At 41.2% G+C, this 116,215-nt stretch overlaps 1 protein-coding gene across 1 annotated transcript; it reads right to left on the bottom strand.

Annotated features, from left to right (window-relative positions):
- Positions 1-11,423: 11,423 nt before the first annotated feature.
- On the bottom strand, positions 11,424-90,644 carry LOC308142841 (neurexin-3a-like). Its single transcript, XM_080513431.1, has 17 exons — positions 90,528-90,644; positions 77,299-77,592; positions 76,326-76,473; positions 75,784-76,167; positions 67,426-67,629; positions 65,614-65,640; positions 63,246-63,365; positions 62,863-62,983; positions 62,329-62,589; positions 61,023-61,213; positions 59,556-59,729; positions 50,786-50,905; positions 31,426-31,607; positions 30,465-30,636; positions 26,849-27,156; positions 23,364-23,445; positions 11,424-11,748 (listed from the first exon to the last, which is right to left on the bottom strand). The coding sequence occupies exons 1-17, from the start codon at positions 90,627-90,629 to the stop codon at positions 11,444-11,446; spliced, it is 3,195 nt and encodes a 1,064-aa protein (XP_080369557.1). The 5' UTR covers positions 90,630-90,644; the 3' UTR covers positions 11,424-11,443.
- Between the last annotated feature and the right edge of the window lie 25,571 nt (positions 90,645-116,215).

The following is a 116,215-nucleotide window of genomic DNA, read 5'->3' as shown; positions in this document are numbered from 1 at the left end:
TGAAAGGACCGGGGTTTATTGGTTTCCCCACTGCGATCGTAAGACAACGTCAGGCCGATGCCGAAGTCTCATCATTATAAGGCCAGAACTGTGGATGTGTACAGAAAGGAGGCTGATAGCTTGACTCTGATTCCAACAGAGATTTTTTTTTTCCCCAAGAGGTCGTCAGGAGCCAAAAGCATGTCTGTTGCTTGTCTGTAACTCTATAATATCCACCCGTCCGTTTTCTATACAGCTTATATCGTACCAGTCAGGCCACCAGTCCATCACTGAAGTGAAGAAAGTCTGTCCTCTGTCTCCTGTGGCGTGTTTTAATTTTTAAAAAGTGTGTTGCTCCAACCAGCCAATCAGAAATCAAACCCTATATAGTGTCATCGGGGGGTTTAGCCAATCACACTCAAGGTAGGCTCCTCCCCCTTTGACTCCTCCCACAATTAGTCAGCTCTGCTCTGGCACATGGCACCACGAGAGGAAGTACTTCCCCCTCTTCCCAAGACGGGCAAGTGTGGGCGGAGCCAGTCCAGCTCACACAGACACAGCAGATTCTGAATGCAGCTCCTATGAGCCAATATTCAAATGGAGGAAAATCAAGGAAAAGCTGGATTTGGGGCAATAAACTTTGAGTACAACAATTTTGGACCAAGGAAAGATGTGAATGTGTTGAAAAGCTGGATGATAGATCATTAAAACAAGGCTAACACAGCTTAGATAATTCTAGATATACAATAGCTTTGGAACGTGTACAAAAACAGTATTTTATGTTGCATTTTTAAAATGTCAATAATTGTGAACATTTCATTACACCTTTTTTAAATTCATTTTAACTGTTTCACTCCACTTTTACAGCATTTTTTTGTTGACAAAAAATTAGTTTTGCATCTTTTAAAAATTCTTGAGCTTTTTTTTTTAAATCTTAGTATTTTTTTTTTTTAAAGCTGTTTTATAATTTTTTTTCACCATCAACTCTTTATGGTTTTTGCATCATTTTCAAAAAGTAAAACTTTCAACACTGCTCAACAAAATCTGCTGAAAGCAATGCACGTGCACCTACGATTATATAAAAAAAGAAAAAAGAAAAGCAGCAGGTGTAGTTTGCGATGCCAAAATGCATTTTTATTTAAACTGTACATCAGTCAGAGGATTATTCCTATAATGCTTTGCACTGTGAATGCACATCCCGCCTTGGATCCTCGAGATTGTTCCGAACGTTCCCCTTCTTCTTAGTCCGATTGTCAAAAGACAGTTCTATGTATAACAAGAATTTGATTTGGGATCGACTTAGACCTCGCCTCTTCATCCGAATGATACTCCTTTTGAACATATCGGAATAGATAGTGCATTGGAATAGACTTTTCACCCTGATCCAGCTTTCCTTCCACTTTCTTTTGTCCAGATAAACACGGCAAATGTCACCATTGAATGAAATACAAACTGTGTCACGTTACATGGATCAGCCTGGATGCAACTGGTAACCGGATGAATTGTTTCCATGAGAGTTGAGGTGTTTACAAAAAAAAAAAAAAAAAAAACCTTGGTTTTTACAGATGATCAGAATTATTTCAATGGTGAAATCTTCACTGTGTAAAAGTAAACAACATTGAAGGTCAGTATTGGCGGCGTGCGATGGTCCTCGGGAGGCACTGCACTGAAAACGGATGTTATTCTATAGAGGCGCCGCTCAGGAACTCGTTCAGAGTTCATCGTGGACATAGTGTGTCATGAATTCCACAGAGGCGAGTCGACAATGTCCAAGGCCACAAAATCATTTCTGCAAATATCTATGAAGGGAAATCTTCATACTGTTGCTGCCAAAGTTTTGCAGGACAGGAAGATGAGAGACCTCTATTAGAAGATGGAAACCGAGCAACTGTCAGATGATGAAGTCAAAGTAATAAAAGTTTAGATTTCTTAAAAAGCTTCATGTCAGCAGAGTTTACTTTTTCTTATTTAAAAAAAGAAAATCATTTGTAACTTTAATTAACTTCACATGACTTAAACATGAACTTTAGGTCATGTCAAGTAAAAATGTATCCTTTTTGGCATTTTAATTTCAGAAAAGTGTCTCACACACACCAAAAGCAGACGGAATAGTTCCTGACAAACTGGGCAAAGGTCTCCAATAGGGGTACTCCAAAAGACAGGTCAGGAAGGAATAAGGTCAAAACAGTCGGAAAACCACTGGATGTCATGACACGAAGGGACGGAGACGATCTGACAACAGGAATATGAGATAAGTGAGTGTATATGAGGGAGAGACACGGGTGAAGCACATTAGGGAGGAGTCAGGGAATCACACACTGAGGGAGGGAAGACCGCAACAGGGAGACCCGAAACATGTGGCCTGAAAAACAACAAACAAACCAGGAAGTGGTCAGACTTGTTCATACTGTGTCTATATACATGACATGAAATTCTGAAGAAAAAAAATGTGGTTTCCAGGTTGGGCCACTAGTGGGTGCTGTTGGTTGTTTTTGGTAATGGAACACATGCATGCAGAGAACAACACATCAATGGTTGATTCGTGATAGACAACAAAGTTGGATTGTTATTACGGTGACTGTCAACTATAAAACTAGCAAGTCCCAGGAGAAGATGGACCGGGAGTCATGACAATATTTGTTCTTATAGTCCATCTACATGTGCAGAAGAGCGATTTACTACGGCCGTGCTCGACAAAGTTTCACAAAAGTTGCTCTCCCCCCCCTTTTACATGAAGACAGGAGCATTTCCAAAAAGTTGTTCAAAAAGTCGTGCAAGTGGACAATCAAAACACAACGAGAATTTCCTATTTTCACTTCAAGTAAACTTAACGTCGTCTTAATTTTCTTAATGACCTAAAGAATATACATCTCCTCGAAAGACCGGACTGAGAGATATTCCATCAAATCTGATAAAAGGTTTAATTCTCAATGAACTGCACGATCATGTAAAGTTTTTCAAGGGTTACTCAATGCTTGTGTCTCACAGTCCCCGAATGGAAATCCCTGCTTAGCTGTCGGTACTGCTTTGTGTGACTTTGTGCTGGATTTTTAGGTTAAAAAGAAAAAAAGAAAAGAAAAAAAAACAAAAAAAAACCCTCTCCCTCCACAGTTTGAGTTGAGTAGAAAGACACAGCCTTTAGGATTCACGTAACATAGGAGGTTCTTAAAGACTTTTGTGGCTCTGTAGCTCCGGGGTGCACTTTTGTTCTTTTAGATTCACCCATCTGCCCAACGACAAATAGCAAGGCTGAAGGAAAACAGCATGCAGTAAGGAATGCTTTAAACCAAGGCATACATGCAGCACGGCTCACCAAACATCTTCCCCTCACAGGTCGCTGCAGTTTTTGTACAGTGTCACCTTCACCTGTTAACTTGAGATAGAATTTTTTTTTAATGCAGTTAAAAAAAAAAAAAAAAACCCAAACCGTACATTTTCTCCCTCGGATATGCTGTGAAAAAGAAGCTTTTGTAGCACACTCTGGGCAATCACACCCAGAGTTTCCCAAAAAAATGGCTGTCCTCTTACACTCGAAAAGTACACTGAGTCCTGCCAGACACTCGGTAATGCTGGAAGTGTGACAGAAGACAATGGTGGAAAGAAAGCGATTAATTAGCTGCACCAGGGGCAGAAAAAAAAAAAAAAAAAAAAAAAAAAGTGAGAGGATGTATGTGTGTTTTAGAGAGCTCTCTAAAGAAAAGGAAGTAGCGGTAAGTGGAGATGGTATGGAATTATAAGAGGAACCCTCTTTTCATGTACGCCTAAATAGGCTTTTCGTGACTTGCAGTGACCTAATTTCACTGAAACACACACACACACACACACACACACACACACACACACACACTCCTCCCCCCCATGTTTTCTGTCAGTCGACATCGACGTATGAATATATTCTAATTCACATGCACATGGATTATCTAACATACTGTTTGACTTTAAGCACTGCACAATATCTGATTTATAACTTAAACTGTGTGTGCAAGCGACTGATAAGTCAAGGTCATGATAAATGGAAATAATACTTTTGTTTTTTGTTCCATGACAATAAATAGAGGCACCTGCTTTTACTTATTTTCTGCAGAGCGTTGAATAAATAAAAAAATCGATCGGGGTTTAAGATTTTTTTCCCATTGTGTAAAGATAACGTACAAATCAAGGACATATTCCACAAGTGTTTATTAAAGAACATCTGAAGAGCATTTTGCAACAAATTACTATAATTTCAGGGAAGCAGAGTCTTTCAAAGGAAAATCTCGGCAAAGTTTCCCATCTGCGAACGGAATACGTCAGAAAATTGCTCAACGATTACAGAAAAAAAAAAAAAGAAAAAAAAGCCAACTATCTAATTACAACTCCATCGTCTGTCCACACGCGAATGCTGGCGTACTGGCCATTGTTAATGTTTATAGTGTGTGTGGTTTCATTACAGAGACGACAGCGCCAACTGTCGTGACGTTGTGCGACGTCGTCGTATCCTTTTCTGCCGTTTCTGCGTGATCGTTTTCAAAACATAGCTTCGTGTGAATGCGGCGTACAATGGAGAAGGTTTTTCTTTTTTCTTAAAAATTGGATCAAGACAATATTTAAACCCTGACAAACTGACTTCCACCTTCTTTTGTCTGCTACTCAAAATACTTCTCTTCCCGAATGCAACAATCCCCCCCCCCACCTGCATCAGCTTAACTTTAAGGCTCCATTTCCATGACAACGTTTTAAGGACATTGTTTTTGTGCTTTCGTTTCAGAAACGTCTTGTGTTTACATTGCAGCGTTTTGAAAACGATCTCCATTCACACGACAACGGCAGAAATGCTTAAAACGATGTAGTCAACATGCCACGCCATTGTTGTTATTGTCCATCTACTGGCCAATGTGTGGAAAACTTATTTACTTACGGCCGTGCTGCACATGCATATGAGTTTTCCCTCCCGTTTCCACAGAGACGGAGCATTTTCAAAAAGTTACGCAATATCGAAAAGTTGCATTTTCAGTGGCTCCGAGCACCGTTGCCATGTAAATCCACACCCAAAACGCATTTTCCCTTCAAAACAGTGCCGCGTCAACGGAATCTCATCGTGACACAGCGGATGGTTTACGTCAGGGGTCGCATGAAGAAATAATCTAAAGTTTTTCCCCATAATCGGAGCTATTACTAGAATATGTTAATGTGAGACAAAACCCTTGGTTTCTGTGGTCTCGTCCTGCTTCAGAGCTCCGAAACGGTGAAAAGCTATGAGTCAGAGCTGGTGTTTTTGGAAATGTTTGCAGATTCACAATCCGTAAACATGTCAAGGATAACAAATGGATCGTTTCCAGTCTTGTTAAAGTGTAGTTTCATGTCTGCTGCTGGTGTTCATTACCTCTTGGTAATAGAGTGAAACACAGCCACTCCCTGTTGTGTTCGTCTCCCCCCCCAAGGCTGAACAATTAAAACCTATGAGAGCAAATTTGAGTCAATTTGTGTGTCAGATTAAGACGTCTGACAACAATGGAGAATTTAAAGACCGTGACGTCCCTGAGGAGCAGCTGGAGAATGTGAGGCAGGCCCCAAAAACAAGCCAGGGTGTGCACTAAAATACAACTAATCGCAACCATAACTTGACAATTGACACGGCTTCAGAAAGAGTCCGGAACTTTCCAAGAATTCCAGAGACACATAAAATCTGCAACGTTAAATAATTATGAAAAACAGATTTTAAGATAAATAACAAGAAATGTTGGATATTTTATTTGAGCAAACATGAAAAGGATGGGATTTTTGTATATTTGTAAATACTGCACATAAAATACTTAAAAATATCTGTAAGTATTTCGAATGTTGAACATTAACAGAGTGATGTAAAGGCATTGAAAGGCAACTTAGGGGGCAGATATTATAAGAGTGATATCTACTATCTTTCACTCAAAATGTGTTGAATTGAAAGTTTTGTTGCTCAGACTATTTGTTTATTTATGTATTTTTTCATTTGAATGAACATAAAGCACTACAAACATGGACTCAGGAAAGGAAGAGTAAATAACAAAACTTATTAGTTGAGAGAAGTAATCTAGCCAAAGCAAATTTTAATCAAATCCTGTAATGAAAATAGTGACGCTGTCAGAAAACACAAATAAAGCTATTTAATCCACATTAAAGCTTAAGTTTTACCTGACTTTCCTCCAGAAGTAATAAAAAAAAGGGGTTTTTGCTGTTTATTTTTCTTAATTATTGGATATAATTGAGAAAATTTTTGTGGGGGGGGGGGGGGGGGGGGGGGATGAATGAATGAATGAATGGATGGATGGATGGATGCACATGGTCTGCTCCAGCCAAACACTTCACTCCACCTGAGAACCGTTCGCCTCGATCACTACACTGCACACACACTGCTCTGTCGTCAGCTCATTTGCTTCTCACAGCATCTCTACTGACCGTGATGAGGGCGACATGACGGAAGAGCGCCGTTTACCGTAACAGAGGTTGGATCCGATACCAAAATTCATCTGAAGACGAATTCTAACGTGTCACCGAAGGTGCAGACGTGAATCCGTGAAGGTTCAATGTTTACATTTGGGACAAAAAAAAAACAGCCATGCTGTTCAATCTCATTCCTGAATTTAGTTAAAATTCTGATGAGACATCCAATAAATTCTCTTTTCTACAGTATTTGTGTTTTTTTTTTTCAATCCCTCCCATGGTGTTAAGCAGTACCAACTAGTATGGAGCTTGGGATACGAAAAACTATTTAAAAGTGGTCAATCTTGACATAAATTCAATTGAAACAAGAAGGCCGTTGCTCGGCTAATCCCCCGCCGGAGGGCTTTATATTTTCTCACAAAGCCAGCTCTAAGGCAACACACTTGGTACACTAGAGGGTGTTCCATGGGTCCTAGTAGATAATTATGAATCTGCAAGGTCTTCTTCATAAGCTATGTCAAAATACGTCTCCAGAGCCCAAAAGGTGTTTTTTATGCACTTAGTGACCCTGTGACCTGATATGCAAATTAGGTCATGGTCACCATGGTGCCCCTTCTCCCCAGGTGGAGTGTCCATGTGTGAAGTTTGGTGACTGTGGGCCCAGGAACTGCTGAGAAATGAGGAGAAATGTTTATATGAAAATACATGTATTTTGCAACCATGACGAGCAAACTTCAGACCCTACCGATCTTCAAGGTCAAGGTCAAGGTCAGGTCACTTGGTATGCTGAAGGATGTCCCCAGAATACTAGTAGGTGTGTATAAAATTTCAGAGCCCTAGCTCAAAAACCTAGGTCTCCAGAGCCCAAAATGTGTTTTTAAGCACTTCGTGACCCTGTGACCTACTTCATATGCAAATTGGGTCAAGGTCACCATAGTATCCCTTCCCCCTCTGAGATGTATCCACATGTGAAGTTTGGTCACTGTGGGCCCAGGGGTTGCCGAGATATAGGTAGAAACGTTCGAACGGACGGACGGACGTACGTACGGAGACTGTTTCAAGATCCCCCTTCGGGGCCTATCGGCTACGGCGGGGGGTAATAAACTTTGAAAATAGCTGAAATCTGTCAGAAAGCTGATCATGCAGTCAAAAAACCCCCGAAGCAAATTCCATCCAGGGACGGCCCACCAGACTGCAGGTTTGAATTTTGGTCTAATTTTCAAGAACCATGTGGCTCAAGCGACGCTGAACCACTGGCCCACTGTGTTGCCTGAAGGCAAACCATTCAAAGTTTTACTGAGGCGCATCTAAAAGAAACCTGCGACGAGTGCGTATTAAAACAGCGTGAGTTCTGCAGCTCTGCCCGGCCTGCAGTCCAGACCTGTCCTCCTACTGAAAACATTTGATAATATAAAAAAAACCCGTAACAGAGGGCCTGGGCTGGAAGGCAGATGAAATCTTTCAAAGAATAATGGGGAAATGGTTTTACTTAATAAATAAAAACAACACAAGCGTTTCTGCCTGGAAGATTTCTCCCTCCACGGGTCGAAATTTGGAGTCAAACACTGGAATTATATTTCGCAGAAAGAGCTTTGTCACTTGGACATCCTGGGCTTTACTCGCCTTCGGAGATGCTGAAAGTCAGATTTGTTTTCTGTGAGCGTAGGATCATTGAGCATTTGAGCTGTGGAGCATCAACAACAATCTATAAGAACTTAAAGGCATCAACAGTGTAATTTACTCTCAGTTAATAGGAAAACTTCATACAACCTGCTTGAAGTCGATATAAAGCGTACTGCCGTGGTTGCTCTGTGGCGCCCTCTAGGGGAGGTGTGCGATAAACTTAGAAACACTGGTTGCGGGTCTCACTTGCACTTGTACATTGGAGGGGGGGGGGTTAAAAAGTCACTTTTTGAAAACTTTCCAACTTAGTCTTCATGGAAACGAGAGAAAATTATACTTAATTTTTGTAGCATATTGTTCTCCATGTGTGCATGATTTCACTACATAAACTAGAGCTACACTCGGTAGACCGCAGAGTCACAAACAGCCCCATTTGTTTGCGGAAACGAGTTAGCATCACGAGCCTGATAGCCGTTAGCTCCTGTTGATGCAGACGAGGTAGATCAGTTAGTGACATCACTGTGAAAAACTGAGCAGGGAGCATCTCCATGGCAACAGACGCTGATCTCTATTAGTATGGGACATTTTTTCAGGTTTTTTTGGGACTTATTCAGAAACGGTTAGCTGATAACATCCTAGAATCGATTCAATTGCTATGTGGATAATGACAAATCATCCCTGAATATTTCATGCAATTCAGGTGAGCTTGTTTTCGAAAAATCGGGTAAAATACATACATAACAAAAAATAAATACATGCAGACCAAAATATAACTTCTCTGCGACCATTGTTGGCGAAGGCAAACATGAACCAGTGGTACCCCCTAGTGGCCTGGAATGCTAACTACACCATTCAGCGTCTCTGCTATTAGCATGTAAACTGAAATATTTTTCAAAAGTTTGCAGTGTTTTTTTAAACGAAAATGCAAAAAAAACCAAACTTGAACTGTTGCCAAGGAAACCGGGCCTTAGTTATTCCCAGTGTGGGTGTGCGTGTTCTGTTTAGGGTACGTTTACGCTATGTTCCCGGCAGCCCCGCTTGCGAGAAACAGAATGCACCATGGGATTTTTTGGGGGGAATTCTGAGGAAGGTCTGACACGTTTTTCACATTCTATCTTGGCTTTCGGATTTGAAGAACGTTCATGCCACAAAGGGCCACCAAAAGTGAAGGTACTGATTGTAACCTGAGACTTTTGCTGGGTGCGTACGTACCTCTTGATTTCTTTTTCGGTGGCATAGCTTGTAGAAGGTGTTCTGGCGTCGATTGCTCAGACCCGAATGAAACTCCCCGCAACACGTCGGCATCCATCCCGCTTTGTGGCCTGAAACGGGGCTGCCGGGAACAATAGTCTAAATGTACCCTTAGTCTTTCCAAGAGGAGGGAATTCGATTTCTTCACCATGAAATATCCAACATACGGATTTACCCAATGACTACAGTGTCGTTTCAGAGAAACAAAGAATGTTTTATTTGTTATCAAACCGATGAAAAAAAAAGATTATGAAAAGTAACAATCAGAACCAAAAGAAAAAGAGTGACTTCTATGAAGGGGGAAAAAAAAAAAAACGTCTGTACCTCCTCATCGTTAATGTCGATGGCCGGTCATGAGAACATAAACGGACAGCAAAGTATTGTCGAAACAAGATGTTAACTCATGAAAAAGAGGTGACGACGATGTTCTTGAGGTGACCAGTTCCGCCTGTATATATTTATATATATAGATCAATTTTTTTTTTTTTTAAACTCTTAAACCTTTGAGCCCCCATCCAGTGTAGCTCGCCATCTTTACCATAATTCGGTCTCTTTGTGCTTCAACCAAGAAAGAAAAGTAGAAAACAAAACAGAACACGGATGTAACCCGGAACAAGAAAGCCATGGTACAGAAGGAAGGGCACCTTTGTATTTGTTGGACAACTGCAAGTAGTTAAATATTCATGCAACTTTAGAAACATCTCCGTTTAGATTTCTAGGCTAACAATACATTTTTTTATTCTTTATGAATATCAATATGATTTTCCACATTCTGGTTAAAGTCTTTCTCCATGTAAATTAACAGTTAATAGACTCTGCCGTGAAATTTGCCAATAAACCATATGTTCAGTCTGTACAATAGAGGTACTAAAAATTACAACTGTCATGGTATATGTACAATTTTACTACCTACAAAGTACAACAGATAGCATGTAATAAAATATGTAAACAAATTTCTTCTTTTTTGACACAGTCGACTGTGACAGCAGATAGAATTCACACTTTCAACAGTTGATTTATTTCTGTATACACATTAGTTAACAGTGTTGTAGTACTGCATTTGTCTTCTTCCTGACACCTCCATAGAAAAAGAGAATGATAGGCGATGAACCAACATACAGCTTTGCGAAAAGATAAAACCACCACTGGCTGTGCATCAATAATAGACCTTTTTCTTGAGGAGACAGTTTGTTTTTCTCTCTTTTTTTTTTTCCCTCTTTTTCCACATTGAGCATTTTTGAGGGGTCCGAAAAGAGGGGAAGTCCTGATCTGATGACGAAGAGCCGTTTTTTTTTTTCTTCCTTTTTTTTTTTTTTTTTTTTTCCTTGTTGCATCAAAAGAGAACATGGTCCAAGTCGAACACTCTATACTGGACTTTTACTGGACTGTACTTTTACGGCAGAATTAGGATGGCATGCATTTTACAATCAGTCGCTTCTCACCAAGAGAAATCCGTTCCACAAAGCGAGTCACTGTGTCCGTCAGACAATGAGAGGAATTGTGGTGAATTAGACGCCAGAGCAAACAGATGCTATGAGATCCGCCCGTGGCTTATTTGCTCACTCGGGTTCCATTTTGTACACAGAAAGTCGTTTTTTTTTTCTTTTTCTTGCTGTTCTTTTTGTCTTTTTTTTCCTCTTTTGCTCAAAGCAAAAATAAGTAAGACACCACACTTATATTATTTATAAACCATACAAATTTTTGTAATACTTTGATACAAGAGTCCATTTTACTCGTACAATGATTGTGTGCCTGACCCCCCCTCTTGTTAAGCACTACATGTTGCTTACATGCTGAAAATGTATAAGATTATGAGCCTTTTGTAATTAACAATTTCACAAAAAATTGTTGAATGCCAAGGATCACATAGCTCTAAAAGTCACTTCGGAGAATGATGCTGTGAAATAGTTCTATACTGATAATGTCTCTGACCAGATAGAAGAGTAAGGTCTCTAAAGTTGCTATTTAACCTTGTCATTAAGCGTATGCTTAATAGTAAGTGTGCTTTATGTTACAGTACATATCATCAGTTCAACTACTCAGCACAGTATAAGATTATTCAAGTTCCATGTTATACCATCATTTGTCATAGCTCCTCACAAGGAAACTGGTTAAGTAAATGTTCTCTCGGTGCTTTCTTCCTTCCTTCCTTCCTTCCTTCCACTCTCTCGTGTTCACGAAAGTCTCACAGTCACACGTAGTACTCTTTATCCTTGTTTTTCTGTCTCTTGTTGCTGCCTTTCAAGCTCTGCTGCTTGTCTTTCATGACAGCGCCGTTGCTCTGCACTGCCGAGTTGGTTATGTAGTTCCTGCTCTCGTCCACCTGGTAGGAGCCTTCGTCCCTGTTCCTGTACTTATACATGGCATACAGAAGGATGAGGATGCACAGGGCGGCGGCCGCCACTATTCCGATGACCATCCCGGTGGTGCTGCTAGATTCGCGGACCACTTCCGAGGTCCCTGGAACTCGCCTGACGCCTGGCTCTGTGGGGAGTGCTGTGGGTATATTACGGAACATTGGGGAGGTTATTAACGGGCCCCTCAGCACGGTGCTGTCTACCTCAAAGGATGTGGGGCAATGGAAGCAACACTAGGTCTGGCTGGGGTTCTAGCTCGCGGTTACTCATTTCTGCCGGCCAGCTGTTTGGCCGGAGCACTGTGGAGGGTTGCGGCGGAGGCAGAGGTGGTGGTGGTGCGGCTCTGGTCGGCGGTTAGCGGTATGGCGGTAGTGGTAGTCCTACTGCGTCTGGAGGCGAAAGGTTTGTTAGGTCTAAAAGTCTCTGGGGGGGTGGGTGGGGGGGGGGGGGGGGAGGGGGGCGTTTGCTTTGTAGTCACCTTGAAAGCCTGACGTGGACCAGGTCTTATCTGCTACCAAGGAGAAGGCCGAGTAAAAATCTTCATCATCAGTAGGGGGCAGGTTAGACTTGAACGCTTTCCCAGAGCCATACCCGATATCACCAAGCCATCATCATCATCACAATCATCGCTGCCTCGGTCCGACAAGCAAGGTACCCCCCGCCTCAGTGGCCTTGGACAGGGACTCTTTGGTGGTCTCAATAATGGTGAGGAGTGGGTGGTGGGTTGAGGGAGTGGGAATGAAGGGTGCACGAGGAGCTACAGAGGGGTGCGCTAATGGATCCTCAAGTACTCTGATGACTAACTCGGCTCCTGGGATTTGGACAAGAGACAAGTAGGCACATTAGCGAGCAACACTGAGGCGTTGTAGAACACGCATACATTGATACAGGCGACAACAACACATACAAATTCAAACGGAATGTAAATAAAACCGTCGAAAACAGAAGGGCCATTAGCGGTCTGGTGAAGATGAGTCCATTCCAAACCCTCAACAAGCCGGTGTGAAACGGGCGCATCACACTTAAGATCCCCAGATTGTGTTCAAGTTGGTTTCATCTCTAGAAATGTGCACAGAAAGTGAGACTGAACGTGTCGTTCTCATTTGTTGTATATAGAAAATTTGATGAAAAAAAAAAACTGCTACAGAGCCGGAGTGACAAACATTAAAGCCTCGTCTACACGGGATTATTGTGTTTTCGTTTCAGAGACGACTTGAAAACTATGTAGTTGGCCGGGCCAGGCCAGGATTGCTACTGCGGGTGATTCAAATATAAAAACTACCAAGTCCCAGGAGGACATGAACTGGGAGTTATGACACTCTGGAGGCAAACATTGTTGTTATTGTCATTGTTGTTATTGCTGTATTTTTGGTGGCTCTGAGCACGGTTGTAGTGTAAACACTAGAAAATCCTATAGACGGGCCCTAAATCACATTGTTTCCCACACAACGCCATAACATAAAGTTTTTGACTTATTCAGTTCACTTTCAAGTCTCATTTTCATACAAAATATTATTTCAAATGACATAAACTCCAATATGAACACACGCTGGACATCTGAATAAATGTGTGCTTCAAAAACAAATGTGCTCATCTTGCCAAACCTTATTTGACTGGCGCTTTTAAAAAGGTTTAAGAAGCTTGAACAAATTATTTATTTATAATCTCCATTTGACCATACTTGAACAAAAATCTGCTATTGAAGTGGTAGGTTCGATTCCTTATGGGCCAAATTTATCACCTTAAACCTTTTTTTTTTTTCCTCAACATAAAATGTAGTTATAGTTCAACTATCAGTTCCCGGATGCAGAATCACTTTTCTGACTACTTCCAAGTCAGACATTGTTTCTGTGCAAATATTGAGATTGCAGACAGTGAACAATGGCGACAGTTCAATAAACACATCAGCTCGTTATTCAAGAAAAAGATGTTGAACTATAAGTTTTTATTTCCTTTGATTTAAACACACAGAGTCACCTGAATGTTCACTGCTGTGGCAAAGATTGCTAAAACGTCGAAGTTGATCCGATCTAGGTATTAACCGCACACTCGCCATTGTCAAAATGTGACATGTGAATAAATTAAACTAAAACTCATCCCTACAACTTAACAGCTATTTTCTTTTTTTCTCCTAATCACACGGGAAAGTCATGCCTTAACTCAAATTGTTTGAGCTGTTTGGTAAAACATCTGGAAAAATTGACTTTCTTAAAGGGTTTGACTTATTTTAAAGAGTGTGAAATGTAAAGAGTCTATATGTAGTTTGAAAAGTCTGGTTCAAAAAGTCTAGATGGGCTGTAAAGAATCCAGATTCTCCTTTGAAGACTTGCAGTTTACAGATGGAGAGTCAAGAGGCAGGACTTCTGTTTTAAACTATGTAAAAACTGTTTTTTCAAGTCGAGTTCTAAGAGTCTTGGTCATGTTGACAGACTTTGATTCTACTTTTTTGAAAGAACCTGTTTTAATCTTGTCTTTAAAAAAAAAAAAAGTCAAATTGAAAGAGACCAGAGAGTCTCTAAACACACAGTTTTAGTTCAATCAGTCATAATTAAAGTCGCAGGCGTCGCAGGAGTGAACATTCAAAGTGCCGTCGACATGCCGAGAAGAAAAGCATCAGCCGAACTTAAGGGAGCCTCGGACACACATTTCAGTTCATCAACATGCATTCACAGGCCTGAAGACAGACTGTTCATTACATTTTATTAAAAAAAAAAACTTCATTCCAATGCCACAGGTTCACATTCAGATGCAGTTTGCAAATTTTCTAAAGTTAGTTTTACAAATCTGGTGGAAAAATCTATTTCATACTTAATATTTTAAACCTGGTGGTTATTGATGCACGATTCATGTTTTCAACCGAGCAAAATACAATCTGTCGGGTGCAAGATACTCTGTAAACCGGATTAAAATGATCCTTTAATGCAAAAAGGTTCCATATTTGCAATTGGTACAAACAATTAAAAGCATGCAGATGTCCCAGATGGTTGTAAAATATACACTTATATAGCCAATAGTGTAAATTCCATATTATTATTTACAGGAAATTGAGTTTTAAATGAAAAGCTAAAAAGACAAATTGTGCAAACTGCATCTTGAGAAAAAAAAAAAAAGAAGTCAATAAACAAAACCACAATATATATATATATATATCTGAATATGTAAGAAATATAAAGTGTTGTCAACTTACATCAACAAATTGCCCGCATGATTTAGGCATGAAGAAAAGAATTTACAAAGGAAAAAGGTTGTGTAAGACTGTTGAATAGCCACTTGGTACCGTTAAAGATCATTTTTAGCCATTGTAGATTGTGTTCTATCTTAAAACATGACGGTACAGGGAGGCAACAACACATACATCCACACCACATAACATAAAAAATAAACACCATAATTCTGTTTTTTTTATGTTTTGCTTTTTTTTTTCCTGGTAAATAATTTGTCTTTACAAAAAAAATGTATGTATCTGCATCTTTTTTCTTTTTTTTTCTTTCCCCATTGGAAGAAGACTTCAATGGTGTCTAAAATCTATTCATGTTACAGTTTTTGCTTAATTTGTCATTTGTTCTTTAGTGTAGAATGGATGGATGACTCTTCATATTTTAATATCTCTAAAGACAAGGGAGAAGGTGAAGAAGGGGGCGGGACCTATGAACATACTACAGAGGAAATGAGGATGATGAGGGTGACAGTGTAAGTCAGTTGCCATGTCCATGTAAAGGCAGTACGAAGCGGTCGGGCGGCATTAGAGCTTGCTGTAAGGAAGGGATGGGGATATACAAACAATGAGCAATATACATGCCCATCTACAGAAAAGAACAGAAGAACTCTAACACTGACATGTCTTACAAACCCTAAACTGCAACTTCTTAGCCATGCAATTCATTTTTCTTTGTTTTATATTGTTTTAATCACAGTAAAGAATTATTCTCAAGAGTTTGGTCAAAAGATTTGGTATAAAATCTGAAGAAAATGGAACATATGTTGAGCTGTGAATCTGGAACTGCTTCACCGACTGATTTGTGGGTTAAAAACTTTTTTTAAAAATTGTTTTGCATTTGATGAATATATATTTTTTGTTTAGTTTTTTTTACGTTTATTTTGATTACGTTCGGTAGGTAAGTAGAAACACACAAGCTCGTCACTGAAGTAGTTCCAAATCTCCCCCCCCCAAAAAAAGTCAAATTATATCCCCCAAAAAAATCTTTCACACTGTGAGTTAATTAGATTAAATTATCTGTTTTCTTTTGCAAAAAAAAGAACAAAAACAACAAGAAAAAAAACAAACATACTTAGAATAAGCCAAAAAACATAATCAGAACCAAAATGCCAGTGATCAATTGGATAACTCCAAAAAATACGACCAGTTCAAACTATCAAATGAAAAAAAAAAAAAAAAGGTTAAAGATGAAAGAACAAAGCCATTAAAAAATTTTTTTGCACACACTACAACCAGATGCACACAATAGGAAACAGACACGTTTGAGAGAGGTGCTCGACCGTGGAGGACGGACGCCTCTCTCATGTGTTTTCTCGATGACAAAGTCTATCCGTAATGTTAGTCTTTAAACATGAACCGGCCGTGCAGTCTGGGTGTACATCAGAGAGAGATGGTGCTGGCTGAGAATGGGTTGTTATTGTTGTTGTTAATATTATCTCGCTTTGGTTTTAGTTGTACTGCAGGATGTTGATGCATGCTTAAAGTAAGTTGCATTTAGGGAAAGTAGAAAAGAAACAACACAGCAAACTGGGCGCAGGTAAGGACTTGAACCAATGTTAGAAGAATAAGACGGACCCTGTGTCCCAATCCCATAGGTTGAACTCGACGTTGACACTTTTGATATACAGTATATATATATATATATATATATGTGCTACAGGCGTGCAGCGTGACGCGGGGTCAAACGTGCAGCTTGGTAAAGCCCGTAATCCCATAATATCACTTTTATCACTTAACTCGTAATCTAATGTCTTTAAGAATTGATTTCATTTCCAATGTTGCCAAAAGCAGCAATGCAAGAAAAGAAAGAATATGCAATTGGGACACAGCGGAGGTTTAACCAATAGTAGTGAGGAACAGTAAGAAAAAAAAAAACTAAACAAACAAAAAAAACTAAACAAACACAAGACATAATGTTCATAATGTTGCACCAAATGTGAAATGTGATTTAATCTGAATATAAGTATGATGCTGCTGTCAAAAGACAAGAGTAAAGCTGATATCCACTCCTCTGAGGTTGCAGTTCGTGTGAGAGAGGCCTCGAATCAAATCATCTTAATGCGGCGCAATAGAAAGGCCAATGCGCCGGCGACCCCCGGACTGGACTCTGGTACTTCTCTCCTAAAAGTGTCCAGTTGGTTGAAAGTTGCAGGTGCGATCGTATTTCTTCCATCTCTATTATTTGTGTAATCGTCAATCGTGTCATCGCCATCCTAATGATAAAGAGGTACCATGACGACCTCGGACAGCCCCTCGGAAATTTTCAAAAAATGATCTATAAATGAAGAAATGAGTCCATCTGTATTTCTATTTATAAATGTTATGTTCTGGCTTAAAACAACTAAATAAGGGGAAATGGCTAAAGTTGCAGGAAATACTAAGAACAGATAAAATAGCTAAAACAACTTAAAAAAACCAACCTAATAAAATAGGAAAAATTGCTAATCTCACTAAAAACAAACTGAAATGAACTAATATTGCTAAAACGGTTCCAACTATTAGGAAATGCACAATGAATATAAATAGCTACAATAGCCAAGATGCATAAAAATGTTAAAAAGGGAAACGTCTGCTAAAAAAAGGGGAAAAAAGCTCAAATTTGCTTTAAAGGCAACATAAAAAGCTAATAAAATAAATCTAACTTATAGCTCTGAAACATCATGAATGCAGGGTTAGTTTTTAGTATTTTTTTGATTATTAATATCACATTTTTTGTGGCTTCAGGCAAATGTATTTGGTGGGAAATCACAAAAACAGGCTGGAGTTAGTTTCTAGACTCTTTTCTGAATCATAGCTTCAGGGGGTGACGAGACAGAACGTGAGCTTAACGTAATACAGATTTAATCGCTTTGCTCTTCTCTTTTCCCGTTTCATTCGAAGGCCATCGCCGGATGTCAGAGAGTGCAACTTCCTGCTGCCCTCTTTGGTTGTGGAGCTCAAAGTTCCTGATCTTTGTTCTGCTGGGAACTGACTCCTCTTTTAATACATGTTTTCTTAGAAGGTTCTTACTTACTGACTTACTTACGCAGTCGTTTCCCCCCGTTTATTTATGCAAAAGGAAAATAAAGGCTGTTGAGTCTGAGCAGGACTTTCACCTCATGAATATCCGACGTGAGGATTAGCGATGGGATACCAGCTTTAAACTTTGTCTTCTAACATATGACTGAATCATTTATTCTACATGTTTTCTTTGTGTCCATGTCGGTGGAAAATTAGAGAAAAATTCCATAAGATGGCAAATTTCTTGAGCAGTTTCAATGTATGTAAATGCAAACGATTTGCTAAAAATATATGGCTTTATACTCTATACCCTCTGTATTTTTCATGCAATTGATCTCCATTACTCAGTTGCCAGTTATGATTTGAAACAACTAAAAGACCACTTCTAAACTCGTAAAGCGGTTGTAAATTTAGAAAAACCGTTTGCCAACTTTCAGCCCGCTGGGATCCTTTTTTTTTCCTTTCCTGCCTGACTCGGGTCCAGATTTCTAGATTTATTCTGGTTTGCAGTGGATTTAAAAAGGTCTTACATCGCACCACGCAGACGCCATAGAATAAGTGACATGTTTGCAAAGCGGCCGTATATACACACGCGCCCAATGTGCGAAAGTTTGCATAAAGCGCCGAAGCAAAGACACACACACCGTCATGCGCTGTGTTTAGACAGCTGATTTGGTGGGAAATCAAAGTAATTTTTGTTCTGCAAGGCGGCCGAGGAAGAAAATTTAAGCTGCTGAAGCTTCTGTGCAGAAACTGTTCAAAAGAAAATTGACGTTTCCATCATCTTGCTGTGTTTTTTAATATTTAGAACCTTAAGACTGAAGGTTCTTTATGCCTTCATTTTTATTTATTTTTTACCTCAAAACATAATGTTGGGGCATCAGAAACCATCAAAAAGTAGAAAAGTGGACTGGAACCTCTGAATTTATTACTCCTCAATTAAAACATTCAATTAAGCTGAAAGTTTTATGTTGAGACCTAAACTACTATAATATTAAAAAAAATAACATCACATTTAACTTCATCTCGTTGCTTCATTCAAAATGATCAGTCAAGTTTGAGCTCTTTATCCAGAGACACTGAGGCTGATGTAAAAAGTAGAATACAGAGAAGTTTTTTTTTTTTTTTTTTTTTAACACCGATAGAATTCCGGGCTATAGGAAACGACAAGGCAATGAGGCTGACGCTAAATTACGCACATTTTGTGCTGCATGCCATTAGTAAACGATACATAGATAACTTTTTATGCCACTTACTTTAGTGGATTTTCACATAACAAAAAAAGCACAACATTGTTATGCGTCTCGTGTGACATAACAGGTAGCTGTTATTTTCTTATACATAATGTACAAGTGTTTGTGTCTGGCAGATTATTTCTCTGTTTTTACAACCTGAGGAAGCTCGTTTATTTTCCCTATAAGCAAAATAGTCATAAAATTTACTCATAAAATAATTGTTGCGCATCATACAAATGCATGCACTTTGGACTGTTTTAAATCACGTCTTAAAACCCACTTTTATTCTCAGTCGTTTAACACCGCGTGAGTTGTGTGGTCCCCTGTGTCCTTTATTTATTTTATTGTTCTTATTTATTTTTATTGCCTTTTAAGCGTTTTTATATTTCTATTGATTCTTTTAAATTGTTGTATTCTTATTTGTAGTTTTTTAACGTGTTTGTAGTTTTTAATCTGTTTTTATTTTTATTTTATGGTTTTTTTTAGTGTTGGACTGTTTAGTTTAGTTTTTTTTAGTTTTTTATGTGCAGTCACATGTGCAGCACTTTGGGAACACGTTGTTAAAATGTGCTATATAAATAAAAGTGGATTGGATTGGATGTTGTGACAACAAAAAACATTTACCAACCACACATATTAATAATTTTTGTGCCATACAGGTAGATAAATGTTCTTAATTGTGGGGAAGACATTTTCTCAAGTAATTTGTCAACTCTATTACAAAAATGATTGGACAATGTACGTTAAAGCACTACTGCTCCTTTAACGACTTTATGTGTCGGCTCAATAATTTGTGGCACTGATAGTATCTACAGTTTTACAGAACCTTGTGACAAGTTCACTTCCTGTGTATCAGAATCGGTTTTATTTGCCATCTTATGAAATAAACTGAGAGGAAAGAAAAAAAACAAAACAGAGAACAGAATCACTTGATGACTTCTCTGGACAAGCCAGATGGACGACCGCCACGCTGTCAAAAGTGAAGACAGTGTGGGTCTCAAGATACACGACATATTGATGACACTGCGACCGCACACAAAAAAATGAATAAATTAAAAAAAATGGCTAACAACTTAAACACAAATGCAGACAAAACAACCAAGTTGGTCTAAATGTGAGAGCGTGGGACAATCGTAAAGCATGCGGCGAAATGGTCACAGGTCACCCTGCACGGACTGGGTCGAGGAGTTTGAGAAATAATGGTGCCGGTGGTTGATCGAGAGGAATGGTAATGTGGAAAACATTAGTTTTCGTGGCAAAAGAAAGCCTTTTCATGCCATCTATGGATAAACATCTTCAAAGGCTTTACGATTTTACTGAGGTTCTTTTCTATTACTTGCCAATGAGGGATGCACATGTACCGATACAAGTATCGGGTATCGGTACCGATACTGCACTACTAGTGAAAACTCTCCGATACAACCTGGTGAGTACGACGTGACATCACGCGTCAGAAACGTCGCGCATAGGAACGCAAGAGAACACGAGCGTAACGAACATAAGATGGACTGCAAATCACGATTTGCCAAAATATCAAGACTAGGGGAAAGATAATTCATCACAACACCGGCAGCAGCCGGTGGCATTTGGACCTGCGCAGTTAATACGAAGTACGAAGTTACTGCGCAGCACGTAACCCCGAGCTATGCTACATGCTGCATGCTAAACGTGACTCGTTATGACCGATACACACTTTAGTAGCGAGCTGGAGTGTGCGTGGGCAAGCGGTGTACGACCTAAGGTATGCTTAAGGAAGTGTGCAGATAGACGCTCTGCGCACTGCGCTACGTGAACTTTAGACGGCCAAATCATACTTTCCAATCTTTGTGATCGCACGGACTGAACAACAAAGAGCGTCGACTTTGAGGTGTGCTTGTATGAAGACATCCCCATCCGTACAATCGCAATTCAAAAGAATATAAAGATAGGCAGATGGCTCAGAACTCTTTCTGTAAAGTATTTAAAAAAAATACCTTTAGGAAACAAAGAGAACGCCAGCTACCAGAAGTAGAAATGTATTTGCCATCGTTACGTTACGGGATTGAACACGTACTGAGGCAAACACTGAAACGTAGCATGAAAGAGTAGCTGGCTGGTAAAGGGTTAAAAGAATAACCTACGTTGTCATCTTGCCTTAAAAGTTGTTATTTACAGAGACGCTTTCCTTTTGAAGACGACGCAAGAGTCATCTGACCCTGTGTGGAATGTCAGACGCGTACAAAAGAGGGAAAGGAGACGCGTTTGTCAATTCCGTATCGTGACCTGATTTGAGTTCCTGTCTGCGTGAGAATAAACTCGATTTTGCGTCACTTGAGTATCCGTTTGCCGATTTGGAGGTGTGTGCCGCGTCGACCGAGAGGCAGAGGTGGTTCGTTTGCATAAGGAGTATCAGGCTTCATGGCGTTTAAGTACTTGCATCGGTACTCGTCGGTATCAGAAAGTAGCTTGTGGTTAGTACTTATACCAAATGTCGTATCGGTGCATCCCAACATGCAATCGATGTTATGGTCACTTCTTGTTTAATATAAAAAAAAATATTGATGGCAAGAAAAGGTTTTGGGGTTTTTTTGCCTCCGTTTTTGCGTCAAGAAAGGAATCGGGATGTGTTTTTGTTTGTTGTTTTTTTTTGAGAAGCTACAGGGTACAAAGGCGCATGGTACCCCAGAAAATACATGAAAACAACTAGCACCCACCGAAACATCATGCCACACTGAGGATGAGGCCAAAATACAAAAATGCATTTTTGGACAATTGGCGAATAGACGGGGATGATATCTTTACTAAGAAAATTTTAAAAATATAAGAATTATAAATAAATAAGCCAAAAACAAAAAAAGCATTGAGCTTAAAGAAATAATAATAATAATAAAAAGAAAAAAAAACAAGAAAATGAAAATAAGCAAAGGAAATTTCAAATCAAAGCATGCAGCTGTTAACATGATGTTAGGGTTAGAATGGTGTGAATTTCTGTGTAAACAAATGATTGGATGACTGGGGCCCTGTCTTTGTCTTTCTTCACAAATCCCCATGGATCTCAGGCTACACAGCACAGTTTTGTTTTTTTTGTTTAGTTTTTTTTTTTTTTTAAACCCATTTGCACCACAATATTTCACATAGAACCTGAAAAAATTTGGGAATGACCTTCCAAATGGATGAATGCAGTGGTGGCGATCGGCAGAATGAATATTCGAATAGATTAGTTAATGGATCAGCCGGGGCTCAGCCAACTCTGTGATCTGTTTAGTTGAAGGTAACGAATACCTTGTTGTACCCGTTTGACTGTAAAGTCTGTATAATTGCTGTCGGGCATGTTGAATTTAAAATAATTTACAATAGAAACTGTTATTTAAATAATGCGTCATGCCACTAAATTTAGATTAATATACCATTATCTACACTAAAACATGACTGCTGGCGGATTTCGGCTAAATTTCAAACGGAAATTCCCAAATTCTTTCAAACCGATTTTCTGAAGTGATCACATTTTAGATTGTTTTCCTTTTGTTTGTTGGTTTTTTTTGGGAATATTTAGATACAAAAAAAGACAGAATAACAAATACACCTAAAAGCAAAAGTATGACCCAAAAAAGGAAGAAAGAAAGAAAAAAAAAAAAGAAACCTCTACACAGAAATTCAATGATATCTGTTCTCTATCGCGAGTACCAACGCAAGCATCTAAATCTGGAAAGACGCGAATGGAGACAGAAAGGGAAAAAAAAAAAAAAAACATGTTCTGGACAACACTCACTGGAGCTGGAGACAAATGCCAAAACCAAAAACTTGTCAAAAAATGTGTTGTTTGACAGTCGAAATCAGTAGAGCAGCGAATGGCAGGAGCGATGGACTCCCAACATGATGGGACACGTTTTTTTTTTTTTTTTGCAGCATCAGCGCGGAGAACATGGTCCACCGTCATACAAATTGCAGCTCACCGGTGCCAGCGTGTACGAACCCGTATTATTTCTCTCAGCGGACGCCATTTGTATGCGTGTCGGTGACCATGTTGACCACGTTGGAGGACCCCATGTGCAAGTGTAGCTCATGATATCCTAAACTGAGCAGCTAGGACCCGACCGTTTGCCTGAACGTAGAAGTTCCACAGCTTTCAATTTGAACTCCATTTTTTTCTTTAGATTCAGTTATCCATTGTGTAGCTTGCTAGGCTGTCTTGGTTTAAATGAAGTTACACTTTGTCTAACCATGGGGGGGGGGGCGCGATGCTCTGAGGATTGCTTCGATCCTCGTGACGCGGATGAGTGAAAGCACAGAGAAAGCAAGCAAATGCAAACTAACCTAGCCCACCTGCATGGACAGTTTCGCACTCCTCCAGGTCTTCGTCGTCACTCGAACACTCTGCAGATGACACGATGTCATCCGATGTATGCTTCTTGGGCGGAGCGTTGGGACACCAGAGGTCACGTCCATAAAACGGTATAGCCACGGCGCAAAAGACCACAGAGGTGCAAGAAAGACAACGGAGAAGGTGCAGAAAGAGAAAAGGGGGGAGGGGGATAGATGAGAAAAGTTAGAATGTGAACGTGGGAGCTGGAGGTAAGGAAAACGACTTCATTCTTGATTAACGTCGCGCATCACTCTTCCAAATGCGTCGGTTGGCGTTCGTACGAGACAGACAACACAGTCGTTCCTGCGTATTGATGGAAAAATGTTGTGGCTGTCAACTCTGATTCACTTCAGGGCGATATTGTCCAATCAAAAGCGAAGACTTTCCCAAGGTCATGAGTTCCATGTTGGACAGTGTCACACGAAGTTGACCTCTGCAGAAAAACGATCCGTGCTGGGAGTGAGAACATTCGACAATCATCTCCTCTCTTGTTGCTGACATATCAGATCTGATCCAGAAATCTAAAAGAACCACTTACCAGCTTGAGTGAAGTCATCCCTCCTCTCTTTATCTACCACGATAACAGCTGTCGAGATATTCCTCCCTTGTATTCCATCATTTCTCAAATCTAGCTGAAATTCCTAAGAATTACCGGCTCCAATCTTTCTATAACGTCTAAAACCTTTTGTCAGATTTCCAATGCGTGATTTCATTTAAAGATTCTGGGAAGATCTGCGGAATCTACACAATGCCGTCGCCGGCGAGCACTTTCTGTCTGCTTTCCAGCCTCCTCAGAATCACCTTCGGCCTCCTGATTGCATCTGATTCATCCATTCAAGTATTCACTGAACTATCCAACACATACCTGGGCCGGTTCACCGGGTTCTCCTTCAACTTTCTCAACCGTGAAAACATTGACGTTCTCCTCATGGCTTCAAATCTGTTTCCCAGTCCTCTTAAAGAGGACTTCCAACCCGCACCAAAAACACGACTGCTCTGCAGATTTCCACCTTCGCCACCTCATCCATCCCTCTCGGCCAGCAGCACCGCCACCCTGGTCAACTTCCATATCTTTTCTCTCTGGTCCACCTCTCAAAAACCCTTACACGGGACTACGTGACTTCAGACTGGAGCTTAATTCACATGGTAACAGGTAATAACTGCTCTTGGTGTTCTTAGGTGGCAATACAATGAAACATGTCAAATGCCAATTAGTTATTGTGATAAAAATGAAAATCCTTTAAATGCTTAAAGGCCAAAAAGAAGGAAAAGCTGTTTGCTCATCAAACGCTTGATTTTCTCGTGGCGGGCCTCGGTAATTAACGTGACACTGACAACCAGATGACATGGACTAATGATCTTTTTTTTGTATTTACATCCATAATTCAGGCGGACAGCCACAAGGCAGAGTGAGTATTCACGTCGTAAAAGCGATCCAATCCGAACCAGATGTCTCGCATTAGGTGCCAATGATCAAGGAACCTTGTTAGGAACAGCGTGTTTGTTTGTTTTCTGTTCTTTATGCCATTGACATGCAAAGGTTAATCATTCCAAGACACTCCCCCCCCCCAAAAAAAGAGAAGAGGCCTGAACTTTAACACATACGTCCACTGACGTTCCCATATTGCTTTTGGACGCCGGGAGGCTTTGTACTGGCACTCTGCCTCTAAAAGTTCAGATTATTCGAGTCTCCCTCTGCGGGTGGACACATGCAGTTTGACACCAGCCGTTAGAAGAGCGACCCGCAGATCCTGTACACATTGTGGAGGTTATGAAACTTTTTCTAGATGCAGGAAACACGCAGGCAGCGGTCAGCTCGGGGAGGGGAAAGTAGATTTTTTTTTTTTTTTTAAATTACAGATTCCTCGCAAACTAAAATCTTTCACAGTACGACACTTTATTCCAGATCCTTGTCTTTTAGAGCTTTATAATTGGCTTGCCAGACTCACTGTGTTTAATAAAATGTTCCCAACAGGCTTTCATTCAACGAGAAACAGACTCATTGCTTTTTGCTCTATTTCTGCTCGAGATTGAGATTTGACTTCTAATGACATTTGGGCTCAAACAAAAGGTTCTGTTATTTGTTTTCTATATTATTTACTTGGCCCAGCTTTAACCAGTAGGTCAAAAGTTAAACAACTACACGAATCCCACACGATACATAGATGTCCATTGTTTGCCAAGCAGATGTGTATTTTTGCAGCTGGATATATACATAAAGCTGAGAGTGGGCTGAAAATTGGGGGATTTTGGGGGATTTGGGACTGGAAAAAAAAAAAAAAAAATCAACATATGGCTGCACAACTAAGATCTAATAGAGCAGGGATGTCAAACTTAAGGCACACAAGAGGCTGAAAACCGACCCGCCAAACTGTAAAAATCGCAATGAGAATATTTTTTTAAAGCAAATTTACTAAGAACAGTGAACACAACGCTGGAATCTGAGTTAAGACATCAGCGTGAGAGCTTGTGACCTGGAAAAGTCGCCCGTGCAGTCAGGGGGCATGTAAAATGCAACATTTATGGACATTTCACTATATTTTGCACCAGGAGGTTTTATTAAAATTGGCTTTATGTTGAGGTGGTAGTTATTTTCAGTGGTACTTGTTTGGTTTTGTGAAAATATAGACATTTTCATCATGTATACTCTGCGCCACAAGAAAGAAAGAAAGTGAACCGTAAAGGTTATTTTTGACACATCTGACATCTGAGGTTCAGAAGCTGTTTTGGCAGCGGGGAGGGGTGGGGGGGGGGGGTAAGAAAAGCTAAAGATATTTAACTCTCTGGGGCATCATGGTGGTGGCATTTTGTGCCGTTTTTCACTACAATTGATTCTTCCTTTATATCTCAGATATAAAATCCTTAAACCTTGCCTTTTTTGGTGTCATTTTGTTCAGGACAACCTCATAAATGCATTTCTGAAGTATTTTCATCACTGTGGCATACTGTATTAAAACAGTGGATCTAAAAACACCATAGAATTACAAATTCGGGTGGTAAAAACATAGATTTATTGACTATAAAAGTCACAGACATGGTTAACGAATCATTTTGTTTACTTGTAAAGTAAGTCTAAACTACAATTAACTAAAATTTATCAAAACGGGACTGAAAAAACAGTTCTATACAGATATTTACAGTGAAATAGAAGCACTGCCACAGGCGTTTTTGTAAAACTATTTACAAAAGGTCACACATATTTTTCCTCACATCTTTATTTGGGCAATCAACGTCATTTAAAAACGAGCTTGTAGTTTTATATGTGCACTTTCGACACGGATTGAAACACTGGACCAGATGACGCTGTGCTGTGACGCTACTGCCTTTTCAAACGGTCATGTTGACGAGGACTCACCGGTGAGTCCATAGGCCCCAGAGGGTGAATAGTGAAACCAATGGAAAAGTGGATTTACCTGTTCAGTGTAGCGTGATTATAAACCCATACCTGTACAGTTGAAGAGGATCTGTGCTTCCTTGTGGTGGTGGTGGACATCATGGTGGTGGTCTCGATGAAGGTGGTGGAGATCTCGGGAGACATGGGGGTGGATCTGGCCGAACCGCCCGCGTTGGGCACGTCTCCAACCAGCCTCACGCTGCCGTTGATCTTGATGTTGGGGTTCCCCTCCACGGCCATGTTCAACACCTTCAGGCCGTTGTAGTAGAGGCCCGACAGCTGACCCTGATACGGCCGTCCGCGGTCAGTGCCGCCGATTGCGACCGTCGCTTGGGTGTTGAAAATCGTAAGCTGTCGTCCTATGAGGAAGATATTCAGGGAACAGTTTTATTATAAGACAAGCAGTGAAAAAAAAAAAAGTATACAAGCTCATTAGCGTAATCTCAATGTACTACTTCAAGAAGGTATTTCGGCTATGTGCATTAGGTAAAGCTCGATGGTAGATTTTACGGCCTGGGGCATCATCTAACATGGTGGCAAATCATGCCAAGACATGTGATCGAAATTTTCCTTTTGCCAAATTGTTGAAACACTTTATCTATAAACCATCCAAAGATGTTTCCGCCGGATCTCTGATCTGCGTTACTTCAGGAGCAACGAGGTTCTTGTTTTCATTAAATAGAAGTTTAGCGATATCGTAACAGTTCAATGAGCAGGGACAGATTCAATTTGCAGCTCTTCTATAGTCTTTTAGTGCAAGAGCAATTAGTAACAAGGCAGCTAAAGGGAGCTTCAGTTACTAAATGATTTCAGCAAAAAAACAACAAAAAAAAAGTCAGTTGTGAGGTGTCAGCACAAATAATGATCTATACATTCATGAGCCACATAAAAACATTCTTGTGGCACTTTCTCGTAAATACACAGCATTGTGTTGCGTGCACAGTTTCAAAACAAGAGGATTCATTGGTTCCAAGTCTGGAAAAAATCGCCAAAATATCAAAACCCTGCAAACAGACAAACGGACGTGCGGCAGCTTTCACAACACAAGAACAGTGAGCAGATAGAGAAATACATTTATCTTAAATTACCTTTCTCCTGCAGCCATTCTTCAACTGGTCGGGTATATTTGAAAGGAATTTTCTTATTGGCCATTTGTAAGCGTTCAACGTCGCTGTTCCCTTTAAAGTTTAAGAAAACATTTATGAGGACATTTATTATATGTCATGGCGGTCATGTCACATGAAGGAAAGAAGACGTTCCCCCCGCTGAATATTTAGAAAAGGTTAGAATGGTTTTAGCTGAAGGTTACAGTTGTTTTTATGAGACACGTTCCTGAGGCTCATTTCATTCGTTTATTGAGAATAAAAAAACACAAAAACCCCCAATTTTTCTTCTTAAATTTTTTTGAAGAAAGTGTGCACAGATGTCAACAGTCACATGATAGTACATCCTCTTCACTATTTCTCTCTTCTTTCTACATACTGTATCTAATGTATTTCCACATATGAATGAGGTTTTCATACTATGGATGTGTCTTTTTCCTGCTTATGTCATCCAACACCATATCCGATCTGTCACATAAGAGCAAAATAATTGGAATTGGATGACATTACGATGACTGTAAATAAGATATTTCCTCACTTAATTGATCGATTTGTATTTTCCACAGTAATAGAAATTATATTCAATACTGAGATATTTTAATAAATTACTTCAAAGCTTCACTATCACTCGATTTTTAATGTAAAATCATGCCGTGAAGTGCTCTTTAAGGCGAGTATCAATTCCTTGGTCCTCATTTTTGCGGTTTCTGAATTGCAGATAGTCGCGTAAAATATACACGTAAAGTATATTAGTTAGTGGCGATCGTTCTTCCTCCAGTGCTTGTATTTCACCTCCTGGATGCTGATCGTAATGATCACAACGTGCTGGAACACATCATGTGCACACTTTCTGGAAATGAAAGACAAATTGACATTTTTAATTTAAAACAAAACAAAACAAATAAAAAGATGTGCCTGGAGTTAAGGAACAAACAAAAACATAAGAGCATTTGTATTTTAGTGCATCAAAACACCTTGCACAGACTTTTCTCAAAACTTTTTTTTTCAAAAAACCAATCGCTGCTTGAAAGGGTTCGGGTCAAACATTTAGCGCAGGTCATTGGACAACGTGTGCCTTCGTACAGGACGAGATATTATCTGGAGAACAAAACGATACCGATGAGCTCTCGTGTGGTGATCAACACCCCGTCGCTGTTACTGTTCGGTTAATTTAAACTTCTCACGTCTGAAATCTGGCCCGTGTGGCCTTTCAGCCATGTGCCCTTCCTGTCTGCGTTGGGTTTTTTGTGTGTGTGTGTTTCCCCCCCCCCCCCCCCCCCCCCCATACAGGTTGCATGAACAAACAGGCCCGCAGTCAGTCAGGCCATCGTTCTACTTCTCTTAAGTGTGAAACAAGTGTGGAGTTTGGGGGCCGGGAGACGCCACACAAACGAAAGCACTCATCCTCTGCCAAGCTGCGCGGTTTTTCTAAATGCCACTTGTGCAAAGAGTGAGATGTGGAGGATGTGGATTATTACACGTTTCCCTTTCATTCACACAGGACCTTTTCCTCTGATGTGCTGAAAAGGCTGATAGATGTTCCTTCACGTTGAGGGGAAACTTCTTTCTTTTTGACGTCGGGACGCAGGTTGCTTACTGTCAGGCTCAAGTCATCACTTTTCATGCAGATCTGAAGCAAATTAATAAATAGTTTGTGAAATATATATTTAATTTTGCAATAATTCCTATTTTAGTTCTGAAAATCTTTTGACACATTTTCTTGTTGCCAAATTCAGTCCCTCATTAGTTTAGTTATGTAACAATTTATGTAATAATACTCCATCACTGGTATCGAACTGGAGCACGTATTTCCTTCCAGCTGAAATATGAAAAAGCTGGTGAGTTCAAAATTTTGAATTCTTGACATTCAGATCACGTTAAAATAGATTTCTAATAGTAAATAGTTATTTAATGCTTTTCAAAGTGTGGTGGTAGCTCTCAATATTCTTACAGTACGGCCTGCGACCACTGCCCCTATTATACCAGTGGTTTGCAATAAAGTTTTTTTTACACACAACATGCTGTGCTCTACTGTAAAAAGATTTAAACATAAGCATATTTTGCACCTTTGTAGATTATGATTGTGGAATTGAAATAAAAAATATCAAAATATTGCTCCTATCTCTCACCAGAAAAAAACAGTTATTTTTTCCACATTTACAAAAAAAAAAAAAGGATTAATTTCAGCATCTTGTTTAGATTTACTATAAAAGACAAATATTCAACCCGTGTTTAATGTGTCCTTTGAGTGATCCTCTCACTACTGTAAATCACCTGCGCTGGGATCAGCTCTTCACATGTTGTAATTTCTGCAGGTGACCAACAGAGGTCCACAGAGTTCAAAGATTTGACTGTAAACGTTAAAGCAGCTGTTGATTTGAGTTGGTGGAAGCCGTTTGCACAGGCCTGCATCCCCCCCCCCCCCCCCCGCCCCCCCCCCCCCCCAGACTGCCTCAGAGCTCACCGGTTCCCCCAGAGGAACACGTCCTCTCCTGTGAGGCAGACGCCGCCCAGTGACCTTTCACGTTGTAATCACACGGCAGCGGCGCTCCCTGACACTGTACCTGTGGGGAAGTGCTCGTTGATGGACCAGTTGTCCACCTGCAGTGTGGCGTTCCCGCCGTTCCTGGTGAACCGGACCACGTGATACTTCCCGTCGTTCACCGGGGTGCTGCTCTCCTCCACGCTGATGTCCACCGTGCCGATGTTGAACGTCACTCCAATCTTGCCTTGTTGCTAGAATTGGAAAGCGCAACGTTGAGTTTGACATTTTAGACACATTCAGAATGAGGCGCAGGGACGGTGGGATGGCGGTGAGCGTTTCATATTAAATGTGACCCCCGATTGGCTTTAAATTCAGCTCATTGAATCCGGATAGAAGTATTTGATCTTTTATATTTAGTTCAACGATATTTATAATAAAATATGAAGAATTGAAATAACTGGTTATGAGAGCATCTTCCTTGAATTGCTACTCTTTTAAATCTCTCTTAAAAGCCCATTTCTATAGACTCGCTTTTAATTGAAGCGTACCTTTTGTTTTACTGGCTTTATTTATTCTACTGATCTATTTCTACTCAAAATTATGCCCCGTCTATCTTTTATATGCTCTTTTTAGCCACCGAGGCCAGTGGTGTTTTGTTGCCAATAATTTCCTCCTTTGTTTGTGTGTTTTTCCTTTAAAGTACTTTGTGTAACAACTGTTCTTAAAAGTGCTATATAAATAAAGTTATTATTTTATGATTTTTTTTAAGTTATTGCCCAAGTTGCAAAGACATCTGTGTGCTGCATGTCTGTTTGGAACCACATCACAATCATAGAATAGATTATAGTCCAGAAATGCACTCGTAGTAATTAAAATATTAGGATTTTTGCAGTTTGTATCAATTACAATGTTATAACCTGTGTGTACTGTTCACCCTCACTCAGAAAAATGTTTGTATTTCACATAAAAACACAAAACAAAGTTACTCACACACGACTAATAAAAGAGATGAGTGAAGCAGAGAGTGCATCTAAACTCACTATGTGCAGCATGAGGTAGTCTCCCAGGCCGGTTGCACTGTCGATTCGGACCAGGATGCCGTCCTTCAGGGAGGTGCTGAAGCCCACCGTCAGCCTGTCCGTCCTGGTGCTCGGTCTCTCGTTGGCCGGCCAGTTGAACGTGATGAGGCCTCCTCCTTTGCCAAAAATGTACGTCGTCCCGGCTGAAAATGAGAAAAAAACAAGTTGAAACATTGGAAAAAAGGTGAACCTTCAGGTCAAACTTGTGTATTTAATGTCTGATGAGTGTACTCGTTTGACTGATTTGCTAAGTTTCAACCACAAACAGAATCATTGTGAAACGTTTGACACTGCAAACACTAATTGACGCAACAATTTGACAAGGTGAACCCACCAAGTGTCAATGCGTCCCCGTTATCACGGCATCTCCCACGATTTCGTCGAGCCAGGCACGGCCGATTCACTCACACGCTAATGCACAAGAACACTGTCGGACCCGTGCACGCTCGTCGGATCGCTAATGCTAATGAACCGGGTCCAGGCGGATGATACAATCCTTCGCCGAGGCAGATAATGCCAGTCATAATGGTGCTTTGTTGCCGGAGCCCGGAAACCCCTCACTTGCCCGTACAAATTAGGACCCCGGTGAAATCATAGCCCTCCCCTGGAGAGTGCTCAGATTTACTTCATTCATCTCCGAATACAATGTGCTAATTCTGTTCAGTGTGCCCCACCCCCCCCAAAAAAAAAACCCACACAGAACGGAGATCCGTTCATACATCTGCACCGTTAGATTGACGCATGGGTCTCCTGTAATTTCAGGGTAAATTACACTGCAACTCATACATTTCTGCAATGCCATACAACCGGAGTGTGTCGTACAATTTATTTCAAGTACATATTTAAAGAGTAGTGGTATTTACCAGTTCAGTGAAAGTGGTGCATAGAAAGAACAAGTAAAGCTGCATTTACTGAATGCTGACATAGGGAGGAGTTTAGTGAAATAGTAACAACGCTGTGGCGACGACATCAGTGGAGAGAGAGCGCGAACAAGCAATAAACAGTTTTAAGTCCAGTTTAACGGCATCATTTTGGCGTTTTTTTATTTTTTTTTATTTCAGAGAAAATCTCGTTTTTACATGTCAACGTTTTGCCAAACAGTGTAGTTCGCATGCCAGGCCACAGGTTGGTACTGTTGATTGTTTTTGTGATGAAAGCACACACACACACACACGCTGTAAACATTAGCAATGGCGAGTACACAGACATCATATGCAATGAATTTGATTGACATTACTGGTGACTCGCATCTGTGAAACTTCAAATATGAACCAAAACTCTAGAGTATGAAGTTTTGGAGTCATGCCACGACTCGCGCAGGTGCAGAGGAACTATTTATGAGGGAGGAGATGCAGCATTTCCGTCAAACAAGTAGACAAGCCTGCAGTTCTTCCGGAAAGTCTCGTTTTCGCTCGTCTACACGAGCCATTTACAAAAAGTTGCATTTTCAATTAAGCTCATTGACCCCGTATTGAGTGTCACTCTTCTACCCACAGTGTAGTTTACATCACGTGTCTTGTACAAAGCTCAAATAGAGCAAATAAACTCCTCCGTAGATGTGGTGCACATGTACAATAATCTGGAAGTGGATGGCAGGAAGTAGCCTCTTTGGTGTTGCTGAAACAAAACCCTCTGACTATGGATGGTGCGTTCTCCGACTAAGCACTTCCTCGCCCATGTGCATGCTCACACAGGCTCTTCTACCAGTATCCCTGGCAGCAATGATTGCTGAACCACAGCACAGTTTGTTTGGAAGCGGACCAATACCTACTTTAACAATGTCCGCTTCCACAAATAAATATCACTGACAGCCTAACTACATTTGTTTTTTTAATTATACTGTGCAAAGCTGACAAGTGGGAACATACTTTCATTTTAAACCAAATGGAGGGGCCACTCAAGCCCATGCGTCTTGGATCGGCTCCCAGGACTTGAATATCCCAATTTGGGCTCATCATCCTGCTCTTCTCTCCAAGGTGGGGTCTCGCACTCGGAAGCGATCGGTAGGAAGAAAGGCAGTCGGTTCATTCTTTTGGTGCAAACTCGTCCCTATCAAACGGCTGTGCAGGCTGAATCGGTTAATGGGGGGGGGGGGGGGGGGTCTGGGTTTATTCCAGCTCGAGGCACGCCGAGCAGCCTTGAGCCCGTCTCGCTTCCAGTCCTCACGCCCACCCGGCGCATCGTGGAGTGCAAATTCGCACGGAGTCACAACCTGGCTCGATGAGCGCGTTTCAGTGGAGGGACAAACTAGAGATACGCAGCCAAACCAACTTTCACTTCTGAAAAGAGGATATTCTTAGTTTTTGGGTAAAGAAAAAAGAAAAAAAGGGATTAAATGCAATTTGATTTTGTGATCAATTGTACTCCGACTACATATTCACTAAAAACTGAACAGAAATTCATTACAGGAAACTCGTTATTAAGAAGCAGAGATGGGCAACTTAACCCCAACAAATACGGTTCTTGTATGTTTTTTTTTTTTATGTATTTAGATGGTGAATGGAGTTCATTTATATGGTGCCATTCCACAGATGTTAAAGCCCCCAAAGTGCCAATGGAGGCAGCTGCCACACTCAGGCCATCCATTGGGAGCAGTCTGGGGTTCAGTGTCTTGCTCAAGGACACTTCAACACGTGGTCAGATCTTAATTAACCCTTTATAAGGATTGTGGCCATCCTTGGCTTCTTTTTTTTTAATTCTTTAACGTCCTTTCTAACCAACTGAAGTTAATAGCAGGCACAGAATACACAATTCAATGTTTATGGGCTACAATGAGAGATGTGTTAGCTCAGTGTAACCCAACTTTACAAAGTTGGGATGTATTACTCAATAACATACGCGTCACACAAGAAATCTATATTTTTAATGAACTTCAAAAAGGAGCGTAAAACTGACATTTCTTTATACCATTAATGGCATTTGGGGTTTTTTAAAACTCATTTTAAAATGAACAAAAGAGATAACTTGGTAAGGCTTAAAGGAAACTGTTCAGTATTTTTAAATAGTGCTCTATAAAGAATGAAGAAACATTGTATTGTCCGTAGTCTTTAGACCTGGAGTTCCACAAGGCTCTGTGTTGGGACCCAAAGTGTTAACTTTATCCATTCCTAATACTCATGGACTTTAGTGAAAAGCATTAACTTTACTATACGTCTGTCAGATGACTTTGCTATTTTATTCATATTGTGCTAATTACCACAATCTAATCTTTTAAATGTTTGCTTCATTCACTTAGAAACGCTCATATAGGCATGCAATTTGCAAATTGCTATAACACAACACCCGTCCTTTCAGTATGGTAATGCCACTCTCATATTGGATTACCTCAATATGAGGTTAAATAAATCACAGGTAATGCCTCTGTTGAAGCTATTTAAACTACTGTTAAACACAAGTTGTGCACCTGCCAGCAGTAGCAACTTGAGTGAAGACAACAGTGTCTGTTAATGTTTGCTGAGTAAAAAGTTTTTTTTAATTCATTTTGACACTGTATCTGTGTTTGACACTGCATACAGGTAAATATCAACCCTTTTAAAGTGCAAAATCATTAAAAAGAAAAATGTTATGGTTCAGTGAGTCTTATAGCTTGAAGGAAACATTTATGATCCAAGAATCAAAACACCTGCAAAGGCTAAAGTCCAATTAGACACAGCTAATAAGACGGAGTGGAAAATGGCAGGATTTATTTCTGGAGCTTGTTTCATTGTGGAAAAACCAGAGCGACGTGAAAGCATTTATTCTTTTCATGTGTGTCAGGGACGAGTTATACCGATATTGAGGTAAAAGTTGCCATAATAAATAATTCCAAGTATCTTTCCACTCACCATGGCCACCCTTCAGTGACGCTGGAGACCGGTATATGGAGACGGGAGAAAAGGAGTGGTGCCTCGTCACATGCAGACGCTGCTGCTCCGAGACAGAACGCGAGACCGCTACCACTTTAGGTCGAATGGCGCTCCCGAGGTTCTCCAGCCGCCCCGACCGGGGCGAGCCTTGCTTTGTGGACGCGCCGACGCAACCCAGCACGAGCCACCACATCCAGGCGCTCTGATAGAGAACGTTGAGTCCAGGGAGTCGACGGGAACTCCTTCTCGCAGGACCCCGTGAGGTTAAAGTACCACCAGGACACATGATGGCCAAAAACGGTCTAAGTGGTGATAAAGTGAAATCGTGTTCTACACATCAACAGTCTCATGGCTGGGAAAAAAAAACGCCAGGAATCGAACAAGGCTGTCACTTCTTGGGATTTCTATTTACGCACGTGGCAACACCAAATGGAATCAATTAACCCCAAAAAAAGGAGGGGGGGGGGGGGGAGAGAAAAAAAAAAAGTTGATCTAATTCCTCAAACGTGCCACATGGCCTGCGAAGGAGCCGGGATGGGTGGGAATCTCCTGCAGCCTCCTCGGTGCATGACTGGTGGATTGACTTGTGGTGCCGTTTGCAAGCTCACTCCTCCATCTCCCCCCCCCCCCGTCCATCACCCGCTTGCTTCCCTCTCAGAAAGACATCCAAAGGTCCTCTTGGAAAGAAAGGAAACTCAAAGCCGGGGAGAGAAGGACGCCCGTCCGCCGCCTGAACTTGCACTCGGTCGTTGAACAGAGCGACATACATCCGCCGGACCACTTTTTGTCCCCCTCAGCATGTTTTTCTTTCAGTTTCATACCCTGAAGATGAAAGTCTCCCGTTCAGCAAAGTACCAACCCCACCCCCCCACCCCCCCACCCCCCCTCGGGCCAACGAGGCGAGAAAATTCCCACGGTTCGGCTTGAGCCTGGACCCTTCGACGTGTTCTCGATCTAGCCACGCGTGCCTTCCAATAAAGACGGCGGCAAGCAATGATTTGGATCCCAGAGCAGCCACGGGATGAGAGAGCGCGAGGGTGGGGTGAGGCGGGATGGAGGAGGCTGGAGGGGTGAGGGTGCCTGGGACTTGCGGAGAGAGAGAGAGATATAGCGAAGGCAGAGGAGAGGTGACTGTCGTTGAGGATAAGGGAATGTGGCTGCAAATGGCAAGATAGAAATAGCAGCCGGCTGTAAATATTGACAGAGACAGTTCAAAAAAAAAAAAAGAGAGAGAGAGAGAGAGAGAGAGAGAGAGCTGGAGGACACCAGTGCGAAAGGCATAGCGTGTTCATTGTGAAGGGGGAATGTAAATGAAAGTGCGGATGGCGACAGAAGGAACACACAGCAGAGGGGAAAGACAAAGACAGATTATATGTGGATAGATAATCTGTGCTCTGTGAGCAACTCCAGAGAGAGAAGCAAATTAACCCTTAAATGACTCGCTGGTGACAATAACCAGACCTGAACCAGTCAACCCAGTAAGCAGTATAATCCTGACAACACTGCAACTCTAATTAGGGAGAACACGTCTTATTTTGAAGGGAAAGTATTTATGGAATACATGAACGCGGTTGATATATTTGAATCTACAGCGAAACGACAACATTTTAAGGTGACAAGAAATTAATTCTTTTTGCACCTCCGTTTACGTGACAACAGTGCGAAGAGTCACTGAAAACTATCCGACTTTGTCTCCATGCAAACGGGGCAAAATGCAACTTTTCTGAAATGCTGCTACTGCACACGTGCAAAAGGACAGGAGTACATCGTCCATATTCTCCTGGTACTTGGTAGTTTTACAGTTGAGAGTCGATGTCGTCTATCATTGTTTATGTTACATTGTTCTCGTGTGTGTGTGTGTGGTTTCATTACAAAAACAAACAGCGCCCACTTGTGGCCTGGCATGCCAAGAACATCATTTTCAGAGTTTCTGTCATTCCCGTGTAAATGGAGATTATTTTCAAAATGGTGCTGCATAAACAAAAACTAAACTAAACTAAACAAAAATGGTGCATTTTCTCCTGAAATGTTGTCATGTAAACGAGGCAACAACAAAAAAAGTCAATTCACGCTCTCAAGTTATTTTAACAAGTTATTTCAGAGGTGGAAAGATTAATAACAACAAAAGAGCAACAATCAACAAATTTGTAGTTTGAATCAAAACTGATGGGAACTGTAGCTTGTTATAAGTTATGTTAGAAAGAAAAGAAAAAAAATTTATATATATAGATATAAAAACAACCTGGAGGCCAGACCAGGATTTCATAAACAAGCCAGCTAAAAGACATTTCTAGTCGTAACTCAAATCTTAACAATACTCTAAGCAGTGCATGAAAAGAAGATACGAAAAGGAAAGAATTATAGGATCCCAAAAAAGAGCTGAAAATATATAACTTCATGGGTTTGGCATCTCAAAAACAGCCGAGCCAAGTAGGAAAGTGGTCATTTATCAAAATGGCTGTTTTCAGCGCCATTCGGGCCACAACACAAGTGTTGCACTGAACACATTTCAACTGAGGCCACAAACTCCACGGATTAATATTTCCATTTGAAATTCTGACAATGAAAAATGATGTTTCGGAAAGAGAACAGTAATGTATATCTCAAACAACTGTCTGGGTATTGACAGGTCAACTTAGTTTTAACTTGGGTTTAAAAGGAGCATGAAAAGAACCTTATCTGGCGTGGGTCACTGCACAACATCAGTTGTTCACACGACAACGGAGTTTAAAGTGTCATTAACATCATCGACCTGCGTTGACAGTTACATTTCTAAAAACAGAGCCAACATGTCGCTATGATTTCACTGACACCATTTCCTTTAAAGATCATCTTGTGCATGAATTGTTTTGTTCTCTAATGCCACATTTAGGAGGAGCTTCACTTCGCCATCAGTCCAAACAAAACGACCTCTTGCTGCATCATCGCTGATGGAAGTGGAAGTAATTTATACCATTCATTGTTGTTGTGTCTTTTTTCCCCCCCCAGATTTCTGATTGGCCTGCATGGCTTTATGCTTCCCATTACACTTCCACCTATAGGTTTGGCAAGCTCATTGCAGCTCATAAAAAAGTTTTTAACCGGGCTTATGTAAATGACTTTTCTTTATTCTGGTGTGAACAAGCTATATTTCGAAAGTATAGAGTCTGACTATGTTAAAATGTGGCCTAAATTTGAGAGGAACTATTGAAATTATATAGATTTTTTAATTTATTGTTCAAATTTGGGATATGAAGCATCAAGCCAGTCCTCTCTGTATAGTCTGTACACTATAAACCCTTCCCCTGTACACGGGACATTTTCTGGTCTGGGCTGGATCGACGAGTATTTTTCCCGCTGACTGGCAGGTGCCAAACTTTAACATAACAGAAGTGTCAGATCTCCAATGACAATATTTGATTTCAAACCACAAACACTGCATCATCTCTTATGCAAGTTCTGTTTGCTTCGTCAGGGTTTTTTCTAATATAAGCCTGGTGGAAGGCTGTGCACACACTCAGTGCCTACACTCAATAAAAAAAAAAAAAGGAAGAAGAAGAAAAAGTTTAAGCCTGCCAAGACTCACAAGTTTCCTACCATTCTTTACTGCTGCACAGTTATCAGAAGCTAACTTCGGGGGGGTAACTCCCATTTTTATTCGGGGCTGCTGATAAACTGCATGCGGAAACACTTTGTCCTGGACGGGCAAAAGCATTCGTTTTCTCCCGAACTGTAACTCATACGTGCATTTACAGTTTATTACCACACCGACATCCAGTGCACCTGCCTCTCTCTTCCTCTCAAAGTGCCGCACTGTGATCTCTCCACGAACGCCGTGCGGGACCCTCAGCCGCCGGCATCTGAATGGATTTGTTTCTCAAAATTACACCGGACACTCATAATCTTAATCACGGCGTTCTTCTGCTTTTTGTTACTGTCAAGTTGATTCCCGCGTGCACGTGTGATCTTTCCATTCCCCGTGACATGACTTAATCCACTCTGACTCCTGAGGTGATGGGGATTTTTTATTATTTTTTTTTTTTAAGAATTCCACTTTGCTGGGCTGCGGCCAGAAAATGCCTTTGAGTGTTATTTCACTCGAGGGCATGAGACGGGGAAGCTGAAGATCACAGGGGCGACATGAAAGCGCCGATCCCGCCGGCCCTCCGTTATGGGGCTGGACAGGAAACCACACGTGTTGCGCAACCGTCCGCGAAGCGCCGACAAATCCATCCTTTCCGTCTCAGTTTTGTTTTTCGTCATCTCGCTGCATGGGAATCCAGAAATTGTTTGTTTAAAAATGTGTGTGGAATTTGGCAATATGAGAATCTATAAAAGAAATAAGTTGCTCAACGCCGTTGCAAGTCGTTGCGTCACCTCATTTTGCCGCCGTCAACAGAGTGGTTGAAGTCACTTCACAAAATCAACTTTACCACGGCTCTAAAGGTTTTGCATTGCCATGCATATGAATGTCTTCATATATCGCATCGTGTGGTTTTAGGTACAGATAAAGCTTTTTGATTGAAAAATCCTTGAATTATTCATTTTAGGTGTCATGTAAGACACGAAAGACGCTCAAGGAAATAAACAAACAAACCTCTCCCGGTTGAACTCTCAAGATTATCCTGTGTAGTTACATAAAATCCTCTTATTCACTTGTTTTATCTGAGGAATTTGTGAGTCTTCAGAAATCACTATTGTTGGTCACGGTATTTAAATTCTCATAACGTCATGTACGTGCTCTACCGTCCATCGTTCCATCAAAAATATATTGTCCCCCAGAAACAAAGCCCGTTTGTTCCATAGACGCTGGTTCTCAGACTGAAAGTCCGTCGAAAAATATTGTCGCCCGGAAGTGAAATGTTGATAATATTCCCATGACGATCAACAAACAAAAGCTCTGAAAGAAAATCTAGTTTCTAACTGATGAGGGATTCAAATAGCAGTATCTTTAACAAATGGTATCAAGCATTTTTGGTGAAGTACATAACAAAAAGGGCATAAAAGTAAACATGTATTACAAAAAAAAAACAAAATTCAAAAAAACTTCATCTTGCCTTTCATTTGTCTATAAGTATTTTTGATTTCTTCTTCACAGGCAACAAGGTTTTTGCAATTTTGACATGAGTTCTTCCGTATTTATCAGAAATGTCATCTGGCGGAGTTGTATAAAGTCAAAACCAGAGAGATTTCTGTTGAAACATGTAAAAGGTACGTTGGAAAATGCAACTTGCCTGAAAAGAAGAAAGCAAAATGTTTCAGAATTATGCAGACAACCTCACCAAAACAATGTTCCTTTTAGCAAAAGTAAGTTTGCCTCAAAGCTCACAGAAGTCGAATATAACCATAACAAAGAAAAAGTATTCTCACAACATCAAAATCTTTTCCCAAACCTCACTCGACATTGTTAACATTTGTAATTGTTTCTTTTTCACTAATCTTCAGTTTCCTGTGGGAACACCTCAGTCTTCTGCACTTTAGTAACTTCACACAGCCGTTAAGTCAGTTGGTCAGCATTAATTCAGCATTCAGATTGTAGAGCATCTTCCACTAACTAACTGATAGAACTTAAAGTGAATCTAATCAGTAAATCAGTCTGGCACAGTGCTGATGTTTCACAGCAACAATACAATAAAACAAGAACCAGAACCGGAGCATTGGGACGTCGGAATCAAGAGCAACTAGTAAATTAACTCCACTCCTTATTGAATAAGTAACTCTGGGCAGTCAAAATGTAGTATTTGTCCGTAACTTGCACAACACTCCGCGTCCGGTGAAGATTGCATGTCAAGGATGTCCTTGGTTTTGTGGGTGTGAAACAATCAGGGGGCTTTAAAAACAAGTTAATTCGTGGCTGGTCAAAATCTCAGAGGTGGCTCTTGATACAAACACAACAGTTCCATTAAAGAAAAATTAAGAGCCACAAAAGACAGTGCCTCAGCAGAAATATACAGCGAGGCCTGTCACATTAACATAAAGCATGGCCCTGAGAAATTATTAGCCCCCCTAATCTCGGGAACACTCAGACGCAGCATTGCACTGTTCAAATGACCTGTCCGGCGTGATGCATGGCTGTTTTCCCCCACCGACCGAAGAACGCCTGCTGCACCCACACCCCTGCAGTCTTTATTTCTTGCTCCCTTGCTTCTTTTTCTCCCCCCACCCTCCTCCTCCTCCTCCTCCTCCTCCTCCTCTCCCGCCCCAGATTTATGCACGGTGGAACGGTGAGGGGCAAAGATTACACAAACAACAGCCAAGGCACCCCAGCAAGGTGAAGGTCAACAAACACATTATCCTCCACTTATCAACAGTGTATTAACACAGCTCATTCCCTCCTTGCATTACACGGCGACAAACCGGGTCGCGTCAGCCTCTCCTGCCTCGACTATCTGCTGCGACCGGAGGAGGGGGGGGGGAGTAAAAAGAGCTGACAACAATATAATGACATTAGCCTTTATCTTCAGACTGCTGCCATCCCGCCGCCCTGAGACCCAGCCCGTCACAAACACCGCGAGTGGATTAAAGTTGGGGCTGCTGTGCAGTTTTATGGCAGGCACTTGGTGTGTGGATGGTTGGGGCGGCGGGGGTGTTTGAGAGGGTGGTGGTGGTGGTGGTGGTGGTTGGGGGTGCGGGATCAATAGGAATGATCTAGCACACAGCAGGACAGATATAAAGACCAGTGAAGGAGAAAATAGACTCTCTGTCACCCCGCCGATTGCTCTGATTGCCTGCCAGTCTGCTCACTTGTGACCAGCTGGCCCACCCCACGCGTGCCCAGCGATTACCTGAGAGGCCTCCTGCAAGACCCCCCCCGACACCCCCCCGGTTCCCTCTCGTGTGGACCTGGCACCACAACATGCAGCATGTCCCTCCCTCACACACCGACCGGATTTTTTCCCAAATATTCATTCCAGGACTGGAAGGTAAAGGAGCAAACATCCTGAATGAATCCAAATGATCACTTTGATTGAGAGATATTTAAAAACCGTATCGGAACTTTAGTCCAAAAAGTCATTAGACTTGACGATGTTCACGTCCCTCGTTTATGTGATTGTTGATTTCAACAAATATTACACTGTGTGGTAAAACAAACCCAACATTGACTCTACTTGAAATGTCGCACCACACACTACAAGCAGTACACATTCATTATACCAAAATGGTGTGCAAACCCAAGTCTTAAGCTATATTTACTCAGGCAATGTTGAAAACAATAAAAAAAAATATTTTCCAAACATTTTCCATTGTTAAATAGACCTAAGAATCAATGTGAAGGAGAAAAAAAAAAAAAAACCAGCAACACTGTGCATTATCTTTAGGATAAACACATACGTTACTTCAAAACAAATGAGTGTAAAATATTCACAAATGATAACATGAGTAAAAAAAAATGTGCAATATGATAAATAATTAAAATATTAAATAAAAAAAGAATAAAGAAAAATGCACACATTCTAACCTTACTATATATAAGCTTTCCTGAATATTTTCAATTATTAGTGCTGGGAAAAAAAAAACAAGCATGGAAATTGGAGTTTGGTGGCTAAATCAAAGCTAACTCACATCAAGTGTACGTAGACAAGACACTGCTGCATGCTTGGATAGCCAAAGCAGAGCAGGAGAGGAAAAACTGTGGGATCATCAGGAGAGTGAAAAAGCAAACAATGAGAGAATTACAGAGACACTGTGCAAAAAAAAAGAAGAAAAAAAAAGGGGGGGGGGATTTGTCTGAGGCTGCGGCAGGCGAGTGAATGAAACCACACGCTGTCCACAGGGATGAAGGTTTATCTAATGGCTGGAGGTGCAAATAGTGGGAATCAGAGCAGAAAAAAGGCTTATGATGGTGTGTGTGTGTGTGTGTGTGTGTGTGTGTGTGTGTGTGTGTGTGTGTGTGTGTGTGTGTGTGTGTGTGTGTGTGTGTGTGTGTGTGTGTGTGTGTGTGTGTGTCTGTCATCCTCTCTTCTGTTGAAATCAATTGCAACGCTGCAAAATTGAACTGAAGCAATCGTGTTGAATTCTGTAAAAATTAAAGAAGAAAAAAAAAAAAAATCAAAGGCAGGTTTTCTGTTTCTTAAAGCGACTTCAAGGTCGCAAACACCTCAGACATTTATCTAATATTTCTCAGTTCAGGGAATGCTAGCTACCTCCCTGCCATCAGGCTAACCTCAACGCCATGTTGTCGAGTTTGTGAAAACGTGCACCCGAAGGTCTCATTAAAATTGGCTTTATGTTGAGACTGTGGCCATTTTCTGTATTTACGGTTTGATTTTGGAGACATATTGATATACATCATCACACATACTCTCCAGCACAACAAAGAAAAACGCTAAAATCTAGGTTTAAAGGTCAATTATGGCACGATTTTACCAAAATTGAAGCAGATTGAGTTGAGCGAAATGTGGCCCCCTGTACTAAAATGTGCTTTGACACAAAAAAGGACACCCCTGGTGTCTGCGATGCTTCTCGGTTTAATTTTGAAGTGGCCACACTGTTCCACACGTTCAACCCCACTGAACCCAACGTCTTGGTTCAGGACCCTGGCGTGGACTTCCTGCCTGACCTTCTCGTGATACATTTCATTTGGCGACAGCTGAAGCATAAAAGTCACCACCTGTCAGGTTCTCTGCGCCGGGCTCAAGGGAGAGTTTCCGAACCGACGGCGGGAGGGGAAGACGAGCAGGAGCAAAAACATAGTACCTAACATCTCTCCAGTTAAATTGCTTTTTGCCCACAATTAACATTCTTTGTGTGTTTTTCTTCCATCACATAAGAGTTATTCTCAGTCTGACCCGTCTTTCAGTTTTCATTTTTAGCTTAACTTAACTACAATAACAAGTAATTAACCTGATGGTCACTTTGGGTTTTTTTCCTTTCAGAACTGACCAAAGGAAATGTGAAAGTGTCCGGCTGTTACATTTCCATATTGAGATTCAAACTGAGGATGTATCTCACAGGGCCTGAACCTTTATTTGCCATCCAAATAACCTGTTGAATCTTTTCTTATCCCGTGATTGTAGTGGGTTCTCTTGAAACAGCATGTCTCAAAAAAAAAAACAACAACCAAGTTCTTGCTGTTTACTTCACCAAAAATAATAATAAACAAAAAAAAACCAAAGGACGATTTTTCAATTGACTCAGTCATAAAACTTAAGTGGGCAATCCCTCTTCCTCTCTGCATACGCATGATGGATCTTCGATTTCCACGCGGGGGAAAGCCGCACACAAAACAATGATCTACTCCCCGCTTGGCGCCACGCTCACATCGCGGGAAACGCCGCCGTCGTATTTCCTCTCTTTTACTTGCATCCATTATTCAGCCGCCGCTGGTCAGTCATGGGATGCGGTTTATTGTCTTATGGCACCACTTCATCTCGTGTCAGTCTCCTCGTCATGAGGCCGCCGTGACGGACCCGTGACGGATTGCGGCCTCCGGCGCCGAGACTTATCCGCCTCCAAGACCCTCGACTCCTTCAGACCTGCAGCGTCGTGAACCACGGAGCTTTAAGATGCCCGGAGATGAGACGTTGATCATTCTGCACATTAGGATCATTGTTGCTTTGCGTGTCTTTTACCTTATGTGAGAGTTCTCGGAGATCCTGGAATTTCTTATTCTGATGTTCAGTCGACTGTTCAGAATTGAATTAGTGACGTTTAACATAAAGCTAACGTATTTTAAGTCTGAGAAGTAGCAGTAACAGACCAAATGTATGATTTTAAATGAAAGTATATAAAGAGAGGGGCATTATAAATATAGGTCAGATTTTTAAATCGGTCATATTATCCAGTTTTTCGACACTTTCACATGGTCTTGTTGGGCCAAATACGTTGTATTCAAAGTTTCTTGCCCCAAATCCAGCTTTTCCTGCATTTAAATATTGGCTCATAGGAGCTGCATTCAGAATCTGCTGTGTCTGTGTGAGCTGGACTGGCTCCGCCCACACATGCCCATCTTGGGAAGAGGAGGAAGTGCTTCCTCTCGTGGTGCCATGTGCCAGAGCAGAGCTGCCTGATTGTGAGAGGAGTCAAAGGGGATGAGCCCAACTTGATTGCGATTGGCTAAACTCCCCGATGACACTACATAGGGTTTGATTTCTGATTGGCTGGTCGGAGCAACACACTTTTAAAAAAAACTGAAACAAGCCAGGCTCTCCGTGGAGGAGAGACTTTCCTCACTTCTGGGGCGTCGTTCCAGGTATGGGGACAATTATTACTGTTGGAAAACCTTTACAAATTGTATTTTACATAATATGACAGCTTTAAAAACAAATGTGTACAATTTCAAAGGTTTGTCTCCCTTTAAATAGCAGGAGTGGATATTGATGAATGAAATCCCTGAATGGAATGAGTTTAGCAACAAAGACGAAACCAAACTCAAACAGCATTGGAAATCTTTTGTCTCCATAAATGTAAGTCGTTCACAGCCAAATCAGTATAATCTGGCATCCGGCATATTTACTTGTTCTTATCTGTTGATTTTCTTTTTTTCCCATTTAATTTTTTTTAGTTTAGTTTAAATGACGTTACTCCAACTCAGCATTTACTTCAAGAAGGTCAAACGTCATTTTAAGAAGCCATATCGATCACTGACGTGTGAATTTAATCACTATCATGGAAGTGAATGTCGCTTTTGGCAATGATTGCTTCAAACATTAATCTCTCGCCGTGACTCTCATGAAGCGGTGAAGAAGCATTTAACCAGCAGCCAACAGGTTAAATAGCGTAGAAACACTGTCAGACTGAGGCTTTGAGAGCAGACCTGCACAGATTAGCAGAGAGTCTGTGTAATGCCGTGACAAATCCTTATATATACAGTATACATAATAAGGTCCTGAAATCATCTGCACTGTGTTTTATTCTCAGACAGTTTGGACGTGCCGTGTACTCTAAATACTCAAATCAAAAGTCAAACCGTTGTGTGACAAATGTCAAAAACTGTCGATTACAAAACTCAATTATCAAACACAATGTGCAACTACATATATACTGATTGATTTCTAGTACTTAGAGGGAATGTACTTCTGATAAACGATATCCTCTGACATGAAGGACGTGTTGAGAAACAAATGTGGTGCGTCAAGGCTTTATAGACACAGGAAGCGAAATGATAATATTTTCGTCAATTTCCAAACATGAGAGCGGTGAACAAAAACACAAAGCAAAAAAATAGAAATTGTTCATGAAATAAAACACATTTTGCTTTGGAGCCCGCTAACATGCATAGTTGGAGCTTTTTGAAATAAACTTGATTTCTTCTACTTTGTCAAACGTCTCTTATAACCGTTTACAACGGACCACATGGCACAATCAACTACCGTCAAGCACTTCAACGTTACTGACATTGTAGTTTATTAATATTACAAATAAAAAATTAAAAAATCATGCAATATGAGACTGTAGACTCAATTGTACATAAACATTGTCTTCAGTCATGTAATTTGGACAGAATGTTTATGTTTAGATGTCTGAACCACACAGACCAGAAGAATCTATGGTGTTTGAGTAACTTACAGGTTTACGCCTCGTAGCGCCGCATTATGCAATAATGGTGCAATAAGTAATAATGTAATACATTTTCAACCCATTAATACACATCTTGCAACAATCTGCCACATTTTGTAATAACTCGTTACATTTTGTAATAACTCGTTACATTTTGCAACCGTTATTACAATATGTGGGTGTTCCAATTTGTTATTTTAAATAAAATGTCATAATTTGGTGCATTATGTAATAGAGTTTGTCCTTTATCCGTAGACACGGTTCTATGTTTAATAATGAGAAAAATTATGTCCGTCTTTGCTTTTTGCACGTGTCCTGCCAACATATGGTAGAACGCAGAGCTCTAAATCAGGTTGAACCTTTTAGATCACGTGACATTGCGGCTGCTAGATGTAAACTTTTTTTTTTTTTTAAAGTCACAAGCCAATTGGAATTTCCACCAGCCATTTCTGTTTTTGAAAAAAAAATGAAACCAGATTGTAAAGTACCACTGAGTGCATGTAACCACTCAACCTGCATTTTGTTGCAATATGTTAACAAGTTATTACAAAATATGGCAGAATGCTACAAAATGCTGCGTTATTACATAATGAGGTGAAAATGCATTACATATTGCATATTGCACCATTATTAAATAATGCAGCGCTACACACCTTTCTTTTTTAGCAACGTATTGAAGAGTATTTTCTTAAACCACTAGAGTATGAAATGAGTTAAGAAGCAAGAAGACCATATATTAAGTAGAAATCTATAGCACGTGTAGAGAAGAAGCTGTCTTGTGGTTTTAGTTGCTTTTTTTGGGTTTTTTTTGTTCCTGGCTGTTGAATTGGCCGTCCTTTCCCCAGCCTCTCTTCTCAACATGCTGCATTCATCTGACGTGAGATCATTGGTCAGGCAATGGGCCTGCTAATGAGATATTTATTGGCACAGTCAATCAGAAAACTCCAGATAAACATGTCCGTTTGCCTGCTTTGCCTACGCGACACATTTTCAGGTTTTAACTCAGCTGGTTGAGCACCGACTTCCCGCCGCCAAGGTCAGAGGGATTTACGGCCCTGCCAGGCGCTTCTTGGAAGCTTTTGTGTTTCGGCGAGCGGACATGGCGGCAAAGCTCGAAGCCAACCTGAAGCACGGAGTGTGTGTGCGTGTATGTGTGTGTGTGTGTGTGTGTGTTGGGGGAGTAAAAAAAAAAAAAAAACTTAAATCAATTTTTGGTCTGCAGTCCCAGACGAGAGGACAGCAGTGATGCAACTCCATGTCAACAAAGAGACAGCTGCCTGTTTCAAAGGAAGATCTGAGTGACTCTCTCTCTGCGTTTATGGGAACCACGGATGTGTGTGTGTGTGTGTGTGTGTGTGTGTGTGTGTGTGTGTGTGTGTGTGTGTGTGTGTGTGTGTGTGTGTGTGTGTGTGTGTGTGTGTGTGTGTGTGTGTGTGTGTGTGCGTGCGCTCAGACACTTTGAACTCGAGGATGTTTTCGTTTAGCGTCCTGCCCAGCCTCAATACACTGAAGATTTAAATATCACATTATATATGCATTTTTTTTAGGGGGGAGGGTCAAATCACATGTATGTAGCGCGATGCAGTGTGTACATCGTGTCCACATTGTGAAGCTTCAGCTCTGAATTTAGAAAAATCTCAACGGCATCCAGTCAGTGCTGTGAAATTTGAATGCCAATCTGAGAATGGGGGGACAAAAAAAGTGATCACAGCAGCTGAACACCTTCAGCTTCGATATTCTTATCTGCCTGAGCTGGAACCGCGGCGTAACGGTGGCAGCAACAAGTCTCGCGCACTAAAGTCTTCAAATACCGCTAATTGCCAATGTTCATGTACGGTTTCAAGGTTTACCTCCCATTTGAGAGCCGTTTTATCATTTCTATGTTTACAATTAGATATATTGCTCTTCGTTCTAGGACCTCAGAGTCCCGGGGGTCAGAGGTTGGTGACATGGAGTCTGACTGGAGCCTGACGTGGAGGCGGCCACACGGGCAAATGAGGGAAATGGAATTTCCCCGTGTGGATTAATGAAGTATGATTAGTTTTAGTTTAGAGGAGTTGGAACAGGGATGTTGGTGCTGTGGTGAACATCCATACAACCACTTGAGACTCAACATTTTATGGTTTTGAATGATTAATTCCCTTTATCTTTAAAACACTTTTTAATGTTTTTAATAACAGTAAAACAGTCTAGACTGCATTACATAACTTAACAGAGATGAATCTAAATGCAATGCAATAGATGGAAATATCGTCGCTCCACAACATGCGCCAGAATAACCAACAAACTAATACAAAACAAGTTTTTCAATCAAGCGTTGAGACGGTCACTAAATTCAAAAACGAAGAATCTGCACTTTCTTTCCAAATAGATTCATATTTCATGTGATGCTTATTCTCAGGACTGTTTGTGCTCATGCTTCTCTTTCTTTGGGGATATAAAGTTGGTGGCGCTCTGCCCTCTAGTGGTCAACACTATGTATGCATTTCAATCGAGGACAGCTCATCATTTCACTCCACAGTGGTTATTAGTAGAAAAGAGTCCCGGCATTATCTTACAGCTGCAAGAATCCTTGACAAGTTAACAACTAAACTAATCACTTGATTCAAACGGCTTAATTCAACAGCGTTTCAACTCCCTAATTCTTTACAGGAATTGAATCGCTTGAACAACAGAGAGGTCAAAGTTCATGACTAACTGAGAAGTGCTAAAGATTCAGATTTTTTTTTTTCTTTTTCTCTTAAAAAAAAATCCATCTGAATATTGAAAGTGGGACATTCCAGCTTGGACAGTTGCAATTCATTTGATTTGAGGCTGTAATAAACTCATCTCCACAGGAAAGTATGAAATGTACGAATGTATTCTCTCAAAATGCAACTTGAGGTTCGTTAGCGTAAGGTCCGCAAAGGAAGCTTGTTTTTGTTCAATTTGGACAATGTGGGGGGGGTTTGCGTGACATCACCATGTCAAAATAAACTTAATATATCTTTAAAACGTCAGAATCACTAAATTAATTCCTGGGGAAATTATTTAGCAATGCAGCACAATATTTTCCAGCTCGAAGATTGGGACTATTTCCAGGGAGGTTAGCGTCCTCGCTGCCTACAAACTGTGGAATGGATTTCCTGACTCATTACTCCGCGTCTCATTGAGACCCGCCGCCGTTCAGGAAATCCATTCCACATTTTGCAGAGCAGCGGAAATCCGGACACGAGACCGGTTATAAGACGTATTTCGCCATCACTGCAGACGTATTGTGATAAATGAGTATATCCAAAATATCGTCACATCTTTAATGCACTTTTCTCCTCTATTTTCACAGTCACAAGTCCCTTCATGTCTTGTTTAAGCCTCCGTTTACTGCTCCATTGTCATTTTATGCGCGTCACTCTGCTGCTTTGCCAGGTTTTGCATCCAGTAATGGCTACTTCAAGCACTCTTGAGGACGCTCGACGTGCATCAGCATCCACAACCTGCACTCACTCCCGACACCCCGCGCAACATAGGAGTCGAAAACTGCTCCCACAAAAACAGCCAAGTCAAATAGCCATGGTAAGACTCCCCCATGATCCCTCTGCTGGATCGACATTCGGTCACACACGATCCACTTTTCCAGTAAAAGTGATGACTCAGCGTGGGAGGAACTCGCCAGTACTCTCTGAGGCCCTGACATTTTTTTTGCTTTCACACACAAACCTCCTATTTGGACATGTGCAACATCCAGCAGCTATTGATAAATGATTCGAGGTGAAAAACAACAACAAAAAGAATGCTGATTTACAGTGATGGAAATCCATTTCTTATAATAAGATGTATCAGAGTGATGCCAGGGAGCAAAGAGAGAGAATATTGTTTTTTTATATTACCCAACAGTCCTCCTCAATCTGCACATGCATTGTTTGTGTCAAGTCACAGCTGCAGAATCAAGCAGCCGACTGTGAGAGCCAATGTGTGTGTGTGTGTGTGTGTGTGTGTGTGTGTGTGTGTTCATCACTCACGGTCATTGCACTGCGTGCCGGTGTAGGAGGTCATGGAGCAGTCGCAGGTGTAGTTCTCCCACTGCTGGATACAGATGCCCATGTTGGCACAGGAGTCCTCCTGACAGGTGGTGCTGGGGCCTGCAGGAGTTCACCAACCACACACACACACACAGAAACAGGATTTAATAGAGCACAAACAGTGGACGACTGATAAATCACTTCATATTTGTTAACAAGCAAAGCTCAAATGGCCAATGTAAGAAGATTCAAGCACAAAATAGCATCATTTTATTAATTTAATGGCTTTAGATGGCCACTATCGTACACACGTCTGCTTCACCTGCTCTTATCTTTTTGAATGTGACTTCTTTTTGCATCCACATATAGTATATGGCCTTTTGGAAATATTCCATCATCTATTTAAATATATCAGTTTGTTTGTTTTTAAGAGTAAAAGTTGCTGTTTCTATATTTACAATTGTCCAGTGTTGTATTTCTATTCCATATTGAGTTCTGTGCCATTAATAAATACCGCCTTGTCATAAATTCACTGGGATGTGAAATGGAACCCTTCCTCAGCATAGAAGAAAAGGAACAAGCATAAACTGTATACCGTGTTTCAGATCTCAAAGTATGTAAATCTCATGCCAAATGGTAATCTCAGCAAATTACTAAAGCAGAACATTTATTCGATATTAATGCAAAACTGTGACTATAGATGATAAATGAAGTAGATAAATAAATCATATCGAGATCTTCTCAACTGATTATCTAAGACTTGGCTTTTTTTGTTTGTTTAAAAAAAAACACAAATTTTTTTTTACTTCTTTTCTGTGGTCAAAGCCAGCTCTTGATGATAATGGCTTCCTGCCTTTAGAACATAAGGCTCACGTGCCAAAACCGGCCCACACGATGTTCCAACCCGGACACCAAACCAACAAACCAACAAACCAACAAACAAATTGTACGAATTTCAAAGCAAGCATCAGATTTGTTAAGAGTACACAACACAACACTGAGAGCTGAGCTGAGATATCAGCATGGAGGATAACTACCTCATGTGATGTGATGGAGTTCCAGACAGTCCACCTGCAGGAATGTGTGTTTTGCCAAACAGGAAGTGTGTCGCGCTATATCGGGTCCCCCGGGGACACAACCCCGCTTCACTATATTTCCTTTTACAGAACACCTTATTTCTATCAAACTATAGCCTCAACCCTGTGGGGATGTAAAAACAAATATAATACTACAGTTCTTTTTTTTTTTTTTTGACATTTCACTGTATTGTGCACCAGAAGGTTTCATTAAAATTGGCTTTATATTGGGATTATAGTAGTTTTCAGTAGAAAGTTCCATCACATATACCGTAGAAAAACTTTTAAATTTAAAAGTTATTATTATTATTATTATTATTATTATTATTATTATTATGGGACTATTTCACATCTGCTGTTTTACCCCTATAATATACAAGCAAAGAGCAAAAGTAACACGTAAGCCCTTTGATTTAACTAAAGAAATGACCCTTGACCTCTCACATGAAGCCCAAACATCTGTCCAACTTTAAGTTCTAACTTATTCTAATGTGTCTTTGTGATTTTTCTTGTAGAACGCCGTGGAAAGGTCAAAAATGTTATTCCATCTGTTACGAAAGCCTCCTCCGATTTGTTCTTTTGTAAAAACCACATCCCGGAGCTGCATATAAAAAGTGTGCGTTGGACATGTGGTTGAAATGGTGCGACTGCTGTTTGTACACATGCAGCGATGGTCCCCCTTTTAGTCGTCGCATGTGAGCTGGTGAAGAAAAAGAGGGGATCAAATCTGAGAACATTTGATAAGAAATGTTTGGGTTTTTTCTATTGTTCTATCTGTAAGGCAAAAAAGAAAACCCAACAACAATATAATCAGTAAATTTGTTGGGTTTTATTGATCGATTTTGGATTTTTTCATTGAAAAAAGGCATGAATGTACTAGTTTAACACATCCGATTAAAAAAAAAGAACTTATACCCTGTAACAAAGACATTTTTTTCTCATTTATAGTTTATCTTTTTCATTGTGTACATTTTAAGATTCATAGTCTATAAAATGCAAAACTTTAAATACTAGCAACTTTGTGTATGTGGACTTGGATTGTCTTCGTGATAATGGACACGTATAGATAAATAAGTTTCATTCCTCACTTATTTAATATTATCCTGCTGTTGTTGCTCGACCCTGAGGTGCTTCAGTCGCCCCCCCCACAGAGAGGCCCGCCCCACTCAGCCTTAATGAGACAATAAAGCCACGGCTGTGTTCTCACACTGCGTCCTTACCTTGGTACACTGTGTACACCAACATCCCCCCCCCCCCCCCCAAAAAAAAAAAGAAAAGACGTGACATTGAGCCTGTGCCCATCGTGTTGACGTGGACGTGTTGTGCTCTGAACAATGTTGAATCGAAGGTGACTAAAAGTTCAAGAACATGATGTTTCCAGATGGGAGAATCTCATCCAGCAAGGGAGGCTCAACACTTCATTTATTTTCTAAAGACAGAACGTTCTTTGTTTTTTGTGCTGCAGCTCATATTGTGGGAAAGCAAGTGGAGAGGGAGGGGGGGGGGGGGCTCCAAAAACAAGCGATGACCACTCACTATCGCTGCGTCAGCCAGACTTCTCCGTGCAGTTTGCATGTTCCTCCCACCATCCATCGGCGAGCCCGATGGGTTCCATCGATGACGTGTGTGTGTGTGTGTGTGTGTGTGTGCGTGATTGACTTGTAGCTCGTACAGGGTGTACTCCGTCCCTGCTGGGAATTGATGGTGGCTAAGTATTAAAGAACATGATTTTTCCAGATGTGGGACTCGTATTGCACATGGGGAGCCGAACAGAACTCCTTCGGTGAAGACCGCAGCTCCTTTTGTTCTTCTTCTGGAGCTCAGCTGCGACGTGCAAGTGGGAAGCGCTCTCTCCGTGACGTCTGACGGCTTTACGAGCCACAACAGTGCGCCAAGCGGTTTTCATGACTCAGGACGGAGGAATGAAAGTGGAAAAGTTGTTTGGCTGCTCTCGACTGTGTCGGACAAAATAGAAAACAAAAAAACATTTAAAAAAAAAAGGCCGAGGCCCTTCCTGTGTGGAGTTTGCATGTTCTGCTTGTCCGCGGCTCATCATCGGTCCGACGTGAGCTCTGAAAGATTCCTGTTCTCCTTGTCCTAATCTGAGAAACACTAATCTGCTCTGAAACTACAGCAGTTAGCTTGTGTTTTTCTCTTTCCACAAGCTGATATTAAGTAAGAGCACAACATCACAGCCACATTGTGAGCTTGTAAAGACGTCCTGCTGAAAGCTGCAAGCTGCTGCACATACAGAGATTTGTTTGTTTATTTATTCTTTTTTTTTTGACAGTTGACTGTATTTTGATGAAGGGTCATCGCTGTAGTGGTCAAGGCCTCACGAAGGTCATTTGACAGCGCAGCTTTTAGAATGTGTAGTTGAGGTTTGAATAGGATGGACCAGCTCACACAGACACAGCAGATTCTAAATGCAGCTCCTATGATCCAGTGTTCAAATGGCTGGAAAATCAAGAAAAAGCTTTGATTGCAATGTTTTCGGACCAACAAGAATGTGAAAGTGTTAAAAAGCTGTATAATAAAAATCCTCTCAATAAGGGGTGTGAAATCCTTCTACCTTCAGGGGACATACTATAATAATGCATTTCATCTTGAGTGGGCCAGAATAGTGACCTGACAATGTTTTAAATTGAAGCTTTAAAGTATTTCTTCGTTGTGGCATAGAGTATATACAATGACAATGTCGGTATTTTCACAAAACTAAACAATTACTGACGGAAATGACTACAATCTCAACATAAATCAGATTTTACCGAAGCCTTCTAATCCAAAATGCAGGAAATCGTCAAAAAAAAAAAAAGTCCAATAGCTGTTGCACTTTTACACACTCACCCCGACGCTTTGGCTGTGGGGATAATTTGATAGCAGCACCGTAGCTTTTGTTCATGGCAGCATCAACAATATCTCTGGTCAGATCTCAGTGTTGTGTCGTTTCTGCTACCTTTAAGAAATTAGTTTTAAAACATTTATGTTTGGCCGGTTTGGAGCCTCTTGTGGGCCAGTTTTGCACCACGGGCCTCATGTTTGACACCTGTGATATGAATGCAGGAAACTATTTCCCTATAAATGTGGCTTACTTTCTTTAAGAAAAATGGCATAAAACTGTAATTGGTTTCATTCCAACTACGTCCTGTCTTGTTAAAAAAGTCATTTTTAATGATGTAATGCACTAAAACAAAGAAGAATCTTTGTAATTGCCAATAATTTGTGTTTAAAGGTTGTTATTCTGTCATGTTACTGGGACTGTATGAGGACATTGCAATGATTTAAATAAACTCTGGACTTATTTGATATTTCTTCACGTTATACAAGATCTAAAACACACCGATATGTAACGGTGAACATTTCCCCATGTGGCCAGTCCCCCTTTTTTTTAAAGCTGTGAATTAAAGGTAATTCACCATTCAAGAACATGTTTTTTCCAGCTGTGAGAATCTTATCCAGCAGGGGAAGTGAAGCACGTCATTTATTTTTTAAGGACAGACGTTCCTTTCTTCTCCGCGCAGCTCAGCTGTAGCGAAGACAGCGGGAGCCGCTTCACGTGTTGTCTGATGGCTTTACGAGCCACGACCGCTTGCGTCAAAACCGTTGCACAACCCCTGAAATGAAAACCAGGGCGGCGCGGCGCGGAGAGGCCGCGCGCGGGGGCCTTACTTGCGTGGAGCCCGCATGTTCTACCTGTGGCCGTTATTGGGCTTTCGGCAGTTTCGCGCTGCAATCCGAAGACGTGGCGTTTTGCGGTGGACTGGCGGCCTGCCCGTGTTGTACTCTGACCTTTTGCCAAAGAGTAGCCGGGATTCCTTCCAGCTTCCTGCAACTCGCAGGACTTTTTCATTCCACAACGATACAAAACTGCAGGAGTCGGATGCACCTGCGTCATCCGATTTGCTGTGACAGATCAGCGCTCGGCACTGGAGGAGACGGCCCGTAAAAACCCGAGCGAGAATGCATCTTGATGTCATTACTCCACATTATTCAGTTTGAGAGCTGATATTATCTTTTTGTTGACGTGTCTCTGTGAGACGAGTGGACTGCTTTGAAGTTACACATGTTGTCTTCTCATAGGACGGCCATTTCTCTTCTGGCCAGACTCATGACAGCACTTATGTTTTATTCATGTTTATCACCATTACAAAGGATAGTTTTTGACTGGTGTCCACCCCTTCCCAGTGTATTGAACCCCCTCTCCCTCTGTTGTCGGCTTGTCTGGTCTCCATGTCGCTCTCGTGTCTCCTGGACTTCTGTGCAATAAACCTGGTTTTATGGAACTCGGTAAGTCTGCGTTTAGGTCCCTCCTGTAATTGCCTGACAAATACATTTCGATCGTTTACATTCATTGAAAATAGTTAACTTACTTGTGGAGGATAAACTCAGGTGGCCATATTTATTGAATTGAAATCGGCTGCATGTTCAGCTCAATGATTTAAAAAAACTATATATATACATATATATATATATATATAATTCCAACTTCTAACAATTTTGACAATTTCCAATGAGAAGATTTAAAAATTCTAAATAAAACAAATTAAAAAAATACAATGCATGATGATTGCATGATGGCGTCTTATAAGTCAATTAAATCTGATTCTTAAGAACAACTATATTTAATTAATGATGTAACTGCTATATAAAGGTTTTTTTTAAAGGACTCCACTTGCAATATCAAGAATGACCACCAAGTACACTCCCATAACCAATATGTCTATCACTTTTTCTTTTTAAACAAATGGTGGTAAAACAATTTGATCACCTTTATTTAATGTATGTACAGGTTCATGCAGACCATTTTTGACACTTATTGTCAAAAATACAGATAATAGTTCTCCAGGAGTTCTAGTATGTTTCCCAAATATCAAGTGGGAACTTACCTGCTTCAGGTACACTGATCAACCAGGAATTCAGATGATTTGAAAGCTTTGTTGCTTGTCCAGATGTTAAAAATGTGGCCGTATTTGTAATTCGAAAACCACTGATTATGTTCAGGGTTTCACACCGTAGTGCATAATTGTGTAAAGATGACTTGTGGGACGATGTGATAGGCGTTGTCCAGCGGTGCGGCACTTCCATCTAGTGATGGTGCAGAGTATTGCCGCTGCCTGATCATAAATGGGCTGCGAGGAATAGCTGAATGACTGAAGAAACATGTAATGGAAGCTTGTAATGAGATACAGGAATGAAGGAAAAAGCAGTTTACATGATGACTTATCAGCTCATCGGAATGCATAAAGAAAAAGAAAGAAAAGAAACTGCACAATCACACACAAAATAATGAGATATCAGAATGTCATGGACAAGACCAGCAAGCTGTGATTGATGAATTTTATTTGAAAAAAAAAAAAAAAAAAATTGATCCACCATTCCTTTCTTACATTACAATGAGCAACATCATTATCAGCTCCATTCAGTTTGCCACAGCAAGGACAGTACAATACATAGATTCTCTGCTTTGATTGAAATGAGATGTCAGTCAACACATTCATTGGTCCAACAAGGGGCTTTGAACAGTTAATGTAAAAAACAAAATAAAACAAATAATAATAATAATACAGTACACTCAAAGTCCAACTGAATGATTATGGCAAGCAGAAGAAGAAAATACAGTACAGCCAATGATTTACATGCAAGCAAAAACAGGTTGTGGATGAAGGCCCAGAACCTTTTTTTTTTTTTTTTTTTTTAATTTTGAAAGATGATGACAAACAAAAAAAAAAAGAAAGAAAGAAAAACGGCCACAAGTAATGAACAACTTGGATATGGAAACATTTTGTCCGCAGTGAGAATCGCTTGCTTTGTGCAAAATGTTTCAACAGCCCATTCTGATGGAGCGACGCAGGCGTGGACGACTGGAAACCAACGCACGGCGTACATCAAAACCTTTGGCAAGTTTCGCTTTGTGCACAAACTGCATTAAGTACATGAATCCAACGTTGCTCTAATGTCAAGTCCTCATGTGAAACTGCGATACAGATGTAAATCGTGTTTTTACTCATGGAATCAACCATTTATCCCTTTTCGACGATTGTCCAGCGACACAGTGTGGAGTACTTTTTATCATTATTGTTAATACACATTAGCATAGCCGTTAACTCATTGAGTGGATCAGTCTAATAACTGATTCACGCAATGGATTGATTGACTTCAGTCAATAAAGAGGAAAATTCTCTGAAAATATAAGTATATTATATATATATATATGAAAAATATGGCTGAAATAAGCTGTTAATATCCAGAACGCTGCAGTGTTGGGCCCCGTTTACACGATTCAAGTCAAAACGTATCGTTTCTGCGTTTGTCGTTTTTGAGAAGTTTTGCGTCTACGTGGCAACGTTTTGAAAACAATAGCAGCAGAAATGCTGAAAATTGGTGTAGTTAGCATGCCCGCCGCTGTTCAGACAATCGTATGGACAGACGATGACGTCGGATTGTTAAGAAAGGTGACGGGGAGTCGAGACGCTCTGGAGGCCGCCATTGTTGTTGGTTTGCGGTGTTTCATAAAAGTTGCGTTTTCTCCCGTTTCCAAAAAATTATTTGTTTACAAGGAGACGGAGTCTGAACGTTTCCCGAAAAGTTCCACCTTTGGAGCCGTGTTTTCCGTGGCGCCGAGCAACTTCGTCACGGAAACAGACGCCCAAATTGCAAGGAAAGTTTTCAGTGTTTACTTGAAAACGTTGTGTAAACGGGGTCCTGGAGCTACATTAACAGTCAGTATATGCAGCAAATGTAACTCCGAGTACCGTGGGTAATAGTGATGTTACGTCTAGTAATGAGGCGCTCCTTAGGTAAACAGGAGTTCAGTGAAATAGAGACATTGCTCCTGTCACTCCGTTTAAAATATTGGCAAATTCTTGCCAATATGTAGATGTACTGATTGTCTCTTTTCTGTTTGTAATAACAGTGTAATAACAACATTCTTGCCCAATGTCTCAAAATATGCAGCTGTTGAAAATGTTGCTGTTGGAGTTGGCATCCTGTTAAACTTGTGTCTGTGTTGTGGAATGTAATGTTTGTTAGAAAACATCTTATTGATGAAACCGTAAATCTGCACCACATACAGTATATGAGGAAGTCATTTAGGAAAAGACGACCATTAACTTTTTACGTTTGCAAAACCAAATATCAACGCTTGTCGCCGGTGCGACTAACTCCCAGCGTTTCCAGTCCTTTATTTCAGAAACAACTTCAACCTCGGCGGAACCTGTTTTGCCGTCGAGTGTCGGGGCCGAAAAGCTCGAAAGACACAGAAACTGACTTGGTAGCGATTGGCAAAGGGTCCGATTTACAGACATTTGGTTGTGATTGTGAAGCGTGTGGTGCATATTGCTGTTGATGTCACACTTTCCCAAACCAAAAGTGATAGTATTAGAAAAAAAAAGCACCTGGGGCTAAATAATGTCACTGCACAGGTTAAAAACGACTCTAAAGTCGAGTGTGACGGCGCCGTGGAGTGGACGACCAATGTGGCCGATAAAGCGTGGGCGGAGAACCCGGCGGTTGCTTTTTTGCGCTCTAGCGGTGGGCCAGCGAGGCGACGAGGACCGTTATTAGGACGGCGCCGCTTCCGCACGGGCGCGGCGCCGGCGAGCTGCTGTTCGCATTGAGCAGGAAGAACGGGCTGCTGGAGTTGAAGCCCGTGTCGGAGTAGTCTAAGTCGGGCTGGGACCGGAGGGACGGCGTACCTTCGCATCCGCGCTCGATCTGCCCGCTGCGGAACAGGGCGTCGTTGAGGAGGTCCGGCAGGCGGCCGTTGAGGTCCACCGACGCCAGGCAGCCCTGGAAGCCCTCCCTGGAGGCCACCAGCTTCGGCAGGCTCCCGTACATGCCCGGACCCAACCCCGCGATGAACAGTTCGCCTGGGGAACGGAGGAAATACACACCGCCCGTGTCTTGAATAACGGTGCAAAATAAATCTGTTTATTTATTTGATCGGGACATTAATGAACAATCATGTACAGAATTATAAATGATAGGGAAAACTGCTGATTTACAGCCTGCAGCAGGTCACACAAGCAATATAATGCATTAAGGAATACAGAAAATAAAACCTCCAGACCTTTAAGGTTTACTCAGTGTTCCTAGAGTCAGAGCAGCTTTTAGTTCCTCCCTCCTCACCTGTGGAACAAACTTCCTGAACACCTGAAGACTGCTGACACACTCACTTCTTTTAAATCAGGACTTAAAACACTCGTATTTGCACAGGCTTTGCAATAAACAATAGATTTGACTTACTTTATTAAATGTATGTTAATAAACCTCTTACATTATGTCTTATAATTTTAATGCCGTTTTTAAAACTTTTATGATATATTTTATTTTATGGTTTATTAATCATTTTCTTATGTCTTTGTAAATCTTTTCTGTATTTCCTTAATTTCTTTTATTTACTTTCTTTTATTTAACGCAGAACTGAAACACTGAAGCTGCAAAACATTCGCCTTTCAGTTAGATTTACTTTTACTCATGGGATCGTCTTTGTCAACGATCAGCCCGGTTGGTTCTTCAGGTTTCTTCCTGTTTTTCTTTTTTTTAATATTTGATATTGATTTCTTTCCTCCCCAGAATAACTAAACAGACAAACACAAGGACAAGAGGAGCCAATCGACTTACAAAAACAAAGAAACAAATAATAGTCAATGAGGGTAAAAACAAGAGTGCCTTTCATATCAGAGATGAAAAAGTGTCAGCAAAAGTTAAACGGAAAAAAAGGCCCCTCGTCCAAAAGAGTCCTGGATGAGAAACGAGATACCAAAAAAAACAACAAAACCCAACTCACAAATCAGAATAACATGACAAAACTGAGAAATAAAACTAAATTAATTATTTTAAGCCTTAATTAACTAATTAATTAAAAAAGGAGCAAAAAACAACTTAACAGAAAAAAACCATAGGTTTCTTCCCATTTAAAGGTTTTTTTTCTCTTTCCACCGTCTCCTATACTTGATCGTTTGAATGAATTGCAGACTGAATTGAACGCAGCTCAGCGCTGCTGCCAGATCAAACGGTATCTGACTGGACAGAACCGATCCGCTGATAAACGTCTCGGTCGCCCGCCGTTGCCGACTCGCGATCGTTCGCTCCGCCTTTCAAGGGGCTTTTGGCCACAGGTCAGGTCAGAGGGAGGAAAAGGTGTCATGTCCGGAGCGTACCTTTCAGGTCCAGGTTCTTGGCCCCATTTATACTCTGACTCGTGGCTTTGGCGTCCACTTTCAGCGTGTGGGTGTTGCTGTTGTCCCGGGTGATGGCCACATTGTGCCACTGGTTGTCGTTCAGCGCCCTCTCGCTCTTGCCCTTGATGAGGTTTGGCCCGTTTCCCAGATCAAAGACGTAGTGGACGTATCTACGAGAGAAATCACCACGGATCAGTAAACGGTGTATATGTAGCGTACATTTTCATCTTTGTCTAAGACATAAGAATGGGGAATTCTTGAGTTTGTGACTTTCAGGCAGCTTCAATAAGGCAACAGTGAATAAGTGACATATTAGATTTCACCCTAAACACACCGTCAAAAAGTGATGCGCTCCTTTAAATTCACATTTCCCCCACAAATAATTCGAATGGGGGCTCAGTGTCAATAAATAAACTTGTTTTGTTCCTCAAAACAAGCAAATTAACTCAATTAAATTCCACCATCTCTGAAGGATGCACATTTCTTTTTTTTTGCAGAACTAAAACACAGTCAAGATGAAACATCCCAGCTTTGTTCATATTCCTTTATCAGTTGAATTCATTCATTGGATACGTAGAAGATCCTGGAGATACGTTGAACTGTGGCCAATCAGAAGGATTTGAACTTCTGGTGACTGGAACAATTGTGAATCCAACAGTTAGGAGATAAAATTTCAACTGATACATGTAAATCCAACATTATCTCCGGTTGCAGTTCTGCTCTTGACTGCAAACTGTGACCAAGCGATTTGACAGAACATGCTCTTCATATTAAAGTGTAATCTCACTGAGATAAAGAAGATAGCAACAAGTGTTGCTTTGACTGTGTTGTTTGAAATCAGAAAGCCTTCATTTCATACAATGAACCTAATTTCATGCGATTAAGTCTCACAATGATGCAAACGCAAGACATGCAAGATCGATGCGGAATTACATGAATAATATTAATGTGTCAAAGTGCAGTCAGGGGAGGGACCCGTCACTGTACCGTCCCAATAAGACACTGTATTTTGGGAAATCTTGCAAAAAAACAAATCAAACTATGGCAAAAATAGGTCTAAAAAGGAAACTATAATTAGTGACAAATAACGCTGCGAAGTGCATTACAAGAAGATTATTACACACCATGCAAGGAGCATTGAGTATGTTGTCTTAAACGACAATATTTAGTAGAAAAAGTAGAAGAAAAAGAAAACTCAACAATCTTTATGGCAACTTATTAAGATTTTGTTCATTGTTGTGTTTTAAAGGTTTCAAGACTTCAAATCCAATAAACTGGCACCTACCCTTTCACCAGCTCCACCGCGATAAAATCGTTCCCGTCTCCGGAGTTGAAGAGTATGAATCCGTCCGGCGAGGTGGTCTTGAACTGGAAGAAGAGGTGCATGGACGTGTACGCCTGGAGGGTGGCCAGGCTCAGGTAGCTGCTCTTGGACTTGAAGGTGACGGGGTCGGCGATTATGGAGCGGACCCCGAAGCGAGCGTTGAGCTCGCAAAAGTCAATGTCACCGTTCTTGCACAGGTCAATGTAGAGCATGCCATTAAATCTGAGGACGGGGAAGAAACACGGTCGTAAAAATACCGTCTGACCTCGTCTTCCGAACAAGACGTGGGACAAAGATGGCGACCGCTTGGATGGGTAATACCATTTTTAGCTTGCTTGTGTCTAAATCAAGCCTGAAACATTATGAACTCTTTTATAAGTACTTAGCGCAGTAGAACCCGGAGATTAAATCTGGGATCAAAACTCAAAAAGAAATATATTTGACAACATAATAAGCAGTTCGCAGCACGGTATTTCAAAGTGCGACAGTGAGTACCTGAGGCTCTGCAGGTGACCGATGAAGCTGGACGGGATGCTGGAAACGAAGCGGCGCTCGGTCATGATGCCCGTCTCGATGTTGTGGAACTCCAGACGAGTGTGGTCGCCCACCATTTGTCCTGGAGACGGGGAGGGTGGAGGGGATGGGTTGAAAAGAAAGACAAAAACCGAAAAGAAAAGAGAACACTGTCTGACACTAACACAAAAGGGCTGATTTAAGGAGAAGATTACATTAACAGTATTAGATGACTGCGAATTGTCATTGAGTTTAAAAAAAAAATTTTTCATTGGCAGTTGTATGGATTGACTACGGCAAGACACCAACATTGAGGCTTGAGAAAGCAACACTAAGAACGTGTCCAGGGATTTGCAGTTAAGTACCTTCTGCTACATCATCGTCAACCGTTAGCTTGTAGGTTTTGCCGCGACGCACCACACGCACTGTATGCCATTCATTATCATTGAGCTTTTGCCCGGCATACAGGGTCTCCGGTCCCTTGCCTGAGAACAATGGTCAGTCACAGAGTTAAGGACATCCTGAGCCTAAAACCAAGCCTTTTGTTTTCCCGCTTGTCAGAATGGAGTCACTGACTTCAAATTTACGTCTTTTTCAAGCATTAAGTGGCTTGTCGGATTTCGAATCGGGTCTTAATTCCTTCGGAAAACAAAGGCTTGGTTTAGACATGAAATTACAGAGTGAAAATATACAAGATACTTGACATCCGAGCTCTAATAGGAAAAATCAGTCTACCAACACCCAAAACAAGGGTCAGAGTTTGTGCAGAAAAAGGGCAACTGTAGGAGTAATTATTGCTTTTACTCACCCGAGGCTAATAGACGTCTTTTTATTTATCCTCTCGCTTTACATTCTGTGCTTTCTCTCTGTTTTATCACTCAAGCAAACTGGACACCAGTTTATTAACGCTACAAATGTCGCTCGATGACTTACGATTAAGCATGATCTGTTGAATTTGTGTGCATTAAGTCTTAAAATGAGGTTCAATGAACACGTTTTGTATTTTGACTCACTATGCTGTGCTTCCGAACAGCCAGCATGTTGTTAGCACATTAAACTTGCCTGCTGCTGTGCAGCTATATTGGCCCAGGCTACAGATACACTTCATATATTATAGTTGCTGCACCACATAAAGCAGCAGCTTAATGACTGTACCTGGGACAAGAACAGTAACCTCATAAACAGGAGAGCATCACAATTTCTACTTTTACTACGGGTGAAAGACCCCCAACATCCACATATTAAACAAACAAGTTCAACTTGGAATAAAAACCCGGTTGCTTGCACCTAATGTGCTAATCTGATCAAATGTTATTTATTGTTAGAGGGAATGAGCACAAACTGTGTGTCTTTTGTTCTATAATATAGGAAAGGGTCAATTTGACGTTTACATTTATTTTCTGTTGCCTAATTTTATCATCTCAGAAACTACGATCTGCTGTATGATAATCTACCTGGTTGAACGTTGGCGAGTTTCAAATGTTTTCTATTGACAGAGTGGAATTTTATGATCAGATGTGCAAACTGTGACATTTTTATTTTTTTTTATTCCATTTCTGAGGGGTCTATTATCTCTGTTCTCTGCATTTCAAGTGGATCGTTGCAGAGAAACTTGTTCAACTGAGGGTGAAACGCACATTTCCCTAAGGAGTGCCTGACATTTTCAAACAACCGGTGAGCGAAACAAACCTGCCAGAGACCTGTCGCGTTTCGCTTCCGTCAGAAGTGATAAATGTGAGCGTGTGACTGGCACTGTGGACTCCTGGAAATACCAGGCTGTTGTCGAGAATAATAGGATGCCATCGGAGCATAAACCGAGGCGGTGGTTGGGACTTTTCCAGCAGTGACGGTGATCCCGAACGCACGTCGAGGCCAACGAAAGATCGGTTCAAGGGTTTCGGCTAAAGAGTCCCGAGGTGGCCGCAGAGGTTGAGCAGCTATATAACTCGAGAAATAAATTTATATGTGACATTAACAGGTTTAAACAAAGCTGTTTTGTTTCGATCATGTGGCTCATGCTCATTTAATTGATGCTAGAACTGTACGTTGCCTTTTCCCTGACACAAACATCCATCTAAACAGACAGCGACCCGAACTCGTTCACTGCAGTCGATCCTTTCAAAATATCTGTTGAGTCTCGAGGCAAATATCAAAATCAAGCGCTTATTGTCAACCGTAACAGTAAGTATTCCTTCGCTAGGATGTAAAAACAGATCGGCAATCAGACTAAAACTAATAGAGATGCACCAATCAGGAAGAGATTACCCAGGTTTCTCCATTACTGAAACGAAGGGTTTAAACCAAAACGTGGATATCTTATTATTCAGTCTCTTTAGTTTACGTTCTATTGTGTTTACGTTATATTGTGCTGATAATACAACCAAGTAACACTCATGACTAAACACGTGTTGCTAATATCGATCTAGTGTCGTCACTTGTAAGAAAAGTCTAGGTGTGGGTGTTAAACCATACAAAATCATAATAGCATCTATCGCGAGAATTAGAAAGAGAAAACAGGCCCATCTTCAGGTACGTCTTTAGACTGAGGCTTCCTGTTGGGTTACAATTCAAACTCATCCTCCCCCTCCACACCATCTGGCCTAAAGTAAACCTGGAGGGCAGTGCCGGGAGTGCAGCTTAAGAAAAAAAAAAACGCATCTCTCTCCGTCAGAACGCAAAGCATCAACATAGCATCAACACAGGAAGCAAAATGAAACTTGAGTGTTAACTTACTGGAGTTACAGTTTATCCTGATACAGTCTAGATGGGGAAGAATAAATGACAGATGAAATTGCATCCTTCAAGGTTACTGCTGCAGACATCCAAAAACAAAAAGTCCACCCTTCCGGGGACGTACACATGCAGGCGGGTAGCCATTTTATCCCTCTGGTATTAATGCTTAACTTTAATCAATCAGAAAGTAAACAATGCATTGTTACAATTTTTAAAACATAAAATACATTTCCAAATTTCATAGAAATTTTGGGATTTTTTTTTTTTTCTTTCTTTCCATTTAAGCAATATATAGTAAAAATGGCCACTTGTGATACCAGCTACATGGGTTTTCCAACCCAACACTGACTTTGTCACTTTAAATTTCGATGTTGACATGAGAAAAGTCAACGTCTCTGGCTCCAAAGCTTTTGCGCCAGTAAGGTCGCAGCAGCCATTTACTTCAGCGCCACCAAATCTTTGAAAAGCCGAGTGGAGCATTGGATCTTACGATAGCGACAACTGGGATCGCGGGGGACAAATTGAGTTGGGGAGTGAGGCCGGAAACCACGGTGAGGGTTGGTCACCATGTGGCTGGTGGTTTCATGTGTCGTCAACCGCAACAGAAAAGTGGGAGCAAACAGCCAACGATCCAATCAGCACCAGCACCATGCAGAGGCACAGGAACCCCAACCGTCGAATCTGCAGTACTATCCTGCTCCTGTAGGTGTCGCTAACCAAACACAATCGAAGGCTACGACTTTAAATGTTTCGTGTTTAAAAAAAAATAAAATAAAAAAAGTTCATTAGATCACAAAATGCTACGAGTCGTACAAGCAATGACCAATTGGAAGTACAAATATTTTGTATTTTTAAAAAGAATCTAGCATATGTTTAATAACACCAACTATAATCAGTGAGGATTTTCAATGTAAACACCAGCTTATTGGTTCTTAGCGTTACCGTTTACCATTACCAGATATTTCACTGCATGTAAGCAAGTTGAAAATGGAGGTTGTTGACCCATGCTGCACTTTATTCTTTTGCTGATTGTTTCAAAGTGTTTGGAAAAACTTGGGGTCGCAGCCAGCTGCAGGTTTTGCTGGGCTCTGTTCTCGGGCTGTTCACCTGACGGGCCGCAGGCTTAAGGCCTTTGAAGGGGTGAATACCATCTTTTGACAAAGCAGGATGGAGAATGGAGTTGACAGGTGATTGAAAATTTAAAAAAAAATTTAAATTAAAAAAATTAAATAAAACGAGACACCGAAAACACAGATTTCCATCAAATAGATATCATTGTTAGCGATGAAAAAGAGAAGAAAAACACCCATATCAACAAGAAGGTGAGAGGGGAAACTGCTTGATGGCGAATAAAAAACATGGAGGTTAGTGGGAATCCAAACATCCGTCACCTTATAATGTTTCAGCACACTATACTGTACAAAAACACTTAATCACAGACTAGATCGAGTTTGTCAATCATGTTCTATTGTCTGATCATCCACAAGTTTTAGGAAGAAAGTTCTACACAGGTTCATTGTCGACGTAAAACAGGTCAACATGCTAGTCGGTAAATAGTTGTTACACCCATGCAAAAAAAGAAATCTAGAAACTCTGTCTGTGTTCTGAAGTTGGTTAAAAGGATTGGTATTTGAGAGTAAGTCATGTGGAGAGAGAAGGAGGAGAACAGAGGAGAGAGGTTACCGCTGGACGGGTAACCTTCTCGTGGTGAAGGTGGAGGTGTAAAAAGGCCGATGGTTTGGGTGGTTGGGTGGCTATGTGGTGGTGGGTGGTGGTGGTGGTGGTGGTGGTGGTGGTGGGGGCATACGATACCTAAGTTGACCGTGAGTTTGACGCGACTCCCGTCCAACTCCAGCCGGAGCGTGTCGGCTGAGTCCCGGGAGGTGGTGGCCATCAGGATGCCGTACGCCCGCTGGGAGCGGAAGCGCAGGGAGACGTCCTCCGCCTCCGTGTGCATGACGTTCGGCATCACCACCTTCATGTACATGCTGCCGTCGTACGACAGGATGGACGCCTCTGCGTGGGGAAAGCGAGCCGCTGCCATTAGCACCCGGAAATAAACCCCGCCTTAAGTTGATCGTCTGTTCAGTAGCGACGACCTTCCAAACGACCTTCCAAATTCTTCCAAGGCATGTGACATTTCATACATTTTGTGCAATCACATGCATAACCAATATCCCTACACACACACATGCACATACACTTAATATTTAATAGTTTATAGCTTATATATAAATGTTTTCTAATCATCTTTCTGTATTAAGAATACTTTGTATTGATATCTAAATCTAAACAGTAAGAATGACAATGCTAATATAGAGGATACACACACACACACACACGCACACACACATGGAACTCATAGTAAAAAATGAGTAGTTGTGCTATTTTATGAACCGTCTTGTTTGTTCACTATGAAACATCAATTTAGCAAGGAAACAATTGCTTGACATAACCAATAATCCAACAATGGCTAATAACTTTAAAAAAAAAAATTGTGACCATTCCAAATATGATAAAGCCAACAATAATAATAATAATAATTTCCATTCGATTCAGGATTTCTCAGTGTTGGGCAAGCAGAGCTAAAAGGGGCCACATATATTTCAGTGGCCTTATGATGCTTCTATTGCGACTCATCACTCTCTAAATGCATGGCTGTCCACTTCTAAATCTGGTTCTACTCAAAGTCTGAAGTGACAATTTTCCTTTGACAAGTAAACAACGTCCTCAAGCTCAATGTTACAGCCTGATTTTCTTGTCTTCGTGTCCTCAGCGGGGCTTCACGGCTCCTCTCCGCTCACCATAATTGCTTGTAACACAGCCAGCGATGAGGTCTTCAGTCCGTCCCGTGTGTTCACTTTGCTTAGTTTTTTGGGGTTTTGTGTGTGTGTGTGTGTGTGTGTGTGTGTGTGTGTGTGTGTGTGTGTCATGTTCGGTAATCAAGCTCATGAAAACCCACATCTGTTTCACATGGCCTTGTCGTCGCTCATGTTATAGTTGGTAAGCGGCTGTAAGTTGTAACAGCAGGCACACTGTCAGAAGATGAACTGAAGACTCTTTCAGACTGCAACGTAAAGACAAACAGATTTGTCATGTTTGTCTCGAAAGTTGGAAACGCAATGTTGTTGTCTTGTGTTGATGTCGGGGAAGCTTGTTTTCCATTCCTAACATCAGGTTTTCATATTCCGGGTTGAAACGGTGCGGAAAAAGACGCGTGAAAGAGAGAGAATAAATCTAAAAAGTTGGCTCCACATTTCAGTGAAAGGCACACTGTGTGCTTCAGATTTGCTGTGAAAGTCCCATTGATCCAGTCTGTTGATGAAACACACAACATGACAATGTGCAGTCTGGAATGGTTTAAGGGAGACTGGTCAACATGATAAATATCTCTCATCAATCACCGGTAGTGAATGGCCTGGCCAGGGCTGGGCTTTCTTTAAAATCCACTTTGGAATACATACATCACTGTTATCTGTAGTTTCTAATTTCAAATAAAAAAATGTTTTCACTGCTGTTGTTTTACAAGAAATCACAAAGTGGTGATCATTTTTGCTTTTAAAATGAGAATAAAGTCGACGGCAAGTTGGCGTTTTCTTCTACACAGAAAAGCATTAACAACAAAAGTTGTATTCTTGTATCTTCAGCAGCTATCTCGAGGCAGACATATCGATAAATCTGCAGCCTCTGATTTGAAATTTGTCACAGCAGACCGGCCTGCGCGTTCCCCACTTCCAGATCAAACCCCGATAAACAATATCGCCCCGCAATTTTTGTTCATATCAGACCGGCCCCGTTATAAACTGATATTATATTCCCGCTGACTTCCCTTGTCACGACTTTATTCCCATTTGACTTCACCCAAAGCTTTGAGGCCCGACCACCAAACTCCTCTCGGTTCGTACCGTCGATCGGAGGAGAGCTGTGACTGCCAGCACCTAATCCCTGCCAAAAGTGGAGCTTCTGAGCGCACGCCTCATTTATTTGGCTCCGGGAGTCGCGGAGCAACCTTTTGCGTATGAATCTCTTTTGTCCAGGTCCTCATTTGACACCGACACGTTTCCCCGCGCTTCAAGTTTTGGCTTTTGCTCACTGTACTTTGGAACATTTTTACACCAGTGTAACCCTGAACTATCCAGCAACTGGTTATATTTGTTCCAGATAGGGTCATCTTGAAATTTTTTTGCATCACAAAGCTGAGAATTCCCAAGGGCAGGGTGACTGCGGCCGATTTTGGTGATGATGTAGCTTTTCATCACGGAGCTGGCTGCCGTTTTTTTCCTTGCATTCTGCCGGCATCACTCAGGGGTGATTATTTGTCCTGTCACTGCAACTTAATATGATAAATGATCCAATAATATCGCCGAGGCATTATGTGTCCTCTAAATGTCCTTCCTTTCAGTTCAACTGCTTGACCAGACAACTGCAGGCCCACCGACTGGCCACTGGGTGGCGACACAGTCCAGCAGTCTGCTGAGAAATTCTACAGGTACTGGCAGGAAGTCGGATCAAGAGTCAAAAAAATGGATTTGAGAAATAGAAAATCAAGATATGCAAAAGGAAATATTCTGAACATGAAACTTAAATCTGAATTAAATCTTAATGTTACCGTAAAGACTTAAGATCTGACCACCACACAGCTGTGAGCCTTATTCACTTAAGCTCATTTGATTGATGCAGAGAAAATGCTGGAACATCTCCCCCCCCCCCCCCATCTTGTTTACATTAAATCTGGCACAAAAAACACACACTCGCACATCCATCCATCTTCTATACGACCTCATCCAACTTGCACGTGAGGCTGATTAGTGATTCCGCGCTGCCTCTCGGTGTTTTCACCATTATGGACTAATCACCCGAGTGGATCCTGGATTACTAAAAATCTGCTAGTAATTCACCTCTATGATAAACGAGAAAAAGTATGAATCTGTTTCCCCTGATCCATCTGAAGATTAAGCACTTTGTGGAATAAACCACATTAGTCATATGAAGAGAGAAGTTGAAGTTTCAATCACTTTCTGACATGAATTTATAACAAGTGGAACAACATGTGACACTGACAACAGTTGCAGGCTATAGATGAAGACGTAGATATCAAAAATGTAAATCTCAAGAGGTATTTAAAAAAGATTAATATATGTTTTGTGGACTGTGTCATCATTTTGATCTCACAAAAAGGTTCTTAGCTTCTCAAATCTCAGACTTTTTTCCCCCCCGGATTCTGTTCAGTTTAATCTCATATTTCCGTGGCAACGGTAGGGGGAAGTTAATGGTCTGCCATTCCAAGGTGACTTTTATTCTGTAGCACTGTTGCACGCACAGAAAAGCACTTCAGTAAATTATGTTTGTCATAAAAAGTAGGCTGCCCACACAAGATTAACTGAAAAAAAAAAACACACAAAAAAAACCCCTGTAAGATTTTAAAGTGTCCGTACAGGAGTGGCTCAGTGTGTGTGTGTGTGTGTGTGTGTGTATTTGTGCTCACATGCAGTACGTGTGTCAGACTCCGTGCTCGACTGGACATGAAATAAACAGGCGTGTTTGGTTGGAGGGACGCCTGCCACTGATGTCTAATTGACAAGGTGTCAGATTACAGGCGCGGCGTAATAAACACAATTTAAATTCTCATTACCGCACCGAGCTGAGCTGTCAGATTAACTCCGACATGTCATATTTCCTGGACGGAGCCGTGCTCTCTCCATAGCGTGGCCAAAGGACTGACACACTTAAAGCCCTCTGACCTTGAGAGCCATGTCAGAATCACATGTAAAATAGAGACTGATGTCTGTGTGTTTTTGTGAAGTACGTAACATGATACTGCAGAAAGGTCGGTTTAGTATGACTTACTATGACAGGGCATGGTTTTAGGTTCATGGTTTTCTGACCTGTGTATAGTTTCCATTATCCCCTTATTAGTTTTTAATTCAATATTGGCTCTTATTTGGTATCTGCAGGCCTCAGTATGTCACAGTCACACATAATTAAATTGGTGAAGAATTAAGCACGGTTGTCAATACTTCTATCAAAATCAACATTTTCGTAAAAAAGAACATTTTATTTTTCAATGAAAAACGTCAACGAAGACCAGATATCCAAAACATTCTGGAAATTAAAAATTACATAGATCATAGGTCCATAGAATTATTCCCACCTGTGTGGATTCTGCAGATATGGAAGCATCAGCATCTTGGAAAGGAAGTTCCTTTTCTCTGCTTCAGGATGAGTCAGAGAATTACGAACCAATCAGAGGGCGATTTTTCAAAATGTATATGCCACATGGATCAATTGCTCCCTACTATAAAACTGGAAGTCGGTTGTGAGTTGTGTACACGAGCTGATATTTCGCTATATTTCGGCAAAAAAAGATGGATTTGGACTCAATTAGACGGTGACAAGTAGTGATGGACAGTATACACATATTTTAGAAAGCTTAGCGCAACATGTCTGCTCGTCTTTTGGCCGTTTTTTTGTTTGTTTTTTTCTTCAAAAAAAATGACGTCCAAATGACGGCAGGACGGCTCAATGCCTAAAGCCATAGTCCAAGATGTCCTTGCACTAGATTCTGTGAGTATATATGGATGACTTTAGTGTATCATGGGCAACCAATGGGATTATTATACAGCATTTATAAAAGCCAGAGTAGAGTGAAGACATAGGAATGACAAGACTCATCTAACACTTTCACCATGTCTTTGAATTGAGCCGAAAAGCTGCAAACAAAAGAAAAAAAAAACTCCACACAGGACAGTGCAGGTAAAAAATAAACATGTATGTTACTGCTATGGGGGAACAGTGTTAATCATTATGTGTCGTCAAGTTCACCCGTGTAATCATAGTTCCCTCTGAACTTTTAATTTTTGATTTAAAATCAGACCTTCTTGCTCCACATCTCACTGTTGTCCAGAGAAGGACCACTGCCATGGTAACAGGCCCCGCCCACCCACCTCACCCCCCGCTGACCTATTCTATTCTATTCTGTTCTGTTCTATTCTATGAGGAATAAACTATTGTGACTTTCTGCAGAGGGTACTTACAGAACTGTTTCTAATGCAGAATTGTGAGTTTTAACCCTTTACAGGAGAACTGCACATATCAGGTCAATTGTTTGCTTATTCAATTATTCAACTTTTCAAAGTTACTGACAATCACACAGTTTGCACAGATATATTAAGGCATAAAAGTGGCTTTGTCACTTTAAAATTTCACGCCACACTATTGCAATAAACGACGCATCTGCATGTGATTATTTAAAAATGAGCTTGCTCCTTTATCGGTGTTTATAAATCAGTTGTATTTAGACCAACAGAAGGTCAGACTCACACTGACAGACTGAGATGTGATCTACTTCTATGAGCCACGATATATTCCCGACTCCATTACTGGACTAGTTATGTCTTAGTACGACGGCATTTTATTGTGCTGGACAAATTGGAGCAAGTCAGAGCCAAAGACAAATGGCAGATAACGCTATGCAGAGCAGTAAACACCCACTGGGTAAACAGCACTATGGTGCCAAGATATAATGGCTGCCATATCTCAAATTGTCACACACACAGACGCAGACACAAACACACACGGTCTTGTCTGCGGTGTTTTTTATCGTTTCATCACATTACACTGATAAGCATTTATTCCCCCCCGGAACCACACCTTAAAGATACAGCATGTGTAACTTTGAGTAAGGTCTTTTTTGTGCACCGTGTGGCAGCAAAGAGTCACAGTTGTCACCAAAATGTAAATAATGCAGTTTGCTTGTAGATTCTTCAGTTGCTCGACTGGCAGGACTAAAGTAGAGGCTTTGCCCCAGACAATATCAGCATGTACTGTGTGTCTATCACGAAATGTATTTATTTTTTAAATACTTTTGTTTACTTTCTCTATGAAGGTAATGTAAAAGGAACTAAAATAAATGTGCATCTCATTTCAGATGTAGCCGGTAATATTTGTTGATATTCCAGCCTTGAAAGTATTTAGTGAGGCTGTCAAAGTTTCACTTAATGTATTTGTTTATTTGGAACGAGACGGTGCATTAATGAACAAGCCCTCTCTTCACGAGCTTACCGTAAATATGCAGAATTTAGCTCAAGGCTAATTTCCATCTGTTGTCCAACATAAAACCATAGGAGGTTAGAAACATATAAAAACAATAAAAACATGGTAAAACAAAGACAAAGATGATAAAATAATTCTTCCTAAAGACCTACCGTACACACACACACACACACACACACACAGACACATATATATATATATATATAAATATATATATATACATACACACACATTTTAATGTGATTAACCCATGACGGACCCATGTCCACAGGATCCGTCAATTTCTCGCATTCAATTTGCCGCAAATGTTTTCACAAATAGTTCTCGCTGGACTGTTTTCGTTAAAAAGAGAGAAAGTTTGACTGAGCCGCCATGTTGGTTTGGTTTGAACTCCGGGAGCAGACAGCCCCGAGTGACGCGTTTCCTCTCAGACAACGTCAACAAGGTCGTTTGTATCCAACGTTTTGAAATATCTTTTTTTTGTTAACATGAACTGTTAAAGGTGTTTCATAAACATGTAAATCTTCCCTTTGTCTTTGAGGCTGTTTGCTCAGGCAAAACCAAACGTGATTAATATAAATTAAAAATGAATGAGATTTAATTGCGATTAATCAAAATTAATCCACAGCAACCATGTGATTAATCTGGATTAATCACTACACAGAACTAGTATTTAAATTTTGTATATTTTAGTCATAGAAGTACTACTTCTGGCACAGATTTTAACTGAAACATTTTGACAGTCAGGTTGTTTTGTAATATTTTCATCCCAAAATATTATATTAGATATAACATTACTACTGCTTGATTTACTTGAAACCCCCACAATAACCCTAAACTGCATCAATACCGCCACTACTAACTGTATTTCTTTTTGTCCCTGAAGTTTAAAAACCAACAAAATGTGAAGGAGACGACTGGTGTGAACACATCCGGACTTCCAATCACAGCATCATCGACTGGCTCTCTGTAACACTGGTGATTAACATAATGGCTCAAAATGAATATTAATTAACATTAATACGATCATTATATTAAAAGATTACCCACAGGAAAATCAGGCACAATCACATGTCTAAAATACAGAAAAGGAAATGACATTAATGAAAAAAAAATATATCACAAAATCCTGACAATCTGAGTCCCATGATGATTACATTTGAATATTTCAATGGTGTATCTCCTGCAAAATAATCCAAGGTGAAATGTACACCACCCCCCCCATATCAGATTAACCCTTTAATGCCCTGCAACTTTTCCTTTCAAAAGTAAAAAAGACGTGGGGGGGGTTATTATGCAGTGTCCACTAAATGAAGTCAGAGGAGGGGGGGCTGCTATAGATGGAGAGATATGGATCAGAAAGCTGTTATTTGATATGCCGAAAGCAGTGGAAGCAATTTGTGAGGGTTAGGGATGTGGAAATTAGTTTTGAACCTTAATCAGTGGTAATGAAACAGTGGAGGCGCTGCGATGGGAGGTGGTCAGGAGGGCGGTCTGACGGGCGCAGCGGCGAGGCCCCGGAGTGAGCCCACCGTCAGAAACCAGCATGAATCCCCCCGGTCCGCACTCACAAGCTCACAATCGCACGAAGTGACTTCTGCGTTGGTCAATGACCTGCACCTGGTCAGTCGGTCTACACCCGGAAGATTCTCCATCATAAACGTCGCAGCGCCTCTTCTCTCCAAAACCGTCGTTTATGGACAATAGGTTGTGTGAATTCAGAGTTCGAATTACGGGGGAGCTAAGGGGAGCTGGGCTCCCCTGAAAGCCTAATTTGAAAAATTTAGGGGGAGCACTAAAAACACTGGCAATTTTCGCATATATATTTATATTTTCTATGGGTCAAGCTTCATCAGGTTCCTGAAATAAATAATAGTAATACAATTATGTCAATGTTGTGAGTTTATTCGCTCATCAGGCCTACTATTTCCGAAAATCTCTTCTATGCAACCGCTGCGTCTCCCGTCGTGAGTCACGACGCGCGCGCAAAAGAAAATCTCACGCGTACCTATTCTACAAACTAGAGAGGTCTGATCGGAAAATATAGGGCTCCCCCGAAAGCCACGTTGTAATTCGAACCCTGTGTGAATCGTATAGAAGAGGAAACGGCCCACTCACCCCTCTCGCAGGTGCGCGACCAGTAGCCCGTGCCCGTGCAGTCGCAGATGAATCGATTCCAGCCTTCCTTGCAGACGCCCCGGTTCTTGCACGGGTAGCTCTCGCACTGTTTGCCCGACTGCTTGTTGCACGAGGGCTTGATGCCGGCGCCGTTCTGCCTCTCGGCGATCTGCCGGATGTCTTTGCTTCGGCCGTCGATGAAGAGGTCGCGGACGCAGCCCACGTAGCCGTAGTTGAGCATCGCCGTCCAGAGCTCGGTGGGCAGGATGAGGTTGGTTCGGTCGTTCGGAAGCCCCCCCAGATACATGTCGCCCTCCAGGTCCAGGATCTCGCTCTCGCCACTGGCCGTGAACGGAGTGCGTCTGCTGTTCACAGAGATGGTGCCTGAGGACAAGGCGGGATGAGGAGGTGGAGGAGGCGGCGTCAGCATCACTGTGGAATTATCGCGTGTTCCCTCTTCACTCCACATTCCATACAGAGAATTGGATTTGGGATTGGAAGTCCACGGGTACCAGAGGTTTAACATCACCAAGTGAACTGACCTGAGCGTCCGTCTCGCTGGATGTCCACGTGATACCAGGCTCCATCGTTCACCTTCGACTGTGTGGCTTTCACCTTGATGGTGCCTGAACCCATGTCCAGCAGCAGGTAGAGGCTGCCGTCCAGCAGCTCCACCGCAAAGAAATCCACCTGGAACAAGACGGCACAGATTGCTACACTTCTTCAAAGCAAAAGAGGGAAATTACAGGTTAAAAGTAAATTTTTTTTCATCCTCAAGATGAGGTATAACTGATCAAGAGACGATCACTGAGAGGAACAATCAGCACCGAACGTGCTCAAATAGTTTTCACACAAAATACCTAAGCTAGTATGACTCAAAACAATCTAGATGAAGAACTGGGAGACATATATGATATCAGTATTAATGGTATAGAAACTGCTAATGTAAAAACTGTCGCTAATCTAATAATTTTGGCCATTTTGAATGTAATGAAGCCAATAACCTGACAGTAATATAACAAAACAGTGAAAGATTTTTATTAATCATGATTGAAAGGTGCTAAAAGTGCTTTGTGTGTCTCCTCAATGAATGAGTATGATGATTATTCCCTCCACTATCCCTATTTTTCAAAAGTAAAATGAACAAAATCTACAAAATTTTTTTTTAAAAATTCCAAGAAATGCAGTTTTATTCATGCATTTTGTTTTACGATATTGGCTGCAGTTATTACGTATCCAAATGTTGCTGTTTTTTTATTCCTATTCCTTTATATGATAACTTCTTAGAGTATTTACGAAATGATAAATGGCTAAAATATTTTTTGGCAAGTTCACATCCCAGTACATTTGCAAAGTGTTGCATTGAGTAAATGTGTAATCAACTCAAACCTGTGTGGAACCACAACAACTGAAACTAGCAATTAGCTACTTTAAGTCCTACAAACGTGGATTATGTTTGAGTTTGGGGGGGGGGGGGGGGGTTTAAGTGGGCTTCTCTCGGGATGGTGTACCGACCTTGGTGTTCTTCTGGCTGCGCGCGGCGTCTTTGCGCTCCTGCGGCTTGCCGTGGGTGAAGAGGATGAGGCCGTTGGGCTCGGTGGTGCGAAAGTCGAACGAGATGGAGCCCATCCGCTTGGTGTTCCACTTGGGCAGGCTGATGTACGCCTCTGGAGTCTCAAAAGAAATGGGGTCCAGGGTGGCCACGTCCTCGCACTTGTAGGACACCTCGCCTTGGATCTTCATCTTCGGGTCGACGATTCGAGCCAGGCGGGACAGCTCCAGGCGGATGTCATTGTTTTTATACACCACCTGTGTGCGGTTGGGTTAAGAAGAGGATTTTCATAAACAATGTCCCGTCATCACGGGGGAAAAAAAATAAAAAATTAAAAAGTGTGACACATTCCGGTTAAGTTACAACAGTTAAAATTATGCCATCAAACCAGGAAAGACCTCAAAATAACAAGAATGTTATCAGCATTTTCCAGACGAATGCTTTTCTGTGGGTAGGACATTTTATTCAGGCGCTCATTAATTTACAAGCTTGTCTATTCAGACTGAAAATTGCTGTATGATGATGGACAGACTAATCACAGTCACAAAGGAATAATGAACATATGGTTCACCCATCAGGACAAATTTAAACTCGCAGGTCTTAAATCCAATGATTAACACTTGACAAGAACCACTTTTTTTTTCTTTTTCTTTTTAGGACATTATTAGAGAGTCTGATGAAATGTGGTTAATAATGAATGAAAACAAGACAGTTTGAATAAAGTAAATAATTTAGTATTATGAACCAGCAATTTGCGCAATTATTTCAGCAGCGGTTTGAATCAAATACAGCAGCTTTGGGTTTTTTTTTTGGTTTTTTTATTTTCCCACTCTGTCCCAGAATTAGCAGCAGCCTCATGCAGGATCATTGTCATTGTGCCAGGAGGGAGGGGGGGTGGGACGGGGTCACCCTTCAGTTCATCAGTCCATTCATCATCTACACCCACTAGGAGATGGTTGCAGCATGTTGGAGCTTCAACAACGAGCAAGAAGGAGGGTCAGACTCAGAGTTCAGTTAAAATGTCCATGTTGGATTAATCTTAAGATGTAATGTGAGCTGAGTTAGAGATGATGCTGAACGTGATTAAACCTTCCTCGATAAAAAGTTTCCTCGTAGTCAACTGTATTGTTATTGTACTTTCTTCCATGAGTTAAAGTATATTGAAAGGGCAAAATTAACACCGTGACGGTGATGCAAACACACTGGAAGCAGTGGTCGAGTTAAACATTTGGATCAAGATTGGAAAATAAAAATACTCCTGGGAAAAACTTTCTGGGTCTGTGATGAATCAAAACACCAAGGTGTGATCGAGGCATCGTACTGATCTGACAGATTAAACCTGCTTGATTTCTACCTCGGGTGCCGGGATGTGACGCAATTTGGAAGCTCCACCCACTTCCTCCTGCACAAGTCGAGGTCTGAGAGTCACTTCCTCCCGTCGACCCCACGGCGTCCATCTTCGTTTTCTGAGTCAATGTTCGCCAAGCGTTGTTCATTGTATATTAATGGAATACTTTATACAGTTTTAGGAAGACACGTTTACTTTGAGTGCATTTGTAAATGTTTCATTTATTTCTTGAGTTTGAATTTGATTGCTTGTTTTTAGATTAATCACTTTGTTTACATCCACTTGTTTAAATACCAAATAAACCAAAGTTGCAATTATATTTAAAACATTTAAAGGAGCACAAACTTGTAAAAGGAAGAAAAAAAACTTAACTTTTCACTAAAAGCATATCAATGAAACACATGAATGCTTGTATAATTACATAATTCTTATTATTTTATCATTGCAATTTAATAAAAAGCTCACTTGATCCTGTGATGATGCAAAAAAAAAAAAGGGGAAACCAAATACTGGGGAATACAGTATCTTGAATCAACCTCCATCCTTTCTCAAGTCGTCCACCTAATCAACCCCCGATCTCCCCGCGCTGCATTCATGCCTGAGATTCTTGCCATGAAGCTGGTTTGTAACAGACACAGTTTCGTACGGAGGGAGTGTCCTCCCACCACTGAAAACAAATGAATGAAGAAGAAAAAAAAAAAAAACAGCAATCTTTTATCACAGCAGTCTAAATGCTGTCAATAACAATGGGAGGATGGAGTCACCGAGGGGGATGTGTGTGTAAATTGAAATCTGCTCAAGTGGAAAATTGAAGGTCTTTTTTTTTTTTTTTTCTCCTCTAATTCTCTGGGCAGAGAAACACCCTCTGTCTGTCTATATTTTGGGCCCATACATATACAAAAACAAACACACCCTCTCCTCCATTTCACTGTCTTTTACATTGTCTCTGCTCTTTCTTTCTTTTTCTTCCCCTCCCTTCCCCTCCTCATCCTCAGTTTTGGAGAGTGCCGCGGTGGCTGCGTGGGTAGATTGAGGGGCCTGGCTGAGATTATCGATAATCCACCAGCAGATTTGACAGTAAATCAACTCATCCCTTAAGGTGCTCAGGGACTGGATAGAAAATTGTCTTTTCCTCCCCTCTTCTCTGGCTTGCTTTTCTTTGTTGCCCTCGCTGCCGCTTTTGTTCCATCCATCCTCCTCTTGCTCCCTCTATCATCCATCTACCCTCCCACTCCGAGCTGGAAGCGGCCATACGCTCTCCAGATCAGACCCAGCATAAATATCCCGAGCCCCGCCAGCGGCTTCGTCGCCTCGCCGTCGCATCGCAGAACCGTTTCTTCCATCTCACCATGAGGGAAATCCTTCAGCTGTGTCCAGTGGTGAAGTCGCGAAAGAAAATCGGGAACATCTTCACACCGTTGCGTCTTATTTTTAATCTTTAAATAAGTTAACATATTTGAAAACAATTATTGATCATGTTGGGGACAATGACGTCCCTGTTTCACGCTTAAATACACCTGAATGGAACATGGGGACGTTTCAACTTCCAAGTTATGAAAATGTATTTGAAAGCTGTGAAATTTTGATTTTTCTACTGAGAAAATGGTGAATTTTGAAGAAGTGGCTCAAAGCAACAGCTTTTGTGCAGCTACAATAGAGATTGTATTTTTAATGACATAAAGCTGAACTAAAATCGTCATCCAGATTTATTGAGCCCATCTGACACAAATTTCTAACTTCAAAAGGCCTGACATGATTGATTTCTACTAACCATAGTATAAAGGTTATTTGCGATGCGAAAGCTGAAACATTTCAAGTGAAATAAATAAATAAATAAATAAAATGTTCTTGCTGTATCATAATCAAATTGAGTGAAATAACTGATAAAAAAAAAGAAGAAAAAATCTAAGCTCGCTATGGGAGAGAACAGAGTATACCCTGGACAGATTAGATTAAAATAAGATAACATAAATATAGTCCAAAAGCAGAAATGTATTGGTATAAGAACAAGGTTGAGTTTAAAACGGTGGATCTCTATCAACAGAGTCAGTAAGAAAGCACAACGTGGAGCTTTCAAACTATGTGTGAGCAAGTGGAATATTTGGAGGACAGATTTCTTTCTCGCACACATGAGAAACAAAGTGTCATTGCAGCCATATTGCCTGGACAGTAGTTGGAACAATAAACCAGCTGGACCTGGTTCCTCACTATTGTGAAATCCCAAACTTCTTGGAACAGAGGCGACACGGTGCCAAAGAAAACACAACAAAACATCAGAAATGTTTTGGAAGCAGCTATAATGAAACACAGAGGCTGAAGATATGGAGACGGGATCCGGGGAGGAGCATTTCATTTTGGAAACACTTTATGGGGGAGACAGTGGTGGTGTCCAGGCAGATTTGGGATTGGGAGTTCCCAGGTCCCTGAGCATGACCCATGGAATTATGAACTATGATTAGTTTAAAGGGGTCATACACAATTCACTTTCTAAAGGTTTTCCAACAGTAAAAATGGTCCCCGTACCTGGAATGACGCCCCAGAAGTGAAGAAAGTCCGTCGTCTCTTTCTCTGGCAGTTTTTAAAAAGTGTGTTGCTCCAACCAGCCAATCAGAAATTAAACCCTATTCAGTGTCATCAGGGGTTTACACAATCCCAATCAAGGTAGGCTCCTCCCTTTGACTCATCCCACAATCAGGCGGCTCTGCTCTGGCACATGGCACCACGAGAGGAAGTACTTCCTCCACTTCCTAAGATGGGCATGTGTGGGCGGAGCCAGTCCAGCACACACAGACACAGCAGATTCTGAATGTAGCTCCTATGATTTAATATTCAAATGTAGGGAAAATCAGGGAAAAACTGGATTTGGGGCAAGAAACTTTGAATACAATGTTTCTGGAGCAACGAAACACGTGAAAGTGTTGAAAAGCTGGATAATATGACCGATTTTAAAAAACAGACTGAAGGAAACTAAGTTAATCTGGTGACGTTATTTGTGAAAACTTTGTTGCGATTGGTCAAGGGAGCCATGAAAGAGGAACTCTGGATGTTGGTTAACAGACCTTCGCTCTCTGCAGACCACCACAGGTTGTAGATCACAAAGCGACTCCTCAGAGTCGCTTTGAGAATCACGAGTCTGTGGGGTTTGTTGTTGTTTTGACACGTTACCACAAACTGCATAGTTTCTTTCATGGGATGTGACCGGGACATGATCTCGACACACATGCACTCCACATGGTTACTGCAAGGTTGCATGCTTGCTGATAAACGTCAGCATAAATCAAATGTGGTTTCAGCAAGGACTGGATTGGGGGCTGGATGGGGAAAGGGGGGGAGGGGCTAGGAGCTGGAGGTGCGAATGGAGGGTGTAGTTGACAATTTGACAAGTCACTTTCAGGTTCCTGCCACCTCTGAACAATAATAGCAAAGAGGCCTTTCAACATGCAAAGGGAGCTTTATCAGGCCGCCGCAGATGGAGGCTGCAGGTTGACATGAGAATGAAGCACGGCCAGAAACAGATAGCAGGCCCGAGGAATACCCGGCGCACGAATCAGCGCGGACGCAGGAATATACGGCAACACTAACGTATACCGAAATATGTCCGTCTGTTAGCGCGTGAGTGATAATTTGAGCGACCTTAAGTGAGTGAAAATGTTTGACAATGGCCAGATGAAAGAAATCCATCACTGCATTATCTCCTCCACCAGGCTTCCACGACGCACATCATTACACACACACACTCGTACCCCGTTATCAGCGTGTGAGAATGAGCAATGTAACACAATATGGCTGAGGTTTGAAATTACTTTTTTTTTTTTTTCCAGATTGCCAGCCAATACAGCCGCCAGATTTTTACGTTATCAGTCTCTCAGAATTTCCATGAGACGGAATAAATCAGATTGAGCCCCAAACAATATCAGGATATTGAACGCAATGAAAATAATATCATGTATTGTCTTATGAACTAAATGAAGTCCATGTACTTCTTCAGGAGACGGTAAAAGATCTTTGAAGTCATCCAACTCCAGCAGGAGTTGAGGCATTGTGAGTTTCTGCTTCAAGTTTGAGATCCGTAAGAACCACAAACATTAGTAAAGTAGGCTGTCATGCATTCTTTGCTTTTTGTGTCTGTTTTTATGGTACACTGAGCCGTTTCTTCCACAATTTCTGTGTAAACCAGAGCAAAGAGGCTCCAACCGGCCAAACCACCAAGCAAATTGTAAAAAAAATGCATAGAAAACATAATTTTTTTAAAACAAATTTCGTAAGAGTAGCAGACACAACATAACACTGCGGTCCGAGGTGAGATATCGGCGATGCTGATATGAAATCAAGCAAACTAGCATTATTACAATGCCACAACTATAGGAGAAATTTTTGGGGGGGACATTTCACTGTATTTTGCATGAGAATATTTCATTAAAATTTGCTTTATGTTGAGATTGTTGTCATTTACTGTCGTCATTGTGTAGTTTCGAGAGAAAAAATAGACATTTTCATCACATATACTCTGTGCCACAACAAAGAAACTAGCCCACTCATGATGAAATTGGGCTGCGCTCTGCGTATGCGTGGAAAAATAACGTTTAACAAAGCATCATGGAAGTGCTAAAGGGGCTTCTGTAGAATTCCGCAGTTTAAATAAGTGTTTACCGAGAGCTTATTAAATATCTGCAGCGTCAGAAGTGTAGAAGGCCACGTTCACATGGTATTTTTAAAAACGCTGATATTTCATTGCATTTACACATAAACGCAACTACGAGTCTCCACAAACGATGATTCCTGAAAACGCTGGCCACAGTGGAAATTAAAAAAAAAAAAAAAGTGTCTCTGCATCTAAAAAGGGGGTTGGGAGGAGATTTACATCAGCATTTCCAGGATTCTGATTGGTTGCCATGGCTTCATGCTTCTCGTTACACTGCCCTCCAAGTTTAGTTGCTATTTTTTTGTAAACAGAAGGGGAAATATAATTTTTTGTAAAAACCTTTGTATGCATAAACATGGTCTAAAACACAACGATCATTAGGAAGCAGAATCAGTGTAACGTTTTTGAACTATTTGTACTTGATGTACCTTGCTAATGGTTTTCGGTCACTTCAATACTGAATAATCTGTATTTGGAAAGTCAAGGTAATTATTCTGTATCCTACAAATGAACTACAGATGAACACTGACTAGTAAAACCTATAGTCTAATTTATTGCAGAACATTTTCATACAATTTAATATTAAATGCCGGGGATATGTTTATCATCTTTGTTTATTATTGACAACCATCCTTCATCTTTATCAGCTATAAGAATGTTCTAATACTTGGAAATCACATTGACAAACACAATGATGCCAATTTTGCCCATGACTTATCATTTTTTTTAATAAAACTCTCCATCCATCGTGTCCCTCACCAGTCAAAGGAATGTGAATTGCTCCACCCCGCCCCACCAGCAGGTGTGTTTTGGTATTTTACCCCCAAAAAAGTTCAATGTGCATTTGTGGCATCAAGAAGTCAAGGACGCCTCCTTTAAAGTCAGAGTTGTTGAATTGTTCTTGTAATTTGTCCACCGGTAGAAATACTTCAACAGTATTTATGTGTCTAGACCTAATGTCTGATCAAAGACGGCCATAAAGATGTCTCCCTCTCCAATAAATCCCAGCCTACCGCCTCTCCCCACTGATGTAATCCTCATGCAGACACATCTGCAACACTTCTCCTATAAACGCCAGTGTGGCGGTTATCATTGGTCACATGGTCTCGACATGAGACTCCGCTGAGGTTTTTTGTTTTTTTGCAGGATGAAAGCTTTCTGCAGTGTGTGGCATTTTCCACATGGTGGCATAGTTCCCTTTGCAGAGGGCAGTCCTATGAGCAGGGCACTTCTTCAGGCAGTGGAACAAGGTTGAGCATTAGATCTTCAGACTGATGACACTTTGGGAAAATAATTTAATCAATTTAATGAAGGCCGCTTTTTAAAGGTTTCGGCAATTGATTGCTTGTGTTTGGAGCAAAAACATTTTCCCGACTCAAGGCAAGATGGGCGTTTGCGTGAGGATTTCAGCGGTTACAGTTTAGTTAGTGACCCTGTGCATCGCTGTTATAGCAGGTGCAAGTTGCAATCGCAATCAATTGGTTCTTTCCTGCTATCAAAAAACAACAACTGTCCCTCTATTCTTTTGCCAACTGCAGTGAATTGTTGCGGCCCTTTTGCACAATATTGAAGGGCTTTGACCTCACAACGTAAAGCACTTTGAGATTACGCGCCACGATCTGGTACCATGTAAATAAACTCGAACCCAGATGTCAAAAGTAATTGTGCTGTTCTCATCCATACTTAACACACCATCCACAGCAGAGGCTGAAAGGATTACGGGGATGAAACAAAGTTACAAAGCCATCTTCTGATCCCTCGGGGGACCTTCTGATTTTTTTTTTTTTGATTTACTTTATGCAGCTAAAAAAATAAAATAAAAAAAAATTGTTGCAAAGTAATCTCAGTTGCTGAATTACTGCAGAACTGAATCAGTCCCCTCGATGTTAAAAATAAATCAGAACGAGGATTCATTGCGTCTTTGCAGCATCTATCGATGGAGAATTGCATTGAATGGCCCGTCTGATGGCGAATCCAGTCACACCGCAAAGAATCACGACACTGAACAATACTCTCTGCCAGATGACATCACCATTATCAAAGTATGGAAAAAAGCCATGATTTTCACTGTGAGAGGGTTATTGAGCTGGACGGCCTTTACAAACGGATTTCATTTAATTTAACTCATTTATTTCATTGAATTGTTTATTTGGGCGGGACGGTGCCTATTAATGAACAAACCATTGCCACACGAATTTACCGTAAGTATGCCGGATTTGGCACGAGGCTAACTTCCACATGAAACCATACAAGATTACAAACGTATAAAAACAATAAAAACATATAAAAGCAATATGGTAAAACAAAGACAAAGATGATTAAATAATTGTTCCTAAAAACCTATCATAATGTGCAAATATTGAAGTGTACGGAAGAGTATTAGAGCCACTGAAGAAAAAAAAACAAATTCAGGGGCTAAAAAAACTAACAGACAAAAAAACCCCATCATTTTCAGAAAAAAAGTCGAGATTTTTTTTCCGTAAAGAAAAGTGCTTACTCAGCAGTCTGTCATAAGTATAATTCATTTTTTACTGAATGAAAATGGAGGGAAAAGCTCCAAAGTGCTTTGCATCATTAATCCCGTTCACCCATCCCACACACCAATGGCGGCAAGGCACTGACAATTTGTTGGTTTAATGTCTTGCTCAAGGACACTTCGGCATGTGGACACATTGGGAGACGACCGGTCTACCAACCAAGCCAGCGAGAAACAACTTCAACGCGTCACCGGCCCGGTCGGTCGTTCCCAAAACGGATTCCTTTCTGCCAAAATGTCCTGATGACCTCGGTCCCGTCGCACTCGCTCTATTGTGGGTCGTGACGAACGCCGAGTCACCGGAACGCTCAATGGACCCCATTTATTTGGCCTTTTGTTACCGTAGCTAAGGAGGGAAATCTCACTGACTGACGCCGCACTCTGCTCTGACTCATCACAGTTGGTTTCTACGAGCGGGTCACCGAACGTCATAATCCTCACACTTGGATTTTTCATAATGGTCACTTAAAATGGACCACTCCACTCTGTTCTACACAAATCTACAGAACTTTATGACTACACGTCCACTACAGATTACTGTGGCGGATCTGACCACCTGGAATAAATCCATCTGCACACGCAACACAATCCATTCCGAGACAAAGACGGTGACATGGAAGAGAACATCTATCGCAGCAAGAAAATGACCATAGTCTACAGAACCGTCGATGCTGATATCGCGCAAGATATGACTCAATGGAACAACCGTGACGAAAAGTACTAGCCAAACTTACAATTGCTTGAGTATACCTCCCGTCATTGTCATACTTATTGAAACCATGGATGCAGTGTCATCCTATGAACCCCCATATTTGTTCATTGTAGGGTAAAGGCAATCAATAAATCTTATCTCCAAGTGACAGTAAGATCCAAATCATATCAACAACATGCCTCCATTAATCTTCCTGTACACCACAGCTAATCCTGCATAAGAAGTATGCATTAACTTAGTGTACGACACAGGGAATCAATGAGCTTTATGACGAAGAAAAAAATACACAATTTCCATGATAACAGGAGATGAGAGAGAACATGAGGGAGGAGAAAGACGGGAATGTTCCCCGGGTTAAATAGAGAGATGTAGAAGGAGTGGGTGGAAGGAGAACATCGCCTGTGTATGACATGGACACAATATAGTAGGAGTAAGCCAGCGGTCTTCTATCAGCCATAACATTATTTGTAGTTTCTTAATGTGTTTGTAGTTTTTAATCAGTTTTTATTTTTATTTTATGGTTTTATACTTATTTAGTGTTGGACTGTTTAGTTTTGTTCTTATGTGCAGTATGTGAAGCACTTTGTAAATGCTTCGTTGTTAAAATGTGCTATACAAATAAAGTGGATTGGATTGGATTGAACATTAAGAACGGTAACGTTGGTCATCCCCTGATCAATAGCCGGTTATCGAGGAAGGTAGTCAACAGGAAGTGAACGGTTTTCCTTGAACTTGATGTGTAGAAACAAAAAAAAAAATAAAAAAAAATAAATGAAGGACTTGAGTAAGTTTGACATGAGCCAAATTGTGATTTCATTTTGTTTGTTTGTTTCATGTTGTTTTTTTTGTTTTTTTTATTAAAACACAAATATAAGCGAGAGTGGCCTCATAGACTTTATAGTCATTTTGATTGTTTGTTAATTTCCCTTTGCTTTTCATTTTTCATGGAGAATTATTAATTGAGATAAAGAGGCAGATTGTTTAATCTTCTTTCTACTCCCTTTCATTCAGGAATTTTACAACTATACAACAAAAACAATGACTTGTTTTTGTTTTTTTGTTGTTTTTTTAAACAATGAATTAAATAAACTAATCAAAACACACAAATGCTAAGAATCTTCAGAAGTCAGTATCCAACAAAGAGTGGACTTAGGAAGGAAAAAGGACAAAGTAGTGATAGGGCCATCTATAGCCAAGAATTATATTTCAGTTATTGTTTTTGACAGAAAAAACAAATTGGCAGGTAAGTGTGCATATGGATCAGTGTATACTTTACCCATCATTAGTATTACCATCATCATCATCATCAACTTTATTTATAAAGCGCTTTTAAGCAGCCGCAGCTGAAACAAAGTGCTGTACATTGTAAATAAAAATATAAGTCACAAAATAAAAACATTAAAACAATAAAAACAATAAGATGTTAAAACAATAAACAAAACTTAAAAGGTTAAAACAACAAAAAAAAAACTGAAGGCACTAAAACCAGACCAGAGTCTCACACTGAGGTAAAAGCCAAAGAATAAAAATGTGTTTTTAGGTTACACTTTTTAGGTTACACTATTATTAAATATCAGAAATAAAATGTTATGAGCGATTAAATTTTATACTGTTGAAATCTACACATTTGATTTTAATAGAAATGATCCAAATGCTTGATGTTAGGCTGAAGTGAAGAGCTAGAAAGCTCATATGCTTTGCGTCACATGACACAGTCATTTACTGACACGATATTTACAATTTTCGTATATAAGAGCCAATGGGGTGTAACAACTATGTAAACTCCTGGAACGGAAAGCAGACATGACAACTGGTACGCCGACAACAACAACAAAAAAAAAAAAACACTGAATCATTATTCCGGGGTCACGTGACTCCGGGAAGACACTGCGAACAGTCCGTCCTGCTCATAAATGTGCTCATATTTAGTCTTCAGTCGATGGACTCCTCCTTTTGTGTGTCTTTGTTGGCTCCCGTATGCAGGCACAGCCAGGAGCCTCGATGTGAGTGGTTGATGGAGGTGTAATGACAACGACAATTATAGCAATTATGTGTTATTGTAGGCCATTATGTATTTTGTAGGTTTTCGAGATGTAGGCTTTCTTTGTAATTGCTGGCTTATGAAAGGCATAATAATCACGGGCCAGCCAGTCGCAGGAGCTGCCAAGGGCAACCAGTACCTGGTGCCATGGTAACAAAGCATTTATCCATAATGCCGCCGCCGCCGCTGCTGCGGCTGCTGCTCCGCGGATGGCGAGGACAAGAGCATTGGCAGCAGGCAAATTAGCCCTAATGGCAGGGAGTGGAGGACGAGAAGGTGCTGGACAGCAGACGGGAGGGGGAGCTGGAGTTGTGTGGGTGGGTGGGCCCCGTGATAAGGAGGTGGGCAGAATAATGTGAGACTACATGAGGTAGCGTGAGGAGAAGCTTCCCGATATTGTGTTGGTGACCTGTGGTAGGATGCTGCAGAGGGAGAAGTCAGTTTAAATGTCTTTGGGCTTCAGTGTTTTACATACTTTTGAAAAAAAAAACACGAGTTAGGAAGAAGTAAAAAAATTTTTTTTTTTAATGCCTTCTTTGTACTCTTTGTGTCTCTTCGGCCGTTTGCAACGGTGTGTTGGTGATACAAATACAGAATGTGAGCTTCGGGCTTTTACCCAATAAACTAAAAAGAGCATTATTCCAGCTGTCAATTTATCTAGAGGGAAACGTCCTCCCTTTGCTTTATGCCACTCAAAGCTCACCTACGAGAAGGAAAAGTGAACTCCGAATGATCTTTAATGTTGTGCTGACCTCACGAAAGTGGTTGATATCGTGCACTTTATTGACATGTTATTGTACACAGGCTCACACTTAAACATTATAACTGAATTGATTTGTGGTGTTTTAGAGTAGAGTCGATATTGAAGACCTGTTTACAATAAACCTTAACAACATCTTCATCTGCTGTTTTTATATGGCAGTTGATGCATCCCTAATGCGCACACACACCTAGTGTGTGTGTGTGTGTGTGTGTGTGTGTGCGTGTGTGTGTGTGTTCATGCGCATGCTTGCTGGAAGTGGGTGGTGCAGGGAATTGCAAACAGGCCCAGCATGGCATAAAGCAGGAAGTAGGCCAGAGGGGGATTAAATGGGTACTGCACCACTTCCTCTCTTCCCCTGGCCATATGATGTGTGTGTGTGTGTGTGTGTGTGGTGTGTGTGTGTGTGTGTGTGTGTGTGTGTGTGTGTGTGTGTGTGTGTCCGTTATAGGGTGACAGTGATGATTAGCATCACTGGACAGCGGCCTTGCCACTACAGTTTTGTTTTCCACAGCCAATACAATAACATGCTCAAGGTCTTCTCAGAATAATAAAGGATTATTTTCATCACATCAACCAGTCTTACTACATTTTTAGTTTTTTAAATTTCCATGTGTGAAATAAACCTACGAGCTATAGAACAGCATAAACGTTGACGTGCAAATCGAATGTTCTCTCTCCCTCGGCATCTCAGAGATGTTATTGTTTCACTCACCTCCTAATGAGTCAGAACTGGAACTGACTCACCGGGAGGTTAGTGTGCAGTCTTAGAAATCTGACTGGCATTGTCAGGTCAGGCAACAATATGGCTGAAACAAGGAAAGCTTGTCCCTGTGGGCCACTAGTGGGTGCTGTGGGTACTTTTTGACTGGAAAAACCCCCAAAACGTTTCCATTTTTGCCCTGAAAGATCAGGACCAACAATCGAAATCATACACATCCAGTCCAATAAAGTTGCTTCCCGTCCAGCAAACATGTTAAAAGTGGAACCTCGAGTTTAATATTTTGGCAAATGTGAAAACATTTAGCAGATGTTTCTTGAGCTAAAATGTTGCGTGAGGTTACTTGACAAGAATAGGATTGTAAATCACAGATTGATCAAAAACAGAACTAGACCGCAAAACAAAGTGCAGATGGTGAATAAATCTCTTTACCTCCTTCAGACAGCCCATGAAGTTGTTGCTGACCGGAGATCCGGGCAGGTCGGCCGTGCTGGGGCTTCCGCCCACGTAGAAGAAGTCGTCCGATCCCAGCATGGTGTAGTCTTCCTGGGTGTAGCCCGTGGTGGTCAGGATCCCGTCCACTGATATGGTCACCTGATGACGAGGAGTGACAGTGAGCGCCGAGGTGACCCACTTCAACGCAGAGTAGAACTGCAGTGTTGCTTCGAGATCGAGTCTGAATCATAAATATCTCAGAAGTGATGATATGTGTGTTAGATGTCAAGAAAATTTCCGAGCTCTGAATTTTCCTTTGCTTCTTTTGTTGGTAGATGTGATGGAACAACAGACATGTTAGTAAAATGAGTGAATTAGTTCCAGGCATGTTTGGAGGTCGTGTTTCTATAGAAGTGTGTGTGTGTGTGTGTGTCATTGGTTCAAGAAATCATTTTCTTTTAAATCAAAATATGTGAGAAAACTAATAAAGAAAATTAATCGTAGAGGAGCTGAAAAACACACAACACAATAGAAAGTATAATCACAGACATTCAAAGACAAACTTTTGTGTACAATGGTAGAGAGAACACACACACACACACACACACACACTGCAGGATTTCTGTTTTGGAAAAGACACGTCACTGTGGAAAGGACAAAACACACAAGGAGGGATTTTATATAGGTCCAACATATTGTCTTTTATACTGGACATTCCATAGTTTATTTGCATATTCCACTAATATTTGTGCTTTAATAATTTAGCTCAAACTAATAACTTGATCAAGCTGACATATATATATATATATATATATTTAAATAAAATACTATTCTGATTCTCTAATTCAAGCCACCAAAGTTCTCGTCTTCGAAATTAGGAAAAATGTTGATCAATATGAGACCTATTGGGGCATTTTGAGGCCATATTATTTACTGTTTAACCACCTGAATAACTCAAACACAATTCCCCTATAGTTAATGTTTCCACAAAGGCAAATACTACTTAAAAAAAAAAAAAGAAATTCCTCTCTCGATAATGAAACTGCTCTGTAAATGTATTCATATACGGAGGTTACTCAATAGAAATCAGTTAATCCTAATATGGCTTTTTGTCAGAGACCTAAAAATAAAGATATGTTGGTAAATACAACTTATAAATGTTTTAAAAACCTCAACAAACCTAAACATTGTCGTATTCAACTCCATCAAATACCTCAAGAGGTTGAAAATGACCTTGCTTATGTTATCAGTGGTTTAATCAGTCTCGCACAATAAAAAAACCGAAAAGCACAAAGTCTACCCTTATCAGTTTTGTTTTGTTTTTCAATTTCCATCACTTCACACAGGCACATCGCTGGCGATGTTATTGGACCTGCTGGCGATCCTGTGGTCTCCCTCCAGTGTGGGTTGCCTTTTTATTTTCACACAGAGCAGCGTGAATGAAAATGCGAGTCGGGGGTTTTTTTCCCCGGGAGGATTATCAGGCCATGCGGCGAAGCAACCGTCAGTGGATTTGTCTCTCCGTTTGGTACATTATCACCTCAAATCACCACGCAACCCCGGAAAAAGCGGCAGTGAAGACGAAAGAGCAAAGTGAGAAGGTAGATCTGACCCGGAGACTCGGAAACCAGTTCAGTGACTTTTGGGGGAAGAAGTACAGAAAGAAGGGAAGGAGGACACAGCAAACCAAAAAAAAAAAAAAAAGGAACAATAGGAATGATATCTACCAGACAGTGGAGTTTGTTTACCATAGCGAGTCCAATGCCTGTTTGCTTTGTGGAGAGGTGGGGTGGGTGAGACATGAATTCACAGCAGTGAACAGAGGGCTGGTTAAAACTATAAAACAAAATTAATAAAACTCAGATGGTGATGAGCAATGGAGACGCATACAGACATTCATTGTTAGTGACCTGCACACAATGATGGTGAGACTGTTTCCCATGATATTACATTCATTATTAATAAACCGTGAGAACTTTCATCACGACAAGATCGAGCGGTACAATTGTGACACAAACGTCTACTTATCAACTTGTAGTTCTTTTCGTCAAATAAGGTTTGCGATTACATATAATCGATGAAACACAAATGCATTTTTGATATGCACCACCAGCTTTTTTTTATTGGGCTTGAAGAGAAACAAATCAATTTCCTATACCCGAACCTGTAAATGTTTTAATTTCAGAAGCGGGGAAAAGATTGAAGTTAGCATGTAGGTAGATGTGAAAGCACCTAGCAGTCACGTTGGTAATCAGCTCTGGGGTTTGGTTGGCTTCGCCTGATCACTCGGGAAAAAAAAAAAATGTCCACACTTTGATAAGGAGGGAGGAAAACAAATGAAATCATGAAATGTCAAGTGATGCCTTGATTGGTGGAGCGAGACCTGAGATAACAAACAAACCTGTGAATAGGAGCTCCTTCAGTTGAGGAAAAAAAAAAGACAGAGACTCAGACAGAAAAATCATCTCACTATTGTATCGCACGGATATGTTGTTGTCGTTCAGTCTCTGCTGTGATTCAAGCATCAGTGTTAACTTTTGTGAATTTTAACAAATCACATGCTGACGTTCCAGTGAGTCAGAAGTCAAATGGAACAAAGCTACTAGAGACATTTAGAATTTTCAAAGCGAAATAAGGCCCAGTTTGTATCACTTATATGATTTAATTTCAGAAAAGTTTTGCATTCACACAGCGCCATTTGAAAACGACAGCAGAAACATAGAAAATGATGTAGTTTTCATGTTGGGCCACTAGAGGGTGCTGGTACAAAGTCGCATTAGAATATTGACTGGGGCTCCGTCCAAACCAGCCAAAACGATCTTTTACCCCCCCGTTGTTCTTAAAACATTTCCTATCCACACGACATCGGTGCAGGAAACATCTGCAGCCACATGACACCATGAGATGCGTGATGCCGCGCCTATAGGCGCAGCTTTAATTTAGACAAGACGGCACGGCGATCACCGTTGCCAGTCCACACGTATCAATTAGCATTAGCATGGGTGTCAGATTGTTTACCTTCAGTTTTTCCTCACATGTCACAGCTTGAAAACTCCAAAATATCTTCATATATTTAACGGTCAACCCGACGAACACAAATGATGACTTTATTTTTCACTTGTTTGGCATTAACAAGTATTTGTTGTGGTTCTACATCCTCATTTCAACATTTTTAATTTATGTTAGTTGATTTGAAGTTGAATTCCAGGTTTATTTCACCCTGTTCCATTTTTTTTTAACACTTTAAGTCATTGCTGCTATTAATAATATGCTAAATTCGCACTCTTCAAATCTCGTTTTAGGTATGTCAGATTTAATGACAAATGTTTTAAATGTTTCGCTCTCAGGGATTTGTGACAGCCTGTGTCTTAAAAAGTGCAAAAATAGCTCAGTTTAATTAAATTAGCCACAAACGCGACATGACATGACATGACATGCCAATATCAAGTTCCTCTATCAAGTCTATATTGAAGTTTTTACTCTTATTTTATAACTACATTTTTTCAATTACAAAATTTACAACAAGAAGTTAAATTATGTAATGACTAATTCCATATAATGTAGTTTAGAAACAGAATAAAGATTACTGGCACAATTTCATAGTTAAACTCAAACATTAAGTGACAAAGGTTTTCTTCTGGTAAGGAAAAAAAAACAAAAATAAATAAACACTTTGGATAACAAGAATTCAAATATGGAATAATTAAAATGCCAATGTCAGTTCGTTGGTTAATAATAAATTGGTAATTCTTTTCACAAACGCCGAACTCCGTTGCCTTACCTGTCGCAGATTCCGTGTCACTTTGACGTCGTGCCACGAGTTGTCGTTGAACTTCCCGTTGACCGGCTCCACGATGGCTTCGAAGGCCCCCGACCCCAGGTTGATGACGAGGGACACGGCGCCGTCCTTCAGCGCCAGGTTGACGTAGTCGGCCGACTTGCCGGTGTGAAGGATGAGGCCGTTGCGCTGCCACGTCTTGAAGGAGAGCGTGATCTCGTCGCTGCTGCTCTGGATGGGGTTCTGGGAGAGGTCGTAGCAGAAGTACTCCGAGCCGCGGAAAGTGGCCACGTTCTCTTCCCTTGCTGTAGCGAAAGGAAAGAAACAAAAACAGACGTAAGTTGCCATACTTAGTCCAGACCGTCAAATCTATAGCAGTTAAAAAAATAAAAACGACATTGTGTACTAACGCTCCACGATGTTCTGTGTCCGATACCAAGTTGAATGTTCCTGGATCCAGTTTATAATACATTTAAAATGGCCATATAGTGTAGCATGAAGTAAAATCACAATAAACTTGCTTGATTTACATCATAGGTCAACTCTCAAACAATACTGTATGAGATAAAACTTTCAAAAAACAAATGTCACCATTTTTGGTTATAACTGTTTTAGGCCCTGTTTGCATGACATTTTCAAATTAAAACACACGACTTGTGTTGCGTTTTGTATGTTCGTTTACATGACAGCGATGGTCGGAGCCATTGAAAATGTTTCTTTAAGCACGGCTCCCAAGGTGGAACTTTTTGAAAAAGCCCGGACTATGTCACTATGGAAATGACGGAAATGCTGCCACTGCACCATGGCCATCGTAAACAGTCCATTTTAATTATTTTTTATCTTTGTTTAGCTTATTGTTGAATAAATAATATATTTCCCTCCACTTCTTTTCATTTTATAATAATTTCAGCTTATAAAAATACCGGATTCTTAACGCTGCTGTGCTCTCATTTAAATTCAAAGGTTATATAGTGAATAGATGTTGAAGTTGTGCTGCATGTGCAGCAAAACGTGCCCACTTTTTCAATATGGAACATAAAAATCTAACTAAGCCAGTCATAGTAAGCACTAATCAATCAATGACAGCTGCAGAGTCTTCCAAGAAAACAAGCACCTTCAGATATATCTGACATGTAAGAAAGAGGAATGTGTTGGAGCCCGCAGAGAGCTATCGTATAACATCAAAGGCCTAATCTTGCCAGTGAAATTGCCATTTCCTGTCAAATAGCCAGCTTGCGACACAGCAGTTAAGCTTGTGATCAGAGAGAACCAAAGATGGGAGGGAAGCAACAGAGATTCTGTCTGTGTTTATGACCTTGAGGAGAAGGAGAAAGGAAATACAAATTGGGGGGGGGGGGGAGCAGGGAAATGCTGAAAAAGAAGAGAGATGGTAAAGTGCTCCAGTCAGGAGTTGTTATCTATGAGATCATCTTCAATTAACTCGCCGTCTCTTAAGCAGGAATTACGATAGTCTGGATCCAAAGACTCGCCGCGGCTGGAAACATCACAAGGATCTGCACGAGTTGCGGCTCTCCCGTGTTTTCTTTTGGGGCTGTGGGGGAGTCGCGGGAAAGTAAAATGGCCGCCGCTTTTATCTACCCAACACACATACCTCAGGCGTCTCTTCCTCAAAGGACGACTTCATCCCACACAACGTAGCATCAGATCAACCCCACATGTGATGGATGAGGGGAGTCTATGCTCGTCTGCAAGTCCCGATCAGTCAAACTAACGTATTACAAACCCCTACTGGATATTTATGTTCTCGCCGAGGCTGTAAATTAGCAGACGCATCATTGTGATGGTATCAGATTGATGGTGAAAGGCACAGGACTGGAAATACCATGAATCACCTGGTACGTTGAGAAGAAGTAGCGCAGCCGCGGCATTTATTTAGAACTGATCAGGACCAAGGACAAGAATTATTTCCATCGCCTTCCTCTTGTAGATTTAACATAAAGAGAGGGACTCAGCCATTTTACCCAAAACACCTGCGTGAAGGAGTAATGGTTAAATGTTTACAGAGCCTTTTACAAGCGAAATAAGCAAATTATCTCAACAAAAAAAATCACAGCAGTATCCTTTTTTTGTGTTGTCAATAACAATTCTTATTTCTTTCAGTTTATCAGTTCAGTCACGTTTTCAACGCCAATATTTGTCTTATCGTGAACGTCTTCCATTTCGGAAACGCTGCGATTACCTTCACAAAAAGCTACAAGATCCATCTTTTGTACATTAAAATGTTTCTGGTATAGAATTTGCATTTCAGCTCCCCTACAGCATTACCCACCTGCTTTCAGGATGAATAATGAATATGCAATGAATAGAAAGCGCACTCAATATGCTGTGTCCTCATAGCACGGCGGGCTAGAGGAGCCGGAGTGGCCATTAAAAATGCAAACTGAAACGGTGTGACAAACTAAACTGCAGTCGGCCATCAGCCACACTCACTGTTTTGAACCCCTAATGGCAGAATGTTTGCTGGTTCGGGACGGGGGTCTGGAGGTTGAACACGATTTGGAAGAAAAAGAACATGGGTGTAAGAGGGAACAAGAAAAAGAAGAAGAAATTGAGTCAAAGAGGAAACTTGGTGGAGGAAGTTATCAAATATGTTGGTAGCGACTGCAAATAAATCTGAATTTATAAACACAATATAGGATCTGTTAAAAAAAATAAGAGGTGTGTGAGACCGAAGAAGAGGAACCTCTTGAACACATTAATGCTTTTGTTTGTGGAACCCAGTTAGCATCACTAGCATTTTATATCGATGCTCAAAGGGTAGGTCAGGTGGCAACATCACTGAGCAGGGAGCGTTTCCCTGGCAACCAACGCTGATTTCTTTTGATGTCCTCCATGAGGTGCCTCTCCCATCCATTTTGTACACAATTTAAAAAAATGTTTGCAGTCTTTTGGGATATATTCGCAAACGGTTCGTGGGTAACATCCCAAAATGTACTCGATTGGTCCTTGGATGATGACGGATTATCCCAGAAAATTTCAAGCAATTCGGGTTAATAGTTGGTAAAGTACATACATACAAAGCAATAAATAAATACACAGAGACGAAAACAATGACTTTCGTTGGCGAAAGTACCCCTAAACTCTTCCCAGTAGTTTGAGCGATTTTGAACACACTCCTGATATTCAATGTCCCGTGAGAAGATCAGTTACTACGTGTGTGTATCACGTTTGCGCTCATTTTCATTTATCAAAACTTTTAATGGATCGGGGGAAAAAAAAACACGTTTCTCTGTGTGTACTTTAAAATCTGTGTTTTCATCTCGCTTACTTGTGCAAGTATCGTGAGCCCTCCTCGCTAACAAAGGGGAAAACGAGTAAAGATCTGCCGCCCATCACGAACGCACACTCGTCACGTTCAGAGGGAATTAAAACCATTGTGTTTCCTGCATTGCGTACAGTAACTCTCCCCAGACTCGCTCATTTCTTGTTGGCTTCTTTAAAGGTCGCACGTCGCCCTGAGCCGCGCAATGTCAAAGGCGGGGGGGGGCCGAGGCGATTTCTTCACGGTTCAAACGAGGCGACATAAATGACTGTAAAGAGGCACCTGTGATCTCAGAGTAACACAAGCAGCATGCGAAGTTCGACCCCAGCGATCCGTCCTCATCGGATCGGTTGTTAGACGTTACAGTTCCAGCATTGTGAGGGGGGGGGGGGGGGGGGGGGGGGCATTCACACGTCGAAGAAGACACGGGACAGTCCTCGCAGCCCGCGGTTCCAAAATAATAGAGAGAACAAATACGCGTTCTCTTGTTTCTTCTCGCCCGTTCGTTTTGGGCTGGCAAAGTCAAATTGCACCTCGTCTCCAACATGGCTCCCCCAAGGTGAGAGAGCATTGCCGCTCCTCTCCCCATCTACAGCCCACTGTGAGGAGAGAGAGGAGGGGGAAAAAAAAAAAAAATACTTCATCCATGTGCAAGAGGAACCATGCCAGTTCACCCACGAGGAAGTTCACCTGCAGGGCTGGAATAAGAACGACGTCCTGCCTCGAGACGGTAGACGACACACGTAGGGTACAAGTGAAAAAGCGGGAAAAAAAAGTATTATTCCCCACAAAAAAAAACGAGATATTGAATATAACATCTGTTTTTTTTTTTTTTTTTTTAAAGACGCGGGGAGACACTGGAAGCGGAATTCAATACGAGATCACAGTGGCACAGGAAGGCGGCGGTGGCCATTTTGCTGAAATATGGAATGCTAATGAATCGAGAACGAGCGGAACTTCTTTTACGAGCGAAACGCGGGATGAAGTGAGGAGATTGTTATCAGCCCATAATGGTTTTAATGGCATCCGTAAGCTGCTCTATTTGGAGCCTTCGTTTGATGGATGAGCGTGAATGAGTCCTGCGAGGGGTCATCCATAAAAATGTCAGAGGCAGAGGTGGCAGAAGGGAAAGTTATGGCCACAGTAAATCTCCCCTTATATTTGGGAGGCAAAAGGGGATGCTGCGTACTCCAGATGGCAATGGACGGATTTTGTGCTTTTGAAACTTTCCAGATGCATTTGCGATAAATTTGAACTTTTTTTTTTTTTTTTTTGCTGGATTTAAGACCAAGTTTCAAGATTTTTCACTTTTTAACACACATTCTTTTACATTCTCTCTGTGAAAACTGCGTGAGTGTCTATGTCGGCCACTCGGACTATATATTTATTTTTCAGATATTTGCTGTAATTTCTCAAGGGGAAGGATTAATTGTGATAAAAGGGGAAGTTAATCTTCTTTCATCCTGTGCATTGTTTTTTTTTTCTTTTAACAAATGATTGAAGAAACAAATAAATAAACTAAATTAGAAAATAAAGCAGGGATGTCAAACATAAGGCCTGTGGGACAGAATTTTCTCGCAAGAGTCTCCAATCTAGCTGGACGAAGCACCAAGCAAATTGTAAATTGTTTTTAAAGAAAACATTGATTTTAAATAAACGAAGAATTTCTTAAGAATAGCAGACACAACACACTGACACCCGAGCTGAGATATCGGTGATGATATCACGAGGTATAGAAAACCAGCATTAGTGAGGACTGTTCAGTTTAGTGTATTTCATTGATTTTCCAAAATGAAAAAAAATAAAAAACATTCAACGCCATACAAAACAAAAGTGTCCAAAGTTAAAGGAGCAGAGGGAAGTAAGAACTTATATAATCTGCCTTTTTTTTATTATTAGAAAATAAAACCAAATGTAGTCTGAGATGCCTGCACAGCCACTCTCTTGTGTTAGTTTTTCACAAACTTTACTTCATTTCTTTGTATTTGTACAATATACTGGTTTTAATTACTTTGTTTTAAATCAAGCATGTGATATTTGAGTTTGGCTTTCTTGATTCTATGCCTCGATTGTTCCATAATTTGACCGTTTTTATTTGAAAATGCAGCAAACGTTAACTCCTTTGAGCCAACCCGCTCTCTCGTCCTGCAGTAAACATCACACTAACTAGAGGTCACAGCATTCATACACATGGGGGATTTTCTCAGGGTAACTATGTCCCTGTGTTCTCAATACTTGCGTTCGAAAACGACCTCATCCCAGACACGAGCAAATGAAATTAGACGAGTCTGAATGTCGAAGGCTGTCTCAACTATGACAGCTTTAAGTGACTGTTAAGTATATGGGTATGATAAAAAGACTGAAAAGCGCTGATAAATGAATGATATGGATTGTTTTGTATGAATCTTTAATGTTACGACAGGTCTCAGCGGCGCCGGGGTAATGGTTGTAGTCTGAATATGAATCTGCGATAAATAAGTCATCGACTCATACATAATTGAGCGACATTATGATTTATGACGGGTGGCTTTTTTCCCCTCACAGATTTCTGCACGGCTGACTATGATAAAGCAGGTGTGGAGAGGCCATTTTGTGTTTCTCATGCAGCACAGTTGCAGCGGTTTAGAAGATGAAGAATGAAGACGGCTTGAGGAAAGAGGAAACAGCCTGTGAGTTCCAACTTTTTACTGCCCTCGTGTACTGTTCAACATGTGACGCTTGGTTGTATATGTAGACATGTTATAATAGATATACAGTGTATATCTTCTTAATAAGGAAATGCCTAAAGCTGAAAATGCTCACAAGCTTTGAGAGCTCATACTAAGAAAAGCAATGTTTTAATGATGAAAAGAGACGGGAATCAGAATTAAAACCTTGAACAAGGTGAGCACTTTTGCAGGCCAAGGTCCTTTGGCTCATGTCAAAAGGTTTTATGTATTTTCTGGCAGGATGCCTGGAACGAGGTTTGTTTTCATCACAGCTTTCAATAAACATTCACAATTAGATGAAAATTAAAACTCATCAGTAAGTATTTCTAAGCTTTTGCAGATTTAAAAAATGTTGCTTCCTAATTGTGATTTGGCTATATATATATATATATATATATATATATAATTATTATATATATAATGTGTTCTTAATGGGAATTTCATGATTTTTAATTGCATTGTGTATAAATGATAAAAATGACGAATGTGCAGCATCGACCAATTTCTATCCTAATGAGGACCACATGGACCAGATTGTTCTAGTTTGCTCTGTGATAAACTGTACCAAATGCATCACTGAAATCCAAATAGCATCTCACTTCTCCAACATAATATTCATTTTAGCATCACAATATTTTCATTTTGCTAATCAAAGTGAAGCTTACAGCTTCTGACTTTGCCATATTTGTCTCATCTGTTGTGTAAAGCATTGATAGAAATGACCTAATCTATACAAGTACATAATCCAAGATAATCCAGTATTTGTGCATCCTAAATAAAATGCAATATGGGAATTGACTCACCATTTAAGCTCAGAGCGGTACACCTACCTTCCAACAATGCTTCTTACTAACCAGTCGAGAGTCAGACCCACAACATCACCATCCCTTAAAATGTCAAATGTATGGCTAAGAAAGTCTGATAACCTCATTTGAACACGACAGCCATCATAATCAACAACTATGTCACTGATAATAAGACAGCCCAGCCTCAAAAACACCTCCATCTACTGACACTCATCTGTCTTCACTCTCTCCCCCCCCCCCCATTTTTTTTCTTCAACTAATTGCAGTTCCCAGCACACTTTAGAGACACTTTCCTCCAAGAAAAACAGCTCCATGGGTCATTTGTTCCATCGGCTCTGGCCTTACGTATCTGCCTCTTTCATGGCCATTACCTCTCCATCCATCTTTCACTCAGCCTCCTGCCCTCCATCCCTTCCTCCTATAGTCTACCTGTCAGTCAGCTGGAACGCTTAAGAAACACACCTCTTTGTCTTGACCCACCTGCTTTCTGGCCACAGGAAATGAAAACTCGGGAGGGAAAAGTGTGGTATTTCATTATGTACCATAATGAATTGTACTGCTAAAGAGAAAAAGACATGAGAATTGTTCTCCTTGTTCAAATCACTCTGAAGAGCATAAAGTACTGAGTAAACAAACCACTGTTTATTTGTAAAATTACAAATGTCCTCAAGGGGCCAGAGAATCTACAAAACATATGCTTGTAATTGTCAGATACTAACATTTAATTGTGACATGTTTTATCTCCTCACAGAGGTCAAACCCTAAAGCTCCTGATATGATCCGTCCATCCACCTCAACCTCCTCCTGCCAACATGCATCTTGTTCCTTTGATTCAACGCAGGACGAAGCTCTTCCGTTGTGATGAAGGTGCATATGAATAACTTGAGGTCCACTGTGTTCCATTCATCCACCCCTTTCTCCTTTTGATTGCAAACTGTCTTGAAATGAAAACATGTCCATTTACAAAAGGTTTTCCAGACAAATGAAACCGCAAAGATCCTGCAGAAATGCTGTAATGGCATCAAAATTTGTGCATTAGTGCATCACTACTGATCATTTTGCTCTCAGAAATGCTGGTTTTATCTGCACGGAGTGCTTATAAACCAAAACAGAAAAAACAAAAACTTGCGCAGGTACACCTAAACTCATGTTGGGGTCTGACAGATGCTACTTGTATTAAATCAAAAGATACACAGTTGGTTAATTTTGTGTTTTGAATGATCAACTTATGACACTTTTTTATTGTTTGTCGGTTTTTTGAGGCGCGAGGGCGACCTGAAAAACCAGCATTTGATGCTAATTATCCTCAAAGCTTTTTGCAATTACCTCATACAAGTGATCAAAGATAAAGATTTAACCCGGTATGGAAGGAAGCGTGATCTGGCATCAGCACAGGTGGAAGCTTTTAGAAACTCCCGGGTGGACCATCTGGTGTCCTCATTCAATAGAGAGATAGCAGGGGAATAATTGTATTCATATTAATCTGAACACCCCCCCCCCCCCCCCCCCCCCCCCCCCCCCCCACCATCACCCCACATACCCATCTCCTTCTCTCTCTTTCCCTCTCTCACCTGACAATATAGGCAGGAGGGGAGATTAGTTTGCAGAGGGGAAAGTGTTCATCCACTGGGCTGCGGAGTTAATAAAAAGATTGCAAGAATGCGTCGGTGAACATGCTGGTGGGGAAGCGGAGGAGAAAAGGAGCAGCAGAGTGCGGGCAGCATTATCTTGGCTCGTGCTGAATACGAATGCGATTGCCGGATTCTTCTTTTCTCTCAGGGTAGCGACTGAAAATTAGAACCGAGTGAGACTCTCGGGGAGGGAGGTGGGGTGGAGAGTGGATTGGGGGGGGGGGGGGGTCAAAGTAAAACAGCATGTACGCCTTCAACTGCATACCACCGGCGTATCGAAATGGAGCCGCTGTTCGCCCACATCATATCAAAAGACGAGGGATCGAGCAAAGCCAGAACACAGGAAGTGGACACGTGAAGAAAAGGCACAAAATGGCTGCCTCGTTCCTCCATTTGTAGCTCTCTTACATCACAGCTCCATTTGTAAGGAAGGCATGGTGCTGACAGTGATTCCTACGCCGAGGCCCCGTGTGGAAGCAAGGCTTCGAGACGGACAGAGATTCTGCAGGAGCAGTACGTCGATTTAATACGTTTAGCAAAACGGCGACAATACATGATGACATTATGAGTTTGACTCGTGCAAAATACAGAAAATTTACAACATCTTGAACAGTGAACCTGTTTCCTTCTCGTGAGTCCCTCACATTCGAGAACAATCAGGATCGAAGCACCCGTTCTACACCCTGAGAATCCAGACAATGAAATTACAATCAAAGCATCTGTGAGAGATGAGGACGGTTTCTGCGGCAGCGCTTGTTCCCTTTCGGTGGCATTGTTTACTGGCAGTGTTTACAGTATCGACTGTCGTCGTCATGCGCATAATTGCATTTTCACCAGTTACACAGTTGTTCTTGCGCTCTGGTGCTGGTAATTTGTGGTGTGAACAACTCCTCGGGAACAGATTAGAAGCACATTCAAACGGTACATACTCTGCTACTCTATGTTTAGCTGCACATTCGTGATTATATGCTGGAAATGTTGGTTTTTTTAGTGGAACGGGTGTAGTAAAATCTCTCACTGCCGTCTTATGTCGTGCATCTGTTTAAACCAAGTATTTTCCATATCTTCTCTATTCAAAAAGGTGAAGTGGGTTTATTTCAATCCAATATTTGTTTGCTAATCTAATGCTTTGTTCTACTTGTTGATAGGAATTTGAGGAAAACTCAAAAAAACGCTTCATGATTTATTTCTTTGACTGTTGGAATCAGATTTCTGTCTCGGTGGACCAAAGATCCAATCGATGTCTCTGTTTTGTGGCTTTAGCTTTGTTAAAGTGTTTTTTCTTCTATTAATTCTGTGTAATCGTGATACAAATGCTTTTAAGACACTAACACTTGTATATGTGTTCCACTTTGGCCATCTTAAGTTGAAATATTACTTTTTTCACTGGGATAAAAGTGCACGGGAGTCCTGCCAGCTGCTCATTTCTTCCTCAAATTGTCATAAATGTTTCTTTTCAAGCCTCATCAAAGGGAAACACAGCAGACTACAGCAGGTGCTTCGTCGAGGACAACTTGCCAGCTGGTCTCATCACTGCCATATTCTTCTGCCCTCAAAGAGAGAAGGGAACATTTATCACGTCCCTCATCCGGCCAGTGGTTCAACTTTGATCATGTATTCAGTCGCAGACACGAGTCAGAGGTTTAATGATGTGTTCAGCGCCCCCCCCCCCCCCAAAAAAAAAAAAAATCCCAACTAAAGCAAATGAAGCAGCCAACATGAATCCTTGTTACATGGGTTGTCAGATATGGCGGTATCCTTCAATTTATTTCAACGTTATTTATATAGCCCCAAATACAACACAGTCATCCGGAGGTGCTTTTAACAGAGAAAAGAGAAAAACCCAACGGATCCACATGAGCAAGCAGGTTTATTTGGTGACTGTGGAAAGGAAAAACTCCCTCAAACAGGAAGAGACCTTTGCAGAAACCAGACTCAGAGGTGGTGGCATTCTGCTGACCGGTCGGGGTGAGGGGATCCCTCAATTGGCGAGCCAAATTATCTTACCTTTTAAGTTTGTTTATTTCGTGATCTTTTGTTGTTGTTGTTTTTTCCTGCAAAGGCTGAGATTTGGGCTGGTTTTTATTTCGGTGTCACGTCTGGCAACCCTGGTGCTCCGGGGCCCGAACCCACCGGGTCCAATCACGTTCACAGTCTGATAGGAATCGCGATTAAAATGTAACGCGAATGATCACGCAAAAAAATTGGATACCAGCAAAAAAAAAAATCTGAATTGAGCATCAATGTATCCTTAGACAGCAAAGACTTCAAAAAAAAAGAAGAAAAGAAAGCATGAGCACTCAATGACTGACGAGGTCCAAACTGCGAGGTGGTTCGATTACGTGGGGAAGACGCGGCGGGAGGAAAACCAGTCTGAGTGTGGCGTTGCTGCAGAATCCTGTCGTTCATTTGGATGTTACTGTGGCACACACCACTGTTGCACTCTATGTACACTGCTTCATGAAATTGGTTTTCCCTGATGTCACTGACCTCTTCCAGCGGGAATAATACACAATCATACACTGCAAAAAAAAAAAAAAAAAAAAACGACAAAAAAGAAAAAACTCGTCAGCAGTGGTTTGAAGAAAAGGTCTAAGAGTTCAAGGTGTTGACTTGGCCTCTGAATAGGATTTAAATCTGATTGATCATCTCTGGGTTATTTTCCAACCTGGATTCCGGCGCTTTTATTTTGAATGGCTCCCGCTGTCTTACAGTAAATGTGCATTTTGGTTTACTGTAATGCAAATCAGGTGAGTATAGTTTCTTCAAAAAAAAAAAAAAAAGGTTAAATTGGACAAAGAGCCACTGAAAATGTGCAGGACTGTCTGACTTCATATGATTCAACTCCAAGTGCAAGAAAAATAAACCAGGTCCTTGAAGAAACCAATGCAATCATCTAAGAACCTGGCAATACAGGACACTTTGAGAGGTCTTGTTGAGTCGATATCTCAGTGATTGCCGATTTGTTTTGGTAATTAGATGCACCACTACATCATCAACGGTACATGGTTTCAATATTGAGGCGTATTTGCAGAGTATTTGCACAAACATTGCATATCAATAGCAAAATGTGAACGCAAGTCTTTGTTTTTTGTTTGTGTCATTTTCTGGCTTTCGCTCAAATTTAAATGCCTCAAGTAGCAAAACACCAATCCAGGTATGGACACAGACATTATTATGTGCCCCAGTGAGTGCATTATGATCTTATAGCGACTACAAGATGGCCCCTCGGGATGCAAAGAGAGGAAAAAAAGAAAAGAAACTACGAAGTAAGAGATACGGAAGATTAGAGCAGAGGCCAAATGATGCCTGTGACGTCAGTGGTGGTAATGGTTTGCACACTTTTATTGTGATCCGGAAGAAGCTGCATGAGGAAGAACATGTGGTGACTCTAAAAAAATAAAAGTCACGTTTAAATTGAATCCTGTGATGACTTTGACTTGGAAGAGGCTTCTTAATTCTCGTATGGAGTCTGTTACAGTGGATACTCTGCCTCTGTGTGCACGACAAGTGAATATACAAAGCTTTCGTGGCATCTTCGTGTGTCTGTTTATACAAAAATGGAGCTTGGAGTAACTAAAAATGCAAATTTCTGAAAATTCTAAAAACACTGCAACATCAACAAGTCCAGCGCTAAGCATGTAATTTTCAAATATAGATTGGTGTTATTCTCCTCAATGTAACCTGTATCAATATTGAATTTTTGAGCAGTGGATTCCATTTTGAATTCATGTCAGATTTATAGGTTCCACCTTGCGATCATACTATTTAATGAAATCCTTCCTTACAGATTCTGGTGAGGAGTTGGAGCCAAATTCCAATTGATCACCAACTAAACTAATTTCTGTCAGGATTGTGGAAAAAAAAAAGAGAAAACACTTAAACTGAAGTTGTTATTCCAGCCTGTTGGAAGCAGTTGAAAGGACTGAAGTTATGCGTGCAAAGGAAGAACACACAAACTCCAAAGGCAGCGTTCCCAACCGTGATGTGCAGCTTCCTCTATAAGGTAATTTTCAAAACCTAAATATAACTCTGAGACCGCAATGTGCTGTTTTTCTGTACTTTCAAAACATTCGTATGGCGAAGACAAAGTTTTGAGCAGGACGCGTGTGGGTAAGCTACAAAACGTCAAACGAGAGAAACGACGCCGTTCCCTCGGCGTTCAAGCGCCGCCACTGTCACAAAGTGAGCCGATACCACCGGCGGCTGCGTTTATGCGCTTGTGACTCCTTGTCTCGCTCACAAAGCTTTGCATTGGAGCGCATTCAATGTCAGCGTTTTAATGGAGCTCGCCGGGTGTTTCTGACAGCTGCTGTTCCAGGAGCCAGCATGTGAATGTGCAGCTATCTGGTAATCAAAAGGACTCCATTTGCCTGCCTTGTGACATCAATTACTTTGCACTCAGGGTCTGGATAATCTTTTTTTTTTTTTTTTTTCTTTTGGAGCGCATTATCGGCTATCATGTAGAACGGTGTGGATATTGCGATGTCTGCATGGAAGAAAAGAAAATCTACAAACTCTTATTTATATCTAACACAATCTACTGTCTGCTGGTATTTTCTTGACAAGATGCTATTTTACTTCTGGAAATTATCTTACATCAATCCAGCCTTATTAAGCATGCCAAATACCCAATGTTATACTTTTTTTTCCTTAGGTTTTCACTTAACGCACTGACCATGACCGTTCCCCAACATAGTAAAGTCTTAATCCAGCATCTAAACAATCAATAAAGCAATGATTTATGGATCTCTGGCTATAAAAAAATAACATATTTGACTTTTAGATTGACAATGCTTCCTGTCACTGAAAAACCAGCTCGACATCAGAAAAAAAGCTGATTAAAATGAACAGTATGTATATTTTAATCAAGCCTTCATGCCATTCTAACTATTTTGTCTTTCCATCTTATATACAGCTATTAACTAAATTGGAGCAATTGCATAACTTTATGATGGACCATCTAATTCATTGATTTTTTTTTTTTTTTCAATAATTCTTGATTGATGATGAAGGTTGCAAACTAAAATCGTGCTCCGTGTGTGAAAATAAGTATCGACCAAAGCAACTTTGTATGTATGGCTCCCAAGATGGAACTTTTCGTAAACATTCTGACTCCGTATCCATGGAAACGGGGGAAAACCTGACTGTTTTCAAACACTGCTATTGCACATGTTCACCACGGGCCATGTTGTTCTCCCGGCCAATCAAAACAATGTTTGCCTCCAGAGTGTCATGACTCCTGGTCCATATTCTCCTGGGACTTGGTAGTTTTATAAATGAAAGTCATCCGTAATAACAATACAACTTTATCGTTTCTTTGTACGAACGTCTCCATTGTGAATGTATGTAGTGTTCTGTTCTCTGCATACTTGTGTGTGGTTCCATTATGAAAAGAAAAAAAACAGTGCTAACTAGTGGCCTGGCATGCTTACTACATCATTTTCAAAATACTGCGGTGTGAACGTGAAACTTTTCTGAAACTAAAATGCAAAAATTATTTGTTTATGAACTGGAAGGTTAGCACCCCCTGCTGGTCATGTAGTATATTTCACATGTCGAAATGCGATTGTATCTGTATTTTAGTATTTGAGGCTAACTTGAGTTGAGAAACAAGCATGGGATCAGGGATGGACTTTGTTCAGTAGCCAGCTAAGAACTGAAATGAGATCAAATATAGTTGTAACATGTCACACAGGAATCACAGTGTGAAACTGATTTGATTTCCTGACTAAACTGTGCAGCTTTGTGATCCATGAATAGGTCCTTCACTCTGTATTCATCCGCGGTCCACATTCTTTGGTCCCATTGTGTTGATTGCAGCAGTTCACAACAAAGAGTTAAAAGTGAAAAGACGAGTAAATCCTCATCCCGCGACACTGAAAAGTCTAATCTGAGGGGAGGCTGGTTGGTGCAGGATGACTGGAAGAGGCAGAGGAGAGAAGACTGAAGCAGAGTGGCGGCGGCGGCGGCGGGGGAAGGGATGAAGATAACCATCAGTAATTTCAGCGTGCTGGTGGATTTCCATTTGTTCGCTGGCTTGACCAATGGTGCGTTGGGATGTCTGCACCAAACGGCGGCGTGCGCCGCTGAAACACAGAGCGGCAGGATGGGGGATGGAAGCACCGAGGCATTTAGCTCCGAGGAAGAAAAGGAGGAGGTGCTGCCATTTTGATGGCGTCCGGAGGAGTGTAGGCTGCACCTCTCAGACAATGGCGCCCTCGCGCTCTCCCCTTGTCACGGACAGACAGACATGTGCTGGAAGTCTGATAAAGTTTGGGGCCGGCGATGTCTGACACCGGATGTGAACAGTTCAGTGATCTCTTGGGAGTCCTGCAGCGTTGTCTGTTCTCAGCATTCCCAGATTAAACCCAAAGTGCTGCTCAATCTTTCAAATTTTGTCCAATTCGCTTGAATTCCTATTAAAACTAATAACAAAAATTCGGAAATAGGACACAAATCCAAAAATACACGAAATCACTCCTATTACTAGCAAGATTAATTAGGCTTCCAGCAGTTGGAAAGGTGACACATTGAACGGGGGGGGGGGGGGGGGGGGGGGAGCATCGGGCACAAAAAGCCTGGTGCCTTAAAGTGGAACAAAAGGTGTCATTTCTCAAAAACAGCAGCCAGCCTGAATAGAACAGCCACGACTTGTGTTGTTATTAAACTGAAGGCACAAGTGAAACATTTGTCACGTAAAAAAATGCTAATAATAACCACCTTTAATGACCTGCAGAGTATTTGTGGTCCGGGGGACGTTTGGAGGGGAAAGAAACGTCCAACCCACCTGCTCTCTGAGAACTAATTGTTCAGCACATTTCTGCCTCTTTCAGGACCCAACAATAGCAACACCTCTTTACATCGCAAGTGCCGACACTCGTCAAAGAGTATCGGCACTGATTCACTATTGTTGCGTAACGGCCGTCGCGGCCGCGAGCACATCTACGTATACAACTGTAGGTTGAGTGAGGACGTAGACGGGAAGACTTCCAGCGGTTTGGGGTAAAACTGTTAAAAGTGATAGGAGGAGCAATTGGGAGATTTGTCACTGGTGAGGGATCGCTGCGGTGGAAACGTGAGGCAAAGCTTTGTGTTTACTGATAACAGAAGGAATTGTATACCGGACAGAAGCGGCTTGAATGAGTTTTTATTCGTGGGGCGTTGAGTCTCATTCTTTGAGATCTTTGAAATGACTAAGGGGCCATCCACACTCTGAAACCCGTTAACCCGTGCGTGCTGTTTTTGGCCTGTCATTTTAAAACCCCGGCTTGTCGGCAAAGACGATTATCTGTGGAAAAAAAGATGACGTAACCCTCCCCCTCCCCCGGTTCGAAATGTCATCAAATAACCACAACGATCGGGGAGTACAAGCTCCGGTCGAGTTGCATAAAGCTACATGGCGCTAACAGCAAGAAGAGTGCTGCCATAGACCTAGAAAACTAGAATTATATAGAGGGTTATGAGCAGAAATCTACTTTAAAATTTCTATGTGCTTTGCCGTCTGAATTTTTGGTGTGTGGCCAGTCACAGCGCCTCTAAAGGCCTGGCATGCGTACTACATGCCCTACATGCCGTGTTCATAGTGACGTGTGGACAGAATCTTTTTGGAGAGGCTGGTGGAGAAAAAAAGATCATTGGACGTACCCTAAACTAGAGCATCGACACTTTTATCAGAAGAGTGAGTAGACCTGGTTTGTGCATGCGAGCGTGGAAAGTCACACATGCTTATCTTCCCACATATGCACACGTGAAGGATGGTCCTGTCCACTCTTACTGACACACACACACACACACACACACACACACACACACACACACACACACACACACACACACACACACACACACACACACACACACACACACACACACACACACACACACACACACACACACACACACACACACACACACACACACACACACACACGCTTGGAGCTATAATTCTCTGAAGCATGACAGCAAGGTTGGCTTCGTCCCTGCAGGCTTTTCATTTACTGTCCAACATAATGCCCGCCCCCCCACCCCCCATCCCAAAACACACACACACACACACACACACACACACACACACACACACACACACACACACACACACACACACACACACACACACACACACACACACACACACACACACACACACACACACACACACACACACACACACACACACACACACACACACACCTCCTTATTAGCTATTATCTGGGCTGTCTGAGCCTGTGTTGATACCTAATGAAGGGCTGCGGTTGCCATTTCTCAGCTGACGGTCGCCATGGTTACAGGGGGACCGCGGAGGGGAGCGCATGTATTAAGAGAGAGAATCAAGAATAAAGGACGAGGATGAGATGCTTGAATGCAAAAATCCAATTTGACGCATTTGTTTTTACCGCTTGTTTAAGAAAAACAGAGCGTTTGAATCCCACTACCTTGGAACGAAGGCAGAGCCCGAGAGCGACAAAGGTTAATTACAAAAACTAAAGATAAAATACACCCTAAATACACCTTAACTTGAGTAAAGAGAGAGTTTCACTGCATATTTTATATAATAATGCTTTACCAAAACAAACAGATGAGGAAAAAGTCAGATGAGTGGAGTTGTTTTGTTGATTGTAGAACTTTTTAACTAACTATTTAAAAGAATCTAATCATACAGACACATGTATTGTATTTAGAGCAGAGATATCCAAACTTTAAAATGACTATTTTCTACTTCTGAGTTTCAGCATTGTCATAATCGAGGCTAATAAAGAACAATGCTAACGCTACCAGAGAATTAATTTAGAAAAAAAGACCCTGACTTTTGTGTATTAAATTTTTCCATATCCTGTCACTCGCCTAAACTTTAATCGATTCAATAAAACAAACTTAAATATGATTCCAGACTTGTCAGCTGGAAGCTAAAGTTACACCTCTTCTACCTCACTGTTATCTTCACATTGTTGATTCCATCAATCCAAAGATCTCAAAAATATATTCTTCAAACTCTTGGGACCTACTTGATGAAACCTGCTGTCAGGACTTCATGTGGCTCAAGAAACAGAAGATATTTAAGAGCCACATTTCACTCATTGCTCACTTATAACACATTTGCTCCACAGGGTGTTTTACATCACCGTCATTCCTGTTCTCCTTCTAATGTTTCACTAACTTTGACTCACAATGGACATAAAGTGACAGGAGAGGCAACCCCATCAAAATTACATCATCCAGTCTGTCTTTGTGTGTCTCTTTCCATCCACTACATTCCCTTCTGCCCCTTCATGTGCAACAAACAACCCCTCCCTCCCCCTTTTCTCTGTCTCTGCCACTCACCATTCCTCTCTGATTTGTAATCATGCTCGGCTGATGGACAGTTTGTCCTTTACCTCGGAGACATAATTGCGTTTTGAGAGGGGACAGATGACATGGGGGGGGGCCACATTAATCACAACGCTAAACTCATTTCTGAAGGACAGTTGTAAGGTGGCGATTCGGGCGCGCCCGTCTGCCGCAATGAGATGTGGCAGGGCCTAATACCGCATGCACGCCGCGGCCCCTAATGAGAAGACGGCGCGGTCGGCGTGATGAGATGCCTGTCAGCCGCGGCGCCGGGCGCCAACAGGCTCCCCCCCCCCCCCCCCCCCCCCCGTCAGCCTGAGCAACGTCTGGGGGGTTTTAGGCTTCTTGATGAATGAATCAAGGCTCCTCTAACTGAGGCGATTTGCAACGTGTTGAGCGGAATTACCGACTTCAGATGATTAAGAATCGCGGTTCGCCGTCTCACGAGAGCCACACGCCGCCGTTTAAAATGATTTGGATGAACATGAACCGTGGACCACCCAGGAACATCTCGCCACATCTGCTCTCTCTGCTGTTGGTCAATTCCCTACCTGTCATCTGCTTGTTGACACGTCTGAGAGCTCAAACGCTTGTACGTGCGGCCCGATAAGCAATAATGAAACTTCCTGTCGTGCCCAACAGATTCAGTAGATACAACAGATATAGTATCAAAACAACCAAAAAAATCTTGAGTTGTCTGAAGACGTATTTCCCTCCTCTCCACATAGGTCCCACCAACGCGGCGATAAACGAGACAAAACGCCTCTGAGGCCTTCGCAACGCGGGCCTTAAAGGCCTTTGTAATAATCTGTTGTGTTTGTCACGAGGACGCTGACACAGCTCATCAATACTACACAGGAAAGACTCCATCCTGTGTGTGTGTGTGTGTGTGTGTGTGTGTGTGTGTGTGTGCGGCAACGAGGTCAATGTGTCTGAGCTTCTGCAGCGTGAACAAACACATCGAGTCATCATAACGTCAACCGTTTGTCGAGCCTCACTGTGAAGGCCTCAACCTTCACAACCAATATCCGAAAAATGGTTAAAACGTTGCTTAAATGTCTCTAAATCTTAACTTTGAATTTGGAAAAATGCTCTGTCCTTTAATGACAATAAGGAGGAAGATCTTGATTTGATCTTGAGTGAGAAGAAAAAAAAGAAGCTAAGACACCAACGCGTTCAAACTTCCATTAAACTTTGTAGATTGTTGTGTAATACAACATTTAAAACAAAATGCTAATAATTAACTACTCAGCCAAAGCCATATAGAATTAAGGTTTAAAACATTGAATATGTGGAGAACTTTTGAGAAATTTTAGAAATTCACAGACTGAAAATATAGTTCATGTCGTTTTTTTCTCCTCTTAAAAAAAAACAAAACAAAAAACAAAAACAAGCAAAAAGCACAACACGTTTGTAACAGCCTTGTTTGTCTAAATACACGTGCGGGCCTTTGTGTCGGCGTGAAGCTGCCAGCGGAGGAAGTGACGGGTGGGGGTTGAGAAAAACAGTAAGTGATTTTGGATCATGACAGAGGAAGCGTGACACACGCACACGCACACACACACACACACACATACACACACACACACACACACGCACACACACACACACACACACATACACACACACACGGACACACACGCACACACACACACGGCCCCGGCAGCCCTTTCCCGAGGCTAAGTGGCGTTAACCTCTTTCTCTCATGGGGCCCAGACAAAAGCCCCCAAGGAGTGCTAATAATCACATCGCCATCTCCCCCCCTTACCCCCCCACATCCCCATCTACCCCCCCCCCCCCCCCCCACGTCTGGGATCTCTACGCCGCAGCGTCTTTCCAGGAAATTCTGCCAGAAAACCCCCAAAAAATAACACGCTGCAGAGTAAAACTATAGAATTTATTTGTTTTGAAATATTGAAATGAATCATTTAAATTCACCTCATTGGATTGAATTTAACCTAAAAATATGAACGGATTCAATTCTGCGATTTCGGAACCTGGAAAACGAATGACATAATAAATAAAGAAGAACATTTGAAGTATTTGAGCTGTGGCTTTGTGTATCTCCTCAGATGACTGATGGCTTGTTCTTGTACTGGTGTCCTGCTTTTTCTTTTTTTCTTTATAAAACAGGACTTACTGCCAGTTAGACTACAACAACATGGTGGCAGGCCTATGAAATGAATCCCCGATTTGTCTGTTGGGTAGAATTACTGTACGTCTGTGTACGTTAGTGTGAAATGTCCACGTAAAGTCAAATTCACCACGTCAAGAGTCAGTTGGAGTCTTCGGGGCTTCAGGTTGAGAACAAACATGATTAAACAAGCTCACTTTCCTCTGTGGGTTAATTGAAGCTGCTCCCCAATATATTTACACGTCACCAGCAATGAATTGTGAATATTGTCGCATAGCACATCGAAGTTTGTTCACAGAATGATGAATAGAATTTGCAGCAAGATTGCGGCTTCAAAACTTAATATATTCCTAAATACTGCAGAGTCGTGTTGAAGGAAGACACCAAACAAAGACATTTCCAATAGAAATCACATTCGCTAGTTTATACTTTTATCTATGTTTTATAGGATATGTTCAGTATATATGTATCCTGCTTGTCATGTTTACTACAAATCCTATATACTGATTCCATTAGCTCCTTTGTATATCTTTATAGCTATAGATTATAATTTTTGTCTTATTCAAGTGTACCATGCACCATGAGAGTTGTCTTTTAATTCCGTTGTGGTTGTAAAATGACAAAAAACTATTCTATGTTGACTAAGGCCTTTGCAGAAGGAAATTGCTGGTTCTACTGCCTGTTTAATGCAATGTCTTTCAAATTACCTGGACTGTATGCTACAATTTGACAAAATAATGTTCGAATAATAAGTTATATTTATCATAAAAAAAAACATGGATTCCAATGTTAACAAAAATACTTTTTTTTTTGTTTTTTCTATTAAAATGCGTTTTAATTTGGTATATTTTAGTGTTTCATCAACATCCCCACTGCTTATATTGTACATATGTACCACTCCAAAGCTAAAATGTTTGAGATATGACAATATATGATGACAATGAGCTTGTAATCTGAAGCCAACCGCCGACCACAAACACTATTGAAATGAGAAAATGTGAAATATAATTCAGAATCCTCCAAAATGATCCATACGAGTATTTCAACCTGCAGTTCTCGTTCTAGATGTTTGACACCCGAAGAGTTTCAGCGACTGATCATCAGATAAAAGTGATGTTAATGGTTGTACTGACAGACTTTCACATGACTATGAGGGATTATTTTTAAATAATTTTTTTAGACGGCATGAGTCCAAAATTCATAAATTAACTTGGATGATTACGTGTGTGTGTGTGAGCGGAGGTGAAACTCATACAACATAGGTGGTGGTGCGTGCAAAAAAGGAATGGATAATATATGAAGCCTTTTGTGTGTGTGTGTGCGTGTGTGTGTGTGTGTGTGTGTGTGTGTGTGTGTGTGTGTGTGTGTGTGTGTGTGTGTGTGTGTGTGTGTGTGTGTGTGTGTGTGTGTGTGTGTGTGTGTGTGTGTGTGTGTGTGTGTGTGTGTGTGTGTGTGTGTGTGTGTGTGTGTGTGTGTGTGTGTGTGTGTGTGTGTGTGTGTGTGTGTGTGTGTAAAAGATACCGAGCAGCTGGGAATGGGGGGCTGTATTGAAGCGGGAGCCACTGGTGTGTAACGGCACACATGCTTCGCCTTGATTGGTCCGTTTTCACCCACCAGCATCTTTTTTTTTTTACCGACCCTCTCCTAATGGTTCACTATTTCCCCCTGAAACAACGCTTTTATTTCACTCATCTGTTGCGGCTTCTTTATTTGCTCAATAAACAGGTAGGATCGGAGGAAAAATGCTGAGAAAAGGTACAAAACAAAACAAAAAAGTCAAAGCAAACAGTTGGGAAAGAAGAACTCGCACTGAAGATGTGATTTAATAAACTGTTCACCAATAAATAACAGCAGGAAGCGAAAGACTTCTGAATGATCAAACTGCACACAGTCATTAAACAGACCACATTCAGAGAAAGCGTGAATGTCTCCTCGAGCCTGCAAGCTTTCCAATAACCTTCAATCAAAACCGATCGAGGCGCCTTGCCGCCTTTCGGCCGCCGGCCACACGCCTCCCC

The sequence above is a fragment of the Blennius ocellaris genome, assembly GCF_963422515.1.
Source record: "Blennius ocellaris genome assembly, chromosome: 17".
Classification (NCBI taxonomy): Eukaryota; Metazoa; Chordata; class Actinopteri; order Blenniiformes; family Blenniidae; genus Blennius; species Blennius ocellaris.
The sequence above is the reverse complement of the archived record's forward strand: the minus strand, read 5'-3'. Positions and strand labels throughout refer to the sequence as shown.

Bases quoted from the DNA above. Each gene is read 5' to 3' on its own strand.
- LOC308142841 (XM_080513431.1), bottom strand. From the start codon at position 90,629: ATGCTGGGATCGGACGACTTCTTCTACGTGGGCGGAAGCCCCAGCACG. The intron at 76,474-77,298 runs GTCGGTACACCA...GTCTTGTTCCAG, and splicing joins GCAGCCAGAAGAACACCAAG to GTGGATTTCTTTGCGGTGGA. The intron at 61,214-62,328 runs GTAGGTGCCAGT...TTTCTCTCGTAG, and splicing joins GCGGTGGAGCTGGTGAAAGG to ATACGTCCACTACGTCTTTG.